The 113888-nt window shown below is 33.4% G+C and overlaps 1 protein-coding gene across 4 annotated transcripts; it reads right to left on the reverse strand.

The window, feature by feature from the left end:
- Nucleotides 1-1844: 1844 nt before the first annotated feature.
- On the reverse strand, nt 1845-93473 carry LOC145266528 (uncharacterized). Of its 4 annotated transcripts, none has more exons than XM_080122288.1 (10): nt 93335-93473; nt 77614-77785; nt 74292-74399; nt 72779-72941; nt 65661-65798; nt 64550-64690; nt 28480-28530; nt 26550-26754; nt 23930-24090; nt 1845-2237 (listed from the first exon to the last, which is right to left on the reverse strand). In XM_080122288.1, exons 2-10 carry the CDS (start codon nt 77769-77771, stop codon nt 2232-2234), a joined length of 1131 nt encoding a protein of 376 aa, XP_079978414.1. In that variant the 5' UTR covers nt 77772-77785; nt 93335-93473; the 3' UTR covers nt 1845-2231. The 4 variants fall into 4 exon arrangements, with proteins under 4 accessions (XP_079978414.1, XP_079978413.1, XP_079978412.1 ...); XM_080122287.1 differs by having other exon boundaries at nt 28480-28548; XM_080122286.1 differs by lacking the exon at nt 1845-2237 and adding an exon at nt 5424-6933.
- Between the last annotated feature and the right edge of the window lie 20415 nt (nt 93474-113888).

Genomic DNA, 113888 nt, shown 5'->3' on the forward strand with positions numbered 1-113888 from the left:
TTACAGCTAACTGTCCAAAGGAAAAAAAGACATGCAGGAGGAAAGTAGAAACGGTTCAAGGACAAACAGTTCGGATTACATCCTAACTCATGGGAAAACTAAGCCAAGACGGATGTTCCTGGCCTGCCGCAACTCATAAAGGGGCTATAATTGCTGAATCTGGACGTGATGAAGAATGCGAGAGAAAACGTGACATTAGAAAAACAGAGCCGTCAACATCGCTGATACAGAATTACCGCACCAGTGTCCAACATGCAGGAAATACTTCAGTGCTCGAATCGGTCTAACAAGCCATCTTCAAATCCACAGAACAATTGCATGATCATGGTCATCTTTGCAAGCGATGGACAAACATCATCATACAAGCTGGCAGTTCGGCTTGCCTCGTTGTATGATACACATAAACATGATATTTTAATTTATGTAGATCGTGTATGTATTATTATCGAATCAATCCTCTATTGAATATTATATATTACGAGGAATAATTTGCCCGATGGATTAATTTGCAAAAAATAAAAATAAAAATAAATAAATAAAAATAAAAAGATAAAAAATAATAATAATAATGTCGTTCATCAAATTTTGTCTGCGTTTGTTTAAAATATCACGTCAGTTAATATTTGGGCTTGACGATGAATGCCCTGGAAAAGTCACTTCTGATTAAGGTTTAGTTTCAAACTATGCAAACGAAGAAATGATTTGCGGCGATTTTAAATGGTACCTCTTCTTTTATCGTAAATTGAACACATTATTAAGAGAAAATTAAAATAAAGTGGTGAGGTATGCCCAGGCTTGAACAGGGGATCGTTCGATTTGTAATCAAATGCTCTACACTAAGCTATATCGCCAGATTATAATAATATGTTTGTTTTTTTAGGTACTTGTACAGTTTAATCAAGACATTAAAAAATGAAAATATCGAAAAAAGTTATATTGTACGTATCTGTTTTGGACTGAAGATCTCCGGAAAAAAAAAGAAAAAAAAAATTCATTTAATTTGATCAAGTATTTTTTTTTTTTACAGCGGAAAAACACGTTCTTATGAGAGCGCGTTTAACTTTAAGTCAGGCATTTTGAAATTTGCAGAACACGCCACGGGGAGATAACTCCATGTAAAGCGCCGATACTCCCTCCCCATCTTTAATTCTAGCTTTTCTTCCTAAAGACCGAACCTTTTGCTTGGTATCATAAATTGTTTTTTCGCTGTAAAAAAAAAAAAAAAAACTACTTGATGAAATTAAGTGAATTTTTTTTTTTCAGAGAACTTCATTCCATAACGGATACGTGCAATGTAACCTTTTTTTTTCAATATTTTCATTTTTTAATGTCTTGACTAAACTGTACAAGTACCGTTTTTTTTTTTAAAGAGAAATGATTTGCTGAAATTTTATTATCTCCCTTGGTTGGTGTAAAATGAAATATTTCCCTGTAAAAACTCTTTTTTATCAATAAGGGAGAAAGCATTTTTAAAAATCAGATTTTTTTCTATTTTCGATGCTTATCAAATGAATTTCTGTACAAAACATATCTAAGAACACTGCCAGACATATAAATTACCTTTGTGTGAAATTAGCAAAAGATAAGCTCAGCCGTTTTGGTATTTATAAGGAAGGAAGGAACTCACAGACACGCAAAGTGACCTTTAGTAGTACTAGAGATTGTTTGGAAAGTTAGAAATGTTACTAAATATGTTTAAAATTTTTTTTTTTTTTTTTTTTTTAAATGTCTGTGAAAGGTGATAACATATGTAAAAAAACACAAAATGCCTGTTCATACATTAATAATAATGATAATACTCTGGACCTTTCATAGACTGAACAAAAAAGTAATACTGCTGCTGCTGATGATGATGATAATAGTTTAATAATAAATTTGGTTGTTATATGGAAGATCACATGGAGGGAAAAAATGTTGATGACAAGGAGGAGGGGGGATCAATAACACACAAGGAAACAAAAATAAACGTAATCCCTTGTAATTAACGGGCGAGGGGAGGAATCTTTGGTGGTGAGGAGTTGAGCACCGCATCAATGGACCTTCCGTCATTTCGGGTTCGGAGGAGCGCTAACGCGGAACATGCTGATAACAGTGTAGCTAACTTTGCTGACTGCCGAGTGGATCCGATTGCTCACCGCATGAAAAAGATTGAGGTGGGATTGTCCGAGAGAAAATAAGGGGATCCACGGATTCGGAACATTATAAATAAGTAAAAACAGCTCCAGACGCTTTCATTTCTGAAAAGAAATTTAAAAAAAAAAAAAAACATAATATTAGCGTGATTTTACATGGTGGTGTAGCATTTTTTTTTTTTGTTTTTTTTTTTTTTACAAAAAGGTTACATGTCAAGGCCTAGATAACACTCAAGGATAAGGGTTAATATGTGTATTGTAGTCATTGGGGCAGTTGCAAAATAATCATTTGTAGTGGAAATTTGTTATAATTAAATTATTTACGAAGACAGTTCAATAGAATCTTGTTTAAGTTGGACTTGAAGTAAATATTGTAGTCAGCTGGAAAGCAGACCAGCAGAACAGAGTTCCAAAGGCGGGTAGTTCTAGGAAAGAAGCCTTGTTCATGGAATTCCCATTTAGGTTTAAACAACGATAGAGTGCGGGAATTTATTGATTGTGATTTTGGCTAGATGAATGTTTTTTTTGTGAAAGATTGGTGAAAGGGGGAATCATAGATTGGAGCTCAGTCAAACACTTGCCACGAAAATAGCCATAGAGCGGAGACAGGCTCGCAACGTCTCTTGTGTGGGGAAAAAGGCTGCAGAAAAGTGAAAAGTGCATCACCTACTAGATTACAAAGTCTGTTTTAAAGTCAAGAGTACTCAGATGTGACAACAGTACCCCATCCTAGGATGTAATTGCATCAGCAGCAAGATATCGACTGGCACGGTAGAATGATCCAACTATTTTTCAAGCCACCTTGGCAACAGATTTGATGCATGTGCTTCATTTCAGATCAGGAGTGAAAGCCAAACCAAGAAGTTTGTCTAAACATTGAGTGTCCTTAAAACAAGAGCCGTTCAGGCACTTAATGAAGGAGATGACACTGTGGGAAGGGGGTTATCAAGAAAATTTTAGGGGAGGGTGCTAATACTTGGGGAGAACTTCATTGAGATGCTACTTTATGGTGAGGACGAAATATAAACAAAGAAATATTTATAGCATAGACCTATATAACATACGCATCAAGTGCGCTTGAAACCAAATCACAACGTAATATTAGGAAAATAAACAAATATTTTATTTGTTTGAAATTTATCACAAATATATTTCAGAGGTATACTCCATCTTCATTGTATTGTTTTTTTTTTGTTTTTTTTTCCTTTTCTTCTTTCTTGCCATGTTGTAAATTTGGAGAAAGAAGTCTGTATAGAGCCGCGCTTTGTATCTGGCGGTTGTATCTTGAAATGTTCGAACTGTGCGTAGGTAACGCGAGAATAATGTAAAGAATGACAGTTCAAGAGAAACGTTTTAATTAATATTTTTGACGATAGTGTCATGTAAAACGACGTCAGTTTCTGGTCAATCACTTGACCAGTTTAGGCGTAGATTCTTTTGTCAGTCAGCTTTGTAACCCTTTCCTTCCCTATTGGGTTCTTGAAGGATTTACTTCCTGGCTAACTTGTTTAGAGTCCCTGGGATTGAACCCTAACCCAAGGTCTCTTTGGGAATACTAGGCATTACATGTAAGAGGATGTCACTACTTCCCTGCATGCAACAACTGCAAAAATCTAACGTCAAAGTATACTGGGGTCTGCTTGTGAATTTGATATTCCCATGAGACTTTCTCCTCCAGAAGAAACCAACCTCCTTTCCTTTGTAGAGAAAAAGAAGCAGGTTTTGTTTTTTTGTAAAGTTAGTTTGAGCAGATCTTCTACTCTCTCGAGTATATGTGTCACTATATATATATATATATATATATATATATGTGTGTGTGTGTGTGTGTGTGTGTGTGTGTGCACGTATATATATATTTAGGTGGGATAGTACTTATAGAATATTACTGCCTATAATATTTTGTAAGAGTTATAATCATAGGTTTCAATACTAGTTGATTGTTAGATAATTTTATTCTGAAGTATATATATATATATATTTAGTAATGTGATTGATAATTTAAAAATCAAATTATAATTAAATTAAAAATCCGTTTCATAAGAAGGAACAACAAAATCAATAATTTGTACGATCGTTTCGGAAAACAATGTTTTTATTGTGGTAGACATCAAGTTACGGACAATAATTTTTACATATAGTGTTTTTTTAACAAAGTTTCCTCATCAGCAAAAGTATTGGGAAGGGTTTTTATTAAATGTAAAAGACACCATAAATAAACCTAGCATTAAAAGTAAGGCAGATGTATCTTTTAATTTTTCGCCTTTTGAAATCAGGAACTAAGGTCAAAGCACTCATATAGATGCTTGTTATAGCTTTTCAGAAGTATATGTATGTATGTGTGTATATATATATATATATATATATATATATATATATATATAAGTAGTACTAGATCAGCATTCTTAGTTAATTAAAAAAAAGCTTCTGGTGCTGCATGTGAAATGACATCACAAAAAATAGTGAAGAAATGATGAATCTGAGAAGTGTGAAGTGCCAACGTTGCCTTCACATTTTCGCCAAGTTTCAGAAAAATCTAATGGATGGGGCAAAAGTTATGGGATTAAAAGTGTCATTTTTTGCAATTTTGGGGCATTTGTTACCCCATTTTAACTCCTGGGAACACAGAATCCTAGTGAAAATGGACAAATGGTGCAGTTTCATGCCTTACGACATGTATATTTGAATTCAGCACCATGGAAAACCACTATATAGACATACATATCAAGTTTTTGAGTAATATGAAAAAAAGAGCTCCAAAAAGGCATGTTTTTTTTAGCCCTAAACGTCCCAGACGGATGCGAACCAGAATTTTGCCAGGGTCACCCATACTAAATTTATATTAAGAACAATGGCCTCCACATTTTCGCCAAGTTTCAGGAAAATCTTGGGATGGATCAAACACTATGGGGCAAAAACTGTCATTTTTGGCCATTTTGGGGCATTTCTGACCTCTTGAGCCCCTAGCAACACCGAATCCCAGTATAAATGGACAAATGGTGCGGTTTCAGGCCTTAACACATGTATATTTGAGTTGACCACCGTGAAAAACCACTATATAGTCAAACATATCAAGTTTTTGTTGAGAAATATGAAAAAATAGCCACAAAAAGGGGTGTTATTAGCACTAAAAGTTCTGGGGACACGAACCAGAATTTTGCCAGGGTCACCCATATTGGATTTATATTAAGAATAATGGGCTTCACATTTTGGCCAAGTTTCAGAAAAACTAATGGATGGATCAAAAGTTATGGGGCAAAACGTGTAATTTTTGCCTGTTTTGGAGCATTTTTTTTTTTTTTTTACCTCTTTTGAGCCCCTAGGGACACAACGGGAATTTTTGCAAAAATAGTTTTTTTTTTTTTTGTTACTGTGCACATCTATTGAATAAAATACAATTTGTGGCAAAATTTCAGCAAAAACTAATGAACAGTTATCTGGCAATCGTCCGGATGCACAGATAGACACAGATGTCACTGAAAACATAGGTCCCTCTCCGATAAATCAGGGGATCAAAAAATAAAAAAAACCTTTAACTCACCGAATCAATAAGGAAAAGATATATATTAGGTTGAAAAAGAAGTGCTTGTGGAATTTTTAATTTTGATTTTAAATGATGTATTTCAAAATAAATTTTCGTTATAATACCTTGACTTTATACATCATTTTAAAGAGCGTTTTTCGCTCTTTCTAATCGTTTAAATTACAGAATGTTGAATACAAGATGAAAAAAAAACAACTTCCTTATTTCAATTCAAGCTAGGCCGAAAAGCTGCTGAAACAGCTTGCGGTATCAACAAAGCATTTCGCCCAGGAAACGCTACTGAGCGCACAGCACAATGGTGGTTTAAGAAATTTCGTGGTGGTGATGAGAGTCTTGAAGATGATGAGTATAGATGATGAGTATAGTGGTCGGCCATCGGATGCTGACAACGATTAAGAGCCTTAGTTGAAGCCAATCCATGTACAACTGTTTGAGAACTTGCTTCTGAATTAGACGTAATGTATACAATGATTTCCAATCATTTGAGAGAGATTGGAAAGACAAAAAAACTTGATAATTGGGTGCCTTATAAATTGAATGACAACCAAAAGAAACGCTGTTATGAAGTGTCATCATCCCTTCTTTTATGCAATAACCCGTTTCTCGACAAAGTTGTGACTTGTGATGAAAAGTGAGTTCTTTACGACAACCGGCGACACTCAGCTCAGTGGTTACGACGAAGCTCCATGACGCTTATTCACGCCAGAGTTGTACCGAAAGAAAGTCATGCTGACTGTTTGGTGGTCTGCGACTGGTCTCATCCATTAGTTTTTTTTAATGTAGGCGAAACCATAGCAGAAAGTACTGTCAACAAATGGATGAAATGCATCAGAAACTTCGACTAAACCTAGCATTAGTCAACAGAAAAGGCCCAATTCTCCTCCACAACTATGTCCGACCACATGTTGCTAAATTGACCCTGCAGAAGTTGAACGAATTGAGCCACGAAATTGCCTCATCCGCCATACTCTCCAGACCTCTCATCTACTGGCTACCACTTTTTCAAGCATCTCAACAACTTTCTGCATGTTTGTCAAAAATAGTTCTAGTAGATCTTTTCATCATTTTTCATCATCTTGAGTTGAAAGCCATGTTTAGTTTCAGAACAGTTTCCGATGATTAGTTGTTCTATACACGTCCTGGAGGTGACTGGTTCTCAGTAGACAGTTCTTTTGTTCAGGTTGCTGACTTTATAATTTTTGTAGCCACAGAGCAAAAGATTCTTCCCATGTTGGTATGAAGAAAACATATGCAAGGTTGCTAAAAAAAAAAAAAGAGGTATAATTTTTATCGAGCAATTCTGGTTTCTGATTGGTTGGTAACAGAACATGAATTAATTTGATTCATCAGTTCCTAGCAGTAAAGGTTTAATATTTATGGAGCAATTCTGGCTTCTGGTTGGTTAATAGCAGAACATGAATTTGATTTGTCAGTTCCTAGCAGTATTGTTTATAAATGATGGGATGTGTCTCCTAGCGGCTTCGGCTGCAGGGAGACAGGGTAGTACACGTCAAGGATTCGTCACTTGACACTCAGCCAAACAGGTGAGGGGCCGTGAACCGGCCCATCACCTGTTGGACTGAGGTACACCGCCTGGGTAATACCTAGGAGGTCCACCCTCCCAGTCCTTGCCACCGGGCTTTCCGGTGGGGCAAGTTTATTGCTTGCTGCCTGAGGCGCCCCGACCGGGGAATGCTGACGGGGTTACTAAGGCAATTTTTAAAATTGCAGGAGTGCCCCTCCTTTAGGGGAGTCTGCGGGGTTCCCACTTTCCAGGCCTTGTGCCAAATATTGCCGATGTGGGTGGCAATTAAATAACTACCTCATTAGTAGTCAAATAAATTATTGCAATATTTTGACATGACACATAAAAACGTAATCATGTTTTGATCTAAAATACATCTTTTGAAAACTGCACAAGACACCAAAATAATTACTTGTTTTAGACTGAAGTTTCAATTGTTTTTGGAAGGAAATATAGTTACGCTGTGGCAGAGACCAAGACTATAAGGATTGACATTGATGGTGTTGACGCCATGTACCTAAATCATACCTTACCTGTTATCCAACTATCAATGATGGATGGATTGCTTACCTGTCATCGAGTTAGACTGAAAAGTAAACACTGAGTCAAGAAAGAGGGTTATTCATACCTAATTAACACAAGTAAAGGTTGGAAAACTTTTCTAATAGTGAAGAATTTTCCAACACTCAGAATAGAAAATAGAATGGAATCAGATGAAGACAAGAGTTGGATAAGCAAACACAACAAATAGGCTTCCTCTCTCTCATTTTTTTTTTTTGTTTTTTTTTTTACAAGATAGTCACCACTTATCAAGGCCCGGAGGCCATTCGGGGATAAGGGTTATTGCGTGTACAGTACGTTAGTATTGGAGATTTGATAGAGTGTCTTACTTAAGGGGGTGGTTCATCAGGAATTTGTTTATGTTTGACTTGAAGACATCCAGGTTGTAGTCAGGTGGGAAACAGGCAAACAGAACAGAGTTCCACAGGAGTGTACTTCTAAGAAAAAAGCTTTGTTCATGGAATCTACGTTTTGGTTTTGGCACAGATAAAGAGTGGGGAAAATTTTTGACAGTGGTTTCAGCTAGACGGGTATTTATTGTGAAAGATTAGCGAGGGGGCACTAGAGATTGGAGCTCAGATGAGCACTTGCCATGGAAGTAACGATAAAACAAAGACAGGCTCGCAACCTCTCTCCCACAGGAGAGAGGTTGCAGGGAAGAGAAAAGGGCATCCCCACTAAGCCACGAAGCCTATTTTGTACTCTGTCAAAGCAGGATAGGTATACATACATACACATACACACACTAGCAAGGATACCTAGTGTTGTCCACGAGTGAATAAAGATCAACAAATGTTTAATCCACCCATATTACTGTAATGCAAATCGGTAAAGTCATCCATTGTTCAATCCTCTTTGTAGTTACTTAATCCACAATATTGTAGTCTACATTGCACTGTAGAGAACCTACCATTAATTTTATAAAATTATTTTTATGTTCATATTTAATGGCTAGAATTAAAGTTTAAAACGAAAAAATAAAGTATCATGCTTCAATTGGGTTCTAAACAGAAGCATTCATTTTGAACAGTTCGCTGTCATATCAAAAAACCTACTGTTGATTTTATATACTGGGCCTTTCGGCTTGTGTGGTAATAAAACTTCTCAAATGTACTTGTGATGCTAGGCCGTGTAAGGTGTTAACTCTGGTCAAAATCGCCTGCTGCTCCTTTCAGATTATTTTGATTATCGATACTTATTGAAGACATTCCAATACAAAACCTATCTAAGAACACTGCCAGGCACATAAAGTACCCTTGTGTGAAATTTCATAAAAATCGGACCAGTCGTTTTTGAGTCCATAGGGAACTCACATACAAATAGTAGAGATAGAGATAAATATAGATATATATACACTTTTATTTAAATTCAAACGAACAATATTTTAACGTCGCTACATGATCATGTTTCGGTCCAATTAGTTATAAATAACTAAACAATCTCATCAGGTGACAAAAAAAAGTTCCTTTTAAATAAAGATAAAACTTTAGGTACTTGTGCAGTTTAGTCAAGACATTAAAAAATGAAAATATTGAAAAAAAAAAAAAAAGATTATATTGTACGTATCTGTTTTGGACTGAAGATCTCCGAAAAAAAAATTTCATTAAATTTGATCGAGTAGTTTTTATTTTACAGCAGAAAAACACGTTTTTATGAGAGCGCATTGAAGTCAGCCATTACGAAATTTGTTGAACACGCCAAAGGGAGATAACTCCAGTTAAAGTGCCGACACTCCCTCCCCATCTTTATTACTAACTTTTCTTCCTAAAAATCGAACGTTTTACTCGGTATCATAAATTGTTTTTTCGCTGTAAAATAAAAACTACTTGATGAAATTAAGTGAATTTTTTTTTTCAGAGAACTTCAAACTATAACGAGTACGAACAATATAACTTTTTTTCAATATTTTCATTTTTTTAATGTCTTGACTAAACTGTATAAGCGCCAAACTTTGTTATTTTCATTGGTTATTATCTTTTAATATTCTTAATCTGTAATATATATATATATATATATATATACTCGGGTTTTTTTTTATATTCAAAAGTAATGGACTAATGAATTCAACGAGGTTGTTAGATAGTGCTCAATAAAAAGAGCTGATAATACTTGTTTATTGTTATATAAACATGCTCACATCCTGCTGCTACAAATAGCCACTTGTTTTCAATCAAACATTATTCATTGAACTTTTGAATAGTCAAGTCGCTGCCTGATGATATCTGTTGTTTGATTGAAACAAGTGGCTATTTGTAGCAGCAGGATGTGAGCATGTTTATATAACAATAAACAAGTATATATATATATATATATATATATATATATATATATTGGTATATTTAGGCAGCATTTTTTCATTCAAGCAAATATTATTAAATGCAACGGAGACAAAATATTAATAAAAGTTCCATAGTTGTTGCTGTCACCTAATGCCGTTTACTGTATATTTTAGTTTCCATTTTTAATTCTCATTTTCGCTCCTTCACACTTTTATTTCAACAATATTACTTGGAATCATCAAACACCAAAATATTTTCATGGAATTTTCAAACATCAAACTACAGCAAAATTCTTCCTAGGATTATTCACCAAAATATTTTTCTGTTAAAATTATATACACACACACACACACACACACACACACACACACACACACACACACACATCCATATGTCTGTAAGTTAAGGTAGAGAGGGTCTGTTTGTTTGCTTAAAATGGATCATATATTATTTTTTTTTTATACATCTATACACATATAAAGTTGACCCCTTAGCATCTACTTTTACCGGCTAAAAACCAAATCGAATTTGTTCCACAGGTTCAAATCTGCTATATATCAAATTTCAAGTCTGTAAACCAAAAATTAACTGAACTTTGATAGAGACCATTCCAGATACACACACACACAGACAAGATCACTTATATACACACGTGTGCATGTGCTAAAATTTTTTCAAACTAAATACTACGCAATTATGCAGAATGTTGAAACTATGCATAAATAGAATTAAACATTGGCTCATTCTTTTGTTTTAATACTATGGAACTGGCTAGTGTATTTTTTTTCTGGCTTTTGTGGGCTGTTTCAGTGGCAGGCTTGTTTGGGTCTTCTACGTCATTTGTGAGATAGTCCTTTCCAAAATAAGTGGCAAGTTGTGTTATGGATGTTGTACTGCTTGCTCGGTTCTTATGATGATCTTTAATTTTCATCAGGTTTGGGTTAGAGAAACGTTTCATGTACTGCCCTATGCTGACAATTGTATCTCTATGCTGATGGTTAACTTCCGAGAGTCCCATACCTCCTCCTCGCCTGGGTAGGTATAACTGAGGCATGCATTGGTTTCGATAAATTACTCTATTCAAGGTTAACATTTTCCTTGTCTTCGTGTCGAGCCAATTTATATCTTTTTGAGGCCAGTCAATAATGCCAAAACCATATGTTAGCACTAGCATAGCAAGTTGGTTAATAGCCGTAATTTTATTTTTTGGTGATTTGAGTATATATATATATATATATATATATCTATAATATAAAGCTGAATGTCTGTGTGTGTATGTGTGTGTGTGTCTGGTCACGAATAGGCTCCTATATGGTTGACTATTTTAAAAAACTGATTACATATAATGATAGAAGATATATCTAGACACAGGAATGGGTATGTTTGATCTGGCAGAATAGTGGTTCATTAAAATTGTGGGGTCTGCGTTCACTCCTGGTCCACAAAGTATGGAAATAAAAAGTTTAAAAATTTAAAAAAAAAAAAAAAACGTTTACAAGTGTTTCTGATATAGATGTACATAAGAATACTTTGATAAGTATGTTTTAACTTAAATAGGGATGGTATAATAAAATTGTGGGGTCTGCGTTCGCGCCTGGCCTCCATAGAATGGAAATAGGCACAAACTTTAATAAAGACTTTTCATATCTCTCTGTGTAAGTATACTTTGATAATTATGTTTCAGTTTGAAGAAATATGGTATAATAAAATTATGGGGTGTTCGTTCGCACATGACCTCCATAGAATTAAAATATGTCACAAAATTTAACAAGGTTTTTTAATATAGATCCACAGAATATTGTGATAAGTATTTCAGTGTGAACAGGTATGGTATAATAAATTATGGGGTGTATCTATTTTATTTTTACTTTCATCATATTTTGCTTTGGTTTTGATACGCCCAAATTCAACCCAAATTTACAACCCTTCCTTTTCATAACCTATCATACTTTCCTAAATCAGAGTCCATTTTCTGTAGGCTGTTTTTGAACTCAGTTAACGACGGGTACTTTTGCTAGTATATATATAGGTATATTTAGGCAGTATTTTTTCATTCAAGCAAATATTATTAAATGCAACGGAGACAAAATATTAATAAAAGTCTCATAGTTGTTGCTGTCACCTAACGCCGTTTACTGTATATTTTAGTTTTCACTTTTAATTCTCATTTTCGCTCCTTCACACTTTCATTTCAACACCTGAAGATGATCCGTCGACGAATCGAAAGCGCTCGTGACAACAACTATGGAATTTTTTAATATTTTTGATTTTGATATAAAAAAGATTATACGGAAAATCTAAAAATTAAAAAAAAGAATCATAAAGCAAAGTGTCTCCATTGCATTTCTAAAAGCCCTCCAACACTTGTCAATATATAAACTTAATTTTTGAGATATGGATTGGTTATTCGTATTATTTAGATTCTTCGGACTACTGTTCTCATCTTGAGTGTCATTTTCACAACATTTCTGGAGGGAAAAACAAAATCATCTACAATTATGGGACAAAGTAAAAATTATGGTACTTGTACAGTTTAGTCAAGACATTAAAAAATGAAAATATCGGAAAAAGTTTAAATTGTATGTATCCGTTATGAAACAAAGTTCTCCAAAAAAAAATTTCACTTAATTTCATCAAGTAGTTTTTTTTTGTTTTTTTTTTTTCAGCGGAAAAACACGTTTTTATGAGAGTGGCCATCTTGGATTTTAAAAAAAAATGGTTTGAATTTTAGAAATGCTAAAGGGAGATAACTCCAGTTAAAGCGCTGACACCCCTTCCCATGTTTAATACTAGCTTTTCTTCCTAAAAATCGAACATTTTGCTCGGTATCATAAATTGTTTTTTCACTGTGAAAAAAAATAAATAAATAAAAAAAAAAACTACTTGATGAAATTTTTTTTCCGGAGAACTTCGTTCCATAACGGATACGTACAATTTAAACTTTTTTCAATATTTTAATTTTTTAATGTCTTGACTAAACTGTACAAGTACCAAAATTATAGATGAAGAAGAACAGCAGAGAGTAAGACTCAAAAAAGCAGTTGTGCAACGATAAATTACTAAGTAAACCTAACACAGAATTTAACACGATATGGGAACCATTAATTATAAATATTACATGATATATACAGTAATAAGTAAACAACAAAATATATATAAATATTTATTTATTTATTTATTTATTTCAGGTAGAAAAATATCTAAAAATTAAGAATAATTGAATGTCAACAAGAGTCGTTGATAGTGCTCAATCAAAGAGAGCAAATTATAGTTTTTATTCTTTATGTAAATACAGTCATATCTTGCAACGATGTGCAAACCGGTTCAATCATATTTGATTATATCAGTCAAGAACAATTAAAAATACAAAAATTAAAAAGGTTACAGACCTTTTTAAATTTTGAGGAGAGAAAAAAAGCCAAGACTGGCAATAACCAAAAATTAAAGTTTTTGAATAAAAAAAAAATATATATATATATATATATATATATATATATATATATATGTGTGTGTGTGTGTGTGTGTGTGTGTGTAAACAAAAAATTTGAAAAAACCTTTAAGTGTTGAATGTAATGATAAAATCTTTTTTTTTTTTTTTTGCCAATATTTCGCAAATAAATAGCTTCATCAGGGTAGAAAGTTCGATCCGTGAAATTTTTTTCTCTTTTCTTCATTTTGGTGTTATGGTGAAGGTAATGCCTCGGAGTAAAAGAGAAGTGGTAGGTTTAAGGTTCCTAAAATTTGTATGCAAGGACCCATGGTGCAGTAAAAAAAATCAATTTTAAAAGTGATTTTGCTTGTGAAGGTTAAAGGTTCAATCCTCAGTGTGGACGACCGATAAATACAATTGCAAATTACTTAGGACCTCTATCCAGTCATGGCTGACTGGATGAGAGCATGCTACCCCCATGAAGTAAATAACGGATTCTGTTCAAAATTCTGTCTAGATTCCCAAGTTTGGCAGAAACATTCTCAAGTTGAAGAAAATTGGAGATTACATCAATTGAAACGTGAAAATGACACTCAAGATGAGAGAACAGTAGACCGAAGAATCCAAATAATACGACTATAGAGACTTGCTCAGTTTCTAAGATTTAATCGGAGAGAAAGTTTATTCATTTACGAGAGGCTGCATAACTAATTTGATTATTTATTTAATTAATTTAAGTTTGAATAATCCGGATAATACGAATATGACGTATGGGTGATACTAAGAATACAATTGTGACTTACTTGAGATCCGATCATGGCTGACAGAATAGGAACATGCTACCCCATGTTGGAAATTCTGTGCAGATTCCCAAGCTCGACAGAGATTCCTGAGGTGAACAAGACACCCTTGATCAGAGGTTGCATCGGTCGAAACATTGTGTAAATGATGAGAACAGTAGTCTGAATAATTCAAATAATGTGAATTATAAATTCTCATCTCAAAAATTCAAAACCACAATTGACAATTATTATTATTTTATTAATTTTATTTATTGCAGACCAATATCCTTATCTTTTTCTTTGCTGTTTCATGACGTATTGGCCAACTATTGCTCTGGCCTTCGTCAGGTGGTAACCGCGACGGATAGGAACTCTGAATCTCTTGACTGCATCCATTGCAATTACTGCCTTCCATAGTTCTCGTCGTCTCACCACATTTTGGTCAAGTAAGCTTTGGGCAGGATTGAAACCGCTATCTTCAGACAATTCTCACCTGGAACCGTACCGAATGGTACATATAATTGGAATTCATTATTGAGATGAGTATTGTTTTATTAATTTTGTTTTATTGCAGACTATTATCCTCATCTTTTTCTTATGGACCCGATCACAGAAGATAATAAATAAACATGAATTTATAAGACCAAAAAGTTCAACCTTGATCGCCCTTCAGGGCCCGTGGCGCAGTTGATAGAGACATTAAATCTCTATGGTTCCAGGTGAGAACTGAAGATAGTGGTTTCAATCCTACCCAAAGTCAGCCAGAGGGTTACTTAGCCAAAACGTGGTGAGACGACAGCAACTACGGAAGGCAGTGATTGCAGTGGATGCAGTCAGGAGATTCGGAGTTCCTATCACGTCATGGTTACCACCCCTGACGAAGGCCAGAGGAATAGTTGGCCAAAACATGGTGAAAAACAACAACTAATAAAGATGAGAATAATAGTCCGAAATAAAAAAAAATTAATATATATAATGCTCATCTCAAAAATGAATTCCAATTAAGGAATAATATATATGCATGTCTCTCTCTCTATCTCCTTATGTCTCTGTCTCTCTCTATATATATCCTTATGCCTCCCTCTCTCTCTCTCTCTCTCTCTCCTTATGTCTCTCTCTCTCTCTATATATATATATATCCTTATGTCTCTCTCTCTATCTCCTTATGTCTCTCTCTCTCTATCTATCTCCTTATGTCTCTCTCTCTCTCTATATATATAGGCTAGAGGAATAGTTGGCGAAACGTCGTGAAAAACAACAACCAATAAAGATGAAAACAACAACTAATAAAGATGAGAATAATAGTCCGAAATAAAAAAAAATTAATATATATAATGCTCATCTCAAAAATGAATTCCAATTAAGGAATAATATATATGCATGTCTCTCTCTCTCTCTCCCTCTCTATTTGTTTTTTTTTTTTCATTTTTCTTAAACTTTTTCTTCTAGGGGATGGGACATCCAACCAGATGTCTGACATTTACCCCTATTTTAGTGAGTCCAACCAAGAGATCTTTTCAGGATTATAGCCGTCCCTTTCAGTGCAATCGTTTGTATTTCACTTGCACTTAGTTCACCGGGTATGCTTGCTATGTACTTTTTAAAGTTCTTTTTCATAAGCCCAGTTACTCCTATGATGACTGGTATAATTGAAACGTCTTTTAATTTCCAATTTCGTTTCATATCATACATAAGTCCTTGATACTTTGTTATCTTTTCCCTCTCAACTCTGTTAAGCCCTGTATCATTGGGTACACTGACCTCTATTACGGTCGCTTTTTTGTTTGCTCTGTCCCAAATCACTATATCTGGTTTAACAGCTGCGTTTTCAAGATATGTAGCAGTAGGGATTATGTAGTCATAGTGAATAGTGTAGTTGTCATTCCCAACTGTTTGTTCGGGTATATGTTCCCAGGAGTATGTTTCTCTCTCTCCTTATGTCTCCTTATATATATATATATATATATATATATAGAGAGAGAGAGAGATAGTGAGATAGCGAAAGAAAGGTAGATATATAAAGATATTTTTTAAAGTCCTCCAAGCATTGTTTTGAGTTTAAAATAAAATAACTTTAATATATATGTACTAAATGACAACGGAACATTATGTAAAATAAAACGATATTTATTTGTTTTAAATAAATATTTCGACCATCCATTTCTAGCTGGCCGAAACGTCGTGAAACAACCAAGAAAAAGATGAGGGTAATGGTCCGCAATAAATAAAATTAATAAAACAATAATCATTGTCAATAATGAATTCCAACTAAATAATTATTATTGTGTTTGCTATCCGAAAACAATGTTTTTATTTCTCATCAAATGGAGACATGAAACTATAATAAAAATACAATTTAAAAAAAAAAAAAAAAAAAAAAGAATTAAAAAAAACTGCTCATTATTAAATTATTAGGAATGCATTCAGATTTTTCTAATCAGGACTGACCAATCAGCACGTTTCGGTCAGAGAAAAGAATGAAAAAAAGACAACAAACAAAATAAAGAAAATACTAGCGATAACTACTACTAATAATATTCAACTTTATCTAGAAAAAAAACAAATAATAACTAAATAAAAGATATTCAGGGCTACTAAAAGAAAAAACAACATATATGACACCAAGAGAAACAGATTGAGATATATATATATATATATATATATATATTAGTGACGGGACGATTCCAATATTTTTCCGGATCCCGATACAATTACCGATTTTGTACTAATTTCCCGATTCTGATACACTTATCAATTCCGATTCTTTATAAATCTTTACATATTTTACTATGAAATGGTTATTTTGTCCCAATTACACTAGTATAAAGACATCTTAAACGCACACAAATGCATGCCAATCTTTCACATCTGGCTTAAACTACTGTCAATAATTTTCCCCACTCTTTATCTGTGCCTAAATCAAAACGTAGATTCCATGAATAAAGCTTCTTTCTCACAAGTGCACGACTATGGAACTCTCTTCCGTTTGCATGTTTCCCACCTGACTACAACTTGGATGTCTTCAAGTCCAACATAAACAAATTCCTGACAAACCGCCCTCTTAAGTAAGACACTATCAAATCTCCAATACTAATGATTACTACAATACTATCTCATTGATTACTGTACACGCAATAACTCTTATCCCTGAGTGGCCTTCGGGCCTTGATAAGTGGTGACCTCCATGTAAAAAAAAAAAAACATTTTCTCAACCGTAAAAATACATTTGTGAGGGTGGGTGGGGGTGATCTATAGATTTTAGTCTAACTGGAAGTTTAAATCAATAAATATTTATTTTATTACTGGTAACAGCGAAAGACATTTTTGAAAACAAAATCAAATGAAAAATATAATTAAAGGAATCGTTTGGGGCATCGGAAAATGGAGACAAATTTTTCCATTCCGATTAATCATCCCAATACTTTTGCTGTCATTTTTATTAGCAATATTAAACAACTTCAAAATGCTAATAATCTATTTTTCACTACCTTAGCATTTTTAAAGAGCTATTGTTATTCATATATATATATATATATATATATATATATATATGTATGCAATTCCGCTGTTCAATCTCGAAAGACATAGGATGCCCCTTGTAGGGGCAGCTGCACATGTAATTGTGAAGCAAGGGTTGCACAATCACCAACCACACCTCTCCTGAATCGGCACTGCTTGAGTCCAGTGGCAAGGAAAAGTCCAAGACACCTGGAAACTATGCCGAGATAAGAGGAGAGGACATACAGCACCTGGAAGTCCCAAATGGTCACCCATCTGGTACTGACCAGATTTGACATAGCTTAACTTCGGTGATCCAACAGGAACCGGTGTGTCAACATGATTATGCCAAATATATATATATGTGAATGTGTCAACCCTTATTTTTTTTTAAAGGATGTATCTATTCATTTATCATATATATATATATATATGGTGCTATAAAATAATAGCTCCTTGTGTGGTGAATCCAATGTCTTTTGGGAGGGTCCCCCCCCCCCAGAAGGGTGTTTATATACTCATAAAATTATTAAAAATTATTTTCATTTTTATGATTTTATAAACATTAAAAGATTTCTTTTTACCAACATTTCCCCCCCCCTCACCATATTTTTATTCCAAGAAAAAAAAAAACTCTCCAGCTGTTTTTTTTTTTCCTGAGGAACACATTTGTCTCTAATGAGTTGTTTCATTAATTTCTGCTATTCAGCAAAACATGTGTAAGGCATACTACATTCACATATGAATAAAATACTATGAGTGTGAAAGAAATACATCTTCTAGTTTCAGAATGATAATTACCGATATATTATATTGAATGATTTAATCCTATCCTGAAAAAAAAAAAAAAAAAGTGCTCAATGCTTGAGATAGAGCATCAGCACAGGATGGAGTATTGTTGCCACATCTGGGCAGGAGTTGCTAGAAGCACTTGTCCTGCCTTGACAGAGTTCAAAATAGATTTCATAGCCTAGTCGGGGATGTTCTCTTCTCTTTCCTGCAACCTCTTTGCCACAGAAATGACATTGCAGGCCTTGTCTCTGCTCTATCGTTATTTTCATGGCAAGTGCTCGTCTGAGCTCCAATCTCCATTTAACCTCATTTTATAAAAAAAAAAAAAAAACATGACTGGGTTAGAGATTATAATTCAGGATATGTCATTTTTAAAACTGGTTTTAAACAGATACAACACTATGTCGACATCACCTATTTTATTCTTATCTCATCAAAAGAAAAAACAACCGTAAGAGCCAGGTAGATCCAAGGATGGACTATTGTTGCCATATTTGGGCAGGAGCTGCTAGAAACACTTGTCCTACCAGTAGAGAGTTCAAAATAGACTTCATAACCTAGTAGGGGATACCCTTTTCTTTTTCCCACAGAAGAGACATTGCGAGCCTGTCTCTGCTTTAGCGTTATTTTCATGACAAGTGCTCGTCTGAGCTCCAATCCTCTTTTGTCCTCATCTTATTCAGGATATGTCATTGTTTAGACCTGTTTTAAACAGATTTATACAACACTATGCCGACATTACCTATTCTATTCTCATCTTAAAAGAAAAAACATGTCTTGAGTTGGGTGAAATCTATTGAAAGACAATTTTATTTGCATTTATGAAGATATGACAAATCTGTTTCTGTTGGCTGAATGGATGTCAAAGAAATAGTCTCACTCTCAACGCTATAATCAAGAAGCTCTGAAGAGGCAAAGAGCGAAAGAAAGAAAAATAAGCAGGCAAAAAAAGTCGCAAGAATACTTACAAAAAAAAGTCTCAGCACAGACTGACTGAAAGCAGCCAGGACATGACGACGAATATATATATATATATATATATATATATATATATATATATATATTCTTTCAATTTTTGTTTTAATTTTGGTGAAATTTGTAGCTTTTTTTTTTGTTGCTGATTATTTGTGGTTGCTGGGTTTAACACACAAAAACTTTGTTCTGAAGACAGTTCCGTGTTTAAAAAATTTGACTTATTGTATAACTCGAAATAAACATTGCTTGAAACAGCTGTAAAGAACTATGAGATATACATACACACACACACACACACCAGGGTAAAGGTATTCAAGAGTGATAACTAATGAATTTAACAAGGTTATTAAGAGTGCTCAATAAACGAAAGCACAAGATATAATTTTATCAATATAAACAAATTTACATGGTCGCAACACTATACATGCTAATGTTTTGGACAAATGGTGCTAAGTTAAAACCAGAAGTCCTCATCAGGCGACTTAATAAATGGTTGCTTTCCACAAAAGAAACCAGTTCACAAATGAAGAAAAAACATACACATGTCTCTAAAGAACCGTGTTAGGATTAGTGTGTGTGTCTGTAATGAAATTTGTAGCATTTTAGAGCAGGAACATTGTAATTTTTTTTTTAGGCTACCTATAAAAATTTTCTTCGGAAAAGGGCCTTGTTTTATGAAGCTTTTCTACAGTTTATTGTACGATTTAAAATAAACACTGCCTTGAAATAGCTGTAAAAATTATAATACCTTTGTGTATACCTTTTATTTTGAACCCAATTTGAAAAGTTGTTTAAATCGTCAATATATGAAGTTATAAAAGTATATATGGCAATTAAGCTACACATGAATTTTCTGCATTTCTTTCTCAGGAGGAATCGTCAGGTTAATGCATGGAACTGATATTACGACGTTTTAATATATATATATATATATATATATATATATATAGGATTAAGTTTGCTAGTTAACCAATCAGATTCTTTATTATTCCCGTTCTTGTTTTCAGCAGCCAATGGTTGTTCTTTTTTCAAAGATTCAGTTAACTTGTAATTCACCTCTCTCCTTATTTGTTTTTGGAGAGGAGTGAGCCATATATTTGTTTTCAATAAATATTAACAATTTATTATATATATATATATATATATATATATATATATATATATATATAAGCTTTATTCCAATAAATATTGAGCTACTATATTTGCAAGTTAATGATTGATCATTGTCGCTAACTCTTTGTGAGTTTTCTATTAGATTTAATTTGAAAGTATATACTTTCAAATTAGATCATATAGAAAACTCCTAGTGCTTGTGTATATATTTATGTATGTATATAGTAAGTGACATTATAAAAAAAAGGAATTCTTTTATATACTAAGTGACATTATAAAAAAATTATTGTATATAGTTTAGATCAATTCCTGCGAGAATTTTCAAAGCAGGATAAAGCTCAATATCTAACATCTTTAAAGAACTTCTTTTTTAAATTTTAAAAATTACAATATAGGTATAAATAAATTACAGACCAGAGTAGTATCATATTGTGTTAAGGTCAATTTTGGAGAAAAAAAAAAAATCTTACACCTGTTTCGATAAAAAGTTCAGTGTACATGAACAAAATCCAACTTATCATACAAATGCCTCCCTCCTGCATATTCAGAGATAATTGCCAGATAAAAACTTCATAACATCAAGGCATGTAATATATATATATATATATATATATATATATATATATATATATATATATATATATCATTCAAACACAGTAGTGTTTGAATATATGGTCAAGTGTCAATTTTAGTCATTTAGAACTGCTTTAAAGCTTCACCGCTCACTCATTTTCCGAACAAATTTCAAACAATTATTACAGTTTATAGATCCACTTCTCAGTTATATTGTGAAAAAAAATTTTTGTTCAGTAAAACAAAAGTTATGATAAATTTTCTGGTGTTCAAGATCGTAGAAAACTATTACAAAGTGAGCAACGTTTTTTTATGAGTGGTTTCCATAGCAACCACGTCGCTTCAGTGATTAATGTTGCTACTCATTCACTAATGAAAGCATGAAAGGGAGATAATTGAGGGTATTTTATTGAAAGCAGACGAGTGCCGTACATTGTTATTACATATGTGTTTTTCAAACAATTATTACAGTTTCATAGATCACTGTCTCAGCTATATTGTGAAAAAAAAAAAGATTTTCAATTTTCGTTCAGTAAAACAAAAGTTATGATGAATTTACTGGTGTTCAAAATCATATACGGTGGTCAACGTTTTTTTATGACTGGTTTCCATAGCAACCACGGCGCTTCAGCGACTACTGTTGCTACCAATTCACCACTCTCGCGAAAAGAGAAGGTAACAAGTGAAACCGAGAGAATAAAAGGGAGATAATTAGGGGGGATTTTATTGAAAGCAGACGAGTGCCGTACATTGTTATTACATATGTGTATGTTATGTTTATGGGGACAAAAAAATAAGACTGAAATTAAACAAAGAACAAATGAATTTACTGGAAGCCTGGAAAAATCATGGATTACAATAGAAAAATGCAAGCATGAAAAGTATATGGTTAAGCTTAAACATGAAAAAGTAAAGGACTAGTTGTTAAAAGTGGAAAAGAAAAGGACAAGATATTCTAGTAAAAAATATAATAAATTTATAACTTGCAATATTGCAGCTTTAAAAAATTTTTTTTATTCATTTATAACATTATATAATCAATTCTTAATGCTGCAATATTTTAAGTAATAAATTTATTATATTTTTTACTAGAATATCTTATCCTTTTCTTTTCCAGTTTTAACAACTAGTCCTTTACTTTTCCATGTTTAAGCTTAGCCATATTACTTTTCATGCTCGCATTTTTCAATTATAATATGTATATATATATATATATATATAACTATTTCATTTATTCACATAAATTTACTATACGAAAGTATAGATTTATGCGTAAACTTTAAGTATTTACTTCAAAAGTGCTCAATACGTAGGTAGAGCTAGTTAGTAATTTATAAAGTATATATGGCGATTAAGCTACACTGAATATTCTGTGTTTCATCCAACTATAGGATTCGTCAGGCTTATGCGCGAATTCTGTCGTTGCTTCTTGTTTTTATACATGTTGAGGATTACTAGTTGGCCAATCAGCTTTCTAGTATCCACCGCGCCCCTTCCTAACCAGCCAATGGGCATGCATTTTATCAAACAAAGGATCTGTTTTAGAGCTAGGCAGTGTAGCTTAATCGCCATATATATTTTATAAATTACTATATATATATATATATATATATATATATATACATATATATGAGTCTTTTTCTTGTTGCTTATATATATATAATATAATATATATATAATATATATATAATATTATATTATAAATTACTATATATATACATATATATATATCTTCTTTTTCCCAGATTTCCAATGTTATTATTACATAATTTTAAAAGACATCAATGTATTCGTGTATATATGTTTGTAAAAATACTGACTCATGTTATTGGAAATGACCTCATCTCTCTTTAACGGTGTCCTTTATTACACAATAAATCTAACTGCTTCTATACTATAAAACAAAAAAAAATACTGATTTTCAAGTAAAGCAAATGGTACCTATGCAATCGTTGCGTGTCAAATAGGAAAAAAAATCCAAGAATCATGAAAATCGATGAGGTAGAATAAAAAAATTATTCAGGGAAAACTATACCGATTAACAGAACAGAAAACAGTTAATATGTTTACAAAAACAATGTATCTTTGCTCTCTTCTAATAAATAAATGCGTGTGTGTGTGTGTATGCATGTCTATAAATATAGACACACAAACTCGCATGTGCATGTATGTTGGCGTGTTCACTCAATATGGCTGACCTGGTCTCAAAGAGTTATATTGTAATGTTATTTTCAGAGCAAAAAAAAAATTTTGTACGGGTTTCTGGAGAAAAATTCAATGCATACTTTGGGACAAGATCACAGTGTAGTATCTGTTCTTTAGATGCTCCACTTCAATTTCTTGTTCTCTGTCAGTGGAGGAGATATCCTTCACGACTGAGACAATTTTTATTTTTGTTCCTTTTCTCTGCGTTAAAAAATGACCCTGGTGTCTAACTCTGTCCCGTGGGGAGGCATTGTAAATAGGAAAAATTTTTGTATGGGTTTCTGGAGAAAAATTCAATGCATACTTGAACAAAATCCAAGTTACCATAGGAACAATTCCTTTCCCCCATCTTTAGAGATAATTACCAGATGAAAAGGTACAAATATCCAAGTATTTGTGTGTGTGTGTATATTTGCTCTCCTTTAAAGTGTGTGTTTGTGCGTGTGCATGTGTGCATATTTATAGATACACAAATATATATGGATGTGCATGTGTGCTGGCGTGTTCACTCAATGTGACTGACCTGGTCTCGCAGAAAGGTCCCATGAGTAGCCGTAAGTAACCGTTTGAGGGCACTAAACAAAAGGATGAGGCCCACATACGAAACGTACGCGGCATACATGTAGAGTGTGATGTAACGCGGCGGCAGCCACAAAGTCATATATTTCATTTCTCCGGAATCATCTGAAAAAAAAAATCAAAGAAGTTTATGTAGTTTGTTTCAAACATTGTTTATTGTGTATATATAAAAGTAATTGGTATTGTTTTACTCTGGCATCCCCATTGCTTCTGTGAAGCTGTGAGCATGGCGGTGTATGCAAAAAAATTATCCCCAGCAATGTTTTAAGTTAAATGTCAATTGCTAGTTTTATTTTTAATAAAAAACAAGGCGTTTTTTTTTTGTTTTTTTTTTCAATTAGATTACAAACTTTATTTGAACATTTCAAACAAACTTTTTTCATACATAAAAAATAGATCTTTTACAATATATAATTTAGTGTTGGGATGATCCCTATATTTTTCAGATTCCAATTCCAGTAAAATGTTGATTAACGATTCAGATATCAAGTACGATTCCGATTTTTTTTTTTTTTTTTTTTTACACAGGCATCACCATTTATCAAGGCCAAGAGGCCACTCGAGGATAAGGATTAAAGAGTGTACAGTAGAAATTGGACAATATAGTAATCGTTAGTAATGGAAATTCGGTAAATTTGTTAACTTATACAGAACAGTTCATCAAAATTTTGTTTACGTTAGACTTGAAGACAGCCATATTGTAGTCAGCTGGAAAGCAGGAAAACAGAAGATAATTCCACAGGCGTGCAGTTCTAAGAAAGAAGCTTTGTTCATGGAATCTACGTTTAGGTAAAGATAAAGAGTGAGGGAAATTAACGATAGTGTTTTTTGTGAAAACCATAGATTGGATCTCAGCCGATTTTGATCCCATGGAATTGTTGTTTTGAAATATACCATTACATAATCGAAAGTTTTTGTGCAGCGATAAAAATTTGGTACAGCGAAAAAGTGGAAATACAATTAAGGGAATTTCGAAAACGATTTGAGTTTTTTTCATAAAATTTCTTTCACTGAAGAGAAAAGTCAAAACAAATATTTTAACCATGAATTAAACATGCACCATTAAATTAATAACAATAAATTTCAGGAGTTATTTTATATATTTAAAAAACATGAAGAAAAAGTAAGTCATGATTAATTCAACAAAAATACAATAACATCAAATTTCAAGGTGAATAACATGTTTTGTTTATCTTTTGATATTCATTTTTTTGTTTTATTTTCTCATATGATTCCCATATTTCAAGATGCCATACCTCCATATGGCGTCATACACTTTTTCAAGATCAAAAAAGATTGACACCACATGATGGTTTCTTATTAGACCATTACGGCTGAATGTTTCTAGTCAAATAAGTTGGTCATTAATACCTTGATTTTGTCTAAATCCACTTTGGTGTCTGGAGACGATGTTATATTTTTCTAAACGCCACATGAGTCTTGTATTGACCATCCTTTCCATTGTTTTACAGATACAACTTGTTAGAGCGACGGGACAATAATTGGTAGGGTTGGGATGATGTTGGATTCGATCGAGCCAGTGTTTCGGGAGGTTGTCAGACCACCATATATCATTAATTATCCATAGGAGAATGTTGAGGGAGGTGCCTTAAAAATTAGCCGACGATATATCACACTCAGTATGTAAGGGACGTTTTATCATTTAATCATTATTCCAAAAACGTCCCCATGACACAGATACACTAAGATACAAGGTGCCTTCAGTACATTTCCAGACTTTTTTTATATATGGGCAGTTTTACTGATATTTTTTTTTATTTAATCTCTTCAATTATCTAATAACAGCCTCTAAGGTTCTCCTTGAGTTTAGGGAATAACCAAAAGTCACAGGGAGCAAGGTCTGGACTACAGGGAGGGCGAGGAACTGTATTGATGCCCATCTTGGTCAAATAGTCTGTGACAAGGATGGAGTATGGACTGATGCATTCACTCAAGTAATTGTGTGTATAGTTCCCACACTAACACCAAACTGTGCACTTTTTATCTCTGTAGACACATGATGGTCCTTATCCATGAAATTCTTTATTTGGCCAATCAACTCTGGTGTTCTGACTTCCTTACTCCTCTCACACTTCTCATCATTCCTCACAGACTCTCTGCCTTCCTTGAATCTCTTATACCACTCAAAAACTGATGCTCGGTTCATAAAAGATGGTTCAAAAGCAGTCTAACGCATTCCATACATGTTTCTGTGGCATTTTTTTCAAGTTTAAAACAGAATTTTAATTGCATATCGTTCTTCTAAAATGTCCTCCCATCCAGATTGTGGCAATCAGGCTTTAGTAGGGTGTATTCCAAATCCTGCTGTAGCTGTTCATTTGAACCTGAAATCATAAAAATTAGCCATCTCATAAGGTGTATAGAAATAACATACTGAATTTTCAAGAGTCAACGACAATTTTAAGTGCCTGTACAAAAAAGTCTGGAAACTTATTGAAGGCACCTTGTACATCTTGTCGAACTCTGAATAATTGAACTCTATGTAATTGTTGCAATATGAGAAAAAAAAAAAAAAAATGAAAAAACATTTTTCATTCACTTACTAATAATGAGGACTCCGTAACCCATATATGGCTCCCCCATCCGGTAGCTGCAAGTTGGCACCATGACTTCAACCAAAGTACTTCTCTCATCTGTCTCAATTTTGATTATGTCTTCCTCTTGTGTTAAATCCCGTCTCGTCAGGGGCCAGTGGTCTCCGTCTTCATTTAACCGTGACAAACAATCGTCACATATAAATAAATTTGCCTGAAATTTTAAGAAAAATAAAACCAAATCTACATGAAAATCGGGTCGATGTTTGTTATGGGGACCCACCCATTCACTCGTAACGGACTCCTCTAATTATTAAAAAAACGTCAAGGGGAAGTATTGTGACCCAACACACAACTACAGACTGCCTACCTTAACAGTTGGAAAATACTGACAACCTTTTCTTTGCATTCACTTTCTTGTACAATAGATTCTTTCTACCTGTTTGAGTATTTCTTTAGGACCCTTTCCTAGGGACACAATATTATAGTCTTCTAATTATTTTAAAAACCAAGTCTTGATTTGAAAGCCATGTTGAATTTTAGAAGAGTTTCCGATGCGTAGCTATTCTGTACAGGTCCTGGACTTTATAATTTTGCAGGCAAAGAACAAAAGATAACATAAAAGATTTATGTGCGAGAACGCTAAAAGATTCAATATTTTTATGGGGCAATTCTGCTTTCTGATTGGTTGCTAGCAGAATGTGGCTCCATTTGATTGGTCAGTTCCTATCGCCAGTGGCTATAAGTAGAATCTTGCGATGCCAAGAATACAATTGCAAATTATTTAGCATTTCTACTTTGTCACAACTGACAGAACCAGAGCATATTATCCCTGTAGATTAATTTTTTTTATTTTTTCATCTTGCCTATCACTAAACTTGCTTCTCTCTTCGATCACGTGGTATATTTTTTTCTCCTTTTCTTGTGATGCAAGCATGCACACACTTGTTAATCTGCATACGTGCTTTAAGGGCTGCTGCTAATATTTTTGCTAGGTAGCTATCCTACAACAATATATTTGGAAATCATGAGACAAGACATGAAGCCACTTGATGTAAGGAGCTAACAAGGATGAAACACGATTATCACAAAGACAGGATATGCCTATTAACCTTAGTCTTGGAACGACCAGGCTAGAGAGTTCCACAACCGTACAGTTCTTAGAAAGAAGATACTGGAATAAGACGCTGTATTATAAGGAGAATAGAAACCAACATATCAAACGAGCTGGAACAAAGGAAGCAGGGAATTCATCAGACAATTCTGAAAAATAAAGGGCTCCGTTTTTAAGTTCCATGCAGATCCCAGAGTTCGACAGAAAATTCCTGAAGAAGGTCAGAGATGATCATGTGCGGACGTATAGGTTTTAATCTAATAGAAAAATATACATTCATGTATCTCTGTCTCCTCCTTCCTCTTTCTTTCAATCTCTTTTTCTCTCTTTATCTTTCTCTCTCTCCGACACCGAAAAAACATTCATCAACGAAGAAAAACTGCAATTCAGTTGGATTTTGGATTTGCATCCTTCTTAAATGTTTAAAAAATATTTCTGAGGCAGCTAGGGTAAAAAGGTTTGACACAGACTTCTGAAAAGATTAACATTCAGAACAATTTGTCATTTAATAACAAAATATATATTCACGTATCTCTCTCTGTCTATCTTTACCTCTCTCATGTTTTCTGATGAGGGAAGGATTGTAATTCAATTTAAGCAGAGACACCATCACAACTGGATCACAAAAAAAAAAAATGGGGATCCGATCTAGGTCAGCGACGTAAAGGTCGATCACATGCCGTCAACTTTCAAGTTCTTAAAATGCGTCTTAATTGTTAAAATAAAAGATAACATCGGCCAGAAGGTTGTGCAAAAAACTCAAGATGAGAACAGTAGTCCGAATAATCTAAATAATTAGAATTTATTTTCAAATAAAAGACTTACCTTGTGCCAGTGACCGGAGATGATCATGTGTGGACGTATAGGCTTTAGTAACTGGAAAATATACGAATACTAAAATTTAATTTCATTATAAACTGAATCTTTTGGACAACAAAAAGAAACGGCAAAAAGAGAGGAAAAAGAAAACTGAGTGTTTAAATATTTTCAGAAAGTGCACAACCAACACCCAATTCCCACCATTTGACCCACATAAGACGAAACCAGTGTCTGTAGATGCAAATATTCATAGAATAAATAATAATAATGTATTATTCACTATCAAGGTTTCTTTCTTTCTCTCCAAATGTCAGCTAACAGCTAAATTACTTTGCAAATCTACACTTTCTTCATGGCCTGTTCCAGCTTCCCCCTGGTCACACCTCCACACAGATTTTACAGGATCCACAAATGGACAATCCGTTCTCCTTGAGATTTTTCCAATGTTACACATCACGTTTGAAGAAACAATTTTCAAACATCAGAACATTTTTAGCAGATTTGGCATCCTTGAGACTATGGTCTCCGACATGGCAGTGCATTAGTTCAGTCAAATTTCACACTTTCTGCCAACAAAATGGTATCAACCACAGGCATACACCACCATTCCATCCACAATCAAATGGTCAGGTTGAAAGTCTTGTGGATATATTCAAAATGGCCTTTTTAAAACTCAGAAGGGATAACATCAAAAATACTGGAAACATTTTTGATAATCAATAAGGAAACACCAAACCCTTACACAAAGATAATCAATAAACAAAAATATGTTGCACATCCTAAAATGTGGTGGCTAAAACCTTGCCTGCTGATGTTTGCATTTTAGATTACGTATTTCACCTGCTGCTGCTCACTCTGACTGTTTTACTTCAGACTGAAATGGTGTATCTAGGTTTCATGCGCTGTCACATATCAATACAAAACTTCTTTTTGTTACATTGTAACAGTTTCAAACTGACACTGAATCACTGAACAAATAATTTTGATTGACTGCGAGCAAATGCAGCACCCACTTTAAACACAACTTTCTCATTGACACATGTCAATGCAAAATGGTGAATACACCACCTTCTGATATCTTCAATTCCTCAGCTATCTCGCACAACTTTTCAATATACCACCAGACAAAATAAGTATGTGGACTTTTTGATATTTTCCAGGACAACTGCTGAACTTGGATGATCCAAGCATTTGTATCTGTACAACCGTGTTTGGAGTTACCATACTGCTCCTCCATCATTATTTCCAACAAATCAGAGTCCGAATAACATTCATGAAGACACTGCTTTGCTTGAATAGAATTTTTCTCCCAACACACAAAATTTACATATTTTTCCCCGATTTTGAAAATTTCCAGCAATAGCTTCACTTAAATGATTCTAATTTGTAAACTAAGAATCCAATGGAGCATAAATTTTGACACCTGCCATTTGAAGGTTAGTACTTTATACAAATCATATGGATTTTTGTTTTTTTTTAGTGACACCATCTATATGTTAAGCCAGGCACTATTGATGGACATGTTGATAGTCTGAATGATTATGGAATATTGTTGCCACATCTAGACTGGTGTATCAATCACTAATCTTATCTTGGACAGAGTACAAAAAAAAAAAGTCTTCGCGCTGTCTCCCAAGCTCCAGCTTCTCTTCCATCACTGCAGTTTAGCTTTCTTATGCTTGTTTTACAAGTAAATCCACAGAATGTACTCTAACAAACTTACTACATACGTACATACATACCCTCGACCTAACTAGCAACAAAATTCCACCTCTCCACTGTAGAGGTCCGTAGATGCTGAAAAAACATACTCAGAGCTTTTTTCCTTAGACTGGAATTCCCTCCCTTATCCAACTTGCAAAAATTTAAATATAATGTGAACTAACATCTTGCTGCACAATTCTCCATTTGAGATACCCTCCCCCCTACAAATATTAACCTTAATGTCAGTAACCTGCTTACAGATCAGTAACAATATGCCTTGTTTGAGAGTGAACAGTTTTTGTTTTGTTTTTTTACTTCAAAATATGTTTGAATCGAAAACAAGAATCGCTAAATTGCAGCTGTCAATTAAATAAATTTCAGCAGAATCAAATTTCTAAATATGTGTATTACAAAATAATTTAATTTAGGTAAAATAAAATACACACACACACATGTGTATATATTTTTATTAGAATAGCAGAATTTTTAAATGATCAGAAAGAAGTGAACACTATTCGGATGTTAGAAAATAAATAAGTCGATTAAAAAAAAATCACAAAGTGTAATAAAACCCGAAGCGGTTTTTCTCAGACAGACTTTTCAAGGATATACGTCTGAAAGAAGGAACAGAAAAGTTTTTTTTGGTTTGAAATGAAAGAAAGAAAGAAACTTTTCTCGTGATTTTTTTTTTTTTTTTTTAAATCAACTTATTTTATAACATCCAAATATTGTTCACTTTTCTTCTTGGGTTGTATTACTCTCCGTGATTTTTTTTTTCTTTAATCGAATTATGGTTCACTTCTTTCTCATCATATATATATATATATATATATATATATATATATAGTAAGTTATAAAATATATATGGCCATATATATTTTATAACTTACTAACTAGCTCTAACTACGTATTGAGCACTTTTGAAGTAAATACTTAAAGTTTACGCATAAATTTATACTTTTGTATATTAATTTTATGTGAGTAAATGAAGTATATATATATATATATAAGCTTTAACATGAAAAAGAAAAAAAGAATGTGCAGAATTTGAACCAGACGTAATGTATATTAATAAACCGTCTATACACGATAGATTTTCTTTCCTCGATTCTGTCAACCGACAGGATAGACAGAGGAACCACCATTTGTGTAAGTCACGCTTTGCATTACTTTCGCCACACAACAAATACATTATGTAACATAGTTGTTAATCTTCTTCAACAGTGTTGTTACATTTTAACTCTCAGACCTACACTTTATATCCGAGACAGTCACAAGACAATAAACAAAAAAAGGAAGAAACTTGACTGTTTTTTTTTTTTTTTTTTTTTTTTTTACTTTTAACAAAAGGCATTTATTAGCGTTACTTTCCAAAAATTAGAACTGCACGCCTATGGGATTGTCTTTCGTTTTCCTGCTTTCCAGCTGACTACAATATGGTTGTCTTCAAGTCTAACGTAAACAAGTTTTTGATGAGCCATTCCATATAAATTAATAAATTTACCGAATTTCCATTACTAACAATTACTATATTGTCCAATTTCTACTGTACACTCTTTTACCCCTTATCATCGAGTGGCCTCTTGGCTTTGATAAGTGGTGATGCCTATGTACAAAAAAAAAAAAAAAAAAAAAATACCTGTTTCTTTTGTTTTGTGATTTTACAATTTTTCTCACACCGAAATATGATGAACAAAAACTGTCATAATTTTCTTTATTTATTGCGGACTATTATCCTCATCTGTTGTTGCTTTATGACATTTCTACCAACTATTACTCTGGCCTTCGTCAGGTGGTAACCGCGCAGCAGGCAGAGACATTGAATCTCTATGGTTTCAGGTGAGCATTGTCTGAAGATAGCGGTTTCCATCCTACCCAATGTCGGCCAGAGGGTTACTTGGTCAAAACGTGGTGAGACGACAACAACTATGGAAGGCAGTAATTGCTGAGGATGCAGTTAAGAGATTCGGGGTTCCTATCTCGTCACGGTTACCACCTGACGAAAGCCAGAGGAATAGTTGGCTGAAACATCATGAAGCAACAACTAAACAGATGAGGATAATAGTCCGCAATAAATAAAAGAAATTATAAATAATACGCATCTCATTAAATGAATTCCAATTAAATCGTATAAAAACTGTCGAACACGCACTTAAAAAAAAAAGTCTCTCACACTGCCACCCATCAGTCACACGCCAGCGCTGCTGCCTATGTGTCTTCACATCGCTTGCCGTCCACGTGTCCCTTTTTTTCTTTTTCTTCTCTTCCTTTGCTGTGACGTCACTATGCACACTGGCTCATGCGGCTTCTATTACTACAACACTTGCCAGCGGCTCTGTTATAATTAAAGTTACATTCATCATAGTTACTTACTCTCAGGTAAACACTAAGCAGTATACATATTTTTTTTCCATAAAATTTCACAAATGATTTTCTTCAGAACAACTATAAAACCGTGAAAGCGAGGTAAAAACGAGAAATTGATAGACCCAGATATTCTACCAGAACTGTTCAAGAGCTGTGTATCAACTAGTTTAATATAAACGGTCGTATTATTTTACTTTAAGGCCCGTCTCATGTTCGTATAGAACAAAATATATTTTTTTGTAGATTTCGGTGTGCTAAAAACAAATCTGCAAACCGTTTCCGTCACAAAAAAATAGTTTCTATGATATGAACAAATTACTTTTTCAAAAAAGTGGGTGATCACTTTTCCATGTAAATTAACTTAAAATGAGGTCGCCAGAAAGTGGGTGGTCATTTCAAGTTAAATTTACATGGAAAAGTGATCAGCCACTTTGTGAAAAAGTAATTTCTTCATATCATGAAAATTATTTTCTTTGCGACGGAAACAGTTTTCAGATTCGTTTTTAGCACACCGAAATCTACAAAAAAAAATATTTTGTTTTATGCGGACGTGAGACGGGCCTTAAAGTAAAATTTTACCTAAACGGTATATGTTCTTAAGGTTTGAAACGTGAAAAAGATACTAAAAATATTGAAGAAAAAAGAAAAATCGGTTTATTCATTTTACTGTTTTACAGTATATCAACACTTTTAAGGTCAATTAACAACAAAATCTCTATTATTATATTATTGTGTGTGTGTGTGTGTGTGTGTGTGTGTAGGGTTTTTTTTTGTACATAGGCATCACCACTTATAAAGGCCAAGAGGCCACTCGAGGATAAGGGTTAAAGAGCGTGCAGTAGAAATTGGACAATATAGTAATCGTTAGTAATGGAGATTCGGTAAATTTGTTAACTTATATGGAACGGCTCATCAAAAACTTGTTTACGTTAGACTTGAAGACAACCATATTGTAGTCAGCTGGAAAGCAGAAAAACGGAAGACAATTCCATAGGCGTGCAGTTCTAAGAAAGAAGCTTTGCTCATGGGATCTATGCTTAGGTTTAGGCACAGATAAAGAGTGGGGGAAACTAGTGATAGTGTTTTCTGCTAGGCAGGTGTTTCTTGTGAAAATTTGGCGAGGGGAGTTTGTGAGTTCGTTCTGTATGGATTCCAAAATGGCCGGGTTAATTTTTACGAAATTTCACATAAATGTACTTTATGCATCTGGCAGTGTTCTTAGATAGGTTTTATATTGGAATGCCTTCAATAAAAATCGATAATCGAAAAAATCCGATAAAAGAAAGAACAGGCGATTTTAACTAAAGTTAACACCTTATACAGCTTAACATCTTATGCATTTGAGAAGTTTTATTACAGCACAAGCAGAAAGGTCTGGCATATAAAATCAACAGTAGATTCTTTGATAGAACGGGGGGGGGGGTCTTTCAAATTTTAAGGTTCACACACACCTCCAAACACCCGGGCAACGCCGGATAACCCCCCCCCCTCGCTAGTAAAATATAAATTGGAAACAATTTATTCTAGATAATTGAATACAAAGTACTATATATATATATATTCATAACAGATGGGAAAAAGAGTAGGTTAATAGCTCCCCCCCCCCCATTTTCTTCTTTTTTTTTTTCATCCCCAAACAAGGTGTAGTGCCACTTGGTGCAACACCATTGTGTGGAGAGTCCACTAGACTGGGCTAATGGCCAGGACCAAACTGTTTATAATAACTTCCACGCACCAAAGCAAACCACCAAGGAGGAGGACACCTCAGCTGTGGACCTCAAAGTGGAATCCTATAAGTGGTTGGCTGGCATACTCGACCCCTTCCAGCAGCTGTTGCATCCCACCTAACCTCCAGCTGTGTCAACCATGTCCTGCCGCTGGGTCAGACTGGTTGACGAAAGAGTGAGGGTGGGTCTGCACAAACCAGCTTCACTTTTAACTCTCAGCAGGTGTGTCATCTATAAAAGGGCTACTATTTAGGATTATGTCTAATAGATTGTGGGGAGTTGAGTAGCGAGATAATACATAAATTAATTGCAATAGAGCTGATAGGATTTTTGTTGTGACATGTTAATCTCGTATCAAGTGTAAGTGTCAGGATTATAGCGGTACGACAATGATGTCAAATGATTGATTCATCTTCCTGGCTCATTTCATTGGCGCCAAGTTCTCCAAATTCATGTATCTTACTTATTCTATATATATGTATGTATAATTTTTTTTCATTACCTTTTATCTGCTTAGTTACACACGTTTCGGTTACCAAATCGTATTAAACGATCCAGTAACTTCATCAGACATAACAGATTTCTGTAATGTCTGATGAAGTTACTAGATCGTTGATACGATTCGGTAACCAAAACATGTGTAACTAAGCAGATAAAACGGTAATAAAATGAAACATTTGTTCTGCAATAATATTGAGCACTTTCTTCAGGTTTTTCTTAATTACCATTTATATATATATATATATATATATATATATATATATATATATATATATAAAAATAAAAGTTACAATAAGTTTACTAAGATAATCAAAATGGTAAACTTAAAATATATTATAAATATTAAAGAGTTAATATTTACAAGTAAAATAAACTCAGCCAGATGTAAAAAGCTCAATAAAACCGAAAAGGAAATAGAGCTTATAATATGAACAAATGATTAATAAAATATGTTAAAAGACATCTTGAAAAAGAGTTAAAAACATATTTATTATTTTTTTTATTTTTTATTTTTTTTTGATTCATCCAGCCTTGACAGACGTGTTTTAAATATTATCTCTAGTGCTTTTCTTCTAATGATTTGGAATTCATTCCATTTGCGCCTTTTACCAAAGAACTCTGCCTTTTGGATGATTTTGGACCATTTGGTATTTACCCATTGGATTGAAATTTTAAATTCGACCGTTTTGGATTTTACCATTTTTGGATTTTTACCCTTCACCGGACTATCCATTCATGTGAAATCTTTTTATTATTTTTCTTTTGCCTCCTGTTCCCCTTACCTCACCCTTTTTTTAACCAAGTAAGATCTTTGACTTACTTGTAGTTTCATTAAATACTTTTATATGCAAAATCCGATCCTGCATTTTGCTAATTCCTGCCCTCTGATGAGAAGGAGTATTTCTTCGAAACTCCGCGGATTAAGGACTATCCACTTATCTTGTGCTTCCTTTTTTAAAATTAAATATGTTTTTAACTCTTTTTCAAGATGTCTTTTAACATATTTTATTCATCATTTGTTCATATATATATATATATATATATATATATATATATATATATTGAGGCAAGCGTTATTAAAAAGCATGGAATGTTTCTGTTTCACTATTTTCTTTTTATCTTCTCCGAATAAAAAAAAAATATTTGGAGATTGGAGAAGATAAAAAAAGAAAATAGTGAAACAAAAAAATTCCACGCTTTTAATAACACTTGTCTCAATGAGAATATGCTGCATAAATATACCCTATATAACCCTAACCCTATATATATATATATGTATGTTTATCACACAAACATTATTTGTTACATATGTGCATTCAATTGTTCCTAGTTTTCAAGGGAGGGGGGGGGAAGTGCCAAATGAAGTGATAAAATAAAATAAAATAACACTTGTCAAAAGGAAATTAAAGTCACCACTAATAAAGCATATACAAACATAAAAACAACCTAAGGATATGGGAAATTTTAAATCAAGGGCAATAAATAACTGCCAAGCTAAAAGAATCACTAAACACCTCCCTACTAATGATAGTTTAAAAATACTTTGAGCATAAGAAACAGCATTTCCCTTTCCCCTCACCACACCTCAAAAAACCCTACTGATCACATTCACAAAGTATAGCCCCCCCCCCCCCCCGAATGTAAATAACACCCAAATATCTTACAAAAACCAATGTAATCTTGACACCTGTTTTAATATCAATTCTTTTTTGGTCTGATGAAGTATTGTCCCTGAATTGGGACTCCACTGAAACATGTACGCACATATGCAACCAATAATGTTTGTATAATAAACAGACTATATAGCAGCTCTGTCCTGCATTGAGCACTCTTTAATAATCATGCGAGTTTCATTGGATTTACATCTAGGAAACCAATCTATACAACTGAAATATGTGTGTGTGTGTGGGTGTGTTACAAATCAAAAAAACCAATGGTACCATTGGTTTCAAACCCAACACAAAAGGGACCAGTCTTTGAACTCTCATCAGCCTTTGTTTATATCTATCACACTGGGACACTAAAACTGAAGAGAGTCCAACATAAAAGAATTAAAGATTGATCCCTCTTGTGATGGATTGAAACCGACGGTACTAATGGTTTTCTGATCTTCTATAACACACATATAAATAAATATTACCCTCATATTTTGAAGTTTCATTATAATCGAGTACTTTGTTGTGATTTTCTCTCACAGACTCTACAGATATATATAGGAAAAATATGCTTATTCGATTATATTTCACCCTTTTTTTATACCAATCCTTTTATTTATGAAGTTCAAAGTATGTTAAATATAACTACAGTGCATCTATAATATAAATCTCACCTGTCTGTTTAAATGTATGTATGTATGTATGTTTGTATATCTGCCTAAAACTTTTGACAGAGACAACGGATTTTCACAAGATCAGTATTGTTTTGAAGCTCGACTCTTCAGATGACAAATATCGAAAAATTGGCTAAAAACATTAATTTCTTCACCCTCAACTAGGCACTTTTCTACACCGAAGTGGTCGCTTTTTTTGCCGATATTTTCCAAAGTCATCGCCTCTTTTCAATTGACTAGCCTTAATTTAAACCTACGTCACTTCCAGTTTGGTGGTGGGCGCAACAGCAAAGAACTCACTTGTTTTTTTTCACGTTTTTTTCCTCCTTCGCAGTACAGGTTCGAACCTGCCTGCCTGCCTGCCTACTACCACTTTTTTTTTTAAATTTGTGCTCAACACACACCTCCAAACACCTGGGCAACACCGAGCGGCTAGGCTAGTAATAAAATACTAAGTTCATCAGCAAATCATGGAAGGGAATGATAAAGATGTATTTGAGAGAAAGAGGGATAAATAATAGCTTGGCCAGAGATAGGTTAGTTTGCAAGTCAATTTCCAAAAGCTGTCTAACATCTGCCAACCAAATATGATTATATATATATATATATATATATTATATAAAAGGAAATTTGTGTGTGCCTGAGAGAGAGAGAGAGAGAGTTTTCTATGGACTCTAAAACGGCTGGGCTGATTTTTATGAAATTCCACACAAAGGTACATTATGTACCTGGCAGTGTCCTTAGACAGGTTTTGTATCGGAATGCCTTTGATAAGTATCTATAATCGAAATAATCTGATGAAAGAAGGAACAGGCGATTTTGACTAAAGTTAATGCCTTCTGCAGCCTGACATCACAAGTGCATTTGAGAAGGGTTTTTTTTTTTTATCACACAAGCAGAAAGGCTCGGCATATAAAATCAACAGTAGGTTCTTTGATATGACAGGGACACATTCAAAATGAATGTTTTTGTTTAGAGCACAACTGAAGCATGATACTTGACTTTTGCATTTTAAACTTTAATTCAAGCCATCATATATAAAAAATAATTTTATAAAATCATTAGTAGGTTCTCTACAGTGCAATGAAAACTACAATGTATTGTGGACTAGGTCACTGCGAGGAAGCATGTGAAGGGATAAATGAAGACCTGGTCAGAGATTTTAAATAAAAAAACAAAGAAAAATCTTTATCATGTAAGCATTCATGACAAAATAAAAATATTCTAAAAATCAAAAATTGATCAAGTAGTTTTAGTTTTAAACAAGAAAATCAAATTTTATGAGTAACAGGAGAATAGCTGCCTCGTCTGCCATTTTGAAAATAATCCTCGAAAAAAAACAAAAGGAAGATAAGTTAATAATTCAGACTTGCAAAATTGATATTATTCCCATCAATCGCTTAAAAAGTATGTTCTTCATAAAAATAAAACTACTTAATCAATTTATGTGATTTTTGGAATATGATATTTTTGTTTTGTCACGGGTATGTACATCATACGAATTTTTCTTCATATTTGATTTTTAATATAGGTAGAATTATGAACAAGCAGCAATTTTTTTAAATTTTTTTTTTTCAGATACTTATCCAGAACCTGATTAATGGGAATTTGTAGGCATTACAACATAAATCTACTAACTATGAATTATTATTGAATTATCTCCTTTTGTTTCTTGAGATTTTTTTCAAAATAGCGAGCAAGAAATTCACTCCTCGGATAATCATAAAATTCAATTTTCTTATTTAAAAAGAAAGCTATTTTATCAATTTACATAATTTTTTTTAAATATGATATTTTTATTTCGCCAAGGATACATACATCATACAGATTTTGGGAATCCTGGACAAAACAGATATCCTGATCAAACAACACTCAACATAGCATTAAGTCAACTTACCGCTAGAAAATTCACTATTACAAAAGAAAATTCAACTATTTAACAGAAAGAAAAGAAACAAAATAAGACACCCTAATTTAAATTGTTAAATAGGAAACAGGGGTCATTATATATATATATATATATATATATATATATATATATATATATATATATACATATATTAAGTAATGTGATTTATAATTTAAAAGTTTAAAAAATTTTTAAATTTAACAATCAAAATTTAATTAAATTAAAAATCAGTTTCATAAGAAGGAACAACAACAAAGTCAATTATCTGTACGATCGTTTCGGAAATCCGTGCTTTTTATTTGTGGTATACATGAAGTCACGTAGAATAATTATACATAGTTTTTTTGGTAAGCACGGTCTCCTCATCAGCAAATTTAGGAGGATTTCTATTGAATTGAAAAGACACCAAAAAAACTATGTATAATTATTCTACGTGACTTCATGTATACCACAAATAAAAAGCACGGATTTCCGAAACGATCGTACAGATAATTGACTTTGTTGTTGTTCCTTCTTATGAAACTGATTTTTAATTTAATTAAATTTTGATTGTTAAATTTAAAAATTTTTTAAACTTTTAAATTATAAATCACATTACTTAATATTGAATTAGCTCTAGGACATTTAACTATCGAGCTTATTATATATCTTAATTACAACGAGCATTTCCTGTATTTTAATTAAACTAGTAATTTCACTATTACATTAAAATACACTTAGCTCTTTAGACTATTATTCTAATCTCCTTTAAATTATATATACATATATATATATATATATATATATATATATATATATATCACGCCAGTGATTATAGGAGCAACTGGACTCATGAAAAAGAATTTCAATAACTACCTGGCAAATATACCCGGTAAGCCAAGTGAAAGAGAGATTCAAACAATTGCACTTAAACTTAAAGCACAATTGTTTTAAGTTAAAGGAATGGTCAGAATCTTAAAAAGATCTTTCGGTTAGAATATAGGAGATAGCAGGTGAATATCTAACATCCGGTAGGATGCCCCATCCCCAGCTTGCACTAATTGATGAGAAAATTGAAAAAAAAAAAAAAAAAAAAAAAAAAAGAAGTAATAATTATAAGTATAATTAATAATGTCAATATGCTTGTTTTTTTGGAACACTATTCTGCTGGCATGCTTCCTAGTTGAATACAACATGGTTGCCTTCAAATCTGAGCAAACAAGTTCCGGTTAAGCTATCCTCCTAAATAATCAAATTCTACCCAATTTACATTGTAAGTGATTACTACACCACCACCTTACATCCATTAACCCTTATCCTCGAGTGGCCTTCATGCCTTGATAAGTGGTGACTCTCAAAAAATAAAATAAAAATGTAACAATTTCAAATGAGAGTTTTAGTGCTAAATTTTTTAGAGATCCACTTATGAGGCACAAGCAGCCCAGTTTTTTATTTTTTTTTCCTTCTGCCACCATTAGTGTCGGTGGAGTGAGAATAAGTACGTTTTTTTTTTATTGTTTTTTTGTATATATATAAAAAAAAAAAAAAAATAGTTCCAGCAGGTCTTCTACTAGTGTTCCTATTTACAATGCCTCCCCACGGGACAGAGTTAGACACCAGGGTCGTTTTTTTAACGTGGAGAAAAGGAACAAAAACAAAATTGTCCCAGTCGTGAAGGATTCCTCCTCCACTGAAAGAGAACAAGAAATTGAAGTGCAGCATCTGAAGACAAGGTACTACACTTTGATCTTGGCCCAAAGACCGGGATGATTAACCGGTATCGGGTATCAGAACCAGAAAAAACTGCTTATTTTCCAATGCCAAAACGATTCTTTTGTCTTTTTATTTGATTTTGTTTAAAATAAAACCTTCCAATGTTGGTACTAATCTATATATATAAAAGCAAAAATGTATGTATGTATGTACGCTTTTCCTCGATGTCCACAAAAGGCTTCTTTCAGAGAAACGCTCGCTCGCTTCACAACTTCTTAAAACTTTTTATATCATCTATAAATTGTAATATCTCACACTTAACCACGGAGCTCGCCTGTCTATTTAATTTTATTGACTTTCAAACCTTAATTATTCCACATTTCCCGCATCGGCACGCGTTACATTCAGTTTTCGGTATAAAAAAAAGCAAAACTCGACTCTAATCACAGGCCCAGAGCCAGTGTGGTCTCTAGAGAGTTAAGTAACATTTGGTCGAGGGAGCGGGTTTTTAAAAACAAACAAACCGATTTATTGACCTCATTAAAAACTGTCCTGCACAAAATGCTAACTGCTGAATAGCTATCGCTGTCACGTCAATCAAAAACGCGCACCTGTTTTTTTTTTTCACACTTTACTATTTTCCAACTGTGTGTCGTCAAGGCTTTTTTTTTTCACGGGCACCTGTTTTTTTTTTCACACACACCTAAAAACACCCGGGCAACGCCGGGTACCCCTCGCTAGTGATAATATAAATATGTATTGATTTTAAACCTGTAGTAAAACTAAAATTTTTGGATCACCCTCCCCCACACACACACAAATGTATTTTTATGTCTGCCAAAATATCAGCACATTTTACATGCGTTTTTAAGGTAATCGGGGGAAAAAATAAATAACTCTATAGTTAAACGTTTAGAGATTTATAAAGAATCAAAATCAGAATCTATAATTGTATCAGAATCGGGAAAAAATATTGGAATCGTCCCATCACTAATAGTGATGGGACGATTCCAACTCGCATTTAGGTAAAAATGCACTTTCGTAAATAATTGAATTCATTCAAAATGTATCACAAAAACAAAAACAAATAACATCTAAATAAATTGCGATACATCCAGACAGTCGAGCGGGATAAAAGGTTTAGGCTCATTACCGTAGGGTCCCAATTTCGAATCTCGCTAGATTCAGCCACTCTGATGATAAAACACATGTCAGTGGATAATTATATTTTAAAAATAATATATATATATGATAATGACTTGCTGCATATATATATATATATATATATATATATATATATATATATATATATATGTGTGTGTGTAGCAAGTCATTATCAAGGCACATTTGAGTAAGAAAGAAAATTGTATTTAATCAAATGTGCTTGATATGTGTGTGTGCACGTGCAATCACCCCTCCCCCACAAGTGTTTTTTTTTTTTACATCTGCGGAAACATATACACAATTATAATAACTTTATAGTTAAATATTTAGAGATTTATAAAGAATCGGAATCAGGAAAATTATTGGAATCTTTTCATGATTTTTTTATTTATTTTTACTCATTTCAACACAGCTCGTAAGTATGCAAGAGTATTTTCACTTAAAAATGGAGTATTTCTTTTTTATCTTTTAGATATCAACTTATACTGCACAAGCACCCCAGTTTTTTTTTTAATCCTCTCCTTTTGCCGCGATGTGCATGTGTGCCAAAACACACATGCACATACTTGAAAAAAATAAAATCTGACTAATCAACAAACCAACAGCATAGAAACACGCTAAATATGTACAAATCTGTTTAGTGGCATATCAACTCTTTAGAATCGTATTAATGCCGAGGCTTCATGATTGTTGTGAATAAATAATTTTAGTTTATAATAAATTTGTTTTCATTTTTTTCTGGCATAGGAGCTTTTTTCCTGTTATTTAGTATTTTGAGAAAAACTTTGCCGCTTCTACACTATTGGGACGAAATTTCAGAAATCGCAATACACAAATTCATATGAAAACAGTGGTATCTACATATTTTTTGCATTTTTTAAGACGATTAGATCCAAAAATTACAAAAAAAGAAAATAAAAATAGAATTTGATGAAAATGATCGTAAGACACAGGAGAGTACAAAAGGGAAGTAATTTTCCGTTACGATTTAAACAAGATTGCGGCAATTTTTCACCTGTTACTACGATTAAAGTTGTTTTTTTTTTTTAATAATTCAGTAATATTCAGGTAATTCCGACTGCATAATTTGGAAGCTAACATTGTAATTTATTAGAATTGACAAAAAAATCTGTTGAAACTATTGTTTTTTTTTTTTATCTGAAAACTATTTATCGACTACAAAATCTCGTCCCAATAGTGTAGAAGCTCCAAACGTTTTTATGCTTCAAGTTTTCTTTTAATATTCAAATATTTATTCATGGTGTTTGATTTGATTTATTTTACAGCATAGTAACCTTTTGGGAATTATTCATTGCTGAATCTAGTCATTTTTGAAAAAAAATTTTATGTTTCAAGTTTTTCAAATAGTTATTCACGATGTTTGGTTTAGTTGTTTTACAGAGAAAATTGCTGTTTTTTTATTTTTATTTTTGACTTTGCAGAACATGATTGAGTTTTGCAAAGAGAAAGAAAAACAAACAATAACATCAATGTTCAACGCATTTTAAGTCACGAAGCCGGCATCTTTGGACAGCCTGATCTGATAGCACATGATTAAATCTACTGCTATTTTAAAAGCTAATAGGTTTTGTTTAAATTGCCTCCCTTGAAATTTAATGAACATAATACTTGAAGTTTCCATAATTTATTCTTTTTTTTTTTATCTTAAATCAATTTAATTACTGTTGATAGTGACAAATCTATTGCATATGTATAGGAAAATAGGATAATAAAATTAAAAATGAGTAATACAAAACATTAACTTTATCATAAATTGTTTAAGAAATATTTATACAAATAAGGCAGGTTTAACTGTGTGTGGGTTTTCGCTCTCTACTATATATACAATATTTTAAAAGACTTATATGAACTGTGAGCCGTTTTGATGATTGTATAAGTGTGATAAATGAAAAAAAAAAAAACTTTGGCGTTTATTTATTAAGGATTTTAATGGGTTTTTTTTCTCCCCGCTTTAGAAATTAAATGATTATAGTCGGCTAACATACTTCCTAATTTCCAGCGTAGCGCTTCTGGGAGCGATGACAAGACATATCAGTTCTTTAATTTGTTTCTCTTGTGCCTATATGTCCCCTGTGCACGTACTCTTTTTTTGATTACATTTTTTTCTGCTATTTTTAAACCATCATTGACATTTATTATATAAACTTTCATTATATAAATTCAAATGAAAGACCTATTTTTTAAATTTAAAAAAAATTATTATTTTTATTATTTCAATATCAAATAAAATAAAAGCTTTTATTTTTTAATTTTGTTATTAAAGATGCAAATAAAGACTAATCGTGTTATTTTTATCTGTATAATTTTATTAATTTTTATTCCATACTTTTCAATAATGTACTTATATTTTATTTCAATAAATCACTTCACAATAGAAATGCTGAAGAACAATAAAAGTGAAGGAACTGATTTGCCTTCTCACTGCTTTCGGTAACAGCCACGCCAGAAGTTAGGAAATACCAATTAAATCACAAATTAAATTTATTTAAACATAATAAATAAAATTATTACATCTCCCCAAAATTGGTAATCTCCATAAAAAAATAAATGAATATCCAAAAATATTTCTGAAAAGAATATTTAGAAATTTATTCATGGTGCAAATTCTAAGTTGGTTAAAGTTTTTTTTATTGAGGAAAAAAAAAAAAAAAAAAAAAAAAAAAACTAAACAAGCAAACAACAGATGTAATTCTAATGAAAAAATAAAATTCAGAAGGCATTCAGGTGTAAGACTGTGGTAAGTGAATAAAATGTTGGAATACATGGGGTGTTGAAGAATAAGGTAAGGGTTTTAAGAATTATACACACTCATTTAAAAAAAAAAACAGAAAGACATTAAAGTTGAGGTAGAAAAAAAAACAGCAAAGAAAAAAAAAATCGGAATCATTAGGAATTTTTTGTGGTGCAAATTCTAAGTTATTTAAGATTTTCTACTGTGAACAAACAAAAACTGAACAATCTAACAGCAAATCTAATTCTAATAAAAAAAAAAATCCAAAAAGCATTCAGAAGTGACACTGTGGTAAGCGAATAGAATACTGGGATATGTGAAGGGGTTGAGGAATAAGGTAAGAGTTTTAGAAATGATAGACACTAAATTCTAATTAAAAAAAAAAAAAAAAAGAATGGAAGAAATTATTAAGGTTGGGGGAGAAAAAAAAACAGCAAAGAAAAATAAAATACAAAAGGCATTCAGATGTGAGACTGTGGTAAGTGAATAGAACACTGGGATATGTGGGAGCTGAGGAATATGGTAAGAGTTTTAGAAATAATAGACACTGGATTCTAATTTAAAAAAACAGGCAGACAGAAAGAGAGAAAAATATATAAGAGAATGTAAATAGTTGGGGGAGAAAAGAAATAAAAGTAAAAAAAAACGAATAAATTTGCGAATAAAATAAGATTAGTTTTCAATAAAGTGATCTACAATTTTCTTTTATATACAGTAGGGATGGTCAACCTATGGCACCTGGGCCAACAGCGGTGCACTGCACAATTAAGTCATTAGGTTCGACTGTCCTATAACTAAGACACCAAATGTTTTTGGTTTTTTTTTTTTCAAATCTATAATATATAATAGTGCTGCCGACTGTATAATTATTCCAAAGAAAAAATAAAATTAATCTATATTCATCAACTTGGAAGCTTCTTAAAAATTCTTGTGAAATTTGCTAAAATTCTATTTGTTCAATGACGTATGAACTTATATAAACGAGTCTTGCAAGAGTAAGCCACTATATTATTGTCAAAAGTGCAATGTAATTCTTTGTTCGGACTGCTTTGATTCTTACCATAATGTGTAAATTTTATCTTGAATGCATATAACCTTCTTGATTTCTAAAATATATCACACATATCCAATGTTCTATTTATAGGAGAGTCAATATTTTGCTTTCTAAATAAAATGACTTTTTCATTTCAATTTGTGTATTCTCTAAGTATATTTTAGTCATTACACAAAATTTAGACATCCTGGCACTTAATGTTTTTAGAGTTTAATGCACCATTTTTTAATCCATTAAAAAAAAAATGCCTGCTAATGCTAAAAAATAAATAATTGCATATTTATCGATTTATAATTGAACTGAATTCACATAGCAAAACATTTGGATTGAAGTAACTTAACTATAAAACCGTAATAATATATATACACGCGCACACACAGTGTAACCCGGATATAAGAGACTTGTTACCCTGTTCCTACAACTCTCTTATATCGGGGTAACCATGTACATTAATGCAGACTCTAATTTGGGACCAGAGAAGACCTCTCTTATATCCGGGTTTCTTTTATTCTTGCCTCTTATATCCGGGTTACAGAGTGTGTGTGTGTGTGTGTGTGTGTGTGTGTGTGTGTGTGTGTGTGTGTGTGTGTGTGTGTAGATAGCATGGGTTGGTTGTTTTACGGAATATCAACCCTTTTCAGGTTATTTAATGCCGAATCCAAAGATTTTGAAGAAAAAATTTTTTTAATAGAATATATTTGTTGTTTTCAATTCGGTTTCTATTTAACCCATAGTTGGGACCCTAACAGGTACTACCACTCCGGGTCAGAGTGGACCTGGGAGCAATGGTAATTAAAGGGTGGCTCCACAATCCCCAAAGCCCACAAGCTGGGGCCTCACCATTGGATATAGTTTAAGGTCATATCTAGGACCCCCATTGAGGGACTTTTACCCTTTGCAGGGGGGGGGGGCAGTCGGCGTATTCTAATGCCCCACCGACAGGGCCGAGATAGCATGGGCTTATCTTTATATGTATATGCTGTTCCTATGCGTATGCATATGTATACATTTATCTCTAGGTGAATGGAATTCCATTTCTATCGATCTCTAACGAAAACAATTTTTATTGCACCCAATAATTTGGTATTCAAAGCTGCTTACAAAGCTTGTCCTCGCCCAACACCTCTTTTAGTCATACACACCTCTGAGTTTTCCATTAAGTTTACCTTTAATACTTAACCTCAATTTTCAACAAATTTCCGAGTCCCCAAACTTTTCCATCTTTAATCACTTTTCATTTAGCCAGAGGATCACAGAAGTCTATTCCTTCGCATGATTTTAATGAAACCTTTTCAGACATAGCTTTTACGTTACAGAACTTTTCATGCAAGAATTATACATCCATATGATATAAATCTCCTAGCTTTACAAACAGACATTCTGCTAATGGATTTACCATTTTTAACGATAATACCAAAGGATTTACCTTTACCATTCAAATTTCAACAATATCGCGGTTTCTGGATTTTTATAAAATTACAGTTACTATTTTTCATTTTCAAATGTAGATTCTAACTCAAATATACTTTTTTTTTTTATCTATATAATGTTTAATACATTACTTTCAAAGTTTTCAAACTATGTGCTAACCAGCAAAATTATAGCTTATATAAATACTGGCCTGGGTACCCAGCATTTCCCGGGTGTTTGGAGGTGTGTGTTTAGCAAAAAAACAAAAAAAAAAGTGATAGTAGGTAGGCAGGCTCGAATCCGTACCGCAAAGGAGGAAAAGAACATGAAAAAAAAAAAAATATGACATCTTTACTGTTGCGCCCATCACCAAACTCGAAGTGACGTAGGTTTAAATTAAGGCTAGTCAATCGAAAAGAGGGGATGACGTTTGAAAATATCAAAAATAAAAGCGACCCCTTTCCTGTAGAAAAGTGTCTAGTTCAGAGTGAAGGAATTAATGATTTTAGTCAATTTTTCGATATTTGTCATCTGAAGGGTCGAACTGCAAAATGCTACCGATCTTGTGAAAATCCGTCGCCTCTATCGAAAGTTTTAAGCAGACATACATACATACATTTTAACAGACAGGTGAGATTTATATTATAGACTAGCGGGGGTACCCGGTGTTGCCCGGGTGAGAAACACGTGGTTAAAAAAAGTTTTGGTAGGTAGTTAGGATCGAACTCGAAGCCCTGAGGTGAAGTTGGAAAATAAAATGTGAAAAAAACATGACACGTTAACCAATTGGCCAGCAAGAAAGACTTACTGAAAGACATTTGAATTTATTTAAGTAGGAAGAGAATTGACAGGTGCCCGCACCTAATGACTTAATGAGGTCAAGTGGAAATCATGGAGTTAACATTTTCTCCAAGCGTTATGACGACGTAAACAATAGCTAGTCAGCAGTTAACATTTTCTGCGGGACAGTTTTTAATGAGGTCAATAACTCAGTTCGTTGGTTTTTAACTAACTTTTGGGGAAAACCAGCTCCCCATTTATTAGGGGAGCGTCCAGACGAAAGCAATTGTTTGATATGACGCTAAAAAGCCGACACTGACCAAACGTTTACATCGCTTTCCGGAGACTACCGGGAACTGCCGATTCGAATCCAGTTTCGCTTTTTTATACTGAAAAGTGAAAGATACCCGCAACGATCTAAAATTCTTGAAAAAATAGGGCGTGTAAGTCGGGCAAATTAAATACACACACAACCCCCGTTCGTAACTCTATGATATTATCATTTAGACGTGATATAAAAAGTTTTAAGAAGGAATGAGCCAACCGAGAAGTCCAGCGAAAAAAAAATTTTACAGGCATACACAAAAAGCGAACATACACACATTTTCGCTTTTATATTTATAGACAAGCAGGGGGGGAGGGGGGTACCCGGCGTTGCCCGGGTGTTTGGAGGTGTGTGTGGTTTTGGGTAAATCAAAACTCCGGGAGGGGGGGGGGCGGTAAAATAAAAATAAAATTTTTGGTAGGTTAGTATGAGGATCGAACCCGATCCCTTGAGGCAAAGTTCGAAATTAAAGTGTGAAAAAAAAATCGTGTGACGTTAACCAGTGGGCCACCAGGACAAACTAACGATGTCACGTTTGAATTTGAGTAATAAAAACAGAATTGACACGTCGCCGCCGCCGTAAAACTTAACTCTACTAATGAGGTCATAGAAGTAGCGGACTAAACTTTTGCTCTGCTTCTATGTGACCTCATTGAAAATGAGGTCAAATAATAGAAGGAGCGGACTTTACTTTTGCTGCGGGGCAGCTTTTGGGTTTGTTTACCCAACTTTGACTGTTTTTTTCACCAAGATGTTGGGGAGGGGGAAACCAGCTCCCCATTTTCCAAATTGAATAGTAATTGTCTGATATATGGAGTTTGGCCCCACATTGATCAAGGCTGATTACTTCTGGACGTTTACCAGTGCGATTGCCGCCGACGCTGCATTAGCTTTGAATTAGTTTCGGTTTTATACAAAAAAGCTGAACGAACACAAGACGGGCTGAAATAGCAAGAATTTTGTAAAAATCAACGTAAATAAATCTAGAGGCGACTCTCATTCCCAAACCGTAGATATTATTATATAGGGGGTATATAAACAGTTTTAAGCGATAGTAACACCCCCGGGAGCGTGTGCGAAAGAAGCCTTTGCGAGACATACACGAAATGGTCACACACATTTTGCCTTTTATATATATAGATAATGATAACTTCATGCTGATTAATATACAAATAACATTTTCTTAAATATTTCATTCAATAGTTTCCAAGAATTCTATATTCCACGAGTATAAAATACTTTGATACATCTATATTTTTTGAACTGAAATCAATTTATAATTGATCTGGAATCATCTTTGGATCACAAAAGTGGAATATCCATTGATTTTCACAATAGATGCTCATAGACACTTTTTTGTAAATCCTTTATTGGAGAGAAAAAAAAACTGAACCGACTAAATGATAGTAGCCTCCCCTTAATAAAAACCTTATGTCGATTGCCTGATTAATTTTATGTAATTCTAGTATTCCTAGAAGGTTTAAATATTTCAACAAGTTTGGAAGAAAAGATTAAGATACTTAAGTACAAACATATGGACATATTAAACAAGAGAAATGAATTAATGACTACATGCAAGCATAGACATAGATTTAAAAATACCAGTCCCTGATGACAACACTAATTTCTAAGCTACCATCCAATTATATTAGAATAGTATATACGGCAATCGATAATATTTTTAGGCGTAACTTAAATAATTTCTCCAAATTATTATTATCTGCATTACATGAATGTGTGGTCAGGAAAGATATAGATAGATAGAAAAAGATATATATATATATATATATATATATTGTCTAAAGAAGCTTTGAATAAAAAATGCAAAAATAAAAATAAAGAATGCAGTTTAAATTCCCGGAAGAAAAAAAAAAAAAATATTAACTTTAACCTATCGCAGACTTAGCACCTACATAATCCGACTTCAAAAATGTTTATAATGACAAAAACAGAACTCATTTATATAAGAAGAAAAAAAACCTTTACTAAACCTGTTAAATAGAAAGACTTAACATTTGCATAAGCCGATTTTGCAAATATATATACTAGCAAAAGTACTTGTCGTTGACTGGGTTCAAAAACAGCCTACAGAAAATGGACTCTGATTTATTAAAGTACTAGCGGGGGGTACCCGGCGATGCCCGGGTGTCTTGAGGTAAATCGAAACGGGGGGGGGGGGGTTAAATAAACAAAATGTTTTGGTAGGTAAGTATGAGAATCGAACCCGTACCCTTAAGTTGGAAATTAATGTGTGAAAAAAAAAAAAACCGGGCGACGTTACCCATTAGGCCACCGCGACATACATACAACATACCCAGGTTTGAATTTATTTACTGAACGATAAAAACAGGCGTGCGCAATAAAAGTTAACTCTACTGCTTCCATTTGACCTAATTAAGGTCTAATAGAAGTCACTGTTTTTGTTTTTTCCCCCCCAACAGATGTTGGGGGGAGGGGCACCAGCTCCCAATTGTCCAGATTGAATAACAATTGTCTGATGTACAACATTGATCAAAGATGATTTTCCTGGCGCAATGCCGAGAATGTTGTTCGTTGTTAACTTTCAATTAGTTTTGCTTTTTATACGAAAAAGCCTCATCAACATGCGACAAGCCAAAATAGCAATAACTTTGTAAAAGTCGACGTAAATAAATCTAGATGCGACGCACTTTCCCAAATCGTACATATTATTATTTAGGACCCATATAAACAGTTGTAAGCGATCGTAACGACATCGGAACCGTGTGCGAGAAAAGCCTTTTGAAGACATACACGAAATGGTCACACACAATTTGCCTTTTATATATAGAGAGATGATGGGTTATGAAAAGGAAGGATTGTAATGAGATAGCTTCGAATTTGGGGGTATCAAAACCAAAGCAAAATATGATGAAAGTAAAAATAAAATAGATAAACACCATAATTTATTATACCATATCTGTTCACACTGAAACACTTATCACAATATTCTGTGGATTTATATTAAAAAACCTTGTTAAACTTAGTGACATATTTCCATTCTATGGAGGTCAGGCGCGAACGAACACCCCATAATTTTATTATACCATATTTCTTCAAACTGAAACATATTTATCAAAGTATAATTACGCAGATAGATATGAAAAGTCTTTATTAAAGACTATGCCTATTTCCATTCTATGGAGGCCAGGCGCAAACGCAGACCCCACAATTTTATCATACCATCCTTATTTAAGTTAAAACATACTTATCAAAGTATTCTTATGTACATCTATATCAAAAACACTTGTAAACTTTTTTTAAATTTTACATTTCCATACTTTGTGAACCAGGCGCAAATTCAGACTCCACAATTTTAATGAACCACCGTTCTGCCAGATCAAACATACCCATTCCTGTGTCTCAATACATCTTCTATCATTATATGTAATCAGTTTTTTTAAAATAGTCAACCATATAGGAGCCTATTCGTGACCAGACACACGCACATTCAGCTTTATATTATAGATATACACACACACACTTCATTAAGATTTTTTAACCAAAAATTTTAATATATTCAAATATATCAAAATTCGGTAATTGCTCATATTCCAATAAGATTTAAGTGAAAATATAAGCAAATTTAACGTGTTTTTACGGTAATCAGGGGGAAAAAAATTTTTTAGATCAAGATTGTGATTTGTATTATTTACATTCTACTGTTCTCATCTCTGGGGTTATTTTCACAATGTTTTGGTCAATATAACCTCCGACCTTCTTCAGGTATATCCTATGGCTCCATATCCAACAGTTAACTTGGGGAAATTATGCGAGAAATTACGTCATGACGTTAAAATTTTACGTGGTGACAAATTCAGACTTTTTTTTATTATTACAGATTCAAGCAAACAAGCAAGCAAGGACGCCTAGGTGGTCTATAAAGTCTTATAATTTGTTTAGATACGTAACTTAACACTTGTTTTATGTTATGTACTAACTCCAATCAAATTTGGCAGCAAGTCCTCAGAACAATTAACAAAAAGAACAGTTGGAAATAAGTCATGCACAATCAACTACGACTGGGCAATTCCTGCAGCTACATAGCTAAAAAGTGGAGCTATTAAACGTGAGGACGATAAGGAATGCCTTCTAGACTGGCTAAAAAGAGGATCGCTCCACTATGATCAGGAGAGGATTATAATGGTTGTCCAAGATAAAAGCTTGATTGCAAATGCTTTTATGAAGATCAGCAGTCTACACTATGACCGTCTTCAACAAGTTCTTGATCAGCCGTTTCCCCTTAAGTAATCCAATTTACCAAATTTACACTTCTAACGATTACTATGATATTGTCCTCTTGACCACACTACGCTCTTTAACCCTTATCCTCGAATGGCTTCTGGGCTTTGATAAGTCGTGATTCCCTTGTAAGAAAAAAAAAAAAAAACGCGAACAAGAGCAGGTTCTACCACACAGAAGTAAAGAGTGCGAACAACCTGACATCCAGCTGCTGGGGGGGGGGGGATGACTACTATATGACGCAACAATGGATTGACAACAGGTGCCGGTTCTGCTACACCTCAGCTCTATATCAAGCATGTTACAATGTAACAACCACGTTACAAAAGGATCACAAAAACAATCATCGGTTACAACTACACTGGGTCGAAAACGCAACAGTATCCTCAAAGTTGTAACTAAACTTTAGTTCGACGAGTTGTATTCAATTAATTGCATTAAGTAATCAAACAGAATTGATAGGTCATAAATAGAGCTAGGACAACAGCATATTCTTTTCATTGAAACTAAAAGTGAGAACACATCCAATTACGCAAGAAAGGTGCTCATAAAATTATAAATATAAAAATTACGAATCACAGAAAGACTCCAAACGAGTAATAAATACGAATTGTCAGTAGAAGCCAAGAAGCCCCTTAAAATTTTTATCCCTTTGGACTTCCCGACATCTCGCTGCCAAACTCCCCAAAGTCCCCTATTAGACACGATCCCAAATAGTAGCCCATTACATTCTGAGTGTCCATATGCCTTGTTTGGGGTTAAAAAAAAAAAAAATATCAAGTGAACAAAATGTTATAAATTAATTCAAAGCTGAAAAATAACAAAAAAAAAAAAAAATGGGATAAAGTGACAACACACCAGATTAGAAGCATGTCATTGTCTACAGTGACTTTTTCTAAAAATATTTCATGCTCTTGTGAACTTTCCGAAATAATCATGCAGCGATACCATTTTTATATTCTAGGATAGCTAAACAACCTCTATTTATCGAATCATGCAAGCTTGCCTGGTTCTTGGAGTTGCAGAGGGTACCTGACACCCCAACCCCACAAAAAAAAAAAAAAGACATTTTTTTTTTTTAATCATCCTGCAGGTTTTTCCAGAAATTTTCAGCCTGTGAAATCAAAACTTGGAAGAATTTTATAAAAATCAAGGAACAGATCATTAAAAAAATCTTGAAACAGTTAAAAAAAAAAAAAAAAAAAAAAAAAAAAAAAGAAAATGGAGGAATAGCATAACTAAGTGTCAAATATTGGATTGAGTGCATCTAGAATGTCACCTAGCAAAAATAAAACATATTTGACGCAGACATGCACTTGGCCAGAAGAAACAAAACAAGGTTGATTATCAGAAATAAATTAATTCTTGACTGATCTAAAACCATCTGCAAATGTTATTATCTAAAAAACAGTTGACAGAAAAGGCAAAATCCCGGAATGGGCATTTAAAAGTGGATGCATGGGTGTTCCAAATTATTATATAAACTTAACCAAAACCAAGATCAAGATTTGACTCAGTCGAGTTTAAGAAAATTACCCTATCAATTCTTGTGCATGCTCCATCCTTCTTATGTACTCCATCCATTCAGAGCCACCAAAAAAAGAGGAGATAATGCCTGGGAGGATGTTCTTATGACAACAAAAAGACTACTCTACCACCCTCAAAAAAAAAAAAAAGGTATTGATAATTCCCTGACAAAGCTATATCATTGTATTTCTATACATTCCTTAAAGCACAACATTTGAACTAATTAAAATATTACGTTTCTGAATTTTTTTAGATGAGGATTGATTATTCATATTATTTGGATTCTTCAGACTACTGTTCTCATCTTCAGTGTGATTTTTCACAATGTTTCGGTCAATGCAATCTCCAACCTTCTTCAAGTGTATCTTGTTAGACTTGGGAATCTTTCTGTTGAACACAGAAATCTGCACAGAATTACAAAGAGTACCTTTTAATTAATCCACAAAATTAGAACATTCTCATTCGGTCAGCCATGACCAGGTAAAAGTCCTAAGTAATTTGTTATTGCATCCTTAGTACAAGGACTTCTTTTGGGATGGCAAGACGGGGATAGACGTGAACATTGTATCGAAGCTGGTTAAATGTTTTGATCAAGACAAATTCGAACAGCCCACCTGCTTCCTGGTTGAGTACAACACGATAGCGTTCAAATCTAATGTAAACAAATTCTTGTTGAGCCATCCCCCATAAATAATCAAATTCTACCCAATTTACACCATTAGCGATTACTACACTACAACCTTACATTCATTAACCTTTATCCTCGAGTGGCTTTCAGGCTTGATAAGTGGTGACTCCCAAGTAACAAAAGAATTTTATTGAGGTATTGATAGGTCAGTTTTCAAAGAGTCAGGAATGGCTGAGAGGACGAATCATTTCCACTTAGTCACGGAGATAAAGACAAGAACTTTAGGATTTCCAATTTCAATTCAATAAATTTAGGAGTCAGAGCTAGTTTGGAGCTTGCGAAAGTTGACAGTAGTTTACAGTTGGAGACAGTTAACAGTAGTGACGGTCAGTCCTAGAAGCTTGTCAAAACAGGGTGCTTCCTCAAGACATGAGTAATTCATTTTAATAGGGGACAAGTGGAGATCATAGCGTGACCATTTGTAAATACCAGGTACTGTATGTAGGATTACATCGACACCTCTCTGCAAGAACTTCAAAAACTTAACATTGTCATCTCCCCTGAATGGGATACACAAGCAACTGGGGACTGTTTATGAACTTAATATTCCCATGAAACTTCCTGGTTCAAACTGCTTATACACAAATCCTGCTTCAGTTGTTCAGGTTCGGTAGAGGAACCCAGCTCTCCGAAAAATTGGCATTCTGAATGTATAGTTACCGCAGCTCTCCATTACAAATGAGGGAGCTCTGGCAACAGGCAATAAATCCAACTTCCTAATAGAATATGTAACTACACAAAAGAATAAAAGCTATTTTTTATTAATCACGGTAGAATTTCCAAGGGTCCCGCTAATATCAATATAAACAGCATTTCTTGTCCAGAATTTCTTCTATATAAAAAACAAAAATAAAGAAAAATCTGTATGATGTACGTACCCATGACGGAACAAAAATATCGTAATCCAAAAATCAAGTAAATTGATCAAATAGTTTTTTGGGGGGTTTTTTTCCACATAGGAATAACCACTTATCAAGGCCTGGAGGCCACTCAAGGATAAGGGTTATTGAGTGTATAGTAGTCAATGGGATAATATCGTAGTAATCATTGGTAATGGAAATTCGGTAAATTGGATTACTTAAGGGGACGGTTCATAAGGAATTTGTTTACATTGGACTTGACTATCAAATTGTAGTTAGCTGAAAAACAGGCAAACGAAAGAGTTCCACAGGCGTGCAGTTCTACGAAAGAAGCTTTGCTCATGGAATCTACGTTTAGGTTAAGGCACTAAATAAGAAAATCAAATTTTATGAGTGAAAAAGTAACAACCGTCTTGCACCACCACCATGTTAAAAATAATCTCAATATATAAGGAAGATAACAAAACAATTCAAACTTGCGAGATTTTTGCTGTGATGCTTAAGATCTTGGCCTTTTGGTTGATTCATCCTTTAAGTCATTTAAACACTACATTCAGGCTGCTAACAACGCAAAGGAGTATCCTATTTCTCGTACAATGTTCTTTCTACAAACTCGCTCTTGAAATATTTCTCCCAGTCTCCTTTGCCAAACCACTGTTTTTTTTTGTTTTGTTTTTTACATGGGGGTCACCACTTATCAAGGCCCGAAGGCCACTCAGGGATAAGGGTTATTGCGTGTACAGTAATCAATGAGATAGTATTGTAGTAATCATTAGTATTGGGGGTTTTGATAGAGTGTCTTACTTAAGGGGGCGGTTTGTCAGGAGGTTGTTTATGTTGGACTTGAAGACGTCCAAGTTGTAGTCAGGTGGGAAACAGGCAAGCGGCAGAGAGTTCCACTGGCGTGCAGTTAGAATATAGTATCCAAGCCTCTTCCTTCATATCTAATAAAAGATATCCAGCTTCTGGAAAGAGTTTAAAGACTAGCTTCTCAAATAGTACAAGGGTTTATCGGATCTATCCTATGAAAACTGACGCAAAGAGCTTAACCTTTTTTCTCTTGAACGCTGACGATTACGTGATCTCATTTTAGCCTACAATCTCCTCAATGGACATTCTGATATACGTCAGGACCTTTTGTTCACTCCTGCACCTAGGAAGAGGTCTACTCGGACACTACAAGAAACTATTTCAATGCCGATTTCGATTAACCCAAAGTGTGGGTCCTGTGTGTAACGGTATATAGATCGTATAGGAATTCTGGATAAGAATGTAAACAGCAAACTACCAAAGCTATACTTGAAATAAAACGGCATGAATTACCTTCGAATTCCAATGTAAAAAAAATGTCTGAGAAAAAAAAGGTAGAATTTAGAATATAATAATATAAAACTCACAAACTTTTTTGATACTTTCATGAAATAAACATTTTCGTGTTTCTTCATAACCACTCCCCCATGAAAACAATGCTTTAGTATATTTTTGAATATGCTAAGTTCCAGATTGAGCACGCCAATCGTAACATATCTGTTTTATAGAGATGCAAGAAGCCAGTGGCAAAAAAAAATATGAAATTGAAATGAATTTTTGGGGTTCTTATCCAAAATTCCCCCTATATTGAAAGATGAAAATAAAGAAATATCTGTATAATGCACGTATTCATGTCGACACGAAAATGTTATATTCCAAAAATCATGTAAATTGATAAAGTAGTTTTATTTTAAAATGAGAAAATCAAATTTAAGAAGTGATTGTTTCCCCAGGACACTAAAAAAAAAAAAAAAAAAAAATGGCAGATTGATTTTTTTTTAAATATGTAGTTTTAAGTAAAAACAGGACTTAATTGTAATGTCGATAATAGTAATATATCCAAAAATCATAAAAATTTATCAAGTAGAAAATTATTTATTGTTAAAAGTAATTATTACGGAAAATTGGGGAAATTGCATTTTCCTTAGATGTGAACACCTTGAAGATTGCAAATATAGGGAACATACTTATCTCCCTTTTTGATGCTTTAATGGCAGACTTATTTTTTAAGACCATAGTGATGGACTTTTTTTCTTTTTTTTTTTACTAAAAATACAATCGTAGTTGTTTTACTCAATGAATTTGCATAATTTTTGGATATATTACTATTTTTAACATGACAAGTAAGTACTGTTTTTGCTTAAAATGAAATATTAAAAAAAAAAATCGATCTGTTGACTATATCTTAAGCACCCAAAAAAAAAATCTTAAAGGGAAATAACTAAAAAATAATTCAAACTTGCAACATTTGTTGTAATGCCCACAAATTCCCATTAAATCGCTTAAGTGACTTTTTTTATAAAAAAAACCATGTGAACAATTTACATCATTTTTGGAAGATGATATTTTCGTTTCATAACAGGTATGTACATAATATAGACTTTCCTTTTTTTTTTTTTTTTTTTAACATGGAGGAATTCTGGATAAGAATGTAAACAGCAAACTACCAAAACTAGAAATGAAACAGCAAGAATTACCTTTCGATTCCAAAGTAAAACAATGTCTGAGAAAACAAAATGCAAAATTTAGAATTTTGAAGAATATAATTATATAAAGCTCATAACAAATTTTTTTTTTTATCCTTTTATAAAAACAAACATTTTGGTGTTTTTTTTTTTTGTTTTTTTTTTCATAACTGCTTCTCCATGAAAAAAATGCTTTATTATATTTTTAAATATCTTAAATTTCTGGATTGAATACTCCAATCTTCCAATTTTTATGTTTTTCATCCTTTTATTAAAAAAAAAAAAAAAAAAAAAAAAAAAAAAAGAAAGCATTTGTTTTTTTTTTTCATAACTGCTTCATAAACATTTTGGTGCTTTTCGGGGTTTTTTTTCATAACCGCTTCTCCATGAAAAAAATGCTTTATTATATTTTTAAATATCTTAAATTTCTGGATTGAATACTCCAATCATCACATATCGGCTTTATAGGTATGCGAGTTGCCAATGGAAAACGGTAGGCATTATAAAACTGACCTTACAAGTTTGAATTGTTGTTAAGTCATCTCCCCTTGTTCCTTCAAGATTGTGATCTGACAGTCCTATCTAGCTTACTCATAAAATTTTTATTTTCTCAGTTAAAAAATAAAATTATTTGATCACTTTAGCTGGAACACACAGACACAAAGCAAGCATGTAGCACACATGCAAAACAGTGTTACCCAGCTTGTGACATGACACGTGCGCATTTCCTTTGACTCTTCTCTATCCATTTCCATTTTTCCCTTTTTTTTCTTTCTCTTCTTGCCTCAACATGACAATGAACAGATATGACTGAACTTTGCTCCACGAATTCACCCCGACGCAGAATAAACTCTCGCCTGCACACATGCATACATTCTCGAGGTAAGAGAACTTGATTTTGTCACGAGCATAATGGTTTATCATGAACAATTAATTATTTATTAACTAGCCTGGATGCCCGGCATTGCCCAGGTGTTTGGAGGTGGCGTGTGTTGAGTAAAAAAAAATATATATATATATATATATATTTTTTTTTTTTTTTTAAATGGTGGCAGGCAGGCAGGCTCGAACCCGTACCTCGAAGTTGGTTGTTTGTTTTTGTTTTACGGCATATCAACCTTTTTCGGGTTATTTAATGTCGAATCCAAAGATTTTGAAGAAAAATTTTTTTAATGGAGTATATTTGTTGTTTTCACGTTGGTTTCTATTCAACCCATAGTTGGGACCCTAACAGGTACTACCACTCCGGGTCAGAGTGGACCTGGGAGCAATGGTAATTAAAGGGTGGCTCCACACTCCCCAAAGCCCACAAGCTGGGGCCTCACCACTGGATATAGTTTAAGGTCATATCCAGGACCCCCATTGTGGGACTTTTACCCTCTGCAGGGGGGGGGGGGGGGGGGCAGTCGGCGTATTCTAATGCCCTACCGACAGGGCCCGTACCTCGAAAGAGCAAATGAGCATGAAAAAAAAACAAAAAAAAAAAACGCAATGTCTTTGCCGTTGCGTCCATCGCCAAACCGGAAGTGACAAAGATTTAAATTAAAGCTAGTCAATCGAAAAGAGGTGATGATTTTTTAAAATATCGGCAAAAAAAGCGACCCCTCCCGGTAGAAAAGTGCCCAGTTGAGGGTGAAGGAATTAATGTTTTTAGCCAATTTTCCGATATTTGTCATCTGAAGAGTCGAGCTTCAAAACGATACCGATCTCGTGAAAATCCGTCGCCTCTATCCAAAGTTTTAGGCAGACATGCAAACATACATACATACATTTAAACAGACAGGTGAGATTTATATTAGAGATAACAATATTCAACAAGCTTCTCAGAACTTTGTTAGTTCACACACATATTCGTACTACGAATGCTTCGACATTATGCATGTTCATTCGTGTGCACTTGCACACATGCTCTTATTGTTGTTCTTCCAAATAAATAAAATACCTTGTATATATGTACCTATTTACTATGCCTCCCCACGGGACAGAGTTAGACACCAGGGTCGTTTTTTAACGTGGAGAAAAGGTACAAAAATAAAAATTGTCTCAGTCGTGAAGGATTTCTCCTCCACTGAAAGAGAACAAGAAATAGAAGTGCAGCATCTGAAGAACAGATGGTATTTATTTGCTCCCCCACTGAGCAAATTAGGCACAAGGCCGTTTTTAATGTGAGGTAAAAACCAGTTCCCCTAAAAGTAGGCAAAAAGGGGGCACTCTGGTTACCAAAAATAATAATTGTCCCAGTATAGAGGGCTTCCCCTCCATTGACTGGTACAAACTATCTTAAGTGCAGCATCTGAAGAACAGATACTACACTTTGATCTTGTTTATATATTTTATTGAGAAAGAAAAATTGAACATAAAAAACGTACAAAAAATTCAATTCAACAAAATTAGGCACAGGGCCCTACAAGAAGTTGGGAGGGGGAGGGTACAGGGTCTTTTTGACTATGTAACAGATGAGACTTTGAAGTCTTACTCTTGACTGGCAACATTTACCAAAATACCTCAATCACTCTGTGGATCCTAATCTAACTAATAACCCCAGCGTTCAATGTAAAATTTAACTATGTACAATTTGTATATTCATTTCTGTATGTTGTGTGTGCATTTTTTTTTTTTTTTTTTTTTTTTTTTTTTTTTTTTTTTGTGTGTGTGTGTGTATGTGTGAGAAAATAAAGTTCGATTTCATTAGAAAGAGTTCTTGAATTAATTGGCATAAAATGTTCGTGGAGTGGGAAAAAACTAATGAAAATGTTCATTTCAAAAATAAGGAAAATCTACTAATGTGTTGTTAGTAAGACCCCCCCTGTACTATTCTATGTGGCTAGATCCCCCACTGTTTTCCGGGGAACCGAAAACAAGCAGAGCATCCCTAATGGGGTTTGGGGAAGTCGCCTTAATGGAGGTGGGAGAAAATAAAGCAACGGATGGAGGGGGTAGGAAGGTGACCTCTGAGTAGGGGGATGATCGGGGGCATCAGAAAATAAAGATGAGGAGCAGGGGGGGGTTGGGCAGACTCAGAGGTTCTCTAATACCAAAAAATAAAATCAGGAACAGGATCTCATTTGTACCACCAGTCAAGAGTTACTTTACTGAACTTATAATGCTAACCTAGGCGGGATGGGTTCCGTAGGACCCAGCACCGCCCATGCCATGCCTAAGGAGGGAACACGTATTGAAACTTGGCTCCTCGACGGATGCACAAACTAGTGCTGTGCACCCACCTCTTGTCAAATTCCACTCTAGGCAACCTCTTCCAATCGCATCTGATCTTTACTTTAAGCAAATGTTTAAAGTAAACGATCAGATCCCGATCAGGAACAGATGTCCCTTCGTGGACCAACTTGAGGCGCGCGATCCAAATGGTCATGCGCGCTACTGCTAGGATCGCCAGGAAAACCAAACTTTCCTCCCTGGGGAACGGCGGCTCCATGTTGTACACAAAAGTTCCTACGTCGAGATCGAGCAGACACTCGGCATCGATGCGAGCTGTTACCCCCTCGACGTACCTTAATAGGGGCTGTATCCGGCTGCAACTAAAAAATGCGTGCTCGATTGTTTCGGGCTCGCGTTCGTCACAGCACGGACAGAAGCGGCTGGTATGTTCTTTATACCGGAAAAGTACGTCGAAGAGGGGCAGCGCATTTCGGACCAGTCGCCAAGTCAGGGAGAATTCCGAGTTATTCAGAATCTCCCGTCCCGGCGCCCAACGCCATTGAGAACGGACAACCTCCATCGACCATCCCATCCGCCTACAAAGTGGATCCTTCGCGGTCCCCTCCACTAAATCCCGATACAGTTTCTTCCTTGGCTGATCGAGGACATTGGTCCCCGGCAAAGCTCTAAGAGCGGTTCGGCATTCGGAGAAGAACTTGGACTCCCCCTTCGGTCTACGACGACCTTCTACCGAAGGGTTGGGTTTGAGGTTGGGAAACGAGTTCTCAACCACAGGGACCCAAGGAGCGTCTCCTTCAAGCGAACGACCCAGGAAAGCCAATCTCTCGGCGTTTCTATGACACAAGAGACTGGGCTGACCCAGGCCTCCCTCGCTCGGATTTTGAACACAGACCTCTCTGCAGACATAATGCTTACCCTCGTTCCACAAAAGTGAATCGAGGCGCCCTTGTAAGCGGGTTAGTCGTTCTGCAGGGAGAGGAAGGACAAACGGTAAAGGATGAGCGGAAAGACGTATGTAGCACACGCCTCCGCCCGACCCTTCAAGGACAATTTCCTTCCAATCCAAGTCTTTACTGACGATTTGACCTTAGACTGTACTTCCGACCAATTCTTTTCCAGCTGAAGTCCCGGTCCAAACCAGACACCGAGAATGCGGACCGGTCCATCGGTCCAGCTGAAAATACCTGGAAGCGAGTTTACCCCGGTCCAGGCCCCCAACCGCAGGCCAACAGACTTGCTACGGTTGAAGATGGCCCCTGTTACTTCTTCGTATCGAGCGAGCGCCTACACTTTGATCTTGACCAAAAGGCCAAGGAATATGTAACTCAATAATTTGGTTGCATTAATCTAAGGTCAGAGTTTTGAACACGTTTCATATCCTCTATAGATCGGTAACCCTGATCTCCACACGTACATCATAATGATTTTTCTTTATTTTTGTTTTTAATATGGAGGTGATTCTAGACAAGCACCTACTTTTGTTTTTGAATAAGAAAATTTTAGCAGTGATTGTCTTGCTGGTTATTTTGAAAAAAAAAAAAAAGAAAGGGGGAGATAACTCAACCATACATACTGATTAAATTTATGTTGCAATGCCTCCAAATTTCTATCAATTGCTTAAAAATGATTTTCTTTATAAAAATAAAACTTCTGGATTAATTTACGTGATTGTTGGAATATATTATTTTCGCTTCATTACTGGTACATACCTAATACAGATTTTCCTTTATCTTTTGTTTTTTTTAATATAGAGAGGATTCTGGACAAAAACAAAGTAGATTTCAATCAAAAAACAGTAGTTTCCGACCATTTTTTTTTTTTTTTTATCTGCACTCAAGAAATTTCCCCTCCGACCTCACAGCTGCGCAAATAAAGCATGTTACATATCTAAAAGTCTCTACTACTACTACTACATAAAAGGAACTTTGTGTCTTCGTTCCCTATAGATTCTACAATGGCTGGGCCAATTTTTATGAAATTTCACACAAATGTACTTTATGTATCTGGCAATGTTCTTAGATAGGTTTTGTATCAATGTCTTTGATAAGTATTGATAATTGAAATAATCTGATGAAAGAAGGAACAGGCAATTTTGACTAATGTTAACATCTTATACAGCCTAACATCACAAGTCCATCTGAGAAGTTTTATTACCACACAAGCAGAAAGGCCCGGCATACAAAATTAACAGTAGGTTCTTTGATATAACAGGGACACGTTCAAAATTAATGCTTCTATTTGAAGCACAATTAAATCATGATACTTGACTTTTGCATTTGAAACTTTAATTCAAGCCATTATATATAAAAGAAATAATTTTATAAAAGTGCAACATAGACTACAACGTATTATGGACTAAATCACTGCAGGGAGGGATGTGAAGTTACCTTCAGGTGTACCACGATGGGTTTCTAATTGAGCAGGCAATCGATCCATTTGATTGAAAATTTCACTGATTTCGAAGACAAAAATATGGGAGTGTGAAACATTCGTTGATCGTCATTCAATCCTGGGCAACGTCGGGTCTTCCTGCTAGTAATAATTTGTAGAGTTTTACATAGATGTTTTGAATAAACACCAATTGCCAGGCAGTGCTGCAGCAGTTGATGCTCGAATGTATTTGATACCGTGAACAAATACATTCAGTTCAGGTCCCAAACTTTAGAACAATCTGAACTCACAATTAGATACAGGATTGGATTAAATCTATTCAGCCATGTATTTAATGGTCACTTAATAGCAATACTCAACCTTTAAAATGAAAGCAAAATGTTAGAGCATTGCAATAAAAAAAAGAAAAAAAAGAAAAAAGAAAAAAAGAAAAAAGGAAAAAAAGAAAAAAAAGAAAAAAAAAGAAAAGGAGAAAAAAAAAAGAAAAAGAAAAAAAAGGAAAATACACACACACACACACAAAAGAGTAACATACAGCCAATACCCTGTTTTTTTATCTAAACTTTTCTTGCATCCCCTGGAATATGATCTCATGCACCAGGTTGGGAACCCCTGCTCGAACAATTTTAAGCAAAAATCCGATTTTCCTGGATTATAAATAAAGGCCAAACTTATATCCCTGATAATTACTGTTGGAACCACCTCTAAAAATCTAACTGTTTCAAAAATAAGAATGCATTTTTTTCATAGTTGAACGATTAAAAAAAAAAAAAAAGAAAATGTTTAAAAAACACCAACATTTTGAATTTCACTTTAACTTAAAGTACTATCTTTAGAACTATTTTACTTTTAAAATAATTTTTTTTTTCTATTCTGTTGGTTTGTTTAGAATTTCTTTTGGAAAATCCACAAGAAATTTTCCAAAGGAAACTCCAAGGTTTTCGAATTGTCACTTTATACTCACAGGATATACATGACTTTTAAGCTTGGGAGAAATAGATTCATGGTTCAATATGATCCGGAAAGGCATGTAGATTTCCTCCCCCACCTCCTGCAGGACCTTCTTGTGCTTCGGTAAGAATGGCTCTGAGAAGCGGACATCCAGCTGAAAGAATATAAAAATGTGACTTTTTTCTTTTTAAAGTCATATTATCAGAATTACATGCATATAAAAGGGTGTAAGTCTAGAATTCAACCCAATTAAAAAAATAAAAAAGTAAATTTTTTTAAAATACTGGAAAATCGTGAAATGGAAATATCATTAAAAAATAAGTTTGTATGCTTAAACTGTCTTTATATTCTTCAAATATTTATTCATAGAGTTTGGTTTGGTGATTTTGTTTTACAGCATATCAACCCTTTTTTGGGTTATTTAATACCAAATCCAGTAATTTTGGAAAAAGATTTTAATGCTTTAAGTTCTTTATATCTTCAAATAATTTTTTGTGTACTTTACTTTAGATGTTTTTGCTTTTGCAGGACATGATTGAGTTCAGCAAGGGGAAAGAAAAAAATAACATCAATGTTTGGTGCATTTTAAATCAGGAAGCTGACAGACAGCCTGATCCGGCAGCATCAGCCGATGTGGGTGAACTGACACAACCATACAAGAAGAGCAGTGATAGTATTTTGACTTTTCTTTTCAAATTGCATCCCTTTGCTTGTTCTACAAGTATTTTAATGGTGAATGCTCTGACGAACTGCAGACACTTGTGCCCCCACGACGTAGACACCCTCGACAAACCCGACAGGCAGCTAAATCCCACCCCCACACAGTAGAGATCCCTAGATGTAAAAGATCTTTCTACTCCAGTAGTTTCTTCCCCAGAACCGCTAGACTCTGGAATTCCATTCCAGGATCCTGCTTCCCTAACTGTACTGACATGCAGAAGTTCAAGTGCAACGTGAACCGACATCTTGCTGCCCAAACCCCTACATAGTGCCCCAGTAGTTACTGCCCCTGATAGTAGCCCCCTACACCAAAGTGGCAATGTGCCTTGTTTGAGGTGAAAATGTAATTAAAAAAAATTTAAAAAAAAAAAATGAATATTCACGTAAAATTTGTTTTTACTTACCTTGAAGAATGATGTAAACCGGTATTTTACTGATCCAGTCAAATAATCAAAATATCTCTCGAATCGAGCAATTTTCTCACTGGTTCGAAAATCTCGTCCTTCTCCTCCAATGTCGTTATCTCCAGGAATGTAGATTTTCTACAGAGAAGATATGAGGGTTAGGGTTAGTCCTAGGATATATAGAGAGGGATAAGGAGAGAGGAAAAGACACAGATAGAGAAGCGTTACATATTAAATATTCCAAAATTCTATAATTGAATTTCATCTATAAATATAAAAGTGAAAATGTATGTATGTATGTGTGTTCGCTTTTTCTGTATGTCTACAAAAGGCTTCTTTCAGAGAAGCGGTCGGTCGCTTCACAACTTTTTAAAACTTTTTATATCACATATAAATCGTAATATCTCACAGTTAATAACGAAGCTGGCCTGTCTATTTAATTTGCTCGATTTTGGGAAGATAAATATTCAATATTTGTCGCTCGCTGCATGTGGGTTAGTCCTTTTCCTATAACATCTTGGGGGTGGGAAGAAAAAGCGTTCAGCAGTAAATGAATACTATCCCGCAGTCAAACTTGACCTCATTAACTCATTAAAACGGGCATCTGCTAAATCCAAGTAATTAAATAAATTCAAATGTGTTTCTGTTAGCATCTCGCGGTGGGCCAATGATTAACGTCGCACATTTTTTTTTTTCACACTTTAATTTACAACTTACGAACCTCAACGGTTCGGGTTCGATCCTCATACTTACTTTTTTTTTACCCCCCTCCCCCAAAACACCCGGGCAACGCCGGGTACCTCTCGCTAGTCTATGATATAAATCTCACCTGTCTGTTTAAATGTATGTATGTACGTATGTATGTGGTCAGGTCATGTCATATGCTACTGGTATCATGTAACCCAGTACTACCTGCCTCATGGTCGGGTCACCGGCGACTAAACTGGTTCCCCCACCAGACTTGTTTGGTGAGGAGGGCGGCTAGTCTCCCTGAAAGATTAAAAACAAAACCTTTCAAAGGGCGAATGAACCCTTTATCGGGGTCAACGGCCAACTAGCACCGTGTATATTTGTGTGTATGTATATATGTGTTGGGGTGGAGAGGGCTCCCGTAAGCCGTGGTGATGGCAACCTTTCTAGGAGAAGCAAATCTCTGATTTACAAAACCATAAAGCGGGAGACCAGTACCCGCATTAAGCTGGTCTGCAGTTTGATTTGTTGCTGGCTATCTTGTACTTGCGTGTTGCTGGATCTCAACATTTTGAACTGAGAGAGAGACAAAGCTAAGACTCTGTAACATCATCTTTGTATAGATATTCCCTCAGGCATTTGGGCTCATGGACTAAGTGTCTGAGGGAGTGGCACTCGTCTGACAAGATGTTGCGATCATCATGTCTCGCAAAAACTTTGGATAGAGGCGATGGATCCTGATAAAACCAGTATCGTTTTAAACCTCGATCCTTCTGACGACAAATATCGAAAAATTAGCCAAAGATTAATTCCTTTACCCTCAACTGGACACTTTTCTACAAGGAGGGGTCGGGTCGCATTTTTCGCAGATATTTTCACAAGTTATCCACTATTTTCGATTGACTAGCCATGATTTTGACGTTCACCACTTCTGGTTTTACGATGGACGCAACAGCAAAGACGTCAGATTTTTTTTTTTTTCACATTGTTTTCCTCCTTCGTGGTACGGGATCGAGCCTGCCTGCCACCGTTTTTTTTTTGGTTTTGCTCAACACACATCTCCAAACACCCGGGCAATGTTGGGCACCCAGGCTTGTTTTTAAAAAAGGAAAATATATTCTTTGATTTCATATAATTTGATTATTTTTTTTTTATCTGCTTAATTCACTATTTATTAGATAGTATAACATTTTTGAAGTTTGTTGGTCTTGCCGAATTCCAAGGCAAGAATTCATCTTGTCTGGTGGAGTATACAATTGAAGTAACATAGATTATTATCAGCTAACATACTTCGTAACTTCTGGCATAGTGTTACCGGAAGCAGTAACAAGGCAAATCAGTTCCTTCATTTTTTTTCTATCATTTTTTCTAACCCACATGCGGCGAGCGAAAACTGTTGAATATTTATCTTCCCGAAGTCGAGCAAATTAAATAGACAGGCGAGCTCCGTTGTTAACTCCGAGATATTACGATTTACATGTGATATAAAAAGTTTTAAAAAGTTGTTAGGCGACCGACCGCTTCTCTGAAAAAAGCCTTTTGTAGACATACAGAAAAAGCGAACACACATACATACATTTTAGCTTTTATATCTATAGATAATATTATATAAATTCAAATAAAAAAAACTTATTTTTATAATTTCATTAACATATTTGTTAAAAAATTTCAAATAAAATAAAAGCTTTTATTTTTTCAATTTTGTTATTAAAAGTGCAAACAAAGACTAATTGTGTTATTTATATCAGCATAATTTTGTTAATTTTTTATTGTATATTTTTCAACTAGCACTTCAGCCTGGCGTTGCCAGGGCGTTTGGAGGTGTATTTTGAGCAAAAAAAAAATTTAACCCCCTATTATGACCCCTTAACATTTATTGTTTTGGGCTCAAATCAAGTTATTAAGTTAGACCTATGTCCAAGGAACCTATATCTAAAATTTCAAGTGTTTAGACCCAAAATTGGCAGAGGAGTTTGGTAGAGTTCTCAAAGGTCAAATCATTGAACTTTGACCCCTTAACAGCCAAATTTCTGGCCGACAACGGATTACAAAGATTTTCCCAAATTTCAATACTTATACTTTTATAGCCATCCCTCCGCTTGATGAGTGCAAAGAAGACTGGGACATTGGGGCGGCTTTTTGCCAACTAAATTCCAGTGAAGACTAATGGTCGCTGCCAACAGGAAATCAATGGTAAGCGGTTGTTACGATAACTCAAGTGCATCGAAAGAGGTGCAGAGTACTGGAAATCATGGGAGATTTGTTGTCACTCAGAGATTTGTTGTTCTCGTAGAAATCTTTGATGATGGTCTGTATGACTATTCCTAGTGAGTAAACAATAAAAATAACTAGCAGGACTCTTGGGAATTCCACGGTAGTTAAAAGCTTTGAAGAAATTAGTAAGAAATTCCTTACTGCTATATAAATCTGAAATCATAACATATTTGCCACCATAATTTGAAGAAGAATGACGTCATCACCGGCATTTTACACACACACACCCCTCCATTCGCCTATCCCCCATCCACTCTAATAAAAAGGAAGGTATAAAACCTGGGAGGATATTCTCATTAAAACAATCGTCAATGCATGTGAGAATAATCTCAATTCGTAACACATATCACGATAATTTAGAGAGGAATGCCGTCATCACCGAAAGTTACCAACCCTCTCTACTCGCGTATCCCCCATCCACTCTAATAAAAAAAAAAAAGACGTATAAAATCTGGGAGGATATTGTCATTAAAGCAATCGCCAATGCATGTGAGAATAATCTCAAGTCGTAACACACTACCAAAATTTGAAGAATGACGTCATCATAGGAAGTAAAACCCCTTCCTCCCCCCCACCCCACGTCTACGCGCCTAAAAATAAAAGGAAACTATAAAGCCTGGGAGGATATTCTCATTAAAACAATCGTCAATCTATGTGAGGATAATTTCAAGTAGTAACACACCTACCACCATAATTTGAAGAGGAATGGCATCATCACCAGAAGTAACCTGCCCGTCTATGCGCCTATCCCTCATCCACTCTAATAAAAAGGAAGCAATAAAGCCTGGGAGGTTATCTATATATATAAAAGCGAAAATGTACGTTCGCTTTTTCTGTATGTCCAAGAAAGGCTTTTTTCAGAGAAGCAGTCGGTTGCTTAACAACTTTTTATATCACATGTAAATCGTAATATCTCAAATTTAACAACGGAGCTCGCCTGTCTATTTAATTTGCTCGACTTCGGAAAGATAAATATTCAACAGTTTTCACTCGCCACATGTAGGTTAGGCCTTTTCTTATAATGTTTTCCCCTACCCCCAACGTCTGGGGGGGGGGGGAGAAAAGCATTCCCGCACTAAATGAAATGCTACCCCACAGTCAAAAGTTGACCTCATTAAGTCATTAAAACGTGCACCTGCTAAATCCAAGTAATTAAATAAATTCAAACGTGTTTCCGTTAGCATCTCGTGGTGGCCCAATGGTTAAAACCGTCGCACTTTTTTCTTTTTTTTTTTGACACTTTAATTTACAACTTTGCCTCAACGGTTCTGGTTCGATCGTCATACTTACCTACCAAAACATTTTTTTTTTTTTTATTTAAACCCCCCGCCCCCCCGGAGTTTTGATTTACCCAAAACCACACACACACACCTCCAAACACCCGGGCAACGCAGGGTAACCCTCGCTAGTTGTCATTAAAACAATTGTCAATCCAAATGAGGATAATCTCGTCGTAACACATTTGGCACCATAATTTGAAGAGAAATGACGTCATCACCGGAAACTGCTTCTTTCACCTTCTTGTCCCATATCACTAGGTGAGGTTTTCTAGATACATAGCTGTAATGATTGCATAGTCATAGTTGATGACTGTTCTTCCTAGTATATGTTATTCTCGTATATTAAATAAAAAGGTTTCATTCAAAATACTGTGAAGATTCCAGAGTTCAACAAGAACACTTTAAGAAAGTCGGAGGTTATGATGAGAACAATAGTCCAAATATAATACCAATTATTAATCCTCATCTAAAAAAATTCCAAAACTGTTAGGTCGTCACGGAATATAACTAACATAACACCAAATTATTTATTTTTTTAAAGAGAAAAATAGTAACACGTTAGAGCAACAGATTATGTGAAATGCTGTGTCAGCCATCTTGAAAAGTCTTCCTCCCTTCCAATCCAGGGGGGATAACTCTTTGCTTTTCGGTTATTTCCCCTTATAACAGGAAAAAAGAAAAACCTCTGTTTACACTTTTATACTGTTCACTTTTTAAAATGCTTCATCTATAAATATAAAAGCGAAAATGTATATGTGTATGTATGTGTGTATGTTCGCTTTTTCTGTATGTCTACAAAAGGCTTCTTTCAGAGAAGCGGTCGATCGCTTCACAACTTTTTAAAACTTTTTATATCACATATAAATCGTAATATCTCACAGTTAACAACGAAGCTTGCCTGTCTATTTAATTTGCTCGATTTCGGGAAGATAAATATTCAATATTTGTCACTTGCCGCATGTGGGTTAGTCTTTTTCCTATAACATCTTGGGGGCGAGGAAAAAAAGCGTTCAGCCGTAAATACTATCCCGCAGTCAAACTTAACCTCATTAACGCATTAAAACGAGCACCTGCTAAATCCAAGTAATTAAATAAATTCAAACGTGTTTCAGTTAGCATCTCGCGGTGGGGCAATGGTTAACGTTGCACTTTCTTTTTTTTCACACTTTAATTTACAACTTTGCCTCAACGGTTCGGGTTCGATCCTCATACTTACTTTTTTTTTTAAACCCCCCACCCCCACAAAGACCCGGGCAACGCCGGGTACCCCTCGCTAGTTAATTTAAAATAAGAGAAATTCTTAATTTTGTTGTAAACACAAAACAAAATCTTTCTTGTTTGTTCATATGTTACCCAAGAATCCATTATCAATAAACTCACTTTCGTAATGGTAGCATCTATAAAGATTTCTTGAAATCTCTTGTAGGAGATGTCATATTCTAATATATAAAAGGCGATGTGTCTGTCTGTCTGTCTCCATAGTTTCAAACTATCTCTTACGAAACTAGAAGTCGCAGAGTGGTGCAAGGGGCCTCAAAGGATTAGATTTTTTATGGACCGTTCTTTTATGGGTCTTTAGCCGATTAAAATAGTTTTTAAGGAGTCAATATTGAAAAACATCATTATACATTTTGTACATTCATCTTAGTTTATTTTTAATCAGTTTATGTGCATGTCACGTTGGTGCAGTGGTAACATCACCAGCTTTGAATGCTACAGTTTTGCTTTCGGTTTCGATTCTAGTTGATGGCACCCAAATACTTTTTAAATTTTTAAATCACGACTATAATAATAAATATAAAATCTGGACAAATTATATTTAAATGTATTTTACAACCGGGCGAAGCTGCCCTCCCCCTCCCTCGCTAATCTATATATATAAAAGCTAAAATGTGTGTATGTTTGTATGTATGCATGTGTGTTTGTGTGTCCACTAAAAACTTTCGACAAACGGAACAAAAATTCATAAACTTGGTATCATATTGAAGCTCCATCCTTCGCCCGAAAAATATTAAAAAATTGGCCAAAAACGTTAATTTTTTCACCCTGAAATCGACAACTTTCTACGGGGGGAGGGGGGGTCAACAAAAACCGTCCTCTCATGACGACGACTGGTTCTACGCATGCATCAGATGACGTCATGACCTGATTTAGTTTAAATAGTTGAAGAACTGACTAAATTTCATGTACGTCATGCTAGCTCAGTTGGTTAGAGCGTTGGTTCATTATCTAAACGTTTTGGGTTTGAATCGTGGTGTGAGATGTTCTTTTTTTTTCGATTTTTTAAATTTAAATATTGAACCAGTGTTATTTAAGCCATTTTTCACGTAACATTCGTTTTTCTGTTTGGTTTTTTACTTCGCTTATTCTTAGGTTTTCATTAACACCCCCACCCCCGACCACACACCCAAAAACACCCGGGTACCCACCGCTTTTTTAAATTTTAATATCGAAACAAGCTTATTTAAGCCATTTTTCACGTGTTTTTTTTTTTTGGTTTTTAGTTTTAACGTTTGTTTTTCTGTTTTCTTTTTGTTTTTTTGATTTTTACATTTAACATCGTTCGTTTGCCTTACGTTAGTTTTTTTTTGTTTTTTTTTTTTCGATGTTTTTATTTCCTTTTTTTTTTACGTTTGTTCGCTGTTTTGCTTTGTATTGGTTTTTCCAATTTTTCTTAACATCTTGTTTTTTTTTGATAATATTAAAACAGGGTCACTCTCTCCTACATACACATCCCCAAACACCCAGGCAACGCCGGGTACCCTGCTAGTTTAAAATAAGAGACATGTTATTCATAATTTTGTTGTATATGCAAAACAAGATCTTTCTCATTTATTCATATGTTACCCAAGAATCCATTATCAATAAACTCACTTTCGTATTGGCCGCATCTATAAAGATTTCTTGAAATCTCTTGTAGGAGATGTCATATTCCTCATCAGTTGCTACGCTACCCTCGTCCATCAGGTCGCCCAAGAAGACTACCACATCTGGCGCCGTATGCAGGTGAGCCATACTGAATGATCGACTTATGTATCTGGAATTGACAAAAAGTAAACAAAAATGAATAAAACTACCAAATAGAACTTCAAATTTAGCATAAAGAAATCTTGGAATGCCTGGTTTCAACATAAGAGTTTAAATATTAAAACTCCAAACATTTATTTAAAACAAACATTTCATTAATTTGCTGTAAACATGAAATAAAATCTTTCTCCTTTATTCATATAAATATATTTTGGTAATCTATAAATGTAAAAGCAAAAATGTATGTATGTATGTATGTACACTTTTTGTGTATGTCCGCAGAAGGCTTTTTTTCCGGGGGGCTACTCGCTCGGCTCGCTCCCTAAAACTTTTTATATGACCTCTAAATCATATCTACGACTTAACGGGGGTCACCTGTCTATTTAATTTGCCCGACTTTGAAATGTTAAATATCCCACATTTTTGGATCGCAGCGTGTTGCTTTCGTTTTTCGGTATAATAATAATAAAAAAATAGAAAAAAAAGGCGAAACTCGATTCGAATATCCAGCTAAACGTTTGGTCAATGTCGGCTTCGCCGTCATATCAGACAATTGCTTTATTACTCCTCCCTTAATAATAAACGGGGGAGCCGCTTTTCCTTCCTCCCCCGCCAAAAAAACAATTATTAAAAACTGTCCCGCACTAAAAATATTCACTGCTGAATAGCCATTGCTTATGTCGTCGTAACGCTCCCGCGATGACCTCATTAAGCGTCCACCTATCAATCAAACCTCTTTCACTTGCTCTTTTTTTGACTTGATTCACTTTTAATCGCTCTTAAATTGCCACTGTCGCCGTAGCACAGGTGTTCAGGCTCAGCCTATTGGCCTCTGGGCTCCGGGTTCAAGCCTACCTGCCACCCCCCCCCCTTTTTTTTCCATTTTTAAAATCGCTATTGTTAAGTTTCCTTTTCGTTCTGATTTACCCCCTCCCAACACACACATACCTACAATAATAAAATAAAATAAAATGAATAGTCGAAAGATCGCTTGCTTAAAATGAAGAAAAGATTTTATTTACAGAATAGGTTGCAAATTATTCCCTTTGACAGCATTCAAGAATAAAAAACACCAAGTAACATAAGTAGTACACTTTCATAAAAACAAATTGGCTCATAAATTATAAACGTTGCTTGACCCGTTAAAAACTAGTTTAACTGGCTAAAAACCCATAAAAGAACGTCCATAAAAAATCCAATAGAAGAGATAGATATTTAGAATATGGAGACAGACAGACAGACAGACATATAGCCTTTTATATATTAGATTTCCAACAACGCATTTTTTCTAAATATTTAAACAGTTTATTACATTAATTGGCCTCAATACTTGTGAATCTAGGAAAAAAGAATGCCTTACCTATCTGCATCCCATCGTGTGAAATATCCGACTGGAAATGATGGTTCCCTTTGATAGCCCAGGATTTGTGGATCAGACACTAAAAGCAGCACCATATCACCTTCACCCCTAAGAAAAAAAAATAAAATAAAAATAATAATAATAATAATTGTTGCAATATTTTTTGCCATAATTGTACTGGGTAAATCACACCAATATTATGTTAATATAACTGTTACTAATTCTTGAAATTTTTACACGTGTTTGGAAAATTCAACATTAATCAGGGAATTTCGGATTCTTTTATAAATTGTATCTTTTTTAAATACTGTTGCAATATTTTTGGCATAATATCAGGGTATGATTACAAAAATGTGAACGATTATATTTATAGCCAGAGGTGATAAGAACGGACCAATGAGGTACTAAAATTGCTGTGTAAAATATACTGAATCTGAGTTTTTCATCATAACTTTTCATCTCAAAATGAAAGGAGGAACACTGGATTAATACTATTATTATTTACCAGGAATTCTGACAGCAGCATCTCCCTATAAAATAAACATTTTTAAAAACTAATGTCATCGAGATATATATGCAACTGGAAACCGACTGTGGTTGGGTTTTGTTTGGTTGTTTTACAGCATATAAACCCATTATGGGTTATTTGATGCCGAATCCAGTTATTTTAGACACAGTTTTTATGAAAAAAAAAAAAAGATGAACAAGTTTTATTTTACAGCCATTTTTTTTTTTTGTCAAACAAAATTGAACAAAATAAGAAAACCAATTTTTTTTGTGGTTTTCAAATTTTTTTAACCAAAGGTTAAGAAAAAAAAAAACACTAAGTGTTTTTCATGTATTATTTTTTTACATTTGTTCTTTTTAGTTTTTGTAACTAATTTAAAGTAAACATTTTTTTTTTTAATTTATTTTTTTTATTTTGATGAACCATTTTTTTCCTGTAGGGTGGGGCTGGGCAACCGTTTATTATATTTTTTTTTCTTATATCATCAAGAAGTAAACACAATGGTACTTGTGCAGATTTTGAACCTGACGTATCCAAGCGTCAGCTCAGCTTTGTCAACCGCCGGATTATACTGAGCATCGATGAAGATCAAAATAGAAAATAGTAAAATAAATAAATAGAAATCATAATAAAAATTTCAAAAATAAAAAACACTTAGCATAATTGTGTTTTATTTTTCATTTAATGTTTCGTGGCAAACACAAATTTTTATGCAGAAGGAGGGGAAATTTACTATGAACATTTTTTATGCAGAAGGAGGGGAAATTTACTATGAACATTTTTTATGCAGAAGGAGGGGGAATTTACTATGAACATTTTTTATGCAGAAGGAGGGGGAATTTACTATGAACATTCTTTTGTATTTTTTTGCTTTCATTTTTGATAACAAAAGTTGTTTTTTTTTTTTTTAAAAAACAAAATTGTGTATTTTTTTTGTCTTTCAAATTTTCAAATGGCAGTTTTCTCCAAACTCTTTAATTTCAAATTCAAAACGCAACGACTGAAAACTTTGTATTATTTGGATTCTTCGGACAATCGTTGTCATTTTGAATGTTATTTGCACAACTTTTCTGTCTGTAAATTAACTCAGGAATCTTTGTCCGCAGAGAACTTAAAAGGAACCCTTTATTTAATTCATAACCAGGTAGACGTCTTAATTTGCGCTTGTATTTATAGTATCACCCTTACTGAGGATTGAACCATCAACCTCCAGAAGAGTAACTCATAACTGAATTTACCTAGTACTTTATCCATTACGCTACAAATAAGGTTCTAGGTACAACTCAGATCTATTTCTATCTCAAGACTCCTATTCGGGCATGGCTGATAGAACAAGAACATGGTACCCATATGGATTAAATAAGGAGTTTCATTCAAGATTCTGTGCAGGTTTCCAAGTCTGACAGAAAGACTTCCAAGTTTGACAAGATATACTTGAAGAAGGTGGGAGATTACATCGACCGAAATGTGAAAATAACATGCAAATGAGAACAGCAGTCTGAAGAATGCAACTAATCAATCCTCATCTAAAAAATTGGAAAACTGAAAACTTACAACCCCTTTCAGAATAAATAAAATATCAAGCTTAAAAAGATAATAAAAAAAATATCGAGTTTAAAATGATTAAAAAAAAAAAACAAGATTGTAAAAAAAAGTAAAAAATAAAATAAAAAACCAAGTTTAAAAGATAATAAAAATAAATTAAAATAACAAGTTTAAAAGATAATAAAAAATAAATTAAAAAACCAAGTTTAAAAGATAATAAAAAATAAATTAAAAAACCAACTTTAAAAGATAATAAAAATAAATTAAAAAACCAAGTTTAAAAGATAATAAAAAATAAATTAAAATACCAAGTTTAAAAGATAATAAAAAATAAATTAAAAAACCAAGTTTAAAAGATAATAAAAAATAAATTAAAATACCAAGTTTAAAAGATAATAAAAAATAAATTAAAATACCAAGCTTAAAATAAAAATAAATTAAAATACCAAGTTTAAAAGATAATAAAAAATAAATTAAAATACCAAGTTTAAAAGATAATAAAAAATAAATTAATATACCAAGTTTAAAAGATAATAAAAAATAAATTAATATACCAAGTTTAAAAGATAATAAAAAATAAATTAAAAAACCAAGTTTAAAAGATAAAAATAAATTAAAAAACCAAGTTTAAAAGATAATAAAAAATAAATTAAAATACCAAGCTTAAAAGATAATGAAAAAATAAATTAAAATACCAAGCTTAAAATAAAAATAAATTAAAATACCAAGCTTAAAATAAAAATAAATTAAAATACCAAGCTTAAAATAAAAATAAATACAAATACCAAGTTTAAAAGATAATAAAAAATAAATTAAAATACCAAGTTTAAAAGATAATAAAAAATAAATTAATATACCAAGTTTAAAAGATAATAAAAAATAAATTAATATACCAAGTTTAAAAGATAATAAAAATAAATTAAAAAACCAAGTTTAAAAGATAATAAAAAATAAATTAAAATACCAAGTTTAAAAGATAATGAAAAAATAAATTAAAATACCAAGTTTAAAAGATAATAAAAAATAAATTAAAATACCAAGTTTAAAAGATAATAAAAAATAAATTAAAATACCAAGTTTAAAAGATAATAAAAAATAAATTAAAAAAACCAAGTTTAAAAGATAATAAAAAATAAATTAAAATAACAAGTTTATAAGATAATAAAACATAAAATAAAATACCAAGTTAAAAAGATAATTAAAAAATAAGGTTGTGAAAAAAGTAAAAAGGTTTTCCGGAAAATTTGAAATTAAAAAAATTGCATATACCTTTCATCGAGTGGCACAGGCACCCATCGCATGTACTGCCAGAAATGCATGACATATTCGTTACCGACAACTAGGACGAACAATGTGAGGAAGAGGAAACTTTTACTTGTGAATTTTCTGACAAGATGAGAGAAATACTTTCGACCTTTCACACCCATCTGCGATAATCATGCTGAAAATCAAACAAAAAAAAATATATAAATAATCGGCAGACAGATTGACCAGCAGTATATTAACATATGATGCCGGGCGTGTGAATACTGTTATAAATATACGATATATATATGTTCTTTTTTACAAAAATGTATGCTTATTTTCTATTCTTTATGTATACTGGTGATGAGACTGTTCCAATATTTCCCCCCCCGATTCTGATACAATTCCTGATTCTGATTCCAATAAGTATCTAAATATTTAACTTCTAGCATTTTAGCCCGGCGTTGCCCGGGTGTTTAGACGTGTATGTTGAACAAAAAAAGAAAAAGAAAAAAGAAAGCGGTCAATTTTTTTTAACTTTGACCCCTATTATGACTCCTTAACATTTATTGTTTTGGGCTCAAATCAAGTTATTAAGTTAGACCCATGTCCAAGGAACCTATATCTAAAATTTCAAATGTTTAGAACCAAAATTGGCAGAGGAGTTTGGTAGAGTTCTCAAAGGTCAAATCATTGAACTTTGACCAAATTTCTGGCCGAAAACCAATCACGAAGATTTTCCCAAATCTCAGTACCCTGTATATCAAATTTCGAGTCTGTAGACTAAAGATTGACAGTGTTATTGCGTAGGAAAATGTACACAGACACGTTCACTTTTATATATATGATAAAGTTATTAATATTAATAAATATTTTCTATTCTTTTTCTCCCTGCCCCTCCCACCACCAGCCATTTTTTTTTAAACCAAGATGGTATGTGAATACTGCCATAAAAAGTTGATAAATCATAAAATCAGAAGCCATGTGAATCTCGCTCTTGGAATATATGAGAATCTCATGTTTTAATTCTAAATCGAAGATTAAGGAATTTTTTTTTTTTTTTTTTTAAATCAAGAGTTTAGGTGGATGAGATGGCAAGGTTCTACTTGTAATTTCTGGCATTTGATATATGCATATGTGACTATCTTGTAGATCCATTTTGATGGGTTTATTATGTATGGGTTCCCTTAACCCTGAGTGGTCTCTGCACTTTGATGTGAGGGGAGATAAGCACTTTGTACTTTGATATAAGGGGAGATAAGCACTTTGTACTTTGATACAAGGGGAGATAAGCACTTTGTACTTTGATACAAGGGGAGATAAGCACTTTGTACTTTGATACAAGGGGAGATAAGCACTTTGTACTTTGATACAAGGGGAGATAAGCACTTTGTACTTTGATACAAGGGGAGATAAGCACTATTCTTAGGGTTCTTCTTCGTTATTGTAGCAAAATTCAAAACTTAAAATATTGAATTTAAAGTAAAACCAAGGGTATATACGAGTGATGGGACGATTCCAATATTTTTCTCCAATTCCGATACAATTACTGATTCCATACTAAATTCCCAATTTCTGTAAATCTCTAAATATTTAACTATCAAGTTAAAGTTATTAATTCTTCCCCGATTACCATAAAAACACGTTAAATGTGCAGATATTTTCTCAAATGTAAAAATACAATTGTGATGGATGATCTATAGATTTTAGTTTTACTATTAGTTAAAATCAATAAATAATTATTATTTCATTATTACTACTTAACAAAATCAGATAAAAAAAAAAACAAAAAAAACAATTAAAAGAATCATTTATGTCATCAGAAAATAGGCACAAATTTTTCCAATCTGATACCCCAACAAGTTCCAATTTTTCAGATCCCGATTCCGAAGATTAATCGTCCCAACACTAATGTATACCAATCTTTTCTAAATCAGAAGCTCGAGATTTGTTAAGATATAACAACAGAGCATACACAAATGAACAATAATTTTACTATATTCAAAAGTCCAAGATTTTATTCATCTTGCCAATCATTTTTTTCCAAAATAAAAATCTTCAATACATTTTTATAGATTTGTTTTATTCAGGAGAAACAATCAACATTGAATATTTCCTTCAATGTATTCGTTATGTGGCCACTTTTCTTGTGCTTGTGTATGGGTTTACATTAAATAAAAACACCACAAACCTATCCAGCTAGGTAAAAGAATAACTTATGTTGCCTTTGGTAACATTCATTTGTTATATATTTGAATTTTTTTATCACTTTTCTGAATCTCTGTGGATTTAAAAAAAAAAAAACACCAAATTTACTAACCTGACCCACTTCATTTGTTAATTTTCCATTTTCTATGAATGTCAGGAAGTTTTTTTCTTCTTAGTGCAGTTTGATAAGTTTCAGTCATTTTTATTTCTAAATACAATTTATTTTTCTCATAGAAATGTTAGTGTTTTAATTACTATTTTCTAAAAATACCAAATAATTTCTTTTTTGTGTTCCAAGTTCAAAATGGATACTAAGAAAAAAAAAACAAAGTTCTTAGGGAGAAAATGCATAAGGATGATATGTGGAAGATTTATGAAGATGCAGAGAAATCTGTGGGTGTCCATTTTTTTTTATGGGGAAAAGCTAAGCAAATAATTTTTTTTTATAAGATAATCACAACTTATCAAGGCCCGGGGTCACTCGAGGATAAGAGTTAAAGAGTGTACATTGGTCAAAAGGACAAATACCATAGTAAGTGTAAGAAGTGTAAATTTGGTAAATTTGGATCACTTAAGGGGAACGGCTCATCAAGAACTTGTTTACATTGGACTTGAAGACGGCTATGTTGTAGTCAGCTGGAAAGCAGGTAAGAGAGTTCCACAGGTGTGCAGTTCTAAGAAAGAAGCTTTGTTCATGGGATCTACATCTAGGTTTAGGCATAGATAAAGAGCGGGGGAAATTGATAGTGTTTTCAACCAGACAACTGTTTCTCGTAAATGTTTAGTGAAGGGGGGGGGCATAGATTGAAACTCAGACGAGCACTTGCCATGAAAATAACAATAAAACAGAGACAGGCTCGCAACGTCTCTTCTGTGAGAAAGACATTGCAGGGAAAAGAAAAAGGCATCCCCTCACTAAGCTATGAAGTCTATTCTGAACTCTGTCAAGGCAGGATAAGCTCTTCCTAACAGCTCCTGCCCAGATGTGACAGCAATACTCCATCCTTGGACGTACCTGGCTCTTATATAAGTAGAGAATTATATATTGTATTATTATATATTGTTTATTAATTAGGGTTAAAATCGAGTGAGACATTTTCAAGTTATGGCTACGAAACTAATCTTATCTATATTAAGTCTATTTCTTTTGTTTCTGAGTGCATCTTGTTCCGGGGGGGGGGGGGGGGGGCTAACATATCATTTTTATCGTATTTACTTAAATTGTTTAAGATGGGTTTTTTTTGGGTTACAAAAATATAAATATAAAAATCTTTGCATATTTTAAACTGATACGTACTGTATATTGTATGCTAATTGGAGGACATTTCTAATTTGCATGGATACGAAACTAGTCGCATATACATTTGGCCTTTTGGCCAAGATCAAAGTGTAGTATCTGTCCTTCAGATGCATAACTCTTGACCTTCGAGTCAAGCTCAAAGTGTAGTATCTGTTCCGGCAGATGCTGCAAGCAAAGACAAGATGTGGGGGCAACCCCACATGCCTGACCTTTAACCAGCTCCCATTTCCCACCTCTCGGGAGCTGGTCCCCTTTTTCCTTTCCCCCTCCCTTCACTCCTCACATTAAAAATTGGCCTTGTGCCTAATTTGCTCGGTGGGGGAGCAAATAAATACCATCTGTTCTTCAGATGCGGTACTTCCATTTCTCATTCTCTTTCAGTGGAGAGTGGAGGAGAAATCCTCCACGACTGAGACAATTTTTATTTTTGTACCTTTTCTCCACGTTAAAAAACGACCTTGGTGTCTAACTCTGTCTCGTGGGGAGGCATTGTAAATAGTTACATCAGGAGTAATCACTCTTGTATTCATTACACACAGTCCAAGGCACATAATCCTGCTTAAAACTTTGTGCCAATTACTTCCCTTTCATAAAGTTAAAGTTACGCTGAGTTAAAATGTCTGTCCTATTTTGTTATTTATTTTTTTTATAAAATAGATTTGTATTATTTCAGTGGTTCTCAACCTTTTTTTTACTCATGGCCCCCTTTTCCCTTCTTTTTATCTTGGTGGACCCCTTCATAACTATTGGTCATAAGACAATCTTCTATTTTTTCACTAATATAAATTTTGAGGTTTTAATAATCAAAGAAATATTATATAATTAAGCTTTATTTTTAAATGAAAACTAATTTAATGGGGTAAACTTGGAAAATAGAAATATTATAGTTAAAATAACTTGAATGATTGAAAAAAAAACTATACAAAATTACAGTAGAAATTAAATTTTTAATAATAAAAACTATTCTGAGTTGGTTTTCTTCATGGGCCACCAAAATATTGTTGCAGACCTACATTTTGTTGCTTTGCCTGTGGACCCCCAGAAATATTCCATGGACCCCTAGGGTCCATGTGGACCCTGGTTGAGAACCCCTGTATTATTTGGATTCTTTGAACTAGTGCTCTTATCCTGAATGTTATTTTTACAAGATTTCAATCGATGTAACCTCTGACTTTCTTCAGTTGTATCTTGTCGAACAAGTGAACGTTTTTTTTTACAAGGAGGTCACCACTTATGAAGGCCCGGAAGCCACTCGGGAATAAGGGTTATTGCGTGTACAGTATGTTAATGTTGAGATTTGATAAAGTGTCTTACTTAAGGGGGCGGTTCATCAGGAATTTGCTTATGTTTGACTTGAAGACATCCAAGTTGTAGTCAGGTGGGAAACAGGCAAACTGAACAGAGTTCCACAGACGTGCACTTCTAAGAAAGAAGCTTTGTTCATGGAATCTACGCTTTGGTTTTGGCACAGATAAAGAGTGGGGAACATTTTTGACAGTGGTTTCAGCTAGACATGTGTTTTTCGTGAAAGATCGGCGAGGAGGGACCAGGGATTGGAGCTCAGACGAGCACCTGCCATGGAAGTAACAATAAAACAAAGACAGGTTCTCCTGTGGGAGAGAGGTTGCAGGGAAGAGAAAAGGGCATCCCCCCACTAAGCCATGAAGCCTATTTTGTACTCTGTCAAGGCAGGATAGAGTGTTTTTAGCAGCTTCTGCCCAGATGTGGCAACAGTATTCCATCCTTGGACGTACTTGGCTTTTATATAAATAGAGAATTGCATCAGCAGTGAGATATCTTCTGGAGCAGTAGAAGGATCCTACTATTTTTCCAGCGACCTTGGCAATAGACGATGTACGTGTTCCATTTCAGGTCAGGAATAAAGGTCAAGCCCAGAAGATTATCAAAGCATGGAGCTTCCCCTAGTTGAGAGCCATCCATTTCAATTGATGCCAGATGGGGATCAGTGTTGATGATGTAAGGATAGGAGCTTGGTTTTAGATGCATTAAAAGTAACCAGCCACCTCTTCCCCCACTGTACTACGCACTCAAGATCAGAGAGAACTTTGTCATTTATGGCGTTTGATGAGTTGCCATAGATGGTCGTGTCATCAGCATAGATGTCAACGAATGATTTAAGTATTTTTCTGTCAAATTCGGGAATTTGGATGGACCCATGGCGCAGTAGTTAGAGTACTTGAAAAAAATTGTAAAAGTAATAATCTCCTGAAGGTTGAAGGTTCAATTCTCAGTGTGGGTGACCAAAAGATACAATTGTAAATTACTTAGGACCCTAACACCAACCCGAACCTCTATTCAGTCAATAACTATGCCTTGGAATTTTTGGAAATTTTGCACAAACATTAAACATGATATGAGTAAAAAAAAGTAACAGAACAGATTTTCCGGGAAAACTCCAATTGTACCCCTAGAGGTGGCTTTTAGGTTAAAATAGCTAAAATTGACACTTTTGTGCTTGTTTAAAAAAAATAAATAAATAAAAATTGACACCTTGGATTTTTATAAAACTTTCTGAAAAGCTGCAACTCACTTTCTACATAATTTTGATTGTCTATACTTCGCGATAACTCTTAGATGTGCCCCAGGGGCTCTTTTAGGGCTAATAAAAACACTCCATTTTTGGGACTATTTTACCAGACTTGTTTAAAATTTTCTGTGTATGTCTACATTACACGGACGGTGCCCTTGTTAGAGGGCAATAACTACAATTTCTTCTCGGTCAAATAACACAGTAAATAAATAACAAACAAGACTTTTTTTCTGGACAGAAAAATATTTGAAAACAAAAACATTTATTGTATAAAAATATATCAATAGTAAAATCATTTATTGAAAAGTTTGTAAGAAAACAATTTTAATAAAACAATTTTTGAATTAAAGCAACATTGTATTTTTTTTTACCGAAAACATTTTTTGAATTAAAGTAAAATTGAATTATTTTTTTTTCTGAAAAATTTAATAATTTAAATGAAACATTTTTCGAATTAAAGCAACATTGGATTGTTTTCTCTGAAAGATTTTTGGAATTAAAATAAAATTGTGCATGGTGCTGAACTCAAATTTAAATATGTTAAGGGGACTTGGGGACTTTTGGGGGCTAAATGGGGGGGGGGCACTTAGTCATTTCTTTCTTTTTTTTTTTTTTTTTTTCGCATGGTGCAGAACTCAAATTTACATATGTTAAGGCCTAAAACTGCACTGTTTGTTCATTTTCACCAGGATTGACGCCCCCTGAGGACTTTTGGGACTAAATGGAGGTACGGGGATGTGAACTTCGTTATTTTTTTTTATGCATTCATGGGGGACCATGCATGCTTCACTTGTTCATTTAAAAAAATGTTGTTTAAAATAAGTTTTTGTTTAATTAAAAAATTTTTTTTAATTTTTTACGATTTTTCTTACAATCTTTCTATTGTGTGAAAAATCAAATAAATCTAAGTTTCATACGTCATGAACGTTTTTGGTTCTTCACCAAATCCTCATTGGGTGAAAAAAAAAAAAAAAAAAAAAAAAAAACAAACGAACAAAAAAAAAAAAAGAATAGAATCTCAAAAGTAGCTGCAGCTTGTAGATACATCTCTGGACTTTTTTTTTGGGGGGGGGGGGGGGGATAGCGTTAACGGTCTAAATTCCATGCGTCAGAATTAGCATTACAGGATAAAAATAGTATTACACTAAATTTTAAATTATTATTACTGGTTTCATAGGCAATGTTATCAATCGCTGACTTTTATGTAGATATCTGTGAGTATTTTTAACTTTCTAAAATTTGTTTTGGAATATATTATTTCAGTGGTATTAACTAGGATTTGTATAAAATCAAAGACAGGATTGGTTGTTTTTGTTTTATGGCATATCAACCCTTTTCAGGTTATTTAATGCCGAATCCAGTGATTTTTAAGAACAATTTTTAAATAGAACATATTTGTTTTTTTTTTCAAGTTGGTTTCTATTTAACCCATAGTTGGGATCCTAACAGGTACTACCACTCCGGGTCAGAGTGAACCTGGGAGCAATGGCAATTAAAGGGTGGCTCCACACTCCCCAAAGCTGGGGCCTCACCATCGGATATAGTTTAAGGTCATATCCAGGACCCAAAGACAGGTGGGACAGTTTATTTTTGTAGATGTTGATAAATTGAGCTAGAATTTACTAGATGCATGGTCAGGCCACAAGGTAGGGTAGTAACTGTAAAACCAATCTAGCTATCAGCTTTAATATGATTATAGGAGTTAACTTATAAATAACATTGTTAAAATTTAAATTGACGATGAATGTCTATGTGTTTTTTAAACAATTGCAATAGCTTTAAAAAGTTTAGGTATTTAAAAACATTATTCTGTTTTTTCCTTTTGTTTTGAAAAAGAATTTCAAGTTCATGTGTTTACGATTTTTATCTTTTCATTTTTAAGAAAAATTTAAATTTCGTTTATTTTTGTTTTTTTTAGATTTTTTTTATTGCCATTTTTTAAACTCTTTTATTCACACAAAAACCGTTGAAGTTATGGACACATACTAAAACAAAAATGAGAAAGATTGGGAATAAAGAACAAAGATGAAACTCTTGTGGCATTGAAGAGAAACGGCGGAAGTTTTTCCACATATCAAAATGTATCCGTGAATAATATTATGTTTAAATTTTATAAAGTTATTGTTTAATATTTCTTAACATGATTAACAAAAGATCAAAGTGTAGTATCTGTTCTTCAGATGCTGCACTTCAATTTCTTGTTATCTGTCAGTGGAGGAGAAATCCTTCACAACTGAGACAATTTTTATTTTTGTTCCTTTTCTCCACGTTAAAAAACGATCCTGGTGTCTAACTCTGTCCCATGGGGAGGCATTGTAAATAGGTTGGTTGGTTGTTTTAAGGCATATCAACCTTTTTCAGGTTATTTAATGCCGAATCTAGTTATTTTGAGGAACAATTTTTAATGGAGTATATTTGTTTTTTAAGTCGGATTCTATTTAACCCAGAGTTGGGACCCTAACAGGTACTACCACTCCGGGTCAGACTGGACCTGGGAGCAATGGCAATGATAGGGTGGCTCCACACTCCCCAAGGCGGGGCCTCACCATCGGATATAGTTTAAGGTCATATCCAGGACCGCATTGTAAATAGGAACAAATAAAACATTCATTTTAAAATTTAAGTAATAATATATTTATTTGAATATTTGAAAACCAAAACATTTATTGTATAAAAATATATCAATTGTAAAATCATTTATTGAAAAGTCTATGTAAGAATACATAATTTTAATAAAACAGTTTTTGAATTAAAGCAACATTGTATTTTTTTTTGTTGGTCCCAGATGTTGAGGATAACATTGATGGCGCTGAGGCGGAAACTAGCAGTACGGTACCCCTCAAGAAAATGATCATCCCGTTCGTGGAGACGATGGATGAAGAAGCTGCAACAGCAAGTAACAAGACACCGGTTGCTAGAATAATCCCTCTGGAAGGGGGAGACGAAGATGAACCCGTGCATGTCACAAGTGTAGCAACGGAAGTAGAGTCGTCATCGAAAGGTAAGATATAATTTTAGGCTTTGTGTTTTTTTATTTATTTTTGTTTTTATTTTTTTTAGAAGGATTGTGGCCTTTTCATTTCGCATACGTCCAAGCATCTACTTAAAAGGCGTTGTCTGTCGACAACTTTTTATATACGCAAGAAATTACTTTAAAAAATATTTCCTTTTTAATTATTTAAAAATTATGCACTTTTTGCATTGCACGGATGGAGCCATTGTTAGGGGGCGATAACTCCAATTTCTTCTTGATCAAATAACACGGCAAATGAATAACAAACAAGATTTTTTTTCCAAACACAAAAATATTTGAAAACCATATATAAAAATATTTGAAAACCATATATAAAAATGTATCAAAATATAATTGTAAAAACATTTATTGAAAAATCTGCGTAAGAAAATATAATTTTAATAAAACAGTTTTTGAATTAAAGCAACATTGGATTTTTTTTTTTAACCCAAAACATTCTAATAATTTAAAAGAAAGATTTTGTAAATTAAAATAAAATTGTCACTGTAACAAAATATAGTTTTAATTTTTTGAAAGATCAACAAAGTTATATATATATATTATAGTTTTAATTTTCAAATTAATAAACAATTTGAGTCGAATGCTCTTTGATCGAAAAGCGCCATCTGGCGACAGTTTAGTGAAACACAAAAAAACAAAAATGGCGCCATCCATGTAATGCAGAAGTGCCAAACATCCTTTTTAAAATTTATAAAGTTTTTGTTTAATATTTATTAACAGGATTTAGAAATCAAACAATATATTATTTGTTACTTTTAAGGGGTGGGGAATGAAACTAATGAATCACTGATTGATGTTTATTCACATGACATCACAACAGTGTAATTTTACAAACTGTCCCTTTTAGTCATGCAAGGGTTAGAGGCTATCTTTACAGCCTAAACTGCATATCTGCCCTTTTGTTCATTAAATTGTTATATGAAAATACAGAAAAGTTTTTATTTTATTAAAAAAAGACCCCCTACTTCTCATTTTAAAAATGAGTGGGTATTAAGCAGAGAAGCCCACAAAAAAAAAAAAAAAATGGGTAAAAATTAAAATATACAAGAAATAAATGTTAACATAGCCAATAAAAATTTGTTTTGTATCATTTTTTTGTGTTTTAAAGTAGTTTTAAATGCTGTTTTTTCATCTCGAACATTCATTTTTTACAAACGTTTTGCAAACAATATGGTGGCAGGTTTGAATGAAGAAGACTGTAGGTCGCCATCTTGTTTGCAAAACTCAAATATTTGAGATTAAAAAAAAAAGCATTTAAAACTACTTTGAAACACGAAGAAATTAAGCCAGGTTGGTACTAAAGTAACTTTTATTGGCTAGGGTAGCATTTATTGGTAAATTTTTACTTTCCACTTTAGCAATAATCTTTAAAATGACGACTTTTATAGTTTTTCAAGCATGCTGAAACGAATACCGCATTTAAATTTTAAGCAAACAAGTAATTATCTGTTATATTAAGGAATCTAATTCCTGATGTATTAAGTGGTGGACATTGTTGAACGAATACCGCATTTAAATTTTAAGCAAACAAGTAATTATCTGTTATATTAAGGAATCTAATTGCTGATGTATTAAGTGGTGGACATTGTTGAACGAATACCGCATTTAAATTTTAAGCAAACAAGTAATTATCTGTTATATTAAGGAATCTAATTCCTGATGTATTAAGTGGTGGACATTGTTGAACGAATACCGCATTTAAATTTTAAGCAAACAAGTAATTATCTGTTATATTAAGCAATCTAATTGCTGATGTATTAAGTGGTGGACATTGTTGAACGAATACCGCATTTAAATTTTAAGCAAACAAGTAATTATCTGTTATATTAAGGAATCTAATTCCTGATGTATTAAGTGGTGGACATTGTTGAACGAATACCGCATTTAAATTTTAAGCAAACAAGTAATTATCTGCATATTAAGGAATCTAATTGCTGATGTATTAAGTGGTGGACATTGTTGAACGAATACCGCATTTAAATTTTAAGCAAACAAGTAATTATCTGTTATATTAAGGAATCTAATTCCTGATGTATTAAGTGGTGGACATTGTTGAACGAATACCGCATTTAAATTTTAAGCAAACAAGTAATTATCTTATATATTAAGGAATCTAATTGCTGATGTATTAAGTAGTGGACATTGTTGTACATGCAAGTGTTTGCATAATTTTACAATGGCCGCCACTCATAACATCAGGAATTAGACTGCTTAATATGCGGACAACAACTTGTTTGTGGAAAATTTAAATGCAGTATTTGTTTTCAGCATACCTGAAAAACTATAAAAGTCGTCACTTTAAAGGTTATTGTTAAAATGTACGTAAAAGTTTACCCATTTATTTATTGTCATTTCACCCCAAACAAGGCACTGAGCCACTTAGTCGTGAGGGGCAACTATTTGGGATCAGATTTGCAGAGATACTATTAGGGAGTTGGGCAACAAGATTTCTGTTCACATTACACTTGAAATTCTGCATGTCAATACAGTCAGGGAAACATGAGCCTAGGAGGGAATTTTGAAATGCAGCCGTTCAAGCGAAAAAGCTATTCGAGTAGAAAGCTTTATGGCATCTAGGGATCCTTACAGTGTAGGGGTGGAATTTCGCTACTTGTCGGGTTTGTCGAGGGTATTGTCGTTGAGGGAGATCATCAGAGCACTGAATACTTGTAAAATAGGCACAAGGATGCTACGTTTTGATGATGGGACAGAGGTTGGAGTTTAGTTGACAGTTCAGGATTTATTAGGTTGGTGACTTTTTTTTTAACCCTGTCTAAGAGTGAGAGACTAGTGGCAGATGCACCAGCGCAGACGTGGCAACAATACTCCATGCATGGGTGAACCGTGGCCTTGTAGAGATACAGGATATTCTCAGGTATATGAGTTAGCATGGTAGAGAGATAGTTCATCTTCCTTGCAGCAGCCTTGGCAATGTCTTCAATGTATTTGTTCCAATTCATGTTGCCTGTGAATGTATCATTAGCCATGGCAATCAGTGGTTGAGAAGGTTCTTGTAATTATTAAAGAAAATAAGCTTAGTCTTGGCAGCATTGAACATTATCAACCAGTTACGGCTCCATTCTGCTACAGACTGGAGGCCGTCCTATAGAGTTTTAGCAATTTCCTTAGATATGTGTTTATAAGTTTTACCCTCATGCCTGTTATAGAGAGTGGTGCCCTCAGCAAATATCATCATCTCAGAGAAAATTTTATCAGGGAGGTAATTTATGAATATCAGGAATAATAAAGGTTCAAGGATTGACCCCTGTGGCACACCCGTATTTCTATCATGCTGTTTTGATGAACGACAATCAAGGACAACCTGGATTTTTCTCTTATCTAAGAAGGATTTGATTATGTTAAGTATATGTCCAGCAATACAATTTGCTTTTCTTTAGAAGACCATTGTGCCAAATCCTGTCAAATGCCTTAGATATATCTAGAGCTACTGACCTAGCTTCACCTATCTTATCTAATGCTTGGTATATACATTCAGAGATTACAGTTAGGATATCTGCAGTAAAACGGGCTTGTTTAAATCCATATTGTCAGTCAGGTAAAAGTTTATTGTCTGTGAGGTGGCAGACTAGTGCTTCTCTGCTTAATCCCCCAATTTTGTTTAAACGTCAGCCATATTAAAGCTGAAAACTTCAAGATACCCGTTACTATTGGTAACGTAGTTTAATGTAAACATTTTGGTGCAAATACTGCGGAGGGGTCTGGAATTTGAACCTTGTTTTCAGTTGGGGAAAAGTTAGGTCACGTGGTACTCGGCCGACGGTGTAACAGCAGAAAATTAACCCTTTGAATGAACATGGATATTAAGAGCTAATATAAACATATAAGCACCCTAAAAACCCAGGTAGAGAGAAGAGTAACTTCTTTTACCTTTGGCAGGATTTATTTGTTATATTATTTTGTGGGTTAGAGTACAAAAATAACGCCATACTGTTCTCTCTTTTGAAGTTTCAATAATGTTTTTAGGCATTTATTAGTATAGCCACCACAAGTTACTCTTCTACCTAACTTATTTTCAAGTGTTTATTTAAGTCGAAACAATATGTACCTGAAACTCCAAACAATTTTTGCCATCTTATTATTCTAACAACTCGGTACCACTTGTTTCAAACTACAAAAATGCCTTAAAATAAGTAAAAACACTAAAAACGGTAGTCTATGTTACCGTGCTGAAATAAGATTACTATTTAGAAAGCCATTCTTAACATGTTTATTCAGCTCGAAAAGCATACAGTGTTTACCGATGTAATGGAAAATTCAAAATGACGCCCGACTCTCTTTCACACGGTAAGTTTGGGAAAAGCTGTTATAAATAATAAACTAGACAAAATACTATTAAAAATACACCGAATATGTCATCCTATGTCACGGTAACATATATTGAGCGAATTTCTAACAGTATTTTGTCTAGTTTATTATTTATAACAGCTTTTCCCAAACTTACTGTTAAAGAGAGAGTCTGGCGCCATTTTGAATTTTCCATTACATCGGTAAACACCGTATGGTTTTCGAGCTGAATAAACATGTTACATTGAATAAAAAAATTATATCCAGTTTGGTAGAAAAGTAACTTATTTTGCCTTTGATAACATTCATTTGTTATAGTTTTGCTTTGGGACAACTTTTTCGAATCTATGTGTACAGTAATAACCCACCCCAAAAAAAGCGCCCTTATACAAGCATCTAAGCAAGCACCCTACAAACTTATCCGGATAAGGAGAAAAGTAACTCATTTTTCCTTTTGGCAGGATTTATTTGTTATTTTGTGGGTCAGACTACAAAAATAACGCCATGATGTTATCTAGGCACCGCCAAAACTGGGGGGGCAGGTCAGTACTTTTTGACGGACCGTCTTTTTAAAAATCTACCAAAAATCAGGTAATTATCCGATCAATACGAAATTTTCAGCGATTATTAGGAGAAGAATGAACTTTATAACAGTGTACTTATTTTTCATAAACGATATTTATATATATATTTTTTTTTGCTTACAAAACCCCCCCTTGTTTTGAAGTGGGAACAAATATGCTTAAAATAATCATCTGAAACTGAACAAAACATATTGTGTTGTTGTAAGGGACAGAATTATAGATTAAAAAAAAAAAAAAAATTGTTTGCATACCTTATTTTGACGTCTGAATATCAGAACTTCGATTGTGTTTAATTATCCCGCTTTTGAGTTTTGAAGTGTGAAATTCGGTGAATATGTTAAGTAAAATAATTAATTTAAGTTAAGCAAAACAAAAAAAAAATTTTTTTTATATTTATACGAAAAAAGCCATTTTAAAATTTTTGATAAATAAATTAACAATTTTTTTTTAGCGAGCCGAATAATGCATGACCATTATTAAACAGAGCATGTTTTGAATAATCGATACAAAAAAAAAAAATTCGATAAATATTGTGCCCTTTGTGTTAAGTTTTTTTGGCCTGTTTAGTCTTCCATAGTTTTCGTCTCATCGAAAGAAAACGTAAACAGAGTCGATCTGAACTCTTCGGCGACGCGAAATATCTGGTTACATATATGAATAAGTGGAATTATTTGAAATTCAGGTACTTATATTATAATATTTTTGCATATTCTCTTAGAAAATCATCCTAAATCTTAGTTAGACAATAAATGAATAAATAAATTATTTCAAAACCCCTTTTTTTTAAATATTTAAGTACGTTTTTTGTGCAAGACAAAAAATAACAATTGTTAACTTTTTGGGAAAATTTAACATTTAAAATTGAATTAAAAATAGTAGAAAAAGTTTTACATTATTCTGTTTTCTATATGATAAAATTCAGGGTTTTATCTTTCTGGAAAAAAAAAAGTTACTCAGAAATAATAGATTTTAATAAATGTAATTTAGTTTTAAAAAACAACAACAACTTGATTTTGCGGCCATTTTTGGCGGTGCCTAATGTTATCTCTTTTGAAGTCTCGATAATCGCTAAAAAAAAAAAAAAAAAAGTCGTAAATAAGAAAATAATGACAGGAAAAAAGGGGAGTATTTTTTAAACTTGACGGGGGTGGGGGGAATAACACGCACGGATCAAAACAGAGGAGGCTATGTTATTTACTGTGACACCGTCGGCTGAGTACCACGTGACCAAACTTTCCCCAAACTGAAAACGAGGCTCGAATTTCAGACCCCCCTCCCTATCTGCGAAATCTGACACTAATATTATTTACAAAACATGAAAATATTTTGGTACTTATACAGTATGCACCTATTTTACCGTGTTGAAAAAATAACGTCGTTATGTAGAAAGCCATTCTTAACATCGGAAGGGTGAGGTGTTTTATAACTATTCTGTACTTTCACCTAACAATTTAATAATAGCGCGGTACAATAAAAGCATCGTTATTATTAATAACAACAACAAAAAAATAATCATTTTCACCTGAATTCTAATTGCATCAAATAATTATGAATTTTTTGTCAATCTTAACAATCAATAAACGACAGTATTTATTATATATATATATATATGTAATTAAATTTACGTTTGCTAACATTGCTGGGCATGGTAAAACAAACTACACTTTTGAATTGAGCGCAGGTGAAGAATAAATAAATCCGATTGTCATTAATAAAAAATAAAAACACATACATATATGCGTACGTATGTATAAATATCTTACCTCAAAGCTAGAACATGTGCCAAAACAAAAGTGCAGGATCGAAGTAGATGATAGGAATCTGGAATTCGTTCAGATCGAACAGGTGAAAGCACGTGATCAGCACTTCCGGTTTTTGCCAACTTTCTCCGGTTTGGAAGCTATGTTTCCGGTTGGTTGAAACCGGGTTTGAAAAGAAAATAAGAAAAAAGAAATACTATTAAATATTGAGAATTAAGTTTTTGGTTATCTCCAAGTTCCGAATGTGTGTGTGTGTGTGTGTGTGTGTTTTTTTTTTATTTATGTTTCTTTTTTTTCTTTTTTTGTTGTGATTTCCGGTTTCTGATGACCGAACTTATTTACGGTGAATACTCTAGAAAAGTCCCTTATGATTAATGTTTACCAATTTGAAAATAAGCAAACAAAATTAGTTGTTTTTCTGAATGGTTTTATTTTTAATAAAAAAAAAATATGTATAGTTACATTGATATGTTTTTTCAAGTATGGTTTAAATATGACTGATATATATATATATATATATATATATATATATATATATATATATATATATATATATATATATATATATATATATATATATATATATGTATATTTACCAGTGGTGAAAAAACCGGACTAGAGTACTCAATGTGTAGTCAGAGCAGTATATAGGAAATTTATTACTGTGAGTCCAGAATGAGTTTACAAATTGTTTCAGCTAGAGGAAAATCCTCAAAGAGGAAAAATCCAACTAGCATCGTCAAATATCATAGATGGACTAAGTTATAAAATTATGGTGAGCTACGATGTTCACTCTTTCGCTGCCGGAAATTCAAGTGCCCCGAGACGTTTTCTGCGCAAGCGGCTAGAGGCGCCCTTTTTCTTTTTACTGAATTGCTTTGGAGGTTCAATGTTTTGATTTTTTTTTGACCAATCAGAGAGTTTTCCGGGCTGTCGGAAATTATGTGTCTGGGAGCCGGTGAAAATCTTTAAAAACCTCTGTATTTTCCAAAAAAAGGCAGTTAACAAAAATTCAGAGATAGCGTTGAAAGATATATATATCACTACTGTCTGCAGCTCAAAACTAACGCGACAACACTGTGAACGTAGCAGGCGAGTCGGCTGATAAAACAATGTGGGCGAACACACAGACACAGTAACTAACTTTTGTATTCCCCCTTCTATTATCGCATGCTCATTTTTAATTAATTTTATGTAAACAATTATTTTAAAACTTCCTTAATCTCAACTAATTCCCCCCTTTTGTTCACTCATAAATGAACTATTATTTTCATTGAAATATTTCCTAAAAGTAATAAATCTTTTTTTATAAATTGAGAGTTAACTGTATTTATTTTGTTGATATATTTTCTACGAAAGAACATCGTAAATTCGGCTCTCTGTCTTGCTCTCTTTACTTCTTTTCCCCACAATAATAATAAAATTAATTAATAAATAATAAACAAATGTAAGAAACATTGGAAAAGGCCAAAACTGGCGACCCACCGACGTGATTATTTTGAACACGCAAACATTTCTATAAAAAAAAAAAAAAAAAAAAGGCTATCTTCTGATGCTTCAAGTAACCAATCTTTTGATGTGAATTTCAATGAAACTAAACAAAATGAAAACCCAAGAAATAATTTCACTACAAATTCACCATGGACCAACAAACAAACAAAAAAACTGCCTTCTAATACTTCAAATAACCAACTTTTGATGTGAATTTCAACAAAAGTAAATAAAAAACTCAAGAAACAATTTCACCAAGGTCGCGAAAAACTATGGAAATTCAACAAAAATAAAAAAAATTTTGTATGAAAACGATAAAACAAATCCTTCTGAATATAAAAATCTACTTTTCAAAAAAAAAAAAAAAAAAAAAAAAAAATTTTTAACATAAAAACCTATCTTCATAACAAAATTATAAAAGACAACATACAGCAAAAGTGTGAATAACAAAAGGGAAAACTAAAATGGCAGAAAACGAAGTCGACATGGCAGCAGAACAAGATAAACCAGTGCAGTCAATTGCGATGAAAACTCCGGCATTTATTGATTCAAATGTACTAGCTTGGTTTTCAATAATGGAAGCCCAGTTCAGTATTATGAACATTAAGCAACCAAGACAAAAATTTTATCATATTCTCGCGTCACTACCAACGGATATAGTTGGATATTACAAAACAGCATACTGGAATCAAAAGACTTTGATAAGTTAAAAGATGCTGTGATTAATCAGTATGAAAAATCAAAGCCTGAAATGCTGGACAAACTAATGTCATCTTCAATCATGACAGGACGTCCTTCGATTTATTTGAACGAACTCATGTCGTTAGCAGGTAGAATTGGTGTTGGAGAAGACATTGTCCGACATAAGTTCATCCAAGCCCTACCTCATTCGATCAAACCCGTGGTAGCAGCACAAATTGATCTCGATATGGAAAGACTTGGAAAAATGTCCGATGACCTGTTGTTATATTTTAATAGACAGGAAGCCACGCATATACAACAGATATCATGGAACCAAAACCATCGTAACCAGAGTGATGACGGATCTCAAAGAAAAAGTAATCCGTCACAAAAATCATATAATTGTCCAAATGGAGTTCGTCCTTTTAACAAGGATCAGAGACCCAAAATCTGCCGTTCACATCTATATTTTGCCGAACGTGCAAAATATTGCAAACCATGGTGTAAATGGCCAGACAAACGGAATGTACAAATGCAACCCAGTTCTCGTCCTGCCTCCCCTGCTTTTAGTAAAACATCGGAAAACTAACCCGGCGAAGCGTGATAGCTTCCACATCTTCGCCGCTTCTTGAAGTAGCCGCACGGTTAGGAGCTATAAAATTGAATTTTGTTGTGGATACGGGAGCTGCAATATCTGTAATCCCAAGAAAATATATAAGCGGTATAGTTATATACCCAACAAACATCTCAATTGTGTCAGCTAACGGTCAGAACATTGAATGTTCCGGTCAAGCAGTATTAAACCTGGCACTTCATAACTTGAGGCGTGATTTCACTTGGACCTTTCTCATTGCAGAAACTACCAGACCTCTCCTAGGTTATGATTTTCTGAATCATTTTGGATTAATAGTTGATTGCACAAATAACAAATTGATTGATCAAACAACCAAAAGATATTCAAACGCACAGCCATCACCAATACTTATGAACATTGCTTTATGCTCGGATAACGTTGCCGACACAACAGTTCACACAATTTCGCAAAAATATCCCAACTTAATTTCTCCACATCGCGATTCCAATGCAACAAAACCTAAAGTGTTTCATAGAATTGAAACTGGCAGTAACCCTCCATCTTTCTCTAAAACGAGGCAGTTATCAGCCCAGAAATACAACATAGCAAAAGAGGAATTCAGGAAACTCCAGAATGCCGGAATTATATCCCCCTCTAAATCAGAGTGGAGTTCGGCCTTGCACATGGTGAATAAATCTGATGGGACTTATAGACCTGTAGGTGACTACAGGTTACTAAACACTATAACAAAACCAGATCGATACCAAGTGCCAAACATAAATTCCTTGTCATCAAAACTGCACGGTAAGAAAGTTTTTTCAAAAATTGATTTATCTTCTGCTTATCACCAAGTACCAGTCCATCCGGATGATGTATGCAAAACAGCCATCACAACACCCTTCGGTTTATATGAGTACAATTACATGCCTTTCGGTTTGCGGAACGCATCTAGTACTTTCCAAAGGATGATGGACAATATTTTCCGCGACATCGATTGTATTTTTATATACATCGATGATATTCTTATTTTCTCAAATAGTGAAGAAGAGCATTCCAAACACCTCGATACTGTTTTACAGAAACTCAGTGAGTACGACCTTAAAATTTCCCTTTCTAAATGTATTTTCAATGTTTTTCAACTTGAATTTTTGGGATTTCACATATCTGTTGATGGTCTTAAGCCAAGTGACAAGAAAATCCGCGAATTAAATGAATTTCCTCAACCAAACGATTCAAAATCACTGCGTCGATTCCTTGGCATGGCAAATTTTTACAGAAAATTAGTTCCAAATTTCAGTGAAATCAGTTTACCACTCACCGAGTGTATTCGGTTGAATCAAAAATCTAAGAAAATAGATTTTACAAAGGAGGAAGTTGAATCCTTTGAAAGGATAAAAACAAGTTTATCAGGTGTAACCGCTCTACCTTATCCCGATTCAAAAGCTACTAATTATCAGCTTGTTACGGACAGTTCCAGTTACGCTGTTGGAGCAGCACTTCATCAAATGATTGACAATCAACCAATTCCTATTGGATTCTTTTCAAAAAAGTTATCACAAACTCAACAAAAATATTCTACCTTTGACAGAGAATTGCTAGCTGCTTATTTAGCAGTCTTGTATTTTAAACATCAGGTGGAAGGCAGAAACTTGTTGTTATTAACAGATCATAAACCGCTCTGCAGCGCCTTTAAAAGCCAAACACCTTTAAAATCCGATAGACAACAGCGTCACCTTTGTTTCTTGAGTGAATATGTGACTGATATTTTACACATAAAAGGTTCACAGAACATTGTAGCTGATTGCTTATCGCGACCAGCGTATGCAATCACAATTGATATTTGTGACTTACAGGAGATGGCCAATCACCAAACCACTGATGAAGAAACAAAAACTCTATGTGATCAACTAAAGCCGTATCAGATTAATGAACATAATACAATCCTATGTGACGTGTCTTTACCTTTTCCACGACCTTTTGTCACACAAAAGCTCCGGAAATCTGTTTTTGACAGTTTACACAACTTGTCACACCCTGGAATTGCTGCTTCAACTAAAATGATAACTTCCAGATATTTTTGGCCCAAAATGGCCAAGTCAATAAAGGAATGGTGCAAGGAATGTCAGCATTGCCAACAAGCAAAGATAAACAAACACACAAAAAGTGACGTGCATCCGTTTGAATTGCCATCCAGCAGATTTCAAACTGTACACATTGACATTGTTGGCCCTCTACCACCAGTCAAGAGCAAAACAGACCCGTATTTCTCTCCCTATCGTTATTTATTAACATGCATCGATAGAAATACGAGATGGGTAGAGGCTTGTCCATTGACCGAAATAACTGCAGCGTCAGTATCAACTGCTTTTGTTGATCTGTGGATATCGCGATTTGGTGTGCCCCTCCATGTCGTTACAGACAGAGGTAGCCAATTCGAGTCTGAGCTGTTCTCAGAACTGTCAAAAATTATAGGGTTCCACAGGCTGAGAATGACTTCGTACCATCCCCAAGCAAACGGAATGATCGAGCGAGCACACAGAACATTAAAGACAGCAATTATTGCCAGAAGAGAATCTTGGTTATCTGCTCTTCCTAAAGTTCTTCTAGGTATCAGGATTACACCCAACGATTCCAATTATTCACCATTTACTGCAGTTACGGGTGCTAATGCACAGATACCTAGATTGTTAATCGATGCGTACGAGGATGCAAACATTGATATAACAGATGCTCACATAAAAGCTCTAGCTGAGGAGATGCGGAAATTTGACACAGACGGATTATCCAGTGGACACCTCCATTCTTTACCTACTGTGTACATTCCTAAGGATCTTCAAATTTGTGACAGCGTCTGGTTGAGAACAGACAGGATTCGAAAATCTATGGAAGCTCCATATACAGGTCCATTCCAAGTAGTACATCGTCATGGCAAATATTTTACTATTAAAATGTCTGATGATGTACACAGTAACGTTTCCATAGATAGATTGAAGCCTGCATATTCTTCAACAACGTCAAAAGATTTTGTTCCACCCCTTCCAGTATCTGACACTTTTGTATCTTCCTCTGATACAGAGGTTGAAAAGAAACAAACTAAATCAAAGTCCGGAAGAACCATCAGGTGGAAGAAGGACAACACATATTTTTATTATTAAAAATAAAAATGATGTAAAAATTTTCTAAACAAAAAAAAAAAAAATTTTTTTTTTTCCCAACCTACATTTACATGTAAATATACTACCAAACTTTCCTTCACAAAAAAAAACCCAAAGCTATTTATCATGAACGATGAACCTTTAAACTCCGTTTACTGGGCGGAAAGTTATATGGTGAGCTACGATGTTCACTCTTTCGCTGCCGGAAATTCAAGTGCCCCGAGACGTTTTCTGCGCAAGCGGCTAGAGGCGCCCTTTTTCTTTTTACTGAATTGCTTTGGAGGTTCAATGTTTTGATTTTTTTTTGACCAATCAGAGAGTTTTCCGGGCTGTCGGAAATTATGTGTCTGGGAGCCGGTGAAAATCTTTAAAAACCTCTGTATTTTCCAAAAAAAGGCAGTTAACAAAAATTCAGAGATAGTGTTGAAAGATATATATATCACTACTGTCTGCAGCTCAAAACTAACGCGACAACACTGTGAACGTAGCAGGCGAGTCGGCTGATAAAACAATGTGGGCGAACACACAGACACAGTAACTAACTTTTGTATTCCCCCTTTTATTATCGCATGCTCATTTTTAATTAATTTTATGTAAATAATTATTTTAAAACTTCCTTAATCTCAACTAATTCCCCCCTTTTGTTCACTCATAAATGAACTATTATTTTCATTGAAATATTTCCTAAAAGGTAATAAATCTTTTTTTATAAATTGAGAGTTAACTGTATTTGTTTTGATATATTTTCTACGAAAGAACATCGTAAATTCGACTCTCTGTCTTGCTCTCTTTACTTCTTTTCCCCACAATAATAGTAAAATTAATTAATAAATAATAAACAAATGTAAGAAACTTTGGAAAAGGCCAAAAAATCAAATAAGAATGAAAAAATCGTAGATGAAGGGGAATTAGAAAAGAAAGGGGGAGTGGTAGGGAGAGGACGTTGGAATTTAAAGTAGTAGGAGTGTATACAATAAGAGAAGGGTTTATAATTAAATATTAATTGTGTGTAAATTCTTATATACGTTTTTTTTTAATTTATAACGGTTTAAAATTAAAAGACGCTACTCTTATTCATAACGGCATAAGTAACAGTTAATTTAAAGGATCACCATGGCAACAGGTTGGAGAGTTAATGTTAGTGAAGGAACGGGTTGAAAATGGGGTTTAAATGGGAGAGATTGAAAGATATTTATTGTTTATAAAATGGAAAGAAAAAGAAAAGGAAAAATAAATTAATGAATTATACTTTACAGAAATACTGTTTGTTATCAAGTAAGATCTTTGACTTACTTGCAGTTTCATCAAATACTTTTGTATGCAAAATCCGATCCCGCATTTTGCTAATTCCTACCCTCTGATGAGAAGGAAAGTATTTCTTCGAAACTCCGTGGATTAAGAACTATCCACTTATTTTGTGCTTCCTTTTTAAATTAAATGTTTTTAACTCTTTTCCAAAGTTTTTCTTAACATGTTTTATTAACTATTTGCTCTTATATATATGATTTTCAGAATGTGAGAGATTGTATATAATAAATTCCACAGCCAAACAACGTCGCAGCCCACAAGAGCCATGACAATCAACGAACCAGAAGTCCAAGACTCGAGTTTCGCCCTCATTTGGGCTCATCAGTTAGACACATCCGAACTCAGGATTCGAAACTCGAGCCTCTTGCATATGAGGCAAGCACTCTACCAACTAAGCAAACGCCCCGCACACAAGAATTTCTATTAACCAACACAGATCAAGCAAACCGCGCCGAAATCCGACTGTGAAATAAACCTACTTCGTCTCGACAAGGGACGCAGTCATCCAACCAGTCAATAACCCCAAGCCGATGTTTCACAAGTAGGACTTTTTAGCTCGAAAGGACAACGATATCCAGCAATGCTAACCAAACGAGCAACTTATAATAGGATTTTCAGAATGTGAGAGATTGTACATAATAAATTTCACAGCCAAACAACGTCGCAGCCCACAAGATATATATATATATATATATATATATATATATATATATATATATATATATATATAAAATTAAAATGAAAGATGTAAAACAAAGGTTTTATATATATATATATATATATATATATTTTACAAAGGAGTCACCACTTATCAAGGCCAGGAGGCCAGGCGAGGATAAAGGTTAATGAGTGTACCATAGTCAATGGGACAATATTATAGTAATCATTAGTAGTGGAAATTTGGTAAATTGGATTATTTAAGGGGACGGTTCAACAAGGATTTGTTTACGTTGGATTTCACGACGATTGTAGTCAATTAGAAAGCAGGAAAACGGAACAGAGTTCCACAGGTGTGCAGTAGTACAATGGGGAAAGGAGTGGCTGGTTACTTTTAATGCATCTAAAACCAAGCTTCTCTCTTTACATCATCAACATTTTAATCCACATTTGTCATCAATTGAAATGAATGGCTCTCGTCTTCAGGAGGCCTCAAGTTTTGACAAGCTTCTGGGCTTGACCATTACTCCTGATCTTAAATGGAACACATATATCAAATCTGTTGCCAAGGCCGCTGGAAAAATGGTGGGATCTTTCTATCGATCCAGTAGATATCTCACTGCTGATGCTATTCTCTATCTATATAAGAGCCAGGTACGTCCAAGGATGGAATACTGTTGCCACATCTGGGCAGAAGCTGCTAGAAAGGACTTGTCCTGCCTTGATAGAGTTCAAAATAGACTTCGTAGCCTCATAGGAGATGTCCTTTTCTCCTCCTTGCAACCTCTATCTCACAGAAGAGATGTTGCGAGTTTGTCTCTGATGTATCGTTATTTTCATGGAAAGTGTTCAACTGAGCTTCAATCTATGGTCCCCCCTCGCCAAACTTTCACAAGAAACACTCGTCTAGCTGTAAACACTATCAATAATTTCCCCCACTCTTTATCTGTGCCTAAACCTAAACGTAGATTCCATGAACAAAGCTTCTTTCTTAGAACTGCACGCCTGTGGAATTGTCTTCCGTTTTCCTGCTTTCCGGCTGACTACAATATGGTTGTGTTCAAGTCTAAAGTAAATAAGTTCTTGATGAGCCGTTCCAATAAGTTATTAAATTTACCAAATTTTCATTACTAATGATTACTATATTGACCAACTTCTACTGTACACTCTTTAACCCTTATCCTTGAGTGGCCTCTGGGCCTTGATAATGTGGTGATGCCTTTGTAAAAAAAAAAAAAAAAAAAAAAAAAAAAAAGTTCTAAGAAAGAAATTTTAGTCATGGAATCTGTTTAGATTTAGGTACAGATAAAGAGTGGGGGGAATTATTGATAGTGGTTTCAGCTAGATGAATGTTTTTCATGGAAGACAGGCAAGGGGGGACAATAAATTGGAGCTCATATGAACACTTGCCATGAAAATAGCGATAAAGCAGAGACAGAGCAGAACTCACAGCGTCTCTTCTGTGGGAAAGAGGTTGCAGGGAAAAGAAAAGGGCATCTCCCCACTAGGCTATGAAGTCTATTTTGAACTCTGTCAAGGCAGGATAATACTCCAAGCAACTCCTGCCCAGATGTGGCAACTGTACTCCATCTTGGGATGTACTTGGTTCTTATACAGGTAGAAAATTGCATCAGCAGTGAAATATCCATTGGAGCTGCTGAATGATTCCACCATTTTCCCAGCAGCCTTTGCAACAGATTGAATTTACACATTGTCTACTCTCCATTAAAAAAAAAATGATAGCAATAATAATAATTAGTACTCTACTTAAGTTCAGTTGACCTGTTTAGGAGAAAGTATAGCGATAGGTTGTAAATTCTCTCCAGCTTTGATGTCCAAAATAAAAAAAAAAATTTTTTTTTCTATAAACACGTTCCCACTAGCATAAAACTGGAAAGACAGCTATTTTTTTTCTTTTCTTTTCTTTTTGCCTGCATGGGACCACACAAGAAACAGTATGTACTAATATTTTAATGCCTTTTAATTACAGGTTCTCCGTCTCACTTACTGAAATAAAGAAAGAATTCGGTTGGCACAGTTTATGCATGTAGTTCTTGAGCAACTTGGCTGGTTTCCTCGAGTGATTCCTGACTTGATTTAAATGGAAATTGTCTGCCCCTTTTGCTAACATTCTACACTAGGCGGTGCTTTATTAGCATGACTATTTGAAAAGTATACTAAAAAAAATGGCGTTGGCAGTTTTTTTTTGTTTTTGTTTTTTGTTTTTCTTTTGCAAAAGAACACGTGGGCAGACATTGATTCAAAACTGGAGAATGCATTTATTTTTAAGAAAGTAGCAAGCGAATCACAAACTGGGGGGGGGAGCAAGTGTGAAAGAAAAACAATTAGGTAAGCAAATTAAATAATAAATAATTTTTTTTTACTTTATTACATCATCAGAACAATAAGAGGAAAAGTTTTTTTCTTGTTTACTTACATATATACTTACATATATACTAATATATATACTTACATATATACTAACATATATACTTACATATATACTAACATATATACTTACATATATACTTACATATATACTAACATATATACTTACATATATACTAACATATATACTTACATATATACTAACATATATACTTGCATATATACTTACATATATACTAACATATATACTTACATATATACTAACATATATACTTAAATATATACTTACATATATACTTACATATATACTTACATATATACTTACATATATACTAACATATATACTTACATATATACTTACATATATACTAACATATATACTTACATATATACTTACATATATACTTACATATATACTTACATATATACTTACATATATACTTACATATATACTAACAGATATACTTAAATATATACTTACATATATACTTACATATATACTAACATATATACTTACATATATACTTACATATATACTTACATATATACTTACATGTATACTTACATATATACTTACATATATACTACCCTTTACCTTTATAAGTTGTACCTACTTTTAATTATTATTTACCATTTTATACTATTCCTTCATTCTCATTTCATTTCTAAATGTCATTAAGCCAGTTTTTCTATATTTGTATTTGGCCCCCCTGTACTTGCATTTTCTATAATCCTGGCTCTTTCTGATGAGAAGCTTTTAGCTTCGAAATACCATGGCCTAAACGAGTTTTTTTTTTTTAATTTTCCCTTAACTTTTTTTTTTCGTGTTTGCTTCTCTTAATAACGTTGAGTTTTTTATTATTTTGATAAGTTTTGCTTTGTGAAGATTTATTAACTATTATGTGTGTGTGTGTGTGTGTGTGTGTGTGTGTGTGTGTGTGTGTGTGTGTGTGCGTGCGTGTGCACGCATGTGTGTGTGTGTGCGTGTGTGACTAATTTCATATTTGTAGTTTTTTTCCAACCTGCAAAATTTATATATATATATATATATATATATATATATATATATATATATATATATAAAACAATTATAACAAGACAGATTCCAGTTACTTCCCTTGTAAATTCTGTTTATTATTTAAATATAACTTGCACATTTTTTCAAAAGTTATTTTTGCTATTAATGGATTTTCTACTGTATCATTTTTCGTAATGTTTTGATACGATTGTGTGTAACTGAAGATCAACATTTGGATTTTTTTATTTTTGTTCTAATAATGAAGAAGCCCTGAATAATAAGTATAAGAGCATAATATATATATATATATATATATATATATATATATATATATATATATATATATATATAGTCTTGGAAGTTTTTAACCTTTAAAACTATACCAAAAAAAATATTTTTTATCATTCGTTAGAAAACCATCTAGTCAGTAAGTCATTTAATCACCTGCAATCACTGCATCAACTCGCTCTTGAATTTACTATAATACCAATAATTTATTTTTCAAGGGATCATCAGTTGTTTACCATGAAACACTGTTTCGGGGATTTAAAAACAAAACAGTATATTACATAATGGCTCCCCAGCAGTGTTGATCAAACACCACCACCCTTAATCTTAGGAAGAAGACATGTTATATATATATATATATATATATGTATATATATATATATATATATATATATATATATATATATATATATATATAATATAAAGCTATCACTTTTTGTACTCCTTTTTAATAAATAGGATCTCCCGATTACGAAAGACGCAATGTGAAAAAATAAAAATTTAAATTTGAGGGGAGGGGGCGGGGGTTGTATTACTATACACATAGATTCGAAAAAGTTGTCAAAAAACAAATATATAACAAATAAATGTTATCAAAGGCAAGATAAGTTACTTTTCTACCTAACTTGATATGTTTTTAGTGTTTTTATTTTATGTAACATATTCAGCTCAAAAAACATACAGTATTTACCCATGTATTTGAAAATCTTAAAATGGCGCCGGACTCTCTGCTGAACACGTTAAGTTTGGAAAAATGAGTTAAAAATAAAAAGATATAAAAAATACTGTTAGAAACTCGCTCAATATTTCTTACCGTGACATAGGCTAACAGTATTTTATACACACACACACACACACACACACACACACACACACACACACACACACACACACACACACAACTAATATTCCTGGTGAACCAAGTGCAAAAGAGATTCAGACAATTGCACTTAAGGGAACAGCAAGGATACTAAAAAGAGCTCTCGGTTGGTTTCAATAAAAAAGCGGGGCAATGTTGGCAGCTGGTTTGGCTGCCCCATACCCGGCATTACAATCTTCAAAGGAAGAAAAATAATAAAAAAATAAAAAACACATATATATATATATATATATATATATATATATATATATATAATGTAGAATAATAATTCTCCAAGTTCCAAATATCAAGTTTCGCAGTTGTTTATTTATTATCTTTACAATATTGTTTAATATTTTGACTAACAAATCTACAAAATTATGTTATTATTGCATATTTAGTATATATATATATGTATATATATATATATATATATATATATATATATATATATATATATATATATATATGAACAAATGATTAATGAAACATGTTAAAAGACATCTTGAAAAAAGAGTTAAAAACATATTTAATTCTAAAAAAGGAAACACAAGATAAGTGGATAGTCCTTAATCCGCGGAGTTTCGAAGAGATACTCTCCTTCTCATCAGAGGGCAGGAATTAGCAAAATGCAGGATCGGATTTTGCATATAAGAGTATTTAATGAAACTACAAGTAAGTTACAGATCTTACTCGGTTAAAAAAAAAAAAAGGGTGAGGTAAGGGGAACAGGAGGCAAAAGAAAAATGATAAAATGATTTCACATGAATGGACAGTCTGGTGAAGGGTAAAAATCTAAAAATGGTAAAATCCAAAACAGTCGAATTTAAAATTTCAATCCAATGGGTAAATTCCAAATGGTCCAAAATAATCCAAAAGGCAGAGTTCAGAGTTCCTTGGAAAAAAGCGCAAATTATTTTATTATATATATATATATATATATATATATATATATATATATATATATATATATATATATCTGTAGAAATTTATTTTCTTATCATATATCAATCTTTATATAAGAAGCTCAATGTAATTACAGAGCAATATAGAGAATAAATGACAAAAGTTATATTCCAAAATTCCTGATGTTGACCATATTATAATTTATTCTTTTAATTCAGTTGACTTATACAATTTTTGACAGTATCTGTTTCATAGCGCAAAATCAATCACGTATTTATTATATCAATCAGTGAATCTATTTTGCCCTTAACTCACCAGGAGAAATATCAGCAATCAATCCGTCAAAAGGAATTGAAATGTGATCTGACATAGTAAAAATCCGAAAATTAGAAGAGAAGCTGCAGTTACCTTTATATTTTTCCATTGCACCATATTGAATATATATATATATATATATATATATATATATATATATATATATATATATATATATATATATATATATGTATATATATATAGAGATAAATAGATAGATAGATATAGATAGATAGATAGATAGATAAGGAAGATATTTGGTAAAAAAAAAAAAAAAAACAGGGGAAAAAGTGCTCGATACATTAGTAGAGCTAAATATGTTCTTATTATTTAACTTTGGGGATTTTTTACTTAAATTATTACAAGTTGTTTCAGTAGACAGGACAATAAATTATCCTGCCGATCTCGTCAGGCGATCTAAGCAAAATAAATTTTTTTTTTTTTTAAATGTAGGCTTCTTATCACAGGGTACCAATTTTGAATCTCGCTAGATTAGACGACAAAACACGTGTCAGTAGTTGATTATATTTTAAAGATAATATATATATATATATATATGTATATATATATAGGCATATATATATATATTATAAAGCTGAACGTCTGTGTGTGTGTCTGGTCACGAATAGGCTCCTATATGATAGAAAACTGATCACATGTAATGATAGAAGATGTATCGAGACACAGGAATGGGTATGTTTGATCTGGCATAATGATGATTCATTAAAATTGTCGGGTCTGCATTCGCCCTGGTCCACAAAGTATGGAAATAAAAAATTTAAAAATTAAAAAAAACGTTTACAAGTGTTTTTGATATAGATGTACATAATAATACTTTGATAAGTATGTTTTAACTTAAATAGGGTTGGTATAATAAAATTGTGGGGTTTGCGTTCGCGCCTGGCCTCCATAGAATGGAAATAGGCACAAACTTTAATAAAGACTTTTCATATCTATCTGCGTAAGTATACTTTGATAATTATGTTTCAGTTTGAAGAAATATGGTATAATAAAATTATTGGGGTGTTTGTTCGCGCCTGTCCTCCATAGAATGAAAATATGTCACAAAGTTTAACAAGGTTTTTTAATATAGATCCACAGAATATTGTGATAAGTGTTTCAGTGTGAACAGGTATGGTATAATAAATTATGGAGTTTATCTATTCTATTTTTACTTTCATCATATTTTGTTTTGGTTTTGATACCCCCAAATTCGAAGCTATCTCTTTACAACCCTTCCTTTTCATAACCTATCATACTTTCATGAATCAGAGTCCATTTTCCCTAGGCTGTTTTTGAACCCAGTCAACGACAGGTACTTTTGCTAGTATATATATATATATATATATATATATATATATATATATATATATATATATATATATATATATATATAACTACGAAAATCGCCATTTTTACACATTTGAAAATAATTTCTGACGAGGACGCATCACAGACCGTCTGAAACGCGCGTAAACGATTTCAGTGACTTAAAAACATTATTACAATGATCCAAACATAATTCTCAATGAAAAACCAAGACATGGAATAATAAGATAATGTTAAAAAATATACATTGTTGGTGACTACTCCCTTATTTAAATATACACCTTTCTTTCGTTGGAATTTATTAACCCATTTTATATATATATATATATATATATATATATATATATATATAGGCATTATTATATATTATACTAGCATGGGTACCAGGCGTTGCCTGGGTTGACATGAAGTTCCGTTTGGAACACACCTGCTACACCAATCATTTTCATCATGGGCAACAATTCCAAAAATAAAAGAACAGATGAAAACATGTAAATGTAATTGCCACAAAAAAGCAGTACATGATATTCTCTCCACCAGAGATTTCGTAAGAAGGACTGCAAAGAGAAGAAACTATTCTCCCGATATTGAGCACTGGAAAGAAAACTCCCCCCCCCCCCCGCAAATAAATAATTAAAAATAAATCATTACAACTTTTGTTTCAATATAATGGCAGTGAATGCCCGTGTAATCGCAAAAAAAAAAAAAAAAATTAGCCAAGTAGGCATAACCTCTAAAAAAAATGAAGATCTACCAATAATTAATTCCAAAACAATTAGATGAAAATTTTTGTCATATTACGTTTCTAATGTAATTCTCCCCCAAATATAATTTGTCATATTTCATTTTGTTTATGTAATTGTTAGGTGAAAGTACAGAGTGGTCTCATAAAAATTAATTAAATTTATCGTTATTTTATGTTTGAAATGTAATTCCCGCCCTCTCTCCCACCCCAAAAAAAATTGTATTTGTCATGCTTTGCGTCCCCCCCCTCCCTCGTTTGCCAAACTTGAGAAAATGCTACAGGTGACATGTCTCGTAGAACGCTTGATGGACAAAAAGTGGGTGCTCATTTTACGTTAAATGTATATGGAAAAGTGATTCCCCACTTTAAAATGTTAATTTTCTTTTTTTTTTCAAAATTTCTTTCATATTATTTATAAGGGCTGTTTAAACGTATTAGGCCAAAAAAAGTTAGTCTTCATTTTTTTTTTTTTAGGGGTTAAACGATGTGGGTCACATCGTAAAAATTTACCTTTTTTATTAGAAAGTTAAGTTTGTAATCGATGAAATTAACATGGAACAAAAAAAAAAGGTGAAAATTGTGGTATTTAGAGGTGGGAGGACAGTAGATTTTTATTTTTATTTTTTTTTTGGTGTTAAACGACGTTTGGTCACATCGTAAAAATTTACCGATTTCTGTATAGCCGTTTAAAGAATAATAAAAAACAAACAAATGAAATCTTTTCAGTTTTTCGTAAGTGTTTCCTTTTTTGTTTGTTTGAATATTTAAAAAAAAACAATAAAAGCCAAACATTTTTCTATCTACTCGGAATTATTTTTTTCAAGCGAGAAATTTATTGAGATTACCAAATTTTATATGGTGATAGTTTTTTTTGTTTATGTTCTGAAGGGCAAATAACTCTAAAACAGATCTTAAAAAATCGATGTTGGAATAATAATTCCAAATAAATTTAATTAAATATATTATCAATATAATTATTGTTTTAAATTTATTCAATGACAATTTTAAATAGAACACTTATGACAATTCTCTTGCTAGAAACATTAACTAAGATACCGCGATTTAATAAAATCGATTTTTTTAATGTAATATGCAAATAAGATGATCTCTTAATTGTATATAGTCTGCAAGAATCACACTATATATAGAAATAAATCATAGAGTAAAGTAAGGAAATTTTGTATATATTAATCAAATTGTGCACAACCAAACAAACACACAAACAGCAATACGAATTTATATATATACTAGCAAAGATACCCATGCATCGCACGGGACTTTTCTGCATACTTAGGTATGCGATTTGTGTGCACCTTTCCAGTAAGTGGATGTTGTAAGAGGGAAGTAAACTTAAACTCGATGCTTAAATCTTATCTAACACATTGAATACTGAAAACATACCACAATCAGATCATATCAGTTTTTCATCATATCCTTTTGTAGAACTTTTCATTGAAGAGCCTCGTGGTAAACTACATTTCTGCTTCTTTGATTTGGAGCCAGAATGTAGAGTTGTTCTGAACTTCCTGTCCTGATGATGGAGACATAGAACATACCGTGACTGAAGCAGTCTGATGTCAGATCTACGTCAATGGTTTTAAACGTCTGGCCTTGTCTTTTATTTATGCTCATTGCAAAACACACCTTCACAGGAAACATTTCTAGATAGTACAATTACAACAACGGCCAATATCCCCCGGCCGCCACCGACATACCCCCACCCCAATATAAACAAAATGTTTGGGGGGGGGTCAACGTGTGAGTGTTCATGTTAGGTTAAATTATCATAGAAAAGTGATCCCCCACTTTATTGAAACTAACATTTCTTCAAAAAGTCCCAGGACCCAGGAGTTCATACCATGCAAACGGTAAATTTGCAACGGGTTTGATTAGCAGATTTAGTGTCAGAAGAAGAAAATCAGTTTGTGCTAAGAAACGAAAATAAATGTCTTTTTTTTATCATAAAAATAATTATTTGCCCAATCATGAGAAAGTGAAAGGAGGCCTGGGGTCATTTTTTTGGCTTGTTTGGCTCTTTTTGGTGTTTTTTAGTAAATGCATGGGCGGCCATCTTGCTTACTGATTACGTTGGATACTAAATGTTTTCAAATATGAATAACTACTTGTTGGCGCAAGAAATAAATGCAATATCCGTTCTCAGCGTCTCCCAAAACCTATATAAGTCGACAATTCAAAGGTGAATACCGAGGGGTCGGTAAACTAAAAAAATACCGATTTATGGTAATAATTATACCATAGTGATGTATGTGATATCATATATGTTAAAAAAATTAGATTTCATATTAAATCTATATAATTATAAAACTCAAATGACCTTGTAAGGGGTATTGTAACCCAACAACCGGTTTACGACTTCCGATTGCGTATGCGTACATAAACATAAACCCATAACAGCGTAAACAAATGAACATAAATCGCTACTTTTGCAGAATTTGACCTGCGCACTAAAATATTAACGCTATTATTTAGAAATTATTATTTAACATGGGAAGGGTGGAGATGTTTTTCGACTATTCTGTATTACAACTACACTGTCACAATTTTCTTACAAATAAATCAACTTTAACCCATTGACAACGTATTGTTTTACTGTGTACGTTTTCAGCATCCCAATTTTTTTTTTTCACGTTTAACTTATCTAAATAAAAAATTGTTAATACTTTCTGCATTTTTTTTATATTGTTCATTTCCGTATTACGTTTAAGTTATTTTATCGCAATTTTCTTACAAATAAATCTACATTAACCCGTTGACAACCATAAGAGCATTTTACAACGTATTGTTTTACTGTGTACGTTTTCAGCACCCGAATTGTTTGTTTTTTTTGCGTTTAAATTAAAAGATATATCAAAATTTGAATTTAACTTTAAGTATTATGCTATCTGTTCAGTGCACATTTACCTATAAGTATGGCAAACAAACCACTTATAGTTCAATGGCTGTAATTTTTTTTTTATCAAAAATAAACAATTATAAACAGAACGATGAATTATATCGGCATAAAACTACTAAATACAGTGAAAAAAACCTCAGATAACTCAACAATAACAAATAAAAAAGGTTTGTGCTCATGAAGAGAGTGATCCAGACATAACTCAGCGCATGGCCGGCTTTCTCCGGAAACATGATGTCAACAGCCAGAGTAAGCCGAGCATCGCCGAGAAAATTAAGCCGTCTGACGAAACATAAAGATGAACCAATGGAAATGTAGTGCGATGGTTTTCAACGTGACATGCATTGAAAATTCAAAGCAGCAGATGGCAATTTGGAAGAGGAAGAAAAGAAAAGAAATTAGTAAAAAAAAAATTTTTAAAAACGTACATAATTTCGTTCTTTAACGTCAGAAAAAAAAACATGAATTTTACAGCCTTAAGTGAGCAACTGGAAACACTAACTGGAGTCCTCGACTTTTGTCAAGAAAAAAAATTACTGGCACAGACGAAAACTTGTGCACCATTTGGACAAGGAAAGGTAAGCGATGGCTATGCCTGGAGGTGTCAGGCTACCACATGTTGAACCTTTACATCATTCAGACTTTTTTTTTTTTTTTTGCCAAGTTTAGGCCTACAATTACCATTGTGTGTGTTCGAGCGAACAACACAGAAAGACCTCCACCGCGAATGTGGAATATGATTTATGCACACACACCATTAATAAAACAACGGTCTGAGGAAACAACAACAATATGAAAAAAAAAAAAGAAAAAAATCTATCTCACCCAGTTTTGTTTCAATTTTTCTAGTTTTCAGGTTTTTCCTTGAGAAAAAATAAAAATAAAAAATAAAATAAAAATAACACTACAAAAAACAAAGATCATTTTTTTTTCAATTTTTCTTGAAAAAAAAAACTTTACAAAAAAAAAAATGTTTATTTGAATTACCTTTGAACCTTTTCTCGAACAAAAAAATCGGTCAATATCAAGTTTCTTTTCAACTCCTCAAAAAACATTTCAACGGTTTTCGGTGGTGCTGAAAACGAATATCACATTTAAATTTGGGGCAGATTAGTAGTTTTCATGATATGAAGAAATTTTTTTCAAAAAGTGGGCGATCACTTTCCTATATAAATTTAACATAAAATGAGCACCCACCTTCTGGCCACGTAGTAATTTCTTCATATCAAAACAAATTTAACTGATATTCGTTTTCAGCATCTCCGAAAACCGGCGCTGTTTTTTTTTGTTTTTTTTTTTACTAAGATTCGTTCATTTTTTCATCTCATAATTTAGGATGCTAATTATGCTGTCAGTAAGTTTACAAAAACATACTTTTTTTTTTTCATTATACAACTTGTATAGTTGTTAACAGGTGCTCCAGCAGTTAATATTTCACAAAACTTCTGTTTACATTAGGGAGCTGTGGAGCCCCCCTAATGTAAACAGAATTTATGTGAAATATTAAACGATTCTGCTTTAATGGTTTAATGGTTAATGTCGGCACGTTACTTATGGAAAAACGGTTAATTCAACTACAGAAGCACCTGTTAAAAACTATACAAGTTCTATAATTGAATACCCACCTAAAAAAAAAAAAAACCCTCATGTAAACTTACTGACAGCATTATTAGCGTCCTAACTTATAAAAAAATGAAAAAATCTCTTAGTAAAAAAAACAAAAAAAAAACAGCGTCGGTTTTCGGGGGTGCTAAAAACGAAAATCACAGTTAAATTTCTGATATGAAGAAATTATTAGGTGACCAGAAAGTGGGTGCTCATTTTATGTCAAATTTATATAGGACAGTGATCCCCCCACTTTTTGAAAAAGTAAGTTCTTCATATCATGCCCCAAATTTAAATGTGATATTCGTTTACAGCACCTCAAGA

This window comes from Euprymna scolopes, chromosome 41 (assembly GCF_053919585.1).
Source record: "Euprymna scolopes isolate OS-2025 chromosome 41, ASM5391958v1, whole genome shotgun sequence".
In the NCBI taxonomy this organism is placed as follows: Eukaryota; Metazoa; Mollusca; class Cephalopoda; order Sepiida; family Sepiolidae; genus Euprymna; species Euprymna scolopes.

Excerpts from the sequence above, each read along its gene's own strand:
- LOC145266528 (XM_080122285.1), bottom strand. The coding sequence starts at position 77,771 with ATGGGTGTGAAAGGTCGAAAGTATTTCTCTCATCTTGTCAGAAAATTC. Across the intron at positions 74,400-77,613 it reads CCTGTGCCACTCGATGAAAG|GGGTGAAGGTGATATGGTGC; the intron begins GTATATGCAATT and ends TTTTTTTCTTAG. Across the intron at positions 28,549-64,549 it reads TTAAAAGTCATGTATATCCT|TATTCGTATATTTTCCAGTT; the intron begins GTGAGTATAAAG and ends ATTAAATTTTAG.